General features: G+C 48.8%; 4 protein-coding genes and 1 long non-coding RNA gene across 22 annotated transcripts; 4 read left to right on the forward strand and 1 right to left on the reverse strand.

Annotated features, from left to right (window-relative positions):
• Positions 1–1,445: 1,445 nt before the first annotated feature.
• LOC122392884 (DNA replication complex GINS protein PSF1-like) lies at positions 1,446–71,884 on the reverse strand. Of its 6 annotated transcripts, none has more exons than XM_043388221.1 (7): positions 71,785–71,884; positions 68,152–68,229; positions 67,681–67,745; positions 59,595–59,696; positions 38,690–38,780; positions 12,639–12,752; positions 1,446–2,275 (listed from the first exon to the last, which is right to left on the reverse strand). In XM_043388221.1, exons 2-7 carry the CDS (start codon positions 68,221–68,223, stop codon positions 2,132–2,134), a joined length of 588 nt encoding a protein of 195 aa, XP_043244156.1. In that variant the 5' UTR covers positions 68,224–68,229; positions 71,785–71,884; the 3' UTR covers positions 1,446–2,131. The 6 variants fall into 6 exon arrangements, with proteins under 6 accessions (XP_043244156.1, XP_043244158.1, XP_043244157.1 ...); XM_043388223.1 differs by lacking the exon at positions 71,785–71,884 and adding an exon at positions 70,615–70,659; XM_043388222.1 differs by lacking the exon at positions 71,785–71,884 and adding an exon at positions 70,488–70,657.
• LOC122392883 (organic cation transporter protein-like) lies at positions 71,136–80,730 on the forward strand. Of its 5 annotated transcripts, none has more exons than XM_043388220.1 (10): positions 71,136–71,175; positions 72,234–72,419; positions 72,644–72,777; positions 75,133–75,338; positions 76,322–76,543; positions 76,842–77,072; positions 77,452–77,586; positions 77,952–78,073; positions 78,396–78,541; positions 78,726–80,730. In XM_043388220.1, the coding sequence occupies exons 2-10, from the start codon at positions 72,296–72,298 to the stop codon at positions 78,966–78,968; spliced, it is 1,563 nt and encodes a 520-aa protein (XP_043244155.1). In that variant the 5' UTR covers positions 71,136–71,175; positions 72,234–72,295; the 3' UTR covers positions 78,969–80,730. The 5 variants fall into 5 exon arrangements, with proteins under 5 accessions (XP_043244155.1, XP_043244152.1, XP_043244151.1 ...); XM_043388217.1 differs by having other exon boundaries at positions 71,137–71,175; positions 72,250–72,419; XM_043388216.1 differs by lacking the exon at positions 71,136–71,175 and adding an exon at positions 71,178–71,237 and having other exon boundaries at positions 72,250–72,419.
• Positions 80,731–81,309: 579 nt separating this feature from the next.
• On the forward strand, positions 81,310–84,313 carry LOC122392885. Its single transcript, XM_043388227.1, has 3 exons — positions 81,310–81,730; positions 82,804–82,988; positions 83,274–84,313. The coding sequence occupies exons 1-3, from the start codon at positions 81,698–81,700 to the stop codon at positions 83,812–83,814; spliced, it is 759 nt and encodes a 252-aa protein (XP_043244162.1). The 5' UTR covers positions 81,310–81,697; the 3' UTR covers positions 83,815–84,313.
• A 1,339-nt stretch (positions 84,314–85,652) lies between these two features.
• On the forward strand, positions 85,653–113,244 carry LOC122392887 (Golgi resident protein GCP60-like). Of its 9 annotated transcripts, none has more exons than XR_006258598.1 (13): positions 85,684–85,706; positions 91,021–91,206; positions 92,125–92,266; positions 93,715–93,855; positions 94,302–94,421; positions 106,339–106,426; positions 107,381–107,621; positions 108,047–108,199; positions 108,867–108,991; positions 110,628–110,793; positions 111,113–111,240; positions 111,577–111,715; positions 111,767–113,244. XR_006258598.1 is itself a non-coding variant. In XM_043388235.1 (13 exons), the coding sequence occupies exons 2-13, from the start codon at positions 91,068–91,070 to the stop codon at positions 111,658–111,660; spliced, it is 1,527 nt and encodes a 508-aa protein (XP_043244170.1). In that variant the 5' UTR covers positions 85,684–85,706; positions 91,021–91,067; the 3' UTR covers positions 111,661–113,244. The 9 variants fall into 9 exon arrangements, 7 of the variants coding, with proteins under 7 accessions (XP_043244165.1, XP_043244170.1, XP_043244169.1 ...); XM_043388235.1 differs by adding an exon at positions 108,365–108,417 and having other exon boundaries at positions 108,047–108,146; positions 111,577–113,244; XR_006258599.1 differs by lacking the exon at positions 85,684–85,706 and adding an exon at positions 89,872–89,899.
• A 22,965-nt stretch (positions 113,245–136,209) lies between these two features.
• LOC122392898 lies at positions 136,210–138,617 on the forward strand. The gene is made up of 3 exons (XR_006258600.1): positions 136,210–136,279; positions 137,857–137,973; positions 138,297–138,617. It is a non-coding gene; the product is annotated as an uncharacterized LOC122392898 (long non-coding RNA).
• The last annotated feature ends 2,208 nt before the right edge of the window (positions 138,618–140,825 follow it).

Genomic DNA, 140,825 nt, shown 5'->3' on the forward strand with positions numbered 1-140,825 from the left:
CCATGTTATTGCAGTAACGGAGACTTGTGAGTCAGAGTGAGATGTTACGGCCGATAGATCAACCGCTGCGATCCTAACCGCAGATGGAAACCGATCTCCTAAACATTAACGTCTCCGTGCGTGTTTGTTATATAAGCTTGTTCAATGTTGCATAAGCGTTCCCGAATTTTCTGCTACGCAGTACGCACCAAAATTCCGTGCCGAAAAGTCCCAAAGATGAGCTCGTTTTTAAAAAGTGCGCAGTTTCCCAGAAATGGAAGCGTTCTGGAAACGGAAAATCACGGTCAGCATCCGCATAGGATAGCCTATCTTAGAAGTCGCTGACCGTCTATAAATAGCACGCGATCACAGCTGATGAGAGTAAGCTCAACAGCAATGCAAACAATGCCGAATGACCCAATCCGCATGCTGCCTGCCGATCCATGCAAAAGCAATGCGCATTGTCAAAGCAAAGCATTAATTGTGCATTCGTATTCAAAGAAGTATGGGGCAATGAAAGCCATTTTACGGCAATTAGACAATGATGGTGCACTCATGAAGATCATTGCCCAATGTCCATGAAACGCTGACGTCGCTGACAGCGTCAAGGTGAAGACTTTTGAACATGTCGAAGCCATTGGAAACTACATTCGATTAGCCGATTCAACCTATCCTTATTCATACGCTACTAAGTTGAAGAGTTGATGAACACGTGCAATATATTACAATCACATTAACTCCACACAAATCATCACCATGCTGGGTCCATTCATGCACAGCGTAAAATGTGTGATCTACCCGTTCAAACCCCAGCAAATCCAGAGGCAGGCTTGTCCCGTACCATTCACAGCCGGCATAAACTGGTCCGGAGTCACATCAGTCTTGAGCGGACAGGAAGCCGCCAGATAAGCAGTGAGTCGCCGGCACGACTAGCAGCCGAGACGATGTGCCGCTGCTACAAGACCTTGAATAGTGATCTCGCTGGAGGACGCTGGGGTCCTCCCAACTTGGGGATTATTGGTACGATTGGTACCGTAGGTAGCTGAAGCTCAAGGCCGCCAAGACTCCGCAGTTCCATAGCTGCGTAAAGAACGATCTTACGTTACCGAAAAAGCGGAGTGGTGGAGACTGAATAGGCCGAATGATAAAGGATAGCGACTGTCAGGTCTTCAATCTCGGGTGTGTCTTAGCGATATGTTGCCGGCCGTCGAGTCCACCCGCCCATATTTCCAAGCACCGGGCCAGCGCCCCGCCGCGCCGGCCGCCCTTCCGAGAGGGCATCGACCGCGCGATGGTCAGCCCGCCTCAAGGTCGACCGGTGGTACCCCTACCTACACTGGGGCCACCGTCACTTCCTCAGTGGATCCAGCGGTGAAGCTACGTGAGGTCTTTCGCGGCACCTTTGTACTTGGAGACTTTAGTTAAGTAGGAGAGCTTTTAGAAGATGAATCATATCAAAGAACGAAAATCTGATGACCTTTTATTGAGACGGTGAGGTGACGATGATACAATGACACATGAGCTTAGCGAAAGCACGGGAAAGATCCACCATCCGGTATGTCGCATGGAACGCTCCCTCTTCATGAACAATGTCTTATCCTCCCACGCAGTACACAAGCAATATGCCCCGCATTTGCGTGAAATCATCCCTCTCCACTCCCATTTCGCTAAACCATCGATGGCAGGCCCACAACATGATGACATCACTACATCCGGCACACACGTCTGACATCACAGGGTGACGTCAACCACTCTGTCAGCCAATCGGCGACCTCAGATCCGGGCTGCGACGTCACTGGATGAGGTCACGCACAGGTCTCTGCACGAGAAGGGCGCGAGCTTAGTGTGAAGGGCCCACTATCAGTCACGCCACCCACCGCTTAGTGTGCACAGTATAACCTTTCCTGTGGCGAGATTGTGAGGTTCGCCCACATGACGGAAGCCCTCACAGTCTGTGAAGCTCTAATCACCTCTGAGCCATTCAATAGCCCTTTGCGTTGTTAGCCATCCTCATGTAGCAGACACTAGCCCCATCAAGCAGAGACGAGCAGAGAATACGCGGGCCTATCAGTGAACCAGATGTTCAAGTACCCATCAGACAGGCCATGTCAGTGAGCCAGGCGCTTCACTAGTTATCCCTGGCGCAGGCCGGTCAGTGGACCAGGTGCTGGAGAACGCCCTGCCGCACCAGGTGCTGGCACTGGGAGCGAGGCAGAAAGTGTATCGAGTTCTTCTTCAGCAGCATGACGTCGCCATCCTCGGTCTCAAACTCTCCGTAATCCTCCATACAGCGCACCTGGCGACAACAATTCGGTTATGGGGTCAGGTCACGAGTCGTAGGGGCATGCGGGTCAGATGTGAGGTCACGTCGGGCCAAGTCATGAGTTCGAGCCAGATAACGCAAAAATTACTGTCAGATGACGGTTCAATGGGTGAGGCCGAGTCAGCCCATGAGGCAAGTCACAGCAATGTAGGCCAGGTCAGGACATGGGTTCAGTTCATTGCGATTGCCGTGTTGGTCAACACGAAAGCATATCGTGAGCCTAGTGCTCACGGCGATAGCCATCGTATTTCCATATGCTTACCATACCAGAACAGACATAGAAAAAAAATCAGCGCTAAGGCGTTACAGCACACTCGTGTCTTGTCTGGCTGAATATGGTCGATAGTGACAGTAAAATTTAGCTGTGTGGTTCCCCTCCCTAAAGAAAAACGATCATTGCTAGGGCAAGGCGATTTTCTGATATTTATTTGCATCGTATCTCAAGCATATCTATTCAAACGTGACCACTGACCAGCGCTCCACCAGGGCACAGGCACGACCCCAGTGTCCAGTTTTGACGGACCAAATGACCCGGGCTTCCCACCTTGGCGCCCGGGCTCCGGACGAATTAGAACACACTAGAACAGTACAATACCTCCGTTACATAATCACGACATGTTGCCTTGGGAAGCACCGAATGACGCATAATCTGGACCTACAGAGAAATACCATGTTCGTTCACAACATCCGCTTCTTACGGCGCGTCTCCGGACGGGGGGATCCGGGATCAGGGCACTGGCCGCGGGTCTGTCCAGCGTCCCCGCCCACGCTCCCCTCCCGGAGAGGCTCCGTGATCCCGGCAGCAGCTCGATAGGACCGAGGGGACCCCCAGGCAGAGGCGGGGTGACTAGACATCCGGCATCTTCACGGAGCTGGCCGGACGCTCACGCTCTGAACTACATCAGCGATACCCGACTCATGATAATGAATCAACTCGACGCCGATACGCAGATGCGATGTATTCAGGTGGGTCACCAACTGACACACAAGTGTGGCCTGACTTGACATGTTTATCGTTTATGCAATAGTCTATGGGCACTGCGCAGTCCATGCAATATTTGCGTCACTGGCGTACCAAGGCGTTGCTCATCGACGACTCATGCCACCGTTCCCTAGCCTGGTGACTCCCGACACAGCTCCACGCTTGCAGGGACTCCGGGATTTGTAAGAGTCGTTAACCCACGTCCCACTTTGGTCCCATTGGCCCAACACGCAGTCGAACAATCCCCGGCTGCGTCGTTACCACTGGAAAACGGGGAATGAGCCAGGAGGGAGAGGTGCGCATTGCGGTGAGCCCCGGGCCGTCGGGGCTTTGTCTGAAGATCTCAGGCACAGAGGCGTAGCGCGTCAGGGTAGTCCCACCGCGCTGTAGGGGCAGCGGAGGAGTAAATGACGACGGGCTATACCTTCGCTAGGTGCGCGTGCTACGCTAAGACTGAGCCCTAATCGCGCCCCACGACGTTAGGGTGGGGGACGATCACATCAAAGGACACAGCTCAGCACCCAGGTCACCGAAATCGGCTGACATTGAACGTGCATCAGCTAACGCCTAACATCGAACGCGACCATCGCGCACCGATACCGGCAACATGCCATGCCCACCGAAACTTTCAGACGCGAACAGGGAGAGTCGTGGCCCTAGCCCGTCTCTCACCAGTGCAGTGTATGTGTGTGTGTGTGTTGGGGTTTAGGGGCACCTCTCGAACCGCTGTCTGATTCGTTGCTCCGAATAGTAAACGAATGCCTCAGACATTCACCGGTATGGGCCACTGAATCTTCATCATATCCCGTGCACTGCCATTGGGCACTGGAAAACCGACAAAACTGATGGTCGCTTGTTAATTTCTGTCAACGCACTGACAAAGGAAAACATTATCAATGATGGAAGTTGGTTGGTGCTAAAAATTAGCAACTCATACACCACCTTACTGAATTCAAACATCTTTATCAGTGAAGATGTAACTTTTCTCTCCACCTGCTACTACACATTGCACAGTAGTGGGTAAACATCACGAAATCCACCAGCAAACTTTCGTGCCACGCGACTTGTGAAAACGACACCAAACGAAACTCACTAACGACTCGCGGTAAAGTGCAGCAGGCACGGCAGAAAAAAGGCCGTCGACGATTCTCCTGATAGCTGCCACCGTCCCTGGCATGTGATACATTTTTCTCTTGTTACGAAAATGAAAAGTTGCTCCCGTTCAATGTTTCCCTGTCCCGAGTTGGAGCAACGATAAATTAGAAGCGACGTGCAGCTGTTCAATTCGCTGCTGTTGACTCTGCAATAATGCAGCGCAACGTGAACGCGGTCAGACGAAATAAATACGTAAGCTGCAAGCGCCCACACCTTGGCGACGTTTATTTACATTCTCACTGCAAGCAACGATGAGAGAACACACTGTTATGTTCCCGAACCAGTGTCCAGATAACTGATATTGCGAATTACACCCGGAACTGAAGGAGATGCTAGCGCAACACAGGCAATCGCGTGTCGTTCAGCGTCCTCAACAAGGGAGTTTCCAGACGTCGTTTAAAATTCAGGATTAGAGCGCCATCTCGCCGGTCCTTGGCCGAGGTCCCGTACCTTTCCACTTCAGGCCGGTTCATATGGAAACATGCCGACAGCCTTGACCAGCGTTATTTCCAGGTCGGACTACTCAGCTATGCGGAATTTACCTCTCGCGGGTGGCCTGCTCTCGGCATAGCCCAAACTGAGAGGAGAGATCCTTCCGCCAGACAAGTCATGGAGATGATCTGGAAAACTGGACCAGGGCCGACGAGCCGCGGGCTGGCCCGGCGCCGCGGCTTACAGACGGTAATCCCAGTCGCACCCCCCCCCCGCCGTTAATGTACACACGTCACGTGCTGCGGCCGTCTGCAGCGACCCCCCCCCCCCTCACTCACTGAGAGGACTAACAGTGTTGCGCAGTGTTCTAAAATTGGATATTGGTTGGGTGTACCGATGAAGAAGAAAAAAAATCCTAGGATGAGAAAAAGGAAGTAAATAACTGAAGTATTTTTGCAAAATGGTGTAAATGCCATTTTATGCCAACTGATAAACCAGGATTACATGTCACGATCTTGACAGGCCACAGGGTGTGAAACAAAAGGATGTGGGTGCATCAACTGTCAAGTGACATGTAAACTGGCTGTTGGGAATACATGAAACTTTTTTCAGAGATGAAGTGAAGTCGGTCATTCATATTTTAGGGATGAAAATATTTTCCCCGTTAGGTGTGATTTGCCACCAAAAAGTCTGAAAAATGGAACACTGGTGTTGCGCGCATGGCCTGGCCCGGACTGGTAAGTCGCGCCACCCCCATCAATCGGTCAGTTGAGCGGGCCGCCAGGCCACCCACTCTATAACTCGGCAAGTGGAACAGGACGGCAGATCGGGGTCACCCCTTCCCATATAGGTCAGTGGAGCCACGCGAACGACAATCATGTAAAATTCCCCTTTGCAAGGCAGCAAAGTTGGTGGAGGCTGCAAATAGCTGTGGTACACCCGTGACCATCCTATTTTTGGAGGTGAGCAAACTCGTCCCCGGGCTCTATTCGTTCCACACATTCCCGACCACCGTATTATTTGTGGCCGGCAGTCGTCCCGGGTGCATCCCCAGTGGCGGCGGAAGGTAATTTTGGATGGGGGTGCAAAGTTTTCTCAAGGGGCCCCTCTGGAAGTTTTGGGCCCCCCTTCAGTTTTTTTGAGTGATTTTTATTGATTTATGAAAAACGAAGATTTTGGAAAACTATCCCCATACACACAAGTTCTGTAAAAGATTTGAAATTGCAGTGTAGGTACCTACCTGTCTCAAATAATGAAAGCATAAGGAAGCAAATGCAGCTAGTTTTTTTATAGGCTAATCTTTTAGTATAGCCACCACCCGCAGCGTCTCAAACAACTTTTCTGGATCCGCAATGGACGATTGAGGGCCCCACGAGACCGTTCCAAGAAGATGTTTTAGAAGCCCCTTGGAAACCGACCACATAGTGACTCCTCCAGAGACCTACATGGAATGAGCCCTCCGATCAGGGTCGGTCCCTTGAAAGTTGCTGACAGGTTTCAGAAGGCAGTATAGGCTCGAAAGTCTTTTGAGGGCTCTCAGAAACCGGCATCGGACCCCAAAAAAGCCTGTATGGAGGCCCTCAAAAGCCGGGATGGCATTGGAGGCCACAGGAACCGATGTTTAGCCTAAAGAGCCGGTATGGAGGACTGAAAAGAGGAAAGGGGTCTCAGTGGGGCCTTCAGGGGCAAGCGTTTGAGCCCCAAAAGTATGTGTGGGGTCTTAGAGGCAGGTAGACCCCTGGGGTATTCACGGGGTCCCAGGAGCTCGCGTGTGAGCTCTAATATTCGGCTGGCGGCTACTAAGTACTAGAACCAGCATGGGGATTCTTAGAAGCCGCTTTAGACCCACATTTCATAGGTCATGAGTCCCAAGAGTCGATGTAGGGGCCATAAAAGCCGGTGTAGGGCCCATGGCCCCATAAGATCCGACATTGAGACTCTCAGAGGCCGGCGACGGGGCACCAAGAGCAGATAAAGTGCCTCAACAAGCCGACATGGGGCCTGAGAATCAGTGTGGAATTCCAGGAGCCTGCGTGAGCTCTCGGAGACCTTCGTATTTCGTAAGGTCCACAAAGGTCGTTGGATCCTCTGAATCTGAACTCTGCGAGGCCCTCAGAGGCCAGCATGTCTCCTGGCACCTGCCTGCGTTGAGTTGAGACCCTCCGAGGCCGTCGTAGGGTTCTTCAGAGGCCAGCGTTGGCCCTTGAAGCCTTCGTTAGGCCCTAGAAGCCGTCAAGAGGGCCCTCAGAGGTAAGCATGGCCCCTGGAGCCTGCCTGCGTCGAGGCCCTCAGAGGCCGTCGTGGGGCCCTCAGACGCCAGTGTGGGCCTTTAGAGCTTGCGTTGGGTCTTAGAGACCATCGTGAGGGCCCAGAGAGGTCGTCGTCAGGGCCCTTAGCCCCTCAGGGACCGTCCTGGAGTCCTCAGAAGTTGTTGTGAGGGTCCTTAGAAGCCTTCGAGAGGATCATCAGAGGTCGTCATGAGGGTCCTTGGCCAAAATGAGGGTCTTCATGGGCCCTCAGATATCTTTGCAGGGCTCTCAGAGGCCTTGGTAAGACCGCTAGAGGCCATCATTGTTAGGGTCCTCAATAGACCGTTGCAGAGCCCTCAGATGCCAGCATAGCCCCTGCAGCCTGGTTGTGTTGGGGCCCTCAGAGGCCGTCGCTGGGCCGTCTGAAGCCAAATGGGCCCTCAGACTTGAATTGGGTCTAGGGCCGTCACGAGGGCCCTCAGAGACCGTCGTAGAGGCCCTCAGAGGCCAGTGGGGCCCCTGGAGTCCTGTGGGACCCTCAGCGGTCGTCATGAGGGCCCTTAGTGGTCGATATAGGGCCCCAGGGGACAGAGTTCTTCGTGAGAGCCCTCAGAGATCATCGTAAGGGCCCTCAGAGGCCGTCATAGGGGCCCTCAGAGGCCAGCGTGGCCCCTGGAGTCTCCTTGGGGCCCTGGAGTCTCTGTGAGACCCTCAGCGGTCGTCATGAGGGCCCTTAGTGGCCGTTGTAGGGCCCCAGGGGTCAAAGCCCTCAGGTGGGAGCCCTCAGAGATCGTCATAAAAGGGCCCTCTGAGGCCGTCGTGGGGGCCCTCAGATGCCGCGTGAAGTACCAAACGCGGCTCGGGACACTTCTAGCCGGTGTGGGGGCCCCAAAGACGTGCATGAGGACCATAATTAATTAAGCCTGACCATAATTAATTGGACATCCCGGATGATTCCACATCAATGTTCGTTTCCCGATCACTGGTTTTCAGGAGAAAATGTATTGGATGGTGCGACGGGCCCCTTGTACGGATTTTGGGGGTGCAAAAAGATATGTTTGCACCCCCATGTTTTTCGATGGGGGTGCAGCTGCACCCCCTGCACCCCCTATTCCGCCGCCACTGTGCATCCCCCGCTCCCGGCGGAAGCACCATCACCGGCACCATAATGAACATGCTGGCTGGTGTGAATGGCACAAGCCGAGCATAATATAATTATGCCAATGGTAATTACCCCATGGAAACTGCATTGATCAGAATGGGTTTGAAATAATCATCATTTGTATGCGCTTATCGCACGTGACTGTATAAATATATCTAAATGTAATGAATAAATGAAGTATTTACCATACAAATCTACTGCCTATGCCAACAGCTAATTATGCGAAGGTAACATCGCGGCATGACCGTCTCAGAGACGAAAGGGCTAGAACAAGACAACCGAAAGTGTATCATAGGTTCCACGGCCACCGCCGTTTGCTACATACCATTGCATTGCGACTGTCTCTGTTCTATACTATGGCGACTGTCGCTGAAGAGCGTCTCCACATTTATAACGATTGTCTCTAAGCTGTGCAATAAGCCTCACGGCTGTATCTGTGCGCCACCAGAGCGTCGCCATTGTCACCGAGCGCCGCCAGCGCCGAACCGGCCGCCCTCCACCAGGAAAATGTGTCTATTTTGTAGCGTGCGCGGCTGCGACCGGCGACCACAGGGACTTCCCTGCCGCGGGCCGACGACCGCCCAACAAGGACCGGCCGACGCGGACTAGACAACACTGCAGACAGAAATGGAGGGAGGGCCGCCCAGCACGGCGGGACGGGGGAAGGGTAGCCCAGGAGCGGCGGGACGGGCGGGAGGGGGGGGGGGGAGGGGGACCGCAGCACCGCAGCATGGCTGGTGCGGGGGTCGTTGGCGGCGCTGTAATCACAGACCCAACAGGATCTCACACGGATTCCCTCACGGGATGTTTAAGGGATTTCACTAAATACTAAGAACGACGAGCACCGCGACGGAAGAGATACACGCACCAAAAGATCATCAGTAGAACGCGCTGCACCTTTGTATTGCATGAAGTTTAAGTATCTCGCATTTGGCCATCTATCATCTATGGGGTCACTCCTGACTGTCCCTGTGCAGTACCAGAGCTGCCGACCCGTTCTAGTTGCAGCGACGGTCGCCTTGTGCGCGCCAAATAATGTTTTCCATTACAGCTTTGCCCTTATATCAACAGCGCTGCATCACTTACGACATTTGTTTGTTTATTGCGGTTACAGACGCACTGACTGCATGTCATTTAAACGTTCACACCGTCTGTGAGCCAACAGGGCAGGCGTGGCAATGGGCCGCCCCGGTAGACGATTTATCATACACTCGATGGAACCTCGGCGAGACGGCGACCCCGAATCACCGGGCGCGGAGTTCACGAGAGACACTCGGCCGCACCGTTGGTTGTGAGCAATGCGGAACGACACTAGCACGGCTCGGCTAGGTGACAAGGAGCAGGCTCGGCTTGGTAAGGGTTGAGGAAGGGGGGATGGGGGTGACATGGGGACTGGGGAGGGACGGCCCCGCTGCGCGACAAGAGGCGTGGGAAGGCAGGACGCCACGGCGGCACAGGGGGTCTTAGGACTGTTGGCAGACACATTAAGCCACGAGGACGGCACATGGAGCAATGGCACGACACATGGAGCAATGTGATGACACTTAGATCCGTGGAACGACAAAGCGACACTCGAAGACATGGAAATATCCCGGCGATCACAGAGAGAGACCCCGGTACTTCCTCCGCGGCATGGGAGCGATATTACGACGCTCAGCGCCGTAGCGGTAGCCGGCCGCTGCGCCTCGGCCGGCGCGCGGCGGTGTTTGACCAGCCAGGTGGAGGGTGATTGGCGGCGTCAAGCGTTGGCCCGGGGAGTTACCAACTCTCCGCAGGGAGTTACCAACTCTCTGCAGGGAGTTACCAAAGTTCTGCGACATGGTAACAAGCTGTCGACCGACGCAATATCCGAGCTCAGAGCGTCAGCAGCGCAGGAGGAAAAAGCTAAAGACGCAGTTTCATCTGTCAGAAATGATGTGGTACTTCGTACAACGCAGAGGGGATATCACCACTTCCTTCTACGAAATTGGCTTGGTATTAGACCACTGGTTTATTTCTACTGGTTGCCATCGTTTAGAAAACACGTCCTTATGCCTCAAAAGATGCGAGGTTTTGAGAGTGCGTGTTTCCTCGCAGCTTGATCTGCTAGATCTTTTATCTACTAAACATAGGCTACCTTTCCATGGCACAAGCTAAGCCGATTTTGAAAAATGGATTTGCTCCATCATAGCATTTAGGCATAATTTAAAAATGTAAATATAGGATTAGGTGCTAGCTAAAACCATATATACGCTCATTTTTTGCATAAGGTAAATAGTTTCCGAGAAAAACGCACGTGGAATTTCGCTAAATCGATTTAGACGTGTCATGGAAACGTAGTGATAGGCGGCGGAACGGGGAGGGCATCGGGTCACCGTACCCCCCTTTGATTTTGGCATTTTAACATCAGCCCTATGGGAGTTGCATGGAAAGAATGGGACCAAAAGTCGGCAGTGCCCCCCCCCCCCTTAATTGGAGGTGTTCCGCCGCTACTGCTACTAGATGAACTTTTTCGCTAGTTCCTCTCAAAATGAAGGCTCAAAAGCGATTTAAAACCTTCCTAGAGTGCGCAAAAATTTCAAAACATCTGTAATTTACGAGTGATGAAAGAATCAACACCCGTTATTCGTCAAATTAGTGGTCACTCCGTAACATTAGAGAGAAAATATATGAAAAATTGACCTCTCCTCGACATTTAAAATTATTTGAATAGCCAAATATTACTGTATTGATATTTCGACCAACAGGTCTTCTTCAGAATAAGACAGTGTACACAAGTGTACGAGAATACAATGTATTCTCGTACACTTGTGTACACTGTCTTATGTATTCATTGATATTCATTGTATTCTCGTACACTTGTGTACACTGTCTTAATCTGAAGAAGACCTGTTGGTCGAAATATCAATACAGTAATATTTGGCTATTCAAATAATTTTAAATGTCGAGGAGAGGTCAATATTTCATATATTTTCTCTCTCTAATATTCATAATGTTCCTCGCAAGAGCGCTCCAAAGAATAAGTCACTCCGTAACCGTAAAATGAAAAAGCAACACTAGCCTAATACAGCATGCCTGTGATTATGCGACAGACAAAAAGCTTAAAAAACGAAATGGGACGGACGCTAAAACAGATCGGTGTTCTTAAATACTTGAATACTTAAATACTTACAATTGAAACACACAGATATGGCAAAGCCATTTTCCATCCTCAAGAGATCAATTCGGCCGTAAACAATAATCAAATACGCAGTGCCGAGCCAATACCAGTAGAATCCAGAGAAGCTGGGGGCATGCTGCAAGTTGCTGCGAAAACTATCGAGGGACTTTCCCGGCGATATTCATGGCTCGGCCGCCGCCCCGACCCGGAGAGGCAGCTCAATAACTGAGCCGGGGTCTCATCTGCGCTAATGGTAGAGCGATGGAGGCAGTGCGCCCCCCGCGAGTCCCGCCTTCACAGTCGGAAAGACTGACAGAATGGGAGCAGCGCGTGGTTTATGGATCGTACCCGCACAAACGGCTGTGGTATCGGATCAGGCAATCACTGCAGGCTATCGCAGGGTGTTCACGCATAGGGAATGACGGTTAAGTAAGAAGCACAGCTCTCCTCTCGGGGGGCAGTCGGGTCAAATCATTCCTGGGTCTAGTTAGTCTAACCTTAGAGTGGAGTGAATGATATTGAGAAACATTTGGTTAAGTTAGCTGTCACTGTCAGTTAATAAAAAACATATTTTGCTCGGATCATATCTTGACGTAGTTAGGTCAGGTTGATCGAGCAATTATACAATATACATTTACTAACACCACAATCATTATTTTTCAAATGGCTTGAACAGCAAAGAATGCTTCTTTGTATAAAACTATGCCCGGATGCGGCCGAGCCCCCTGGGCAGGTCGGGTGACTCCCCAACTATCACGGGGAACTCCGCGGACGATATTCTGGGCCGGTGAGTTGATGAGTTGACGACCGATATAGCACCCGACCACCGGAGCACGCTCGCCGGCGGTGGTACACCGAAATACAATCCCGCCACCAGGGTCTATCTTGGTCGCCGACCGGTGTTCGGTGTTATGGCCGGCTCAAATGTTACCTATTTTTGACCCATGAAAGTTCCAGATTCATCATCCAGGAACTTTTTTCCTCGTGATATTCATTTCAAACAGCAAAACTGATGGCGAATCGTGATCCACTCTAAATCAGTCTTCTAAACGGCCGCCCCAGCCTCTATTTGAACCTGCTAGACTCTACTTCGTCTCCATTCTATTTGTCAACAGCCCTGACTGATCCAGAGTCGCCTACCCGTTTGGTTGACCCCAACGGTCCAGACATTAATACCACCCTCTCAGCCCCTCACCACCTCCGAAAACGGAACCAACCTCGATGTAAAGCTGTTTGGGCGGCTTCAGGTCATCGGTCAGATTGAGGCCGGTCTCGCCGATGGAACGCATGTAGCCGGCCAGAGAGCGGCTGTACTCGGCGAACCAGCTCACCTGCCGGAGGTCAGAGGTCACGCGGGTCAGTCGCAGCCGAGGTCAGGTCGCATGGGTTTTATGTATGCTGGAGGTCGAGGGTCACGGTGGTTAGCTACAGGTGAGGTTAGATCACACGCATTGGCTTCAGCCGAGGCATGCCGAGGTCAGCTCACACGTACAGGTCACATGTAGATCCGAGGTCAAGTGGGTCAAGTCTAGCCGAGATCAGGTCGCACACATCGGTTTTAGCTTAGGTCAGAGGTCACAGGTAAAAGGTCAGAGGTGAAGAAAGCCACACCTTCAGTCATGTGGAATACCTAACACGATCCAGCACAAAAAGTCCCATAATCGGGAATGACAGCTCAAGTCGTTTAGGGTTTGAACATGGCTTCACAATCGGGAAAACCTGAAGCTTCGGTTCCTTCACTGCGCGTCGTCGTCTTCGTCTTATACCATCATTGTTTTTCCCGATGCATCCCAAAACAGCAGAATGCGCCTTCCGCCTCTACTCGCCAACCGTGTGTTTTGAATGAAGGCCACGTGCTATTGTTGTGACAGTCCGAAGGTGTGAGACGAGCAAACGTCAACAAATACAAAAATGACTCAGCCGCCCCGACACGTGTCTGGACTGGATTCGCGATGCATGAGCTGTTCGTCATGAGTCAGAGACGTCAGAACAGGTTAGGGGCCAATTCACACCTAAACATTGCCGTAAACGGTCTGCGGTCACTCCCCTTCATCTGACCAGGATTTATGGTAACAGAATCAGTGGCCCCAGTACTGACCGACCGGAGGGGTTCAGTGCTCGCGAAAAGACGTAGGGTCACCTCTGAGGGGCCAATGACGACAAACAATAATAAAAGCATTAACATTGAGACGTATCAGTGTCCCCAAAACAGCATACCAACGAGGTGGTAAACCCAGCTGGAATACCTGACGTTTCCCTCGCAAAGTACCACAGCGTGCGGATTACGATTAACTCCCGACATGGAGCGTGTTCTATAGCCGCTCCAGCAAGCAGAACATGGATGCACGATCAGTGTTTTTCAGTGGTAAGGTGATCACATCAGCTATATCATAAATGGACTCGTATCGCGTGACAAAATAGCCACATTTATTCACTTGGGACTATGCCTAGAAGTCCCTATGTAAACAATACCGTACGTTTATAATGGCGAATGGTCCCGTAATCATTTACGTGCAATGGGGAGCCCCCTCAGTGATTAAAGGGACCCTCCCACCTTCAAAAAATTTTATGAATTGGCATGAAAGTGATGTCGCTCGGTTCAGAAAGAGCGAAAACGAATATCTACCAAATTTCACCGAAAAATATTCACCGGTTTTCAAGATATTAGACTTTTACTTTTGTTTACTTTTTTTGGGATCTCCGCTGTTTCTAGCGACTTTATTTTAGAAGTGCGGCGTTTGCGGCAGATGTTGCGCGCAAATAGCATATACCACCGCGTGCTACAAAACGTTTTAGTCAAACATTTAAAAATCGTTAGATATCTGCGCTGACGTCACACATTCAGAGGGGTATTCCTAAGCATTACCCCCTCTGAATGAAAATGCTGCAATTTTGAAATTCAATATTTCCGATTTAAGGCATTTCTCGATGTTGTGAGTGCCGAAACCGGTAATTGTGAGCCAGGGACCCCATTTTGGCTATCTCAACTCAAATCTAATGTTAAGGTGGGAGGGTCCCTTTAATGGATATTCGCAGTTGATGAACAATGAACATGTCATGAATCATCAATAAAACGAAAACCATTGCCACCAGCCCACCAACGGGACGAACAAGGCTTGAGCTTCGAGTGTCTTCCTTACCGGCACTGCGGTTTGCTGTAAATCATTCGAACATTTTTTAGGTGATTTCGGGATCCTCGAATCATTCAATTAGTACCTACATTATGGTGCCTTTGCATCTGAGCTGTTGCTATAAATAGGACGAGTTTTTAATTTCGGCTAAATCATAATCCTCGATTAAGACGTTCTCCAGTTCCGCTCCGTAGTGCCTTGGAGAGACTTATCAGTGTAAGTCAGCGAGCGTCAAAATGCATGGTATCCATATACTTTGCCTGGTGAAATATTCCCAGATTGCATGAATTGAGTGCTGTCTGACTGTCCATCCACTGAACATGGTTGGGTATTTCAATAACGTGGAAATCCAAACGTCCCACGGGTCAACGGACCAGTCAGTTTCCATTGCAGCTGCTCACCCTGTCGGCGGAAGGTCTGATTGGGTTTAACTATTAGAGGTTTGTGTTTAATTTGCTGTTTTCCGTGATGCTTCTGATAGACGCAATGACTCTAACCCACGACCAAAGGTTGATGACACACCACTAAAACAAAACGGCCTACATACGAGGATATACCGTATTGAGGGTACCATAAAAACTGCAAGGAACCCTGTGCGGAGCGAGTGTCTGAGCTGCGTTCCGCCAAGGAGATGGTTGAGACTAGATAGCGCGCCGCGCGTTAGGTAGTCAGCTGGTTGGCGGCGGACCCGGTGAGAAAGACTGGCAAGCAGTGCTTCTATCGCGTTTTCTTAACCCGCGCCCTGCTGGGGGGGGGGGGTGTTTGAACACCCCCCCTTGTGGTTTTTCGCAAATATCTCAAAAACGGCGGCGCGGAGCGCCGCCGTTTTTGGTACACCTTATCATACATCAATTCTACACATGTTGTGAAAATTTCAGACCAAGGTCATTCAAGGTCAGGTCACCAGGTCACTTGAAGTGACCTCACCTCATAAAAAGTTTCAATGTCTGTCATAGCTACACCGAGTGACCGATCGCTTTGAAACTTTCAGCGATTGCTAAGAGCAATAGCATGTACAAAATGTATATCTCAGAATTTTGATATCGATGACCTAAGGTCAGGTCAATTTTGCGACCTCCCCATTATAAGTCAATGGGAGAAAACTGAAATGCGCCTCTTTTGGACGGAATACATTATAAACACTCCCAAACACTGAATTACAAGTGGTTTAGACACACTGAACATGAAAATGGTGTCCGTGACCCCTGTTTATGCCCTGAGGTCATCTTAGGTCACGAATGGTATCTAACAGTTTTTCGCAAATAACTTTTGATAGAGGCATGCTAGAGCGATGAAAACGCCTTAGATGTGTTCAGCTCGACGATACGGATCGACTGATATGCAACATGACCCTTTCCGGTCAGGTCATGACCTTGACCTGAGGTCAAATTTTCAAGTTGACCTTTCAAGGTCAAGTTATAGTTCATTCGATGCGTCTTGACAAGAGGAACACGATGCCGGTAAAAGTAAGCTCGTGCAATGCTTGGGTCAAAAGTTATTGCAGAAAAACTGTTTCCGAAAAAATCGGCTATTTTTGCAGTTTTTGCCCCCTGCAGGCAAAACCGTTGACGTTAGGTCAAATCTGAGAGAATTACTCAGAAAGGGAGTTAATAGGGCTATCGAATGCGCTTTTCCGCGGCGCTGTAGCTCTATTGGTTCCCGAGTTATGCGTTGGCTTCTTGGAAATTTTCGACATTCGACCTGGAAATCGGCGAAATTTTGCCTTCAATGACCTCTGGTGACCTGACCTTTGACCTGACCAAAAAATTGACAGAAGTGATTTCCTCATTATTTTTGACGCTCTTTCGAACGCCGCCTTCCGCGTATCGCTACGTGGCCCAGGAGCCGAGTTAGAAGGGGGGGTGTTCAAACACCCCCCCCCCCCAGCAGGGCGTGGAAATCCAGGACCCCCAGCCGGGCGCGGGTTAATAAGTTGAGGCAAACAGTCTCAAGGTAGTTCTTAGTTTTCTAACAATGCGATATAAGACTATAGGTATGTAAACAACAAGAGTCCTAAGCCAATGCAAAGTGCAGTGGCCACGCACAGCACTGCAGCTAGAACCGGGTATAAGTGGCACTCATTGTGCGATAGGTTAGGACGTCACACACCGACAGCCGATAACCTTTTATGGCTCGGAACGTTTGATTTCGGGGCTCGACAGCACAAGGTTACGGTAATTCCGACGATTACACCCTCGATCAGAATTTCCCGTCACCGCCAGGGGGTCGCCAGAGTCCTCAGAGCCACAAAGGTTGACTCTAGCGGGGCGCCCGAGTCGCCGGCATCCGTCTAATAAACGTTCACCTGCTGACAGATAAGATCGAGCGATGACTCTCGCTGACGTCACCCCGACTCGCTGACGTCAAAGCTCTCACTGACGTTGGCACCAGACCGTGACTCTAACTCGATGACTCATCGGGAAAACCGACGGGAGAGTCGGAGTCATGAGCCCTCTCGCGGCGCACGGGAGGCTCCCGTTGCAGCGCCTCAGCCGCCTGGGGTCGACGGGGGTTGACTCGTTGCAACCCGAGTCGACTTACCAAACCATGAGATGGATGAGTCAAGGACTCACATCAGCATGACATCAGCAATGATAGATTCTATCACCGATGACGTCAACGGGTTATAATCTCATGGCGATTCCGAGTCATCTGAGTAGTCCCAGTCGCCGAAGGAACGACTCAGCGCACCAAAGCGAGTCCGTCAGTCAAATGACTCACCCCGCGAGTCGGTCTGTCAGCTGCGACGGCCGTAGCTGTCATGTGACAGCCGTGCTAGGTGTGACAGCCTTGATGTCTGTCAAGTGTGACAAGCGGTTGGGGCGGGTTCGACGAGCCTCGAGTAAAGCTCGGTAGGTGCGTCTGCATATTGCATATCCGGGTAGGTACGTCGTCTGCATATTCGGGTACGGTGTCTGTGGGGTACGTTCTTTATCACAAGGACTGGCACAGTGACGCGGAAGTAACAGACTTCGACTAGCATCTGACGAGTACCTACTAACAACGAATTTGCCGCCAGTATTCTGTATGATCCAACCTGTCGTCTTTTTTTAGATCGTCTCGAACTAAGACGACTAATGCTCCTTTTACAAAAAAGGTGCACGGATACATTAAGCATGCATTTAACGGTGAATCTAAGCAAATACAAATTCTTGCATCATATATTTATATGAATTCCTTGAATGGCCAAGGTAGTTTCCGGTCCCAAAACTAATGTTTCGAAGTTGGTTGACAGTTGGAAGTCGGCAGCTCCAAAGGAAATCTACAAGCCAGCTTTCTGAGAAGACGAACAACCAAACAAACTTCACGGGGATATTTGCCAACGGCGCAACTCGGACAAAAATGACCGCTCTACACTTCCCGCGCATAGCTTGAAAGGATTTCCTGGCACTGATATGAAACTTTGAACATTGTCTTACTTAGAACAAAAGGCGACGACCGGGCGTCATAGAATCTGCGCACTTTCTCCTCTAGCCAGCTGCACATAAGATACTCAGTTTTAGCTGGCCAGAATAAAACACGACGATTGTTTATCCGGTTATTTAACCCTCACCCGTATTGGCGTTTTGCCGCCCGTGAACGTATAAGGGGTCCAACGTCCGTTGGACCCCCTTGCCGTTTCGCCCCTGATCGAGCTAAAGCTTCACGGAAAAAAACGAGCGTGCTGCCCGTGAGAGGAAGCCGACGATATCCAAGTTTAGGGTTCTAGGTCATTGGTTGACCTTCCAGTCAGGTCAATGACCCAAAAGTCGGGAAAATCGGGACCGGTTAGAAAATCGTAAAGTGTAGCTGCTAGGATGGGATTTTTCGGGGTGCTGATCACGAAAAGCATGTTAGTTTTGATCACAGATGAAGTCTTCATGCATTTGGGCCAGGTCGGGTCAGGTCAGGTCAGGTCAGGTCAGGTCAACTAGTAGGGGTCCTGCCGGGTATTCGTAGTAGGTATTCGCCTCTGACAGCTTCGTACCATGTTACGAAGGCACTAAAACTACTCCGTAAATGTTCAAATTGTTGCTATATTCGAATTCAGCTCCAAAACCTAGCCAAGAAACATGTAGAACTCGAAAAATGAACCGAGGTCATCAGAGATCAATGACCTGACCTTCAGGTGACCTTGACACCCACCCTAATGCATGGGACCAATATCATATCACATGTTTGAACGCTTAAAATCACGAAAATACTGCAAACGCGCAGCTAATGCGAGCCGATATTCGCCGAATCGCCACAAGTCTGTTGTCATCTCACATTTGCTAAGGTTTTAATTATATCAACTGTAGCCATGCAGCCTGAACCCTGTAGCTGTAATGGAAAAGTAATCAATTACATACTTGAAAGAGATGGGAGGCGGAAAACTCTGGTTAGCTCCGCACGTTTACCGTTGACATAGAAGCAACTATATATCATTTCCTTGCACAAAAACCCATTAAATGGTCCAAAAACCGATAACCATCCCGTGCCGTACCTGTTTCTGACAAAGCAGGCAAACAGAAAATTTGCCACCACGTCTACACCTTTTTACGCCCAATTTGGGCGGCAGTGCGCCTGTACACATTTCAGTAAAAGTGCAGGCGATTTTGACAGTACGGCATAGTCTGTTGATGCCGAACTGTCGAAATCGGTTGCACTATTACTGAACTGTGTGCACTACATAGTACATACATATGTCTATATTTGGCCATAAAAAGGTGTACACATAGACCACTATATATTGTGGTCTATGGTGTATGCTTGTACACTTAAAGCCACAGCTTTGGGGTCATGCGGTACGATACGACCCACCCCTACCTCATCGGCGATTTCGCAATAAGACGCAGTGGTCACACTCTCTGCGTGAGCAGATCTCAGCTAAGGTACGGCGCAGGGAGCGCCTGACCATCTAAAGCCGGTTTAGAACCGCTTCAACAAAGATCGGCACATGGGCCTCCAGCATCGGCTTATGATGAGGTCATCATTCATCACCGCATACCCCGAAATCCACACCATAACCGCAAACTCTCTAAAATAGAGATGCCTTGCACGAAGGCCCGTAAAGCGGAAACACTTGGTGCAGTGTTCGACCCCCGGGTTGACTCTGAGTTCGACCCTCAGTCTGGCAGAACCAGCTTAGACATGGGGAGCAGGTGTGCCTCTCAAACATTCCAGCCACGTTATCTTGATTCAGGAATGAAATGCATGATCGGCTATAACAACTATCTGAGTTTATTGGCTGATACAGCAGCTTGCAGTCGGATTTAAGGAGGTTTATCATACAGGAACCGTTAGGAATAGCTGCCAGCTTGCTAATCTTAAACCAGGATGAAGAGACCGATACCTGATATCAGGCGCAGTTTGGAAAACAGCTGTTCGCTGGGAGCTATGGATGAGTTAGGAGTGAACTGCATAGACACAACCGATCAGCAGGTATTCTACCGCTGGTCAAATCACGGTCGTGCTCGTGTTTGCCGTATTTCGTTTTATCCAAAGCTGTAGGTAATTTCGTCCAAGGAAAAATTTAAAAAAATAAACTGTAACATAAACATAAATCCACATAAATGTTATATGTTTATCATATGTGATTACAAGCGGATACTTCAATGACCGTTGAGTACGCATTGACATCACCCCAGTACCGTTCAATTCTCAAGAAGGAGACTTATGCCTGGAGTCCTGGACCCAAGTGGCCGGCTGACTGACATCATTCCCCACATTACTGGGAGTCCCACCTCCTGTCCTCGTTAAGTCGGGACAATTTGCTGGTGAAACTAGTTTCAGGATTAGCGCAATCATGTGTCGAAGAGCGTTATATTACCTTGGTTACTGAGCAAATATATCTTAATTAATCAATTGATGGTATTCCCTAGATTACGGGAAATCCATAAACCAAGAGGGCACACGAAGAGAAACTGCACAGCTGTTGTAGACCGTTACACGAGCCCCGTCCAGCAGCCCTCTGGATTGTCCAATATGATGGTTTGGTGTGCTCCCATGAAGGAAAAGACGATGGAATAGCGTCCCTTCGCAGCTTTTCCAAAACGGCCCCACCAGCAATGTAAAGGCGGATTTGTTTTCAAAGAGATTGACGGGCGTAGAGTTAAACCCAAAATCACACACACAAAAAACGAGAATACGGAAAAATACGGGTGGCATTTGGTTTCAATAGTCTTAAAATGGCGCGATACAGTAACCGATGGAAAACGGTTAGACAAGTGGTTATCCAATACTGTCCATGTAGGCAACGGAATCTATATGTAGACCCCTGACTCCCTATGAGCTAGAACCCAAGCACCTACCCCTTCCATTTCAGGATCAGCATTCTAGTGCAGTGTTCAAACGGCATCTGCCACAGAAATCCCACCGGAAACCCACTTATGTCGGTTCATTTTTACCGTTGCCGGGCAGCCGCACCTCAAAAAGATTCCGGCAAACATTGAGAAATCCCGCACAAATGAAACGGATGGCTGGTCGTATGCGGACGGTCTGAACATGCAAAGCCGCAACGAGGACCGCGAATGCTCGGATGACGTCCGTCCACGCCTATGACATATGAGCGATTAGTGTTTCTCGGAATAGCAAACGTAAGCGCACAGATCGGAGAGGTGTGTGGCTACGTATAATCCTACAGCTTTGGAGTCAAACGAGCTGTAAAATAGTTATCAGTGCAAATAATGTTGTCAAAGGCAAATTTAATAATGAATCATAGAAGGGTGAACATGGATAAGTGAAACACATTTCACATATCGAAAGGAAATAGAGCCCCGTCAGGCGGTCAAACTTATCGTCATTGAAGGCGTCGACAACCAATGACGTTCAGAGAATACCACAAAAGTCAAGCGTAGATCATCGTCCCATGTTTTGTATTAGGATTTTCCCTGGGAGAACCAGATCCACAACCAATGGTCCACCAGCAGGGAATTTCCATGCGATGTGCACATGCCGGAACCCGGCCAAAACATGCATCGAACAGCACAACGTGACATCCCGAACACCTCACCAAAAATGTTAATCCGATATTTCTGGAACAGTTGCATTAACGGCGATAGACATGGAACACCACAGCTTACAAAAAGAAAAACTGCAAATACATCAACGGACATGGACAGTTCGTTTCGAATATGCAAAAGAGCCACAGACCATAGAGCCATCGATGCAAGCACGGGAAATGGGAATTCAACAAAAGGATGGGACGATGTAGGTATTCTTAAGCATTATTCACCTACAAAGAACGAATGAACATAATTAGCTTTTGCCACTAATGCACCTTCAGATACCATCAGGTTTTACAGCATGAATCAGTACCTGGAAAGCATCTAAGCAGCGTCTCTCCCGGGCGCGAGCGCCAGTGGCTGAGACCAGCGCTAAACCGACCGCAACTGGAACTAATGCAGCCACAGCGGGCCCAAAGACGCAACACACCGTGCACACAGCCGCCCAGCAACAGGGCGGCAATGACAATGACGTGTTATCGATGACGTGCATAATGACGTCACTGTGACACCATCCCGTGATCCCGAGTAAGACCGCTACAATGCCCATGAATCCCAACAGTGGACCTTGCCCTCGGCTCGTGCAGAGAGCATGTGGGTGGTGTGGCCAGCGCACACGCTGGGGTCAAAGTGCGACCGGCAGTGATCGAGCCACGGCCGGTGGGCAGTCCCAGCGGCTATCGGAACCGCCAGCTGGACCAGCCGCACGACGGCCGCGGTCGGACAAGTGCCGGGCCTCCCGAAATTCACGTGCCTCATTGAACCGTCCGGGTCAAATGTATCATCGCATCTCAAAGTCCAAAATATGAATAAGTTTCTGCGGTCCAACTTCGCAACACGTTTTTCTTTTCTCCGCAGTATATCCTGGTGCTGTTAGATCTTTCCCGCAGACCGGCCGTCACCTCGCATCCGGCCGAGGAACGGGGGACCCCGGCCGGCCTCCTCGCAGCTCCGATTTCCAATCAGAGCGCGCGCTGCGCCGACGCGACGGTGGCCGCTCAATGAAGCCAACTCCCCCCCCCTCCCCCCAGCCGTGGGGCTGTATGTACAGTCTGTCTTAAAAGTACCGCGCAAAGTGACGGTGGATCCATCAAGCCTGACCGATGAAGGACTGCCAAATTTGAGTCACCGAAGCAATGGACATCCTCGTCCATTCCCCAGCTCCATTGGTTCGGTGACTTTCAAATTATAGCAGGCCCTTCCTCGGTCAGGCTTGATGGATCCACCGTCACTTTGCGCGGTACTTTTAAGACAGACTGTACGCCGCCAGTGTTGGGCTCACCTTACCTGCAGCTACTCTTGGTCAATAGCATTTCAGAAAATAATATACGCTACCCTAATCAAATCTTGTAGAAGTTGCTGAAATGAAAAAAAAACAGAGGAAAAACAGCTATAATTGCTAACAAAAAGTAACAAGAAACTTGGTCATTACGAAACGCGTTGTTTATCTTCGTGTCGAATACTTTGACTGGGGGAAGGGGGAGGGGTCTGAGGCAGAACTACTCGTACATGCCTGCCAAAGGTTGCTGCGCAGGCTAAGACCGCTTACACTAACTGAGGAATTTCAGGCACACAGCAGAACTGTGACTGTGATTCGAGTGTCCAGTCTGTCTTAAAAGTACCGCGCAAAGTGACGGTGGATCCATCAAGCCTGACCGAGAAAGGGCCTGCTTTAATTTTAAAGTCACCGACCAATTGACCTAGGGAATGGACGAGGATGTTATTTGCTTCGGTGACCCAAATTCAGCAGGCCCTTCCTCAATCAGGCTCGATGGATCCACCGTCACTTTGCGCGGTACTTTTAAGACAGACTGTCCAAATGTCGAAATGGCCGAAAAGAGGCACACCCTGCCTTATATGACGAAAAGACTACCTCATCGCAAGCCACGCTGGTTTACAGAAAGACGAAAGTAGCGAACACCAAAGCGAATCGAACTGTGCTGAGACCAGCTCGCGTCGGCAACTCAACATCAGACGATCTTCTGATGTATTTGTGGCCCGGGAACAATGACACACAAACGGGCATTGCATCAGAAAATCGGTGTAGATATGACGACAGCAAAGCTAAATTTAACGCACACCAGCACAGAGTGAAAATTAATCGGCTTGTTCTCATATGTCAAAAGCCGGAATCATTTATATTTTTGTTAATGCCATCTCATCGAAATCATAGCGATGAACACAACATAAGGCCAATCTCTTTAAAATACTTGCCTCTAAAATCTGCGGGCGCAACCACGAGAAATAATCAACCATTCTCTGTTTGGCAATATTAACTTTCCCATGTTTTTACTGGTAGCTTAGCGGCCTGCTATATTTAGCAGAACGGCCGAAGTTCGGCCGCAATAACAAGTCATTCTGGGAATCATGTGAACCCCTGAACCAATTAGAAGTTCAGTACAACTTGGCAAAGACGCCAGCCAGGTAGCACCGACCAAGTCGGCCACCGCTCGTTTCAGCGCCGGACCAATACGGAGCACTCGAGTGAACTTCAAGCAACGGGATTCGCGATAGAATCAATGCAAGAATGTGATGCAGAGAGAAGTACGACTTTCGCGTTTCAGTGTGGGAGAGGTGAGAAGCGATGGTACTGCGGGGCGAACGAGATGGGTCATGGGAGGAGATAGCGAGGGCGCGGCGTGAGACGAAAGCAGACATGAGAGGGCCACATCTGGTCGCCTCTAGCGAACCACACCCTGTCATCGGGAGGTGAGGCAGAGCTGGCTCTCCTGCAGAGGGAGAGGGATTGATAACACAGGTCACTGGGTCGTGTCAATTATCGGTCTGGCAGCAGCACTTATTTTTCGCATAGGCTCTTTTCATCGTTAAATGTTCTATGAAAACGACAATGGTCTTTGAACTCTAGTTACTGTGATATGATATCATGCTATATTAATCCAAAGTCCGGATACCTATCTATTTTACCTTATTTGGAGATACCTAGCTCAGAAATCGCCCGAGAAATATGAACTACGCTTCGTCATCAAACGTAACATAAGATGAGAGCCTACGCAGTCTACATCTCCGGCACAATGGACGCAAAGTTTGGTGTGGAGAAGCTTATTGTGTCTCGACGTTAAATTCCCATCACATGCATAAATACGTTTGCTGAAGTGCGTGGGATCGTCGCAGCGCCACATCATCTGCCGTGCAAAGCGCTATCGTCATCTGCGTATGTGAAACCAACCAGCTGGTATATATCCGACTGTAGTGTGACTGTCGAGTGGCATCATTTGGAATATCTGACTCTTGAATGGAGTGTTGACTGTAGAGAGGAACAGTTTGGTATATCCGACTCTGCGGTGTAGAGTAACACCCACTTGGTATATCCGACTCTCATACCAAGTGCAGAGAGCCACCTTGATGGTACATACCTCCACTCCACGTGGACGCGTGGGAGGCCCAGCTGTTCTCGCCGGAAGACGATAAGCTCCGTACTCTCCCAGTTTCCCACTCATTGAGCGGAATCATGCCAATGTTCCGGGCGGAACGGTGCTGGACTGAGTCACAGAGCGCCTTGAATCACACTTCCCCTGAATGTCGAACTACTCATGCGTCGCGGCGGGCGGGAATGATGCTAACTGCACGCGCAAACAGAGTGATGTGTACTCGCTCAAGAGGAGAGGAGATTCAAAAGACTTAGATTGGGATTCTGCGCTAGTCCTCTGTAAGACCTTACGCGAAGTTTGGCAGCCGAGTCTAATCAACACGGATTAGCGAGCTCCTTCAGGGAGAGGAGAGGAACTGAGCGGCTCGAGTGGACATTTCCAACTGATGGTCTGTTTTGGGAACCAGGGAACATTGCTTATAAATGCCTCCTTTGGCAACCGTGTGGTCGTCATAGTACTGATATCAGGCAGCTTTTGCCAAATTGTCAGGGAACTCAGATTTGTTTTTAGATAGAAAAACACAATTCTAACGAACAGTGTTTTAACTATTGACAACAATCGAAGTTCGTGGGTTCAATCGAGACAGCGCTGGGAGGAGCGTCCTTGCCGGCGCTCTCACGGCGCTGCGGTGGCCCGGTGGAGGTCGTCCCGCCCGACACGGCCCTGGGACCCGGCCACACGGCGTCGGCGACCTTCCCGGGCGGGGCGGGGCCGCATCGGGGCTGCTGGGAGTACCCAACGCCCACCCCCGGCCGTCTCCGGTCCCGCCTGCCGCTGCAGGGAACCCGTCTCTGCACACCGCCAGACACGAACAAGAGCGAACTGGCCATATAGGGAGACGGGCACCCGTTCCAGCCGCGGCGCCGACTGTCATAGCAAAGACCGACCGGAAAATCCACGGCGGCCCACAGCATACACACGTCTGTTGGACGTCAGTATCACGTCAGACGTCCACGTCAGAGCGACGTCAACCCAACGTCAGGAGCTTGAACGCCCGCATAGATAATTCATCGTCGAAACCACCCGACTCTAAAACAGCCCCATATAGCGTCGTTAGCACGGAATATCCGCGGGCCCCGCATTCGTTCCAACAGGGATCTCGGAACGAACACAGCTCATTCTGCCTCAGTCAGAACTACGCATCATGGATCACGCTATGGCGACACCCGGCTAATTGCTATTCGCTCGGCGAACTCCCGTACCACACCACACCAGTGGAATCAATCATCATACGCACAACTTTAGTCACGTCGCAGAAGCAAAAGTACCTGAAACCAGTCACACCGCAGGGATAACGATCACAACAGTATCAGCTGACGCAACCGCGGCAATCTCGGCGCGGTCGGAGGCGGTCGACGAGCAGAATCCGGCGCGGGGAAGCCCCGCACTGCGTCGGTATCGACGCGCCTCGTCGGAGCGTCGGCCGTGACGTCAAAGAGCGGCCGCGCGCGGTGAACCGGCGCTCCCGACAGCGGCGCCAGTGGGAGGTGCACCGATCGAAGGACGTTACCTAGGTAACGCTGGCGACTGTTTGTTGCTCTGGATGCATGTTTGCGGAACGTGTGATAGAAGAGTTTTTGCAGCATTAATGTACCATTGCACAAAAGAAATAACATGTTTGATGGTGGTTTGATGGAAATAATTGATTGATAGGTGTGCATGCGTACTTGTATGTGCACAGCACAATCTAGCCATTGGGTGCTCACGAATAGGCAAGTCGGTAGTCCTTACTGTTACAAAACAGGTAGGGATAGGTACAGGTGGCATGCGAGTTGCGAACACGGCCTATACACTACAGTCATACATTACCCCTGTCAACACTCCTCCCCCCCCCCCCCAGTGCGCAATGAATCGTTTCCATGCCGCCTTTTATATGCGGCATGTATCGCAATCAAATACAACACAGTGCATGATCAGCCATAGGTGGCGGAACGGGGAGGGCACCAGGGCACCGTGCCCCCCTTTGATTTTGGCATTTTAACATTAGCCCTATGTGCGTTGCATGGAAAGAACGGGACTAAAAGTCGGCAGTGCCCCCCCCCCCTTAATTGAAGGTGTTCCGCCGCTACTGTGATCAGCTAACAATTCACATTCAACCTTGCAAAATTGACTGCAGGCAACAGGTCAGAGAGTTAGTTCTCAGGTGGATAACTGAGCATCCATGACCACGAAAACCGGTTCGAGATCACCATTCGCCACGTTGATGGCTCCGTTTCAATCTCGGCATGGAACTTGCAGGAGAGTGTCTTGAATCGGTAAGCTTGATTTATTTGACGGGAGTTGAATGGAGTGAAAGTAACCAGTTCCTAGTTTCATAGGGTAAGAGGATAATGCTTCTGATCACACACAACGGGCTTTTCGTAAATCTACGACAGTTTGCGTGAGGTTTACGTGCGACGTCGATTTATGTAGTAAATAGCAAGTAGTCTACAAATATATTAAAGGGACTGTCCCACCTTAACATTAGAATTGAGTTGAGATAGCCATCTTGATGGGCGTTCTTTGAAAATCAGAGCCGTGAAAACCGTTTCTCCAGCAATTACTTCATCGCAAAGAAATTTGTGTTTGATTTTGACATCTGTGCAAATAAGTGCCACAATGTATTGGTATTGGCACTTAAAGGGACCCTCCCACCTTAACATTAGTTTTGAGTTGAGATAGCCAAGTTTGCGGCCAGGCTCAGAAACCACCGTTTATCCTGGTCGCAACCCCCGCAGCTTTATGGTGTTAAAGAAATTTCTTCTCTTTACTTGCAGGGTGGGACCAGCGTGGTCCCTATCTCTTAACCATTACGGGAATCTGATGACGTCATCAGGCTTTCGAACGTCCGTTAAACGTTTGACTAAAACGTTTTGTAGCACGCGGTGGTATATGCTGCTTTGCGCGCAACAAATGCCGCACTTTCAAATAAAGTCGCTAGGAACAGCGGAGATCCCAAAAAGGAAACAAAAGTAAAAGTCGAATATCTTGAAAACCGGTGAATATTTTTCGATGAAATTTGGTAGATATTCGTTTTTGCTCTTTCTGAACCGAGCGACATCACTTTCATGCCAATTCATTAACTTTTTTGAAGGTGGGAGGGTCCCTTTAAAACCTGTGACGTTTCCGCCTTTTCCGAAGTTTCTGTATCTGTCGACTTGTTTTTATCGAAACCTTGAAAAATAACAACGCCTTACGCCTCTTTGAACAGCGCCCATTCGTTCCGGTGCCACGAGGTGGAGAGATAAATTGATATGCCAAACTAATTCTAATAGTCTTCTAATTCTTGTAGTATTTTTATTTTTGTATTTAAATAGTTAAGAGGCCGTCCTAAATGTGACTGAAGAATGCAAGAGCCATGAACTTATCAATGGCAGGTGTCAAGTTCAAGTGTGCAACTCTCTAAAATTAATCATAGTATCAAAATGATGATTTGCTCACTGCTGTTTCAACTCCATAATCAAGACATGCTCTGAGAAGTCCACAATCTATTGATGTTGACAACTAAGGAAGAGACAATGAATGTTCACCTTTTTATTTCTGAGCATCCAAGACGACTAACCTTGAGCCGTTAAACATTGATAATACCCTGTATGCTGAAGTGTGGGTGGCCTGAGGTCGACCATGCCTAGTAAAGAATTGTTGTTTGTGTAAACACCATGCAGAGGTGTTTTGAAATAAATTTTAGTGATGTAATGTATCATTCTTTGAACTGAGTTGCTGATGGCGGATGAAAGCGGAAGTGCTGCATGTTGAATAAGAAATGCTCTGTTGTGCTTTTAAGCTTATGTTAGATTTTATAGATGGCTTAGTTTTCCTGCAGATTTCATCTTAAAGCTGTCAATAGTGTTTTACCTTTGTTTCCTGGGAGCAGATCCAGCTACTAACATGAGCATGGGACTGGGCCTTTGTACCACAGTCGCTGCGCTGCTTGTCAAAACCTAGGTAATGTGCCTTGTTAGGCCATGCTGTGCATTTTTTAAACCTTTAAGAGTACTTTGTGATCATTGACACACATATTGCACCTGACAAACAACAGCAAAATCACACCCCATCCTTACCTCTGTGCAGTGTCACCCAACAGACAACAGGGCTTCAAAACAGGCAGGTTCCGCATTCAAGTCGCTTCTTGCAACTAATTGACTAATGTTAGGACAATAGACGTGCTGTACAGGGAAGGCGTGTTCTGTGTAGCTCTTGAAAAATGAAGTCATGCCTAAAATTCAGTTAAGAATATTACAATTACAAATAACTTGGATAAAAGTTGCAAAACATGAACTCTGACTGGTCAGCTGAAATGTCTTGAGCCAGTGAACCACGCCTGGGCTGGAGGTGGTCAGTTCCCTGACTTGCGCGACCTCGGGCAGGAGCTGTGGTACTTGTACATGGACAAATTGAATAGATGCTAGCCTAGATCATGTCGTGGCTGCAGTCCAAGACATGTTCACTAGTTGCTGTTGCTGCCGCCGCCTGCTGCTGCCCTGCGTACCGGCTGGCAGCTCACTGCTGGACTGTTTGCGCGCCAGGCATCCTACTGGACGAGTGGGGTGGGTCGCAGATCTTTGAGAGTGAAACGTTTGGTCTATGTAAATGTAGCTGAAACTCTTACAAATAATCTAATAAAAAGGCAAAATTTCAGAGGACTATTGGTGTCTCAGTGGTGACGATCAGAACTTGATCAGAACTGTTATTATGCTGAATGCTGAAACTGAGAATAGGGCTGAGCTGGTGGGCTAGAATTTAATATGCAGGCTTACGAGGACCCCAGTTAATCCACAAATTTGTCAGACTTGCCTGTAGGCAAATTTATGCAGATGAAATGTTTCTGGCAGATAGCCCTGAGGCAAAATGCTATTCAATTCAAGCTTGTTCCGCAGCTCGTTGCGTTCCACATGAGCCACTAAATCAGAGTCACACAACTCTGCCAAATGTGCTGAAAGGCCACGATTTTTCCAATAGGTAGGTATATTTATTATTTTTCACAGACACAACAAAAATACAAATGCAGTTCACTACAATTCATTCTGCTTCAATTACAATTGCTGGAATGTGTTTTGCAGACTTATTAGGTATATTGAATCTTGAACAGACTATATTATATTACTTTGCTCATGGGCCCAGGCCAGTTCCTACTGCAGAGTATGGCTCGCAGGTCGCCAAGGAGCACTGGCCCAACTCCCAAGCTCAAAATTGACACAAACCCTTCAAACAGAGCCCGAAAATTCACACCAAAGGGGGCTGAGGCCTGAGAGAACACAAAAAATGCACCAAACCCCAAAATGGCCAGTCAAAATCTGCACTGACCTCAAATCCCCACAATGCTACACATCTGCACCACAGCAAGCCAAATTCGCACCCCGCTACACTACATCCGCACCACACTAGACCAAATCCGCACCGCACCACACTTAAATCCGCACCAGACGAAGGAGTCCGCACTGACAAAATCCAGACAAAATTGCCCCACTTTGCAGTCTGACTCATGGCTATATCCATTGTGATTCTTAGGTCTCATTATTGAAGTTGAGCTCACTTCCATCATCCATGTGCCCAAGACAATGTGGGCAGCATCAATAATCAAACATCAATATCTTGCTTTTGCTTATTAGGGAGCATTCTATAACTTTTTAAAAATGATAAATAAGGCCTTGTTGATATTCTTTGCAGTTTGCGACCTTCTTCTGGACAAAGCTCAAGCTTCAATTTTCCAATTTTCATTTCAATCCTTTCCATGAACATTGAACATGTTTACCAATTTCCTGAGTTCATGCGCAATGTTTGTACTATTCGCGGCAGAAGCGTAACAAAACTTTGTGCCACCGATTTGGCAGCTAGGAAAAAAACTTTGCCCGATAAAAAAACAATCATATGACGTAATCGATCCAAAAGCTTTAAATTGGAATTTTTAAACAATTAGCCAACTATGGGCCGAATGTTTGCCAATTTCGTGTAAAGGGGCCCATAATCTATGTCTTGCAACACAAGAACAGTATATCAAAGCAATTTTTTGAAGGTGGGACAGTCCCTTTAAAGAAGTAAGTACATATAAGTAAGCGGACCGGTTTCGTCTATAGGACTTCGTCAGCGCTTTTTCAAAAAATGTATAACCTTTTCGTGGTCAGTCAAAAAAGCGCTGAAGAGGTCGTTCATAGACGAAACCGGCCCGTTTGATTTTATGTAATTGCTTCTTTAATATATTTGTAGACTACTTGCTCTTTGCTACATATTTATCCAATAGGTATATCTAAATACGTCGATTTATGCTCTTCGTAAATCCCGCGCATTGATGAAATGGGTTGAAAAGACTGCCACCCGCTAAATCATAAAATTTAAGGAGTGAAAACGAATTGGCATACGAGTATAAACACAAACAAAATGAAGCCTTTGAACACGGGCGGTCGAGGCGAGGCGAAACCTGTAGATCGAGATTCGAGGCGGATATCCCCGTCGGTGGGTGGCATCGGTCCACCCGAACACCCGTATCATCGGCTTCCGGGTGTTTTAGTTATGGGTGTTATAGCTGCGGATATCCGTGGGCTGAAAAACGAAATCACGAGGAATGACGAGTCATTTGGAAATTGGAAATGACGAGTCATTTGGAATCCAGCAGAAGATTTCAACTAATGAATATGCTAGCTGCGAGACGTTGGCAGATCGGTGAAAGGGAGGTAGATTGATAGGCAGATGTCAAAGGCGGGTGGGTTAACAGGAGGAAGGCGGTTAGGGGCGGTCCGAGAAAGATTGCCCAACGCGTCGTTAGAGGAGAAATAAGCCACAGCTAGGTCCGCAAGATTCGATTTCAAAGTTCGCTCAGCACTCACAGTGAACGGCAGCTGCTGGAGCCAGACGCAGTAATATATCGATAATAATTCTCCGAAGACGGGAAAGTTCAATTAGTCGTTATTGCGGCTTTAGCTATCAAGCTCCAGATCATCATAAGTAATGCCTAAATTGTCCAGGCCTGCTGAATCCTAAACTAGCATATTGCGATGACCTTTGGGACACCAGTAATGACGCTGAAACACCCAGAGGTACCCAGGGAGCCAGGGAGGCAGGCCTTCGCCAACAACTGGTGTTAATATAACATGTAAAGCCTGTAAACTTTTCAACGAGCTGAAGGTGTGGTAGCTCCCCAAGTGCCGGCAACATCTCGGGGGGGGGGGAGGGGGCCAGTGGCTCTTGGACATCAGAAGCTCTGACCTCGTCATGAAAAAAATGGTATACCTAAAATGGGAGTGGTTGTAGAAGCATGGACTGCGGTCCCTCAGAGGTCGTCCCTAGGGCAGCTGGGCACTGCGCAGCGACTCTCGCCGCCAGTCGACGGGTCGGAGGGTCGGAGGGTCGTCGTTGTCGGCGCGGCCGCGTCGGCGGCGTCGGGACTCCCCGAGATAGTATTGACGTCCGCGGCGGACCCGGGGACATCCCCGGGTCGCCGCTAGCACCGCTCCCTCCGGCAGCCCCACAGCCCGGACGCCCACTGGCCCGCTTCAATCGTAATGGCGACACGTGTTGTGGGCCCCTGGGTGGTCCATATGATCCAATAAACCTGCCACCTGTGACGTAGGTTTCGCCTGTTGGCAGGGCACACATTCAGTGGAGGTGGTCCTACGGTATCAGGAGGGCTAAGTAGAGCACACATATAGGCAGTACCTCGAGTTAAAACGAGAAAACTGATAAAAATCGCCTTCTTGATCGTGTCGACTTATAACGGTTCAAGAAACAGCTTATGCTAAAAAATCTACAAACTTGATTGTTTAAATGTTTACGTAGACCATGCTATTTGCATGTATCTAACATAACATACGAGGTCTCCAATCTGGCAGAAACATTTTCTTATAACATATTTTTGCGACTTCTAAGGTCCTCATCGAGCTAGGTTCTGCAAGCAAAGCCTTCAGTCGCTCGATGTCCATGAGGCAATACTGGCTGATTCCGGCGCCTTCTAGCAGCAATAGAGGATGGTGCCGTCAGGGCGCAAGGTCTGAGAATACCGTGCCATTCGCGAGTACAGCCGACGCCGGGATCCCTGGACTCTCACAGAAGGACGACCTCCTGCAATCAAAGCTATACAGGCAGCCGGACGCAGGATAGCAGAGGCCGTTCCAGCGATATGTGATCTGAGGCTTTCCGACCGCGCACACGATTGGTCTTCGCCGACGGGAGATCCCCGCTCCAATCTCGCGGAAAGTGCGGGACCTTTCCCGTCTCTTCTCAGATGAAGGATCGGCGAGCCGGAGGTAAGTTCGCGATCGCCCAGGGTGAACGACTCACAAAGCGCCCCTCGGTGAGCGACTGACAGAAAATCGTCAGAGACCGGGCCAAACCAGCCCCCATAAACGACGGGGTTCTCCCGCCCGCCATTCCTAATGTAATGGACATTGGACAGTGCCCGAGTGCATACATGGAAAGCTCTTCATTCTTCCCAGTCATGATTACCATTCTTTCTTTCTGAAAATCTTGCACGCATCTTTGATCAACGGATGGTCGGAGGTCTTACACCGCTGAAGATACTGGCGGAAAATAAAAAGAAATATATTCACAGAAGCGCCTTGAAGTCTAACTTTGGACGATCATACGCGAACATTATAGGGACATATTACGGATGTTCTGCATGGCGCTTTACTGTTCCCAATGGCATTATTTAGTCCGAAAGGTGGCACATTCCGTTCAACGCCGTAACAACATATCTTATCATTAACACTTAAACAGCCAGTTGAGGCATTTGCGTTCTGAAGAGTATTAACTTATTACCAGAAAGTGGGGAAGCTCTGCCTAACGGAGTTCATGATGATTTTTTTTCCAAGAAAGATTTTCAGTATGGACAAACTTTTTTTCGAAGAAGACTGTCAGTATTGACGATTTCCACAACCTATGATCGAGCTTTGTTGGACATGAAAATTATCCTACAGGCGTTGCAAACAAAACACCCAATTGTTTTAATCATATGACCAACAACACTAAGGTCACAGATAAGATAGCTCATTAGCATTGTTCATTGACATTGCCTACTGAACACCAGGACAAAGCCGTTTTACTCAGAACCAGTAGCAGCCATGTCATGTCACACAAGCAAAAACGTAACAGGCAGATCACGCGTAGAACGAGTCAGCGGAAACGACAACGCACTGACGATGATACCTGACTACTGCCTCCTTAAGGGCGACCACTTTCCAAAAGTTTGCCCCGGTCCTTTTTCTAGGTCACGCTGCTGAATCCCGCAAATTTGGTGTGGGGGTTAAAAACCAAATATGTAGGAGAGCACTAAAGGGATTAACTTTGGGCGTCTTTTCCTCGTTGTTTTCAGCGTAGCGACGGTACATTTTACGTGACGGAGACCATTGTTTTATGGACGCATGACAAAACGCTGGGATTTTCGCATGGCTTGAATAAAACTTAGCTGATCAGTAGCTGCAGGTAAACAGCGAAAATCTTGTGCCAAATTTCCAGCGACGAGTTCTCAAAATTTATCACAGTTCCTAGAAACACTTCATAATGAAAGCGTGCCAATGGCGCCACGGAGACGGAAATCCCAAGGTAAAATCGTATGGGCAGAAGCGCGAATTATGCAAGCTCTTTAGCTTGAGACTGAGCAAATTATTCTAGCGACTCCTAATCACACGAAACTTTAAAAGACAAGCAATGTTGAAAAAAAATGAACAATAATTCACCGCTCGCCTCTCTCCGCTCCCAAACAGTCGGTCACCCCCCATGTTGTGACCCGTTTATCGCGCAACTGCACCACGAGCTGGCCGGCTGTGACGCCTACACCACCGGCCGACCTATTGGTAAAGGTCAGCACCGACGCCCCTGGTGGCCTCCGGGCCGGCGCGCGGGCGCCGCAGAGTCAACTGACACCTCGGACAGCGCCGAGTAACGAGGTGCTACACCGGCAACGGGATCGACACCCGAGAAGGGGAACCAACACCGGTGTAGATCGGACACCTGAGTAGGGAACCAACACCGCCGCAGTGGATGTTGCGGAATGGAACGCTGCGCAGCTTCATATCAGAGATGGGGGGGGGGGGATGCTGAGGAAGAGTTTGCTTCGAATGGGACCCGTCAGAAATATTTAACCCGCGCGGGGCTGGGGGGGGGGGGTAAATTTTACCCCCCCCCTCGCGAATTTTTGCAATATCTCAAAAACGGTGGCGCGCAGCGCAGTCAAACTTTCAGTACCTTTTCGTACATCAATTTGACACGTTCCCTGAAAATTTGAGCGAAATCCGTCGGAATTTTTTTTTGAGAAATTGACGTTTTAGTGACGTCATGTTCGCCATTTTCGCCTCAAAAACGGCAAAATTTCAAACGCCGCTAACATCTTCATTTTTAAAGGAATCAAGACGTAACAAAAAAGGTTATACGTAATATTACTTTGTCTATCAAATGGCTATCTCGGTTTTTGAAAATTTTGGATTTTGGCCCAAACAATTATAAAATCCAAAATTTTGAGTGTATCGAAAAAACCGGAATATATGTCAGAGAAGTGGTCTATGTGCACCTACATACTAATTTTTAGAAGAATCGGTTTATAAATGTGGGAATTATTCAAAATTTTATGACGTCACGACACACAATAATTTTGAAAAATGATTTTTTTGGAAGTTCTAGACCTCGCACGGTAACAAAAATAGCACCATTCGATTCGCCGTGAAAAACTGCATCAGATAGACACCTTTTTAGGCATTCACAACCAACTTCAAAATTTGACCTCACTTGACCTGACCTTGACCTGACCTCGACCTGAAATTCATCCAGAGGTGGTCCATATCACTTATTGAGTGTGCCTATTGAATTCTATGAGTAAAATGACCCATAAAAAATGTGTCGCACATGCCCTTTTCTATATTTTGTTTTTGGTGACCTGACCTGACCTGACCTTGACCTTGACCTCTGAATGATATTATATGCAACGAATATTGTCTCGGTAGCCTAAGAACACGTTTTGGGCAATCAGTCTCAGTTCATGACTCCATTCTTCGGCAACTACGGTGCAAGGCCGATACTGTAGAAACTTGCAATTTGTACCCTTGACCTGACCTTGACCTTGACCTCAAACTTTAAATTAAGTACATGTTTTTAGTTGTTCGTGATGAGATCTTTCGATTGGCGTTTGAATTTTCCAAATCGGACCATTAGTTCGGGAGATAACAGGGGGGGGGGGTAAAATTTACCCCCCCCCCCAGCCCCGCGCGTTCGGCTGGAGACCCCAGCCCCGCGCGGGTTAATAGCTGCCTCTTTGGGTGGCATGACGCGGACTATGGCGAAAAGAATTTCTAATATTCTGGATCGGGTGTTACTCATTTATCAATGAATCATCATTCCAACATTCGTTACTGTTGTCAGAACGCTGCGTCAAAACACCTCCCTCCTATTAAAATTTGGCGATCTTGCCCATCCGACCCCACCTCTCCAGAAGATAGTAAAAACTATCGATCCATATCATTTATCTCGGTAAGAAAATAATACTGACAAGTGACAAGCCACAACACAGTAATGTGTACTATTACCAAGTAATTGCAAAACATTATAAGTAGGGGAGAGTGGGGCAAAGCGGCCACCCTAACGTTTCTAACGATGCCGACGCTTGATTTTTAAACTTGGAAAGATTCTTTCTATACCAATGTGATCCCTATTAAATTGTCTTTTATTCCAACTGCTTTTCATTTCCAAAGGCGTTCACAATGGGAGATATTGACAAAACTTTAAACCTATAGCATATTGGCCACTTTGCCCCATCCCTGAGGCAAAGCGGCCACTGGCGACTTCTCAAGTCCCGATATGAGAAACAGAATAGTTGCCTCATGCACGACTAGGGTATTTGATGGTGACAAGGTTTAAGGGAAGATGGATGTTTACTTTGTTATCTTCCCACCTATTGCTAAACAAAGAAAGAATTTTCTTGGAAAAAACATTTAATTGCATAATTTGGTGACTCATGTAACCGAAAAGTGGCCAAGATGAATGCATGACGACACATTTGAATATAAATAATGTTTTTATCCAGATGGAAACAACTTATGGCCAATTGGGGTCTGGCCACTTTGCCCCGGCCGCTTTGCCCCGCGCATACCGTCCGAGACAAAAATATTCCAGCTCAGCTATTAGTGGGGTAAAAAGCATTAAAATTGGTAGAAGGCATGTACGATAACCACGCAATGCATGGACAAAAACGCTTATAAAAATTCCAAACGGTTATGGAATAAAATAACATTTAAAAATTGTAAACATAATTGGTAACCTGGCAAGAAATGCTTTTCCGTGTTTCACAGAACAATGGCGATGGGCCTGAAACCCCGGTCTGGCTCATTCGAACGACCGCAAAGAGAAGTATAATTGGAAATCATAAATTGGAACTGACGCTAGCTGTGGAGGGCTAAAACGATGGATGGCCGCTTTGCCCCGGGTGGCCGCTTTGCCCCACTCTCCCCTAAGAAAAACTCTGTTAGCCAACAACGACGCAGGTATTTTCTTCAGCCACTCAGCTGCTACGACAATGCACCAGTGCGGGCCATCACGGGGCCGCAATGCAATGATGGTACATTTGCAATGCCGGCTTTCCAGTCTCTCCCCTGCTGACATTACGTCGCAGCTGTCTCGCCAGGGGACCTTGTTTGGGTTTGCGTCAAAGGCTCCGACGCGACAGTTCCACTTTCGTCAGACATGCTTTCTGATCGACGCTAAGATACGGCACATCATGACGATGACGTCACATTTTCGTCACAAAGCAACGTCACGCGAAAGGAACATCGCGGTGCGCAGCCCTGACGATCATCCTTTTGTGACTGTAAATAAGAATGTCTAGCGTCAATAAATGTGTGTCTCCGTTTAATGCAGTTGATGTATGTTGTAGTTCTTGCTGATAAACCGGTACTGCGTATTAGAGGTGGCAAAAGATGAAAATTTTGGGAACCAGACTCGAACCAGACCCGGCTGGACATTTCTGGAACCAGTCGGACCCGGTCTTAGTTGGAACCGGAACCAGTTGGACCCGCTCACCAAAAGTCAATTAATACAAACTACCTACTTGAAGGAATCATTAGTTGATCATGTAAAACAGACTATTTCCCACTGGGAATAGGTACTCATGAGCTACTGTGTGCAAAGAAACATTCACTTCATATTTTGCAATAATGTGTAGTGTGCAAGATGTATAGTTTATGGTGGGACCCGGTTGGACCCGTCAGAAAAATATCCAGGAACCGGTCTGGACCCATATGGGTCCAGACTGGTTCTTTGGACCGGGTCCTCGGGTCCTCATTTTGCCACCTCTACTGCGTATGTAGTTACCGCTGAGTCCTGCACCATACTTATTTATAAATGTGAACATAACGTGAACGGCTGAGTAGGTGGTTGAATGACTTCAATTGTGGCGCGTGAGTAGGGCTCCTTTCGACAGCGTCGCTATAGAACTGCGCGGCGAGCTCTACGTTTGTCCGACGACAAGAGACGAAGAGCGGCCTTCCCCGCTCGACCAGCGATACCGGGAGCGACGACACAGCGGGAAAAACGACAGCCGCAACAAGCAGGAAGACATGCCGATTCCGGCCCCTGTCCCGCCACTCCACCGGACAATGGGGAGGCAGAAAGATAGCATTCATGCCTTGTGCACAGCATGTCTGCTTACCATGGGGCTTCCTAAGAGCAAAGTGCAGCGCTCGACAATGTAACTCGTTCGCTATCGGCAGCATCCGCCGGTTATGAGAGAGTGACATAAAACCAGCATGCAACAGCTAGCCCTGGATGGTGCACCAGCCGCCAGTTCTGTAGCCCTGTTTCATCGCTGCACCAGCTGCGGGGCACTCACCTCTGCCTCGGAGAGGTTCTGCTTCACATCGGGAGGCAGCACACTGCCGAAGCTCCAGCGCAGGGAGGCTATAGCGCGGAGCCGGTGGTACCTGCAACGAGAAGCACAGGGATCAGCGATAATAGGGATACAAGTTCACGTTGCTTTTGCCAAGATGCTAACGTTGAATGCAACAAGAAATAACGAATTTCTTGGCTATCCTTCGCAGGCTGCTCAAAAGCAGCAACAAACTTCTGTGTATGGCCATTTCTTTTCTGCTCCTAACTGCCTGCTCATGGCTCAGTGGGAAGATCTAACCCAGTATCATGGACAAACTAAGCCTTTTTCTTGCGGTATGTGTTTTATCGGCCACATTCAGGTTCGAAAAGCTACCATAACGAAGGAGGACGGGGTGAAGCATGCCCGACAGACGCGTGCGTGATGAACTGGGCTCCCAATCGGTCGAGTGTCGAGCACATGGGCTTTCCAGCGCAGCGCTCACGAAAATCTGCGCTCACCAGGTTGGCCAGAACATTTTCCGCGGAGTTTCCATTGTAAGTTGGCGGAAGAAGGCCACGCAAAGCGCCCATTTGGCGGCGCTTTTCCTTGTCACTGCTGAAGAACAAACAATCGAATGACATGGACGTGTCGGGCACTATATTAAGAATGCTGACGGCGTCAACAGGGGAAGATTTGTGGGGATATCAAGCGGAAGTCTTATCAGGACGGCGGTCACTCGTCAGAACAATAACACAACTGAAAATTGCTTAGACTTCACTTGTTTATGGAAGCTTTGGGAAGCGTCGACTACTGAGGTCATTTTGCTGGTTAGGCTATGGTTTATCTCTGAAGTACAGGAACGCATCCATGTGAAGACTTTTGAAAAGCGCAGAGCGTGCACGCTCGATTATCTAAAATGAACAATGAACGTGATCGTGAGTTTTTTTTTTGTGGCTGAGGTGGCTGAGCCCATCCGTTTGTACGGAGTGTCTGATGACTGACAGGCTGCCCTGACAGCCAAACGGTGTCTCCACTCACCAGAGTGGTTATACCGCTTCGGATTAGCCATCTACCGGTGTCTGCGATGGAGTGAACGTCAGCCCGGGCAGGGTGATGCCTACAAAGCTGCGGATGGGTTCAGCTGAGCCTGAGGATAGAGAAGAGGGACAGGGCACAAGTGAACTGGCAATAAGTGATGGTGGAAGGGTGAGCAACGGCCAATAGTGTACAACTTAGCGGTATCCGTGAAAGGTGAATGAATGCATGTATAGAACTGTATGAACCGGCTAACGGATATCGTATTTTAGCCAAAAGCCATATATAACTGACGTACACGTAGCGTAGCATACGACGACGACACGAAATGCACATGCCAATCCGACCTGCATACATTGTTTTGGACAACAAAGTAGCCATTTTAAACACAGTGCTAACACCTGAAGGCAAATCCAAAGCAGTTCTTCCCTTATACAAACTATGCTTATAAAGCGGGACTTGTTTTTTACGACTTTTCCTTTTCAATCCATTCCATTTTCAGGTGGTTCGTGCTTGGAAAGCAGCTTTGTTTTTATCTAATTAAGCCCAGGATCATGTAATTTCGTGAATGGACAAACATCTTAAGGAACTGATAACCATGAGTAGAGCACAACATAAAAATGAAGCCCGGTAACAGGCTTTAAATAAATCACATCTGATATGTAGTGAATACAAAACAACGCCAGCTGCGCGAACACCCACGCAAACAATGGAAAAGGGGCGGCGACTCAAACGAAACAACACAACAATGCACAATTCATCGGCACGGCAAAGCACAAGGCAAGATCGGCCTGAAGGACGCCACACGACCGTTCGTTCGGGCCACGGACCAATTTGTCCTGTCACGTCTCGTAGCCGCTTTTCCGCGTTGTGAAACCCCGCCGTGCCTTATGACTAACAGCCGACAGCTATTTTGACGACAGACCAGTGAGACATCGGGGAAGGGGGAGGGGTTGGGTCATACCATGTAAGACCGTCTATGAGAACGGCCGTTGTCTTATCCTAAAGTGGCGGGTTGTTCCATCCTCCTACGTCCAAGACAGTGTGTGCGCGTATAAACCGGGGAAACGGAAAATTATAAATGGAGCATAAAAGATAGCATTTTATCACCGCTTGGTACGCATTCCATTTTCGACAACGCTGAAAATAGCTAAAAGGCTTTGGTAACCGTGATAACAAAATTAAAGCAGACACGTGCAGCACTCAACACCTTAGTTTGAGCCAATCATTGATTTAACTCTCCTCCAAGTGTGTCAACAATATGTTAAAGTTTGTATCTTGTCTCAATTCGAACTTAAATCACTGTTGAATCTAGCGTGCATTGCATGACTGATACGACAGAAAAGAAAACACCAGAAGGCGCAGCAGGATTCACTGACGTAAGCTGAACGTGCTCGTGCGCTGCCGATGCATCGAGGTCCGCCAAAGTGGCATTGATGCCACTGACCGCGGCCATTCCGGAATAACTGAACAGCACTATCTTGACGATTTACACCGCACATCGCCGACAGGGTCTTACCCAGCGCAATTTTACATGTCATAGCCTCCACGATAACCTTCAAAAGCGCGAATCGATCCCGCAAGTTTCCACGAAACATTTTGTCCCCTTTCAGAACGGCTCGACGGGCGTTCTGCCGGACCTGGAGCCACACACCCTGACCAGGAAAACATTCCTATCTGCACGAACGTCTTTCCGACAGCCGGCTGCCAGGAAAAGTACCTAATCAGACAGACTCGGGTAAGAACCTCTTCCACTCAACAACAAAAAACAGTGGAGCTTGTGCCCATCCACACGCAATGCAGCTCTGAGCAGGGGACACTGCACGGCCAACTAAAAAAGTCAGGCAGACTTTCATAAAAAAGAAAAATGCAATACAAGCTCGGCGACATTCGTAGCTCGGCAGCGCCGGGTGACCTCAGCCGTTCGTCAGACGGGGTCACAGGCCGCTCGAGCGGGGATCCCCCTGCTATGCACTGGTCGGCCCTCGGTGAGCCTCTGTGACCTCGGCAACCTCGGCGAGGGACGGTACAGGTAGCCTGGCACAGAGTGTCACGGATCCAAACAGGTGAACGATGAGCCACGACCTTTGCTGGAATGGTGGCGTGGGCAGGAGGCTGTCAATCGGGAGCCATTGGCCGCGACAGCCGGATCGGACGTGCATGAACTGGTTTTTCATTGATCAGATGTGCGCAATTGTGAGACTAACTACATATGTAGAATAGTGCGGCTGAAAAAAGAGCAGATGATTCTCGAACACGGGACATGCGCAATGTGCAATTTGCCAAATATCTGAGTGCAAAATTCCGACCGACCAAAAGGAATTTGCAAAAAGACTTATAAGTATCCTTCTGTTTAGGATCGCCACTTGCAAAAATAAATGCAAGTTAACTTAAGGATTGATTTACTCGTTGGGAAATGCTAACATGCATCTTTGCCAATGCAACACATGTCTTTGTAATATAAAGTCAGTCATCTGACGATTTTTTTTTTGTTCAATTTGCCCGTGAATGACAAATTCACAGATTTCTGGAAAGTAACAGACAATTTTGAAGGTGATCTCTAAATAAATTTGAGTATATAAGCTGATATCGAATACTGGTTGATGTTAGTTACCACACTAACTCAAGACACTGAGGACAACAATAAGTCTACTTGATCTACGCCTCCAGGCTAGTGCGTCAAAGGGGACAGGTCTTGGCAACAGAAGCAAGCGCAATACCGCGTATCGGTGATTGCCCATCAGAGATTTGCCTCGGGCAGCGAGGGCAAATCCCGGCTACTGCGTCACTATCAAAAGAAGAGATTTTCTGCCACTAATGGAACATAACAAGGATTAAATGTAAAATAAACCGTCATGAAAAAGACGCAGGAGCATAAAACCCTCGATATTATATACAATTTCCTTCTAAAAGGTTCTATACCTATCGAGATGGCGGCCCGTGGGGTTCCGATGGGAGACCCGTTCCCCTCGCACAGACTCGCGCTGCGCTCGCTGGTGAGTGCGGCCATTCAGCCACCTTCATTACACGATTCTGGGAAGAGCGCGACACGCGTAGAGCGGAGCTCGCCGAGACCGGATTCGGAGACCGTCCGCTCTCCGATGTCGAGCTTCGGCAAAAAGCCGGTGCTGAAATAGCCGCTGACAGGATCCGGCTCGGCCGAGCGTGCGCCTCGAGCTCAGCTCACCCGCGGGAGGGACGCGAAAATCGCCCAGAGCTGTGTGGAGGGCAGACAGCGCAGGTCGGCTGTCCATCGCAGGCTCTAGGTACCAATTTTTCCGTTATATACACAGACACGTCATTGACTCATTACCCAAACTCACACCTGTTCTATGCACATACTGTCTCGTTACGCCACTCATCATGACATCCCTGTGTTTCCTCTAACTACTTAATGTATACTTGCGAATGATATCCGTCCGTTGCTCCTTGTTTTGATATATTTTTCGTTCAACATGTGTCATGTCCAAATAAACAAACGCACATAATGCTTCGCTCTTGCACCCTTTTGCTTTGATCATGCCATTTCATTCGCGACCTTACATCGATTACTTCCATACCACCTACGTTTTCGCCATCATTTAAGGTTGCAAAGCGTACACAGCGTGCAAAACTTTTTTCAGAGCATTTGGTGGAAAGCCGCCGGCCGTATGCCCTATACAGAATCATGGCTCGCTGCTGATGACACCACGGACCTATCAAATATAATGGGTACCAAAGGTCACACGAAGTAATGCTGCACTGCTCGTTCAGGAGGTTCACTCTTGCACCACCAGGGCTGCGGAGTCGATGGATTTTCGGCGACTCCGACTCCGACTCCGACTCCGGCTTTCAAAAACCAGCTCCGACTCCGACTCCGACTCCGGGCAGAATTGTCGACTCCGACCGACTCCAACTCCCGACTCCGACTCCGCAGACCTAGCAGGGCTGCGGAGTCGACAGATTTTCGGTGACTCCGACTCCGACTCCGGCTCGGGTTTCTAAAATCGACTCCGACTCCGACTCCGACTCCGGTCACAACTGTCGACTCCGACCGACTCCGACTCCGACTCCGACTCCGACTCCGCAGCCCTGCTCATCACTGCTGTTCTTCTGTCACTGGAGCATTTCGCACGGCCGAGAATCCTGCGGTATGCAACCCTTCAATTACGTGCACCTCTCTCACGGCCATAATCACAGCCACCAATAAAAAATAAATTAGGCACATGTAGAAGGCGAGGGCGACAGCAGACCAGCCGTAAATTTTTACTCGGCGTCGGTTTTATGCTCTCCGGATTAGGTCAAGCACTAATAACAAGACTGGCTGTGTCGGGCTGTCCCATCCATCTTCAGGAGGTGGTTCCCCGTAGGCTGCACGAGGCTGCACTTATGTCTGGTATGCAGCAGTGGGCGGGGTTTGATATGGAGTATATCATTGAGGCAATGGGCTGAGGGAGTTCTTCTTGTCAGGTAGTTACAACGGGCGCTTCAAACCACTTCAGAGAGACTATGATAACTCACGCTTGGTACATTCCCCGTTTCCCATCCATTAGCTTTCAGACCACTTAAACTTGATCAAACATCAGCCGAACAGTACACATGATGACAGTGATTTTGACAGTGGCCCAAAGCTGTCCATTTTGGACACTACCTTGGACAGCGGACACTTATCAGTTATCTATCCTGACCCACAAACGAAGGCCCTCCTGCACCATTGTAGGTATCAAATCCCGTAAGATGCCATGAAATCAGTCGCACGATCACGCAGATTTTTTAACGCCCATCAATCACAAACTACCAGTTACGGAGTACCACCCCGCATTAGCTTGCAGCACTATAATATGTAGAGAGGCCTTTTGTGGGCGCAGCATGGCTGCTATCAGAGTCGTTTAGTCCTCGTTCACACCATGTCGAGGGAGTAGACGACTCGGTGTGCGAGTGAAAAGGGTTCAGTATGCGGGAATTAGCTGCAGAAGGAAGCGTTGCATTTTGCGCTGGTCTTGCTGAGTGGCGCCCAGTGCTGGGAGCTTTTTTAATTCACTTAACGATTACCTTGCATTCAATGAGAGGCAGCAATCAGCTATAAGGGATGCTATAACTCATTTATTTTGCTATAGGTGATGATGACAGTAAAGATGACGGTAAAAATAAAAATTGTGCTTGTGGTCCACCACGAACAATATTACGTTCACCATGGAAGGTAAAGTATCGACTAACCCCCACAAAAGAAGCTTCTTTTTACTATCTCAGCAGCTTACGCGGCAACTACAATAAGATTTTACATACCACTAGAGACTTTCTGTAACCGTTGAAGAACCGTCGCCTGGCGGAAGGCCGGTCTAAGCTACCACAGATCCAGTGCCAGCCCGGCTTCCTCGACCCCGCCCCCCCCCTTCATTTTTCAGTTACATCTCCCAGTCTGCAACAGGCATCTGAAGCCACGCGGCGGGACAATGCTTCCCGCTGTCGAGTTGTGGTCGCTGCACGCGCCTTTTTGCGGGTACAGTCCACAGCAGAAGTAATGTGTGGTTTCAGTCATGGGCAAATACACCTTTTTACGGCCAAATACATATAGAAATAGTGCACACAGTTTAGAAAAAGTGCAACCATTTCGACAGTTCGGCATGTGCACCGCTTCTTAGGCCGAGTGCATGAAATTCAGTAATAGTGCACACGGCTCCGAAACAGTGCAAGCAATTTAAAAGAGAATGCATTCATTTTCAGTAGTTGCGATTTCAGTTTCGCCAGAGTGCATTGCTTCGTCATATGCATTGGTATTCGGCGTACCGCAAAGCAATTTAGTTAACCTTCAAGCGAATTCGTGGCCCAATCAGAAAATATTTTTGACAACGCTCTTGCTGTTCATCAAGTGTAGCGTGGTGCCGTTCAAACAAGCTGCTAATGAAATTTTACTAAATTAGTTATTGAAATTTTACTGCTAATAAAAATTAACGAGATTTTAATGAATGTAATGAAAAGGCCCAATTTAGGCGGCAGTGCACACATTTCAAAAATAGTGCAGGCGATTTCGACAGCACGGCATAGTGCATTGATATATTGAATCGCGGCACGATATTCGCCATATTGCAGCCATTTCGTCATAGTGCAGGTTTAAAGTGACCCAGGTTCAGGCATATTAGACATATCGCACATTATTCGTCAGATCGTTTCAATTTCGGGGTCCCGCATGTAATTTAGGCACTGTTCAGTAACACGGCATTGCATAAATAAGTAATAACAATTTTTATTTGACATTTCACGCTACCTGAGCCTCCAATGACACTCGTAGTCAGTCAGCAACGCAAAAAAGTCAAGTGGCCAGCTGCACTGCTCTGGATGCAAAAGGTAGAGGGTATTTAATGTTTCATCTGGGTGCCTTAGCTTCAATCATATAAGACATAGTGCACATAATTCGTCGGGTGCTTATATATTCAGCATGAGCAATATTTTTTCGGCTTTGTTCAATCAAATTCGCCATGATGCTGAAAGGCGATAACAAGAATCCATAGCTTTTCTGATCTTTTTGAACCAGCAACGAAGTTATGCACCCGATTCAGAAGCCCTGAATGCCACGTGACCGCCACTCGACCGTGTCACCGAGTTCTTAGAGCGAGACTAATGATAAGTTAATTCCTGAGAGCTGAAACTGCATTTGAGCAGGTTTTTGACCAAGATTCACGCTACTCTTGACAGGCAGATAGGGGCTTTCAAAAATATTTTCCCAATCCAGCAGCGAATTCACTTGAACATCGCCTAAATCGCTTTGCTGGACGCCGACTATCAGGCCACATGACGAAACCGTGCACTATGACGAAATTGAACCTACGGCTCATTGAATTTGAACGCACCATCTTCTAAATTGATTGCTCTTCATTTGAAACGTGTGCACTATTACCGAATATCATGCACTTGGCCGAACTAGAGGTGCACTATGCCGAACTGTCGAAATCGGTTGTACTATTTTACTGAACTGTGTGCACTATTTCTATATTTGGCCGTAAAAAGGTGTAGCGCATTTCACGTTCACGTGACATCCCACATTCTTCATTAGCTCCAGAGGTATGCTGAGGGCTTAAGTTGCGTAGGAAGGTGAGATTTATTTACATAATCGCTCATTTATACCGTGCTGGATTTATTTGAACGTTGCCGTAAGCACATGCCGTATGTCGAAATTGATTTAACCTGACGAATTATTATTTGCACTAAGTCCAATATGTCTGAACCTGGGCCACTTTTAACTGCACTATGACGGAGTGGGGTGCACAATGACGAATATCGTGCCGCAATTCAATATGTGAAGGCACTATGCCGAACCATCGAAATCACCTGCACTATTAATGAAACGTGTGCACTTCCGCCTAAATTGGGCGTAAAAAGGTGTATGTTCTGCTTCTGAAGCCTAGGAACGATTAGCCAAACTGCAACGAGACTTTAAATGTAGCTTACATGTATCTTCACCCTTGCAGCTACAACTTTATCTATTGACGTCTACTTTTCAATCAGTCCGCATTTAAAAATCGTCGGTCAAAGCCATCCGTTGAGATTGGTAAAACCACACATTACTTTAGCGGTGGGCTGTACCTTCGGAGCCGAGCCGGCACTCAGACGGATTTGGAACACCGAAATTTCACTGGGTTGGTCTTTGGCAGGGACTGGGACAGGTCGGCGCATTTGACTGGAAAAAAAAGTAAGACGGCTGACTCACAGCATATCCAGACACACACCAAAAAATAGGGTCAAGTTACAGAACTATGAAAAACTAAAGCACACCGATGAATACGCGCATATTATTGATGAATGCGCGCATTATTTTTTTTTCACTTTTAATGCGATCAACAAAAATATTCGAGAAATAATTCAAAATAGTTTATTACCCCTTCCATGTTAAGTATCCTTCAAAGCTTGACCTAACCCGTCAATCACAGTGGTTATGATTAGGCGAACTTTACGAAATGACAGACTTCCACCGAAGGGCAGCCACAAAACTGCATATACCAGCTTCCATTTCATTAATGATGTCCCGTTTTTGTACCGCCAGCATAGACTTCCAAGCTTCCAGAAGCCCATGGAGAATCATCTCCACCAGCAGATGAAGAGGGCTACTTCGATCCCGAGCGATATTGATACGCCAGGGATGGCGAGCGCGGAGTTTCCCCGGCTTCGTGCGCAGCGCTGCTAGCTCAGGCTTCTGCTCATTCCCATTTGCATTGACGCACGAAGCCCTGTCGGAATCTCCGCGTCGCGTCGGCCCGTGTGTGGCGCAGGATGGCACCCGGCGGTGATTCGACTGATTGTTCGACGAAGTGTGACGTCTTTGTGACCTGGTACTGACAGAGTTCAATCGCTAAAAGGCGCAGATGGCAGATGTCATCTCTACGGCAGCAAGAAGAGCATCGAGAAAGGTCAGGGGATATCGGGAAATGAACAATTCAGTTATTCATGCTATATGTAAATTGACATTCAGTTGATGACGATTTTCCAGTTTGTTCGGCCACTACGGTAAAGACAAAAAAGTCGCATCACACGAAGAATTAGGCTAAGCAAATTTAGAATGACCTTGAATGATGCAAGAAGATATCCTGAGCTGATGCGACAAACGATCGCACGGCCATTACCTTTCTCCTCTACCCATACTCTACCCAAGAAATCGATGTGGCTTCCATTCTGCGTACGCTGCATTCCGTTATATTCATTCTAAATACAACCTTGACGATCTGCACGCGAGAAGTGCAGATCGTCAAGGATCATGATGATCAATCCCGCCCGTGCAGTGCGTGGGCGATCACAGGAAAACTGGCTGTCCCCTCCGGCTCACCCTACCAAGCACCCAGACCAGACGGCATTGATCATCAGCGCCCAGTGCGACATTCCTGAACCCCGGTAGAGAGTCCAGAGAACACTAGTAAACATTTCGCCGCATGCCCCACTTAGGTATACATGGGGGTGTTTACCGCGCTAGCATCAACAGTGAGCAGCGGCGCCGAACGCATGCATAATTCCGATACGCATTGCACAAGCGCGTGCAGTGAAACCAGAACATCCTCTACAATCACCATCTACAGACACGTCACCAGCGGCGGCCACCGAACATCGCGCACTATCCCGCTAGTTCCGAGAGGCGTCCGGAGGCCTCGGAGTGTCCCAACCACACCAGTCGCCGAAAACCACACTCAGACGGGCATCCCGGAGGGAGTATATACCAAGGGCGCGGGTCCTTAGCGATAAACACTAGCGTTACACACCGCATCCGTATGGCGCCGGCTGTTTAGTTTTCTGCGGGATTTTCCCAAGTGGCGACGGTCCAGCAAAAAAAGAACGGCGAGTGCAGCTACGCAGGACAGCTATGTAGACAAGGCATTGTTTACACGATAAAATTTGACCGTTTTCAGAATGATGCAAAGCACCTTTCGCAGGAATCGCAGCCAAAATCGCCGCTGGTTACCAGTTACCTAATGTATGAATTTGGCTATTAAAATAGTTTGTGACTGGAAAGAGCAAGACATCTGGCTGTTTCCAAAAATAAAGTCAAAAATAATATCCGTTTCCTGAGCATTTGCATTGTGAGTCAGTCCATGAATATAGTAGTTAAGTCCCATAACTCAACAAGTACCTAAATGTGCCTTTCTGTTGACGGCTATATAAGACCAAAACATTAGTAATGACCAATTGATCTGCGCTAGGAAATCGCATTGTGCCACGTAAGACTACAAACGCATTTACAATTGTTCCTGAACGCAGCGTAGTCGCACCTATATTTCTAAAAAAAAAAAAAAAAAAAAACAGAACAAACGCTGCACCACGTCTCTATTTATACATACTTTCCAAGTCGGGAACACCGGCGCACGTGTGAGACACCTTGAACGAAGTTCGTCCGAACGGGGCAGGCCACTGGGCCAGGCCAATGATCGAAACTTCGCCGCACACCTGTGGCGACACGAGTGGTCATTATTCCGGCATTATTCTACTGGGGCCACTGCGCCACCGCGAGATCTGGTGGCGCGACTGCGCGGCGCGCGCTGCCGTCAGTCGTGGCGCGTGCCACACAAACGGGGACGTCCACTGATGAAACTCCCTGGAGGCCAGCGTAATTCGCAAAGTAGGAGTGTGGTACTACGAACAGCGAAGTTTGGCTGATTCACCCTGTCTGCTCTTGAACCACACTCGGCAATGCACACTGCCTCGTCATATCCGCATTCTTATTTGAAGAGCAGGCGCGAGTGACGACTGAGACCACACCCCGCTGCTTGGAATGGTAGCATCAATCACCAGTAAGAAATGAAAAGCCAATAGCCATCATCACATAAAAAGGTAGACGTCGGTCTGGAAATGAGGCCCCGTTACATCGCTGACTAACCCCTGCACCTAACCGCAGTCGGCGAAAGCCGCAACCCTCAGAAGCCCCGGGGACACTCCTGCGCTGCGCCACAGCCGCAAAGCGTGTCACTCATACTCATTAGGATGCCATCTCAGGTGAGGGTAACCTTGACCGCTCTGACCCGCGTCAGCCAGGCGGCGTATGTGAGGGGTTCTCTTGCAGGAGCTGGCGGAAGTGGGAGTGTGTGCACTGCGCACCTGCCACTGGCGAGGAGCGGTTGCGCAGCACGCGGGATGCCCAGCCCAGCACCCCTCGCGCAGATAGCACGTGTATCGGGGCCCCACGCGCCTCGAGAGGCCGGAGGAGGGGAGGGGAGGGGTGAAAACCACTCACGCCAAGTCTGGGGGTCTCCCCGGTAAACCACCGCACGTGCGGCTCATTCAGAGTTTGACGCGTGGTATGAGACGTGTTCCACAGCCCGATAGGCGGTTACAATGCGTTCAGGGAACACACCCGATGGCGCGGGCGTGGTGCAACGTTTGGTATGTTGCTCAGTAAGTCCCTGTCTGATAGGCGCAGAAGATACCGGAGATCACGTCACCCCCGCCTTTCCTCGCCAGACGTCGGCCCGATGTCTGCTTTGTGACTGCGTCTATGTTTCAGTTCACACGCAATGTATAAATAAAGCTGCAATGACGGCTTCGAAACACCTTAGGTCAGCCCTTTCCGACGGTTGAACAAAGGTGCTCACATGCAACCGGTACTCCATTTTGTGTCTGTAAAATCACAAAGCCTGAAGCATCCTGGGCCTCAAAGCACAAACCGCGCCTTCGCTTATCATCACCAGCCACGGCCCACCACCCATGATCAAAGGCTTGACAAACGCATATTAAGTCGGCGATTGACAGAAGACTCAAGCATCCGACCATCAGGTGCAGTGGGACAGCGGGAGATAACTACCAAACCAGACACACCCGACAGCAACGAAGTGAGAGCACCCCTGGCCCACCGTGGTGCCAGTGGGCTGGAAATTCCTCCCGGGCCTGCAGGCAAGTCGTCACCTCATCGCTCCGTGATGTCGTGTCACATTGGGTTGATGAGCAGGGCTTCCCAAACAGCACACATCACCAAACAGCACCACAGGCACGCCAGTGAGCGCCGGGACGTTCGGGATGGATACCGACCTCCGTTGACCTGCATCAAAGACAACAACATACAAGCATGTGGTATGGATGGGTCTACGCCTGCATGTTACTGCAACACAATTAGCATCGAACAACGACGACCAGCTGGCCAAGTTTTGGTATGGTAACGAACGCGAGTCTGGAAGAGACCAGTCACGACAGGTAGCTGAAACGGGTTCCACCATGTTCCAGGTGAAGTTACAATGTGTTCAAAGACTATAGTTTGCTTTTATCACCTGTCGCAGTTACCGACGCAGAAGTTTAGCGATAAATGCGAAATATCCCTCTCTAGCTGTGACAAATCCATACCTAACTCCCGGTTCCGCGCGAAAAAGAGACGGTAGCAGAAACTTCCAGAGGCTCTCTCTGACCAAAATGGAACCCGTGTCACATCAAGCAATCACGACAGTAGCTGATAAGTCACCGGTCGGAGGATTGAAGTCGCAAGTCGACAGCTAGATTATGCAATAACTATGCATGCTGCAACACTGCAAGGGAAAAGGGGAAATAAATACAAGTCTGGTAGAGCTAGAAGTGCGAAGAAGAGTGACGCTGTTATTGTTGCACTTTCCTTCATTTTAGAACCAAGGTAAGAAGCATCGGCCGATTCCCTGCTTCGCCTTGATACATTTATTTGGTTCCGACCACACGTGGTTTTGCGGTGCCACTCAAATTCAAAATTCAACTATCACAAGCCAGTAGTTCAAGACGCCACCTCCTACATCAATTACAGCACGTGCCGCAGCTACCTTCCTCCTTTGGACCTTAACACGTCAGTCCGCCGTCAAAAGTGTCGGTCTGACTGACGGGTTTGACGGCTGACACGCGGCCGGCCGGCCAGGTAAAGTCCCGCCGGCCGCCGCGCGCGGAGGGACGTCTCGCAGGCACGAGGTGGGCTTCACCTGTTCAGGCAACAACTGTCATCGAAAGAGACGAGACAGGCGCGTAGGGTCGTCAATCACTGCAATGGTGACTGCCCACGAGGCCCAGGGGTAACCCCAGTCCCCACTTCACTCGGACGTAATAGAAAAACACAATTTTAACGAAGAGTGTTTGTCTATTTCAAACAACCTGCGGTTTTTAATGAGGATGTGATCCATATCCGACAGAACACGTACCCGTGTACCTAATTGTATACAGTGGTTCCAGGGCCCACTACATTGTTAAGTAATTCGTGTATGACTTGAATCCAGTGACCAGTAGATAACTAATAGGTGATAACTGAAATGAGATTGTCCGACGCTTGAAGTAGGCAAAGTGCCGACGGAGAAGCCTCGGTAAATAAGATGTCAAATGAGGAGCATTTGGAGTCAAAGATGTCCCACGGTAGAAAACGCACCATCGCTGATCGCAGCATAGTGCAGTTGTCGCACTTGTATAAACTCGAGCTGCGAGCATGATCGGCGTCAGCCCAATGAATAAATTACAATACAATGACAGGAGTTATCCAAAACAAACGCACAAAACACATTTGTAATGCAGCTGAACTCACTGCGCGGATGACACGATCAACAAATCTCGAAGTTGTTCTATGGGTGGTGTTTGATCCAACTGTATAAGAACAAACAATTTCGTCCAATCTAAAACGTAATATCATGGTGCATGCCATTCATGGGCGTCGTGACTTAAAAAGGTATCCTCTTCCTGGCTTGGATTACTGTTTGTTTGCCAGGAAATCGGTAGATACCTACCGGTGCAGTAACCGCACAAGTACCTACCCTGCTGATACGTGGATCAGAGCCAGATTACTGACCACACGACGGTGTGTTATCAGCACTCTCGCCATCCTCTCACGGCGGGTCAACGCCAGGTAAAACCCTAGTAAGAGCTCCGCGTCGAGCACTTGGTACGCGAGCCCAGATTGACAGGGGCTTACTCGTATCAAGCTCAGGCTTACTCTCTCAAAGGCCAGCCGGATAGCCGCTCGGCAGGTAAAATTCCCTCTCCTAAATCTCGGACAGCGTCCAGAGAGCGGGTTTCCCACAGCGCGGCGCGGTGCAGAGGTCGACACGCGGCGGCCCGAGCTCCCGGGCCAGAAATAGCCGCAGGCTGCAGTGGGCGGCCACACGCGCGGCCGATGGGCCTCAGTGGGCGGCTCCGTGCACCCTCTATGACAGAGTGATACACGGCTCGTCCGGAGGGCTGGGCGGGCTGACCTCGACATAGCGTGCCGCAGTGCGGAGTACGGTACACATGCACCGAGTGTGTGTCAATAGCACAGATAGTGCCCGATGCACAGTGATGTTTTTCGAGTGCGCCGCGAGTGTGTGGGATGGTGAGCGTTAGTGAGCGAGAACAAAGGGAGGGACACTCATTCGCAGACACGGGGTATTTCTTTCTTTGTCCCATGCGTCTACTCACCATTCCACGCACAAAACGCTCGGAAAACGACGGTGAGAATCGAACCTATAGCTGCACGGGGACACTTTGCCTAGCTACAGAAGGGTATTTAATTACCTCGTCTTCTGTGAACGAGCTGAATGCAGTCTGATCCATTGACGCAATGCAATCTGGATCAACAGACTGCGCCCCTGGTAATTCACAGAACGCTGCTTGCGTACACAATCATAGGCGCAGAGATGGACTGAGCAAAACTGTGCACAAAGTGGTTTCTACAAGACTGTGAAAACCCTTTTCATGAAGCCAAACAAAATCCGCTGAAAAGCACCGCCAGGAGTTCAAAGCCGCAACTATTCCTATTTCCGACTCATGATATACTTTTACACAATCAAACAACCAGCTTGGCTTAGACTCGGCTTTTACTTGACATGCCAGAGACAATGTTTAGTGTGTACCAGAACAGACTGACAATTAACAATGTTACCGTTACAGCAAAGTACCGTGCTTAGCTTATGCAGCATGACTTTCCTTTTTTCACCTACCACTTTTGGACTATCTCACAATTAAGAAACCACCACTATTTGGCCGATATTCTCACACGAAGATACCGCTGGGTCCGGATCGTTTGGGACGAGTGATGGGGACGCCTGTCTATGGGAGGGACGCCGGATCAGCCGGGGAACTCCTCGTTACATCTCCACTAGATGCTTGTCGCCGACAAGGTCTGGTGTGACAGAGTCAGGACGGAGCACGATAGGGGTACAAGAAACCCCACTTCCGTTCATGTTTTGGTCGTAGAAGTAAAATAAACTTCACCAAAAAACAGCTCAAGGCAGTTATCTCACAAACAGCTCAAGCAGTTATTTTACTTCTACGACCAAAACATGAACGGAGGTATGAAGCACCTGAGTTTTTGAAACCCCACTTGTACGGGGAATCCTCATAAGAACCCGAAACATTACTAGATTGGCGGCAAGCAGTAACAAATACCTAATAATGTTTCAACATTTTTTCTCTTCTGAAAACGTTATCAAGAATGTCCACAAGCAGAATAGAGCCCAGAAGTAGAGCTGTTGATAGCTGTCAATGGCCAAACGGCAGCACAATACAGGGGAAAAAAACAATTAAGGTGATTCATCATGGCATATCAAATAAGCGAAAAAGGGGGAAGTTAGTTCTAGGAAATAACCTTATTGATAACGGTACTTGACGGTATCAAGGGCCAGTGTATACAGGTGTCTAGTAGGTAGGCATTACAGCAATCGGTCGACATATCCCCAGAAGCTCCAAGAATACATTCCCGCCCTTCACTTCCGGACGGGGAAACACTTTTGGGAAACTATAGTCTATAACAGTCAATTCAAAGGATATGGGGATGCCCCATGTGCGCCCTTTGATGACAAAGGGCAAGCGCCGGGAAAGCTTTTGAATACCCACGATATGGCGGACTATTTCGGTAAATGAGAGTGGGGAATCACAGGCCGGTAGGGCGCGAAGGTTTATTGGCAGGGTTCGAGGAGAATGGGAGAAGGTGGGCGGCGAAAGGACCGGGTAGGTCGAAGTGTCCCCGTGCAGATATAGGCTCGATTCTCACCGTCGTTTTCCGAGCGTTTTGTGCGTGGAATGGTGAGTTGGGGCATGGGACAAAGAAAGCAATACCCCGTGTCTGCGAATGAGTGTCCCTCCCTTTGTTCTCGCTCACTAACGCTCACCATCCCACATGCGCGCACTCGAAATTAAAGCTGAGCGGCGCTGTGGCCGGGCGAAGGTATGAGGGGAGCACTGGGCAGGCGACCGTTCCCAACGCGACGGGCTCCATTCAGTGAACCAGCCCGCCGCCGGGCAAATGTGTATTCACCGCCGCTCCCCATAGTTCCGTCGCTCCGGCAACCGCCCGCATCTCGAGCCGCACGTCCTTACCGACCAGCCGGATTCCCCGACCAGAAACCCGACCATTCGGCGGCGACAGACGCAGAGAAATGTCAGGGAAATGTCGGGAAATCAGTCGCAGAGAGATGTCGGGGCAATGTCGGGAAATCAGTCGCGGAGCACCAGCCCGCTATTTCGTTAGTTATTTGAGAGGTACGGCGAATATAGAGCACTGCGACTGCCGACTTAAAAAGTTATTTATTTGCTCATACGTCAAGCAGAATCAGCGGGTCTCGAGAGCACGCTGAAAGAACATAAAGCTACTCCACCGTGCCTGATAAAGAGCTTTCCCAATGTGAGCAGTATCTCTGTTAAAAAAAAAAACAATACACTATACAGTTGATAAGTCCTTTGTTCCTCCTCCCTCCCTCCCTCCCTCTCTCTCTCTCTCTCTCTCTCTCTCTCTCTCTCGACCTCCCTGTCCTCTCATACCCCTTTCTCTCCCCCGCTCGCCGCAGCCAGGTCGGTCACGGTCGCCCAGTCTGCCACCCTTGATCTCAATGCACCGCGCCCCCGGCTGACCAAACGCCGGCCCGCCACACCCATACCACGTCCCACACGCCCTCTCCCCGTCCATCCCAGGGACTTCCCAGCAGCGGCGCACCAGCCTCAGACGCCCTGGGGCGGTCAGCCCGGCCGGGGTCAGAGTGGTCAGAGGGAGGGCCTAGAGAGAGCGGACTGAGAGGCACATTGCGCACTGCGCAGATCGACGGATGCATGTCGGGGCTCTTCGACAGCCGAGTTGTTATGCAGGTCACCGGTTAATCCCAGTTTCCGTGCCGGCCTCTCGCCGGCCACAGGTGATGTAAGTTGAAAGGAAACCGGTCAGCCCGGCTGTGACACGGAAGGGGTGTCCACGGCGGCGCAACGTGGACAAACACCTGTCAACCCTCCGGGAAAGAAACCGTTGTGTGGGATCGGACTGACGCCGGGTGAGGGGAAACGGACGACACGTGGTGCACTGACGCAACCCCTCCGTGACCGTCACATGTCACACGGCTGTGACGGTCCGTGCGGGACGGGGCTGTCCCGGTGCTGACTGGCAGAAAACCGCCGGCAGCGTGAAGGCAGGTCTCCTTCCCCCCCCCCTCCCCACCGCCCGGGAGAGTCAGTCAGCATGGACAGACCGTGACTGGGCACGGGCGGGGCCCAGCAGCTCCGCTACACCCACGCACCGTCATTTACGGGCCGGCCACGCCTGCCGGAACGGCCGTCAATGGCGGTCAGTACTGGACCGCCCTCGGTGCGGGACTTCCCAGCGCGGCGGGATGAATGGGTAGGGAAGGGGAACGAGGTGAGCCAGAGGTGGTCAGGGGCGGAGAGAGGGAGAGAGAGAGAGAGAGAGAAGAGAGAGAGAGAGAGAGAGAGAGGAAGAGAGAGAGAGAGGGGGGGGAGGGGGAGGAGGGAGAGGGGAGGGAGAGGGAGAGGGATAGAGATAGAGAGATAGAGAGAGAGAAGAGAGAGAGAGGAAGAGAGAGAAGAGAGAGAGAGAGAGAGAGAGGAAAGAGAGAGAGGAGAGAGGAGAAGATAGAGAAGAGAGAGAGAAGAGAGAGAGAGAGAGATAGAGAGAGAGAGAGAGAGAGAGAGAGAGAGAGGAGAGACGAGAGAGAGGGAGAGAGATAGAGAGAGAGAGAGGAGAGAGGGAGAGAGAGAAGAGAGAGAGAGGGAGAGAGAGAGGAGAGAGAGAGAGAGAGAGACTGGTCCGGTCCAGAGACTGGACTGTAGTCCAGCCTATTTCAGGCACTATTTACATAGTCAGGTCATGTCGATCTTGCGCAGTCCAGTGACAGTCCAATCTGGTCCAATCCAGTCCAGTCCAGTTCTGGTCCAGCCCTGATCCGATCTAGTTCCGACTGTCAGCCGAGACAGTAAGACCGCATTTTATCATAATATCATCATATATCCCTTTCAGCATTGGCCATTATGGTCCATTTATCGTGGCTACCTACTTATTTCTGCCCCTTGGTTTTTATTTTCTAATTTCCTAAATAACATCCTCGTTTTACTTAAAAGCTGAAGCAGCTTATTGCTAGGTTTGCAGAGCGCGCGTCGGCGCACCAAACAAGTTTGATACGGTGATTTTACATGCATATAATGTGAGGTTCCCTATGCAGCGCATTCAATCACGGAGCGCCATGAAAGTAATACCACCGTGTGCAAAAAAATGATTACGAAGAGATGCTCTTCAGCAGGTTTACAGCGTCGTAAAACATAACTACAATAGCCATTAGCGACAAGTGAGGGATAGTAGAGGCAAATAAAGATCAAATGTGTCAACTGTACAACAGACCAAAGCGCAAACCTTCCGTGATGACTAATGGGCCCGCCCACCCAGTCATTACGCTAAGTAGTGAACCACAGTACAGCTGGTGAGTCTAAAATCGCCGCGATGGTCGAGGCCTACACACATCACCTCCGTTCATTCACCCTTTGCCCACCACACTGCTGAAGAGTAACCCCAGCCCAACCCCACCACACCGATTCAACACGCTATGCCCTCCAGCCTTCAATGACGAGCACATTTTCCTCGCATATTTCACAGCACAGCGACCGTGCCAGCGGCAACTCCGCGGTAGGCCCGCGCCCGAGCCCCGGGCCAGCGACAGGGCCGGGTGGAGATCCGAGCCCGGTCCAGCCAGTAGCGGGGCCGGGCGGCACAGCGGCCGGGGAACCCCTGCTCACCGCAGCCGGCAGGTAAACCGACGGCAGGAAGCCAGCCCAGTGAAGTCCCGCACTGTTTGCGCGACCTCGCAGAGGCCAGGCAAATGGGCACAGGCATGCACGGGGAAGGGCTGCATGCGGTCGCTTCCTTCCTCGGCTCGCTATCGATACGGGATGTGGTGAGGCGAGAGTGTCGCATAAAGCCGAAACCGGGGAGTCCAGCAGTTGTCACTCATCGTTCAGCAATGCGTGATAGCCAAGGAGAGAGCAGCGAGGGTGTTACTGTTGCTGTATCCTAATTAGCGGCGTTTACGCCCGATTTCGCAGTGTTCGGAAAATGTGTCACCTATGACGCAAATTTGCAAGTTTTCGGCATATATTACGTGCTCACTGTGGACCCAGTCGAGTTCAGATCCGCCAAATCACACATCCTTTTTCAACACGGTGAACAAACTTAACGTTGCCACTTAAAATCAATTAGCTCGTAGCCCAGAATAAAGGCAACGATCTCGGGACAGCACATTGCACGCCTTGTGTATACGATGTGGAAGGTTCACACTACTTATAAATGGTTAGACTTGTAGCTTAGAATACACGACACGATGGCGGCCGGGACCTTATGATCGCAGGGCGCTAACCGACGCATCATTATCAAAAAGAAAAAAAATATTTACGCCATTTTTGCAAGGAAAAAAGTTGCCACCAGAGAGGAGTAGTGGCGTTTTCATTACTGCGCTTACAACAGTGTATTATGAGCATTAAGTCAGCCATGATAGGGGGAAATTGTTCCAGAGACAGACACCAATATAACCCTTTCATAAACGTCCCAAGCCTTCAAGGAATCCCCACGCAGGAATGCTATAAAGCATTCACACAGGTTGTCATCTAGTTACTTCCAACAAACATTGGCGAAATGCACACACCTCCCTCTGATACTCAAACATTGGACTGCGCTAACATATGCGGCCGAGCCGTGGCCCCGGCCCGAGAGGCGCTTCTAGGGGCCAATTCTGCCGAGCGGTAAAGTCCCGCCGAATCTGTCCCAGTGCTGTGTTTTGCCAGTCGCGGCCCGCAGCATTAACAGGTTCAGTGGCCTTTGCGCCTGGCCTTCGGTGGTTCGACAGCCTCTGTGAGCCCTGTGGCCCCGGCGGTCCGGCAGACCTTGGGAGCCCAGAGGCCCCTTCAGGTCCACTGACCCCTTCTGGATTAGAAACCCCCCTCCAAGTTCAGTGACCCTCAGATATCGGTGGCCACAATAGCTGCCCAGACCCCGGTTGACTAGCAGTGTAAAGGCTGAAACAGACTCTTTCGCGTTCAGGAAATCGCATGCGAGAACCTATTCAAATACATTATAATTCTTCCCGCAACAATCGCATCCAGGAGGTGCATGCGATTGATCCGAGAGTGCTTCCATGTATTTGAATAGGCTCTCGCATGCGATTTCCTGACTGCGGAAAGAGTCTGTTTCAGGCATAACACTCACAGGTAGGCGAGCAGGCAGCGGCGGTTCCTCTCAATGCCGGCGTGTCGCACCCAGACTGCCGCTGACAGTGATCCGCCCACACCGCTGGCGTCCAGGTCGACGCTGGCGGCCGGGAAAGGTCAGGTCAGCTTAATGGGTTTAAACAGCACACCGTCTCCATCGCTGGTGTCCAGAAGACAGGTCAATATTAATGGGTGCCGGTCTAAAGTCAGAGCCATAGGAGAGTGTCGAAGCGATGAAACTGAGCTATTCGGGACGAAATCAATACGGGCTTCGGATAGCGTTGACCATTATGCGGAGGATTGAGGATGACTTTAGAGCCACCAACAGCTCGAAAACACGTTTTCCCAGCCAACTTTTTGTAAAAGAGATTGGTAAGGTCATGGTACAGGTCACAGGACCAGGATCAACCAAATAATAGTGCATGAGTATGCCTATTTAGGCAGTTACGGCGAACCCGTCTAGGGCCCGCAGCCCGGCGCCAAAAGGTGGCGCTGTAGAACATCCACCAGGTGGCAGGGCTGCACAGCATACAGCGGGGCGCAGTACCCTTCATCGAATGCGGCACCACTGGCGTGTGGTGAACGAAAGACAATCGGCGCTGGATAAGCTTAGGACATTCCTGAAATGAATTACAGCGATAGAATTAAAAAGAGCTACATGAAGCAGCTACAGAAGGAAAGCTAGAGACGCTACATGTAGAAGCAGCGAGAAGGAGCTACAAGAAGAATATGGGCTGGTATGAACAGGGTTGTATACCAATCAAGTCGATTGAATTGATTGATTTGTTTCAACGCGTATTTTGAGTTGATTGGATTGAGTCGATTGACTTTCGAGATGACTGGTTGACTGAGTCGTTTGACTTTAGCGACTGATTGACTGATTTGATTCCCGAAAATTAGAGTGACTCGTATGATTGAGTCGATTGAATGGAAAGTTCAAGTAAGTTTTAGTTGACGAAAAATAATGACACCAATTGATGACATCAAAGATCACAAAACTACACTGAAAACTGCTTGTCATCACAACTGCAATATTTAGTTTAGCTTATTTGTAAAATATGGGGTAGATGGCCAAATAAAGAACAGGGCCTAAACATGAACAGCCAACTTTGACTTTCAACTGCAATAACTGCTCCAGTCCTGGTGATAGAACCTGGCGATGCACCTACCTACCTTTCTGCACTCAGCAGGAAACGTTTTTTTTTTTAATCCAGATGATAAAGTGCAAGGCCCTATATATTAAAGGGACACTCCCACCTTAACATTAGTTTTGAGTTGAGATAGCCAAATTGGTGGCTATGGCCTGCAAATACCGGTTTGGGCACTCACAACATCGAAAAATGCTTTAATTCGAAGATATGGAATTTCAAACTTGCAGTTTTCGGATTCTAAGGGGCTAATGCATTGGAATGCCCCCTTAGAATTTGTGACGTCAGCGGAGATCTAACGATTTTTAAATCTTAGACTAAAACCATCGTTAACACGTGGTAGTATACTCTGCTTTGCGCGCAACGTCTGCGGCACTTTAAGGCTGCCAAATTATTGCTTCCAAATAAAGTCGCTAGTAACAGGGGAGATCCCAAAAAGTAAACAAAAGTAAAAGCCTAATATCTTGAAAACCAGTGAATATTTTTCGGTGAAATTTGGTAGATATTCGTTTTCGCTCTTTCTGAACCAAGGGACATCACTTTCATGCCAATTCATTAACTTTTTTGAAGGTGGGAGCCGGGAGGGTCCCTTTAATAAAGTGTGATTAATTAATAATTCACATCTCCACATGCGTATTTGGAATTTCCGACCTCGACGAGCGTCTGTGGTAGAAAACCACCACTTTGGTAGGGGAAACTACTGCTGTCTGCTACAATTTGCACTGCATGTCAAGCTATTGTAGCGACATCTATGCATATACATTTCCGACCTCGACGAAAATCTCGCGGCGCTTCGCGCCGACCCGCACCGCCCATTCATACTGGAGACATAGGTGGCGGAACGGGGAGGGCACCGGGGCACCGTGCCCCCTTTTTATTTTGGCATTTTAACATTAGCCCTATGGGTGTTGCATGGAAAGAATGGGACCCCAGTAAACATGCCGACGTCGGCCCGACGTCGGCCGACAGCGGGGTGACGTCGGCAACTCGGCATCGGCATGCCGACGTCGGCCCGACGTCGGTCCAACCTCGGCACGACGTCGGCTGGATGTCGGATATGCCCGCATGTTCCAACGTCCAGCCGAGGTCCAGCCGACGTCGGGCCGACGTCGGACCGAGATCAATTACTGAGGTCCAGCCGACGTCGGGCCGACGTCGGGGCGACGTCGGACCGACATCGGCCGCTGTTTTGACCGTTAAAATAATATAAAATACATGTTTCATGTTTCATAAAGAGCTTCTGTATTCAAAATATCCTCAGGAAACTCAAATCTTCCTCCACGCCGCAACCCCCTGATCCGGACTGGACGGGAAACTTTATCCCATTTGGGATTGCCCGTAAGCCGAGCTCGCCCGTAGCCGGGTGCGGTGAGTGCTTGGGGGCTGCTCGGCCTATCCTTTGGTCGGGCTCAGCCCCGGCAACTCACCAGGGCCGGGCCCAGTTCATATAGAAAGGCCAGTCGGCAAATGTCACTTTGCCAAAGTGCCACTTATCAAAGGGACACTTTGGGAAACGTTGGTGCAGGTGTGTAAGAGTGGCTATATGAATCCATTGTGGGGTCGCCCTTTCCAATAAGTGTCACGTAACAGCAATGGGACCAGGGACTCTATATGAACTGGACCCAGGGTGCTCGCCAAGAAGACCAATGTCTCCATCCTATGATCCTTCCGGCTCTGAAATGGTCTTGTCAGACCGAAAGGGCATAACACAACAAAACAAACCAAATTCGTTACTTGGCTGCGTGGTGTAGTGGTTAGCGCACTAACCTCGCATTTGAATGATACGGGGTTCGAATCCCATCGCCGGCTGATGCTTTTGGCGTGTTGTCCCAGTAAACATGCCGACGTCGGCGACTGGGGGGCTCGAATCCCGCCGCCGATTGATATTTTTGGCGCGTTGTCCCAATAAACATGCCGACGTCGGCCCCGTCGGTCCAACGACAAACGATCTCGTCAACCTCGGCAAACGATCTCGGCCCGACGTCGGCTCGACGTCGGCTGGACTTCGGCTGGACGTCGGAACATGCGGGCATATCCGACGTCCAGCCGATGTCGGGCCGAGGTTGAACCGACGTTGGGCCGACGTCGGGCCGAGCCTCGGCCCGACGTCGGGCCGACGTCGTCATGTTTACTGGGACCAAAAGTCGTCAGTGCACTCCCTTAATTGAAGGTGTTCCGCGGCTTCTGACTGTAGACCAAAAGAGATTGTGAGTTCAGAGTTGTGACAACTAAAGCAACCACCACGTATGATGTATACATTAACAGTTAACTATCAGATTTACGGCATGTGTCAACAATTATACCCTGATAGAAGACCGGAGGCTCTGGTTACCAGTGTAAAAATGAATACTTCAGACGCATACCGCGTAGGAATTCAGCCCAGTATCGTTGAACAGATAGTGCATCGGCCTGAAAAAGTACGGTAACGATGCCTAATTTTGGGTTTTTAGTCGGCCGATCCGTCCCCCCTGTCGAAAATCTGTGGCGACGTCCCTGGCACGTAGGACAAAAGTACGCATCGCAAATGTTCGTACAGTATATAAAGTACGCATGGACAAAACTACGTCAAGTACAAAAGTACGCATGGCAAAAGTACATACAGTATAAACTATAAAGCACGAATGGATAAAAGTACGTCAAGGACAAAACTACGTATCGAAGAAGTACGTATTGGTGCATTATTAAGTACGCATGGACAAAAGTACGTCAAGGACAAAAGCACATATCGTAAAAGTGCGTACAGCATAAAGTACGTATGGATAAGAGTACGTCAAGGGCAAAAGTAGGCGTATCGTAAAAGTACGTCGAGTATAAAGTACGTATGGCATAAGTACGTCAAGGATAGAACTGTAGGCGTATCGCAGAGGTAGGTACCTATATACGTACAGTACAAAGTACGTATACCTAGACAAAAGTACGTCAAAGAAGAAAATACGCATCGAAAAAGTACGTAAATTATAAAGTACGTATATCGCTAAGGTACGTACCCTTGCTGATTTGCATAGATGTCGCAATCGGTCGCAACTACAGCGAGACATGCAGTGCAAACGGTAGCAGACAGCAGTAGTTTCCCCTACCAAAGTGGTGGTTTTCTACCACAGACGCTCGTCGAGGTCGGAAATTCCAAATACGCTCTCCACATCTCCTCAGAAACAACCCACTGAACTCTATAAATATCTGAAACCCCTACAAAAATAACTGAAACAAAAGCGCCGTTTTCGTCTCGCTAATTACGTTTACGTACCTAATTAATAGCTAATTTGCTGCATTGTTTAATTTGCAGGCTGCAGCAGAACGTTTGTTTATCCTTTTCTCCTGAGAGCCTAAGCATAACATATTTAATATATTTCATTTTCCTTAAAATATTTTATCAAATATTATTGTGGTTTTATTTCAAATGAAATAATAAATAAAACAAAATTGGTGTTGTACAACCGATTTATTTTATGATGATCTACCATACTACATGATAACCAATGACGTCATGGGTTTACTGAAACGTTAGTACGAAGAAACTGGACGGGCAGGCGAGCCAGTAACTGGACGGGCAGGCGAGCCATCCGTCATCTTACCAAAAAATCAAAAGACGTAGAATAAGGATTTATAAAAGCTTAGCATACTTATTGGCAAAACGTTTTCTTTGTTTCGCAGTCGTCGCACCGTGCCGTTTTCGCGTTTTAATTTTCCTTGTTCCTACTTCCTTTGTCCTTAACTTATCCTGTGGTTCCAGAGTCCCTGTCCTCTCCATTTCCTTTTAAATATATTTTTAATTCTCATCCCTATTCCCCAGTCCTAACAGTTTCAAACTGTATTGCAATAAAATGTTTTGAATTCTTCACATATAACCTATCTACCTTCGTTGGTACTGTTGGTAGCCAGTGACACATCTAGGCAGGTAAGTAGGTACCTAACTGCTTTCCTGCTGTCTTCATAAAGCATACCTAATGAAGTTGTCAAATTTGTAGCACATTTTCAACACTTTCATATGGTGTCAGTGTGGCATGAAACCATGAAACCTAGAACCTAGGTTCATTATGTTCAGGGTTCATTTCAGAAGAGCTCCGCATAACTCACATAAGAGACAGACAGGGGCTTTACATGGGGTAGATGGCCTGATGACGTAGCTGGAATATGGCCAAAATTAAATTGACAACTTTTAGGTGAAAGGTGGTGATTTGGGTTAACCCTCGCCGGACCTATTGGTTTTCTACATACGCGCCGGCCGAGGGGGGGGGGGTACGACCCCCCCTCGCCGTTTCGCCCCTGGTGGAGCTAGCGCGTCGCGGAAAAAACGAGCGAGTGCGCCGTTACGAGACGCAGAGATTGGTACCCGATTTTAAGGTCCTAGGTCAACCGGTGACCTCTGAGGTCAGGTCAAGTGCCCCAAGGTACGGTTCAGTTTTTGGTGAATAACTTCGCAAAAAATGGCCGCAGAGCGCCGATTTTGGCAGCATCGTGTTCGCCTCGTCCAGGCACGTCGAATGATATACTTTTTGTCCGGGTCAGGTCAACTTGGGGTGTTGACCTCAGGTCAAGGTCAGGTCAGCACCCCAAGGTCACGAAGTTGGTCGAAAGAGGTCATGTCGCATATCATTCGATTCAGCAGGCCTTCCTGAGTCCATTGGTGGCTTTCTCGACTCGCTAGCTCAATTTGATCAAGAGTTATTGACGAAAAACTAAAATGACCTTGATGACGTCATAAATGACGTCACGCAAGGTCAACATTGCAAAAGTGACGCATCTAACCTTGCAAGGAGTGCATCAAATCACGATTCTGTGTGCTTGAGATAGTTGGAGATCGTTCCCGGCGCCAGAATAGCAGTTTGAATTTTTCCCCATTGACTTATAATGGTGAGGTCACGAAAATGACCTGACCTCATATGACCTTTAGGAAAAATCCGAGATATACAAGTTGTGGGACTCATAATGGATACTAGATCCTGCCAGTTTCATTTCCCTGTGACATCTCCTCTGGCAGTGAGGGCGTTGCGAAGTTGCGACATCTGGAGACCGTGCAGAGGTTCACTTATGACGTCATAGGTCAGTGACCTGACCTGACCTAAAAATGCGGTTGGAGTCAAAAGATTCGGCTTGGATCAAAGGTCAGGTATGCCAAGTTTCAGCTCTCTATCGCCAGCGTGTTCGGAGCTATCGCAAAAAAAAAAAACCCTATGGGGGGGCGGCACCCGCCCCCCACCCTCGGCCGGCGAGGGTTAACCCGCGCCCGGCTGGGGGTCCTGGATTTCCACGCCCTGCTGGGGGGGGGGGGTGTTTGAACACCCCCCCCCCCTTGTAACTCGGCTCCTGGGCCACGTAGCGATACGCGGAAGGCGGCGTTCGAAAGAGCGTCAAAAATAATGACGAAATCACTTCGGTCAATTTTTTGGTCAGGTCAAAGGTCAGGTCACCAGAGGTCATTGAAGGCAAAATTTCGCCGATTTCCAGGTCGAATATCGAAAATTTCCAAGAAGCCAACGCATAACTCGGGAACCAATAGAGCTACAGCGCCGCGGAAAAGCGCATTCGATAGCCCTATTAACGCCCTTTCTGAGTAATCCTCTCAGATTTGACCTAACGTCAACGGTTTTGCCTGCAGGGGGCAAAAACTGCAAAAATAGCCGATTTTTTCGGAAACAGTTTTTCGGCAATAACTTTTGACCCAAGCCTTGTACGAGCTTACTTTTACCGGCATCGTGTTCCTCTCGTCAAGACGCATCGAATGAACTATAACTTGACCTTGAAAGGTCAACTTGAAAATTTGACCTCAGGTCAAGGTCATGACCTGACCGGAAAGGGTCATGTTGCATATCAGTCGATCCGTATCGTCGAGCTGAACACATCTAAGGCGTTTTCATCGCTCTAGCATGCCTCTATCAAAAGTTATTTGCGAAAAACTGTTAGATACAATTCGTGACCTAAGATGACCTCAGGGCATAAACAAGGGTCACGGACACCATTTTCATGTTCAGTGTGTCTAAACCACTTGTAATTCAGTGTTTGGGAGTGTTTATAATGTCTTTCTTCCAAAAGAGGCGCATTTCAATTTTCTCCCATTGACTTATAATGGGGAGGTCGCAAAATTGACCTGACCTTAGGTCACCGATATCAAAATTCCGAGATATACATTTTATAGATACTGCTACTCTTATCAATCGCTGAAAGTTTCAAAGCGATCGGTCACTCGGTGTAGCTATGACAGACATTGAAACTTTTTATGAGGTGAGGTCACTTCAAGTGACCTGGTGACCTGACCTTGAATGACCTTGGTCTGAAATTTTCACAACATGTGTAGAATTGATGTATGATAAGGTATACCAAAAACGGCGGCGCTCCGCGCCGCCGTTTTTGAGATATTCGCGAAAAACCACAAGGGGGGGTGTTCAAACACCCCCCCCCCAGCAGGGCGCGGGTTAAGGGGCGAGTCAACTGCTGTTTTTTTTTTGCACCCATTAAATGAAACTTCTGCTCCAATTCTACCCATTGAACCTCAATATTGCATGATCCACCTGTCCATCACTAGGTATCCTTCCTTATTACATAGAAACTTTGAATGGCATGGCAATTTATAATTTTAAATGACAATATTTTTATGTTTCTTCTGTAGGTAGGTAGGTAGGTACACCAGACTGCTATGGACACTTTTCCAAGTTGGTGGGGCAAAAAACCTAATGTATGTCTTGGTTTGAGTCGTTTGATTGAGTTGATTGATTCCTTTCATTGTCGCGTTTGAGTCGATTGAATCAATTCCCGAAAACTGCTCTGACTTGATTGATTTGATTGGTTTCCCAAATTTGTTGTGACTGAATTGATTGCTATTGATTGAGTCGTATACAACCCTGGCCGTATGAATATCAATGATAATCCAGCAGGTGAAGACATGGCAAGCTTGAGGCTGCAGGTAGCTCAGCTATCCAGAGGAGCTGGTATATTACTCACACGTCGCGCCGGTTGGCCTCGAACAGTGTGCGAACCTCCTGCAGCACCTGGCGCACAGTGGCGTCCTGAGGGAAATGAAGGAGACGATTTACATCAGCAATGACATAGCACCACCACAAAGCATGACTTGTGGGATGGTGCAACTAGCCAGTGGCAATGTCTTAAAAGGACCTAAATTAGCAATGATAAAGTGCTCACAGAGTTTTTGTGACCCTATCATAAAACTTAACGCAGTATGAATGTTTACCTAAAATATACCACTACATGTAGGCATAGGTACTGGCGGCTGGTTAGAATATAGTTACCTACATTCCCACAAAATACCAATTCTGAGAACATCTCACTTTCTAGACACACAAAAATGTGACCAGGTGCAAAAAGTCAACACAGCACTAAGTACTGAATAGGTAGGTAGGTAGAAAGCAATTATTTGGCCACCAATATCATTGTGCAACACCATCCAACACTCACATTGTATGGTGGCAGGCTGTCAGGTGTCCTCTTCAATTCTCTTATGAGCTCCAAAGCTTTAGCTCCCAACATTGTTAACTGAAAACAGGGCATTCTTCAAAGCAAAAGCATTCATGTTGATGAATTTGAAACTCACCCAACCTTAAAGGTAGAGAGCTACTGAATGAATGGGATTACAAATAGTTCTATTTAGTTCACACACATGTCACATTCTTGTTCTTGTCATCAGACATAGAATGGGATGACATAATTTATTGTAATAATGCTGATGTTTAAGAGATTCAATGCATACGGGTTTCATTTTGAATTCTCACATTTTTTGCACAATGCTACACTGTCCCAGTGCAACATATGTTCAGTAAGGTTCTGGAGAAAGCTGCATCCCAGTATATTTTAGCTCATATTCGCCTGGTTTTATCCCAGAAACAGCATGGTTTCATGCCAAAACGGTCATCGTCATGTGACAGCAACTCGTCAAATTTGCAGCATGCAGGGTGGGAGGCCATAGAGAACAAAAATGCAACTCGATTGCATATCAATATATACCGACTACTCTGCGGCGTTTCAGAGCGTAGATCATGGACTTTGGTCATACACATCAGTAGGCGGAACTATGGTGAAGCGTACCCATTTTCGGGAACGCATTTTCGTTCCCATAATTGGGAACGATAAACCCAAATATGGGAACGCCATGTAGGCATTATTTAAAACAAGAAAAAGAACCGTTAAATGACGTCCAAAAAAATATAAAACGATCGTGAACCGCCTGATAGTTGTCTCAATATTGTTGGGAAAGAGTTTGATATTGTAAGGCCCATCGTAGTTTCAAATCGTTCCCCTATTTCTAAAGCAGTCCATCACCCGGGCCGCGAGCCCAAATTTGGGAACGCTCTCGTACACTGGCGCTGCAAGCGTTCCTTATTATGGGAACGGCGTACCCAAAATTGGGAACGATTTCACCGACGCCTTTCAGGGGCTCTTTTCATTAACAAGCATCACGTCCAACGCCGCAAATTATTGTTAACGCAACAATCATCAGATGACCTTTCCGGCAAGACCGTTGCATGTTTCGCCCGGTCTTCTGCGCTTTTATTCCCGTCGATCTCGCAGCGGGCACGCCCCCCTCTGCAGGATTACGTAATCCACAACGCTCAGCGATGTTCAGCAAGGTCTTCCATACCTATATCCACCGTCCGTGCCGAGGGTGGAGACATGTCAAGCACCTGTCTGCTAATCACCGAGAGTTGACGAGCACAAGAAGTATCCAAAAATGGGAACGCTGAATATGTTACACCCTCAAAACACCTAGTCCCAATGAAAATCTAGTTTTTTCCTTTCTTAATGAGTGTAAGTGGCAAAAGGCCTGGTAGGATGGGCACGAGGAATGATCGAAATCAGCATAAAAATTATAAATAAGCCACACAGAGCGACCTATATCAGAGAAATTCCCCCCAAACGATCATGCTTAGAAACGCCGAAGACAAAAACCACGCTCATGACGCTGCTTATAAAACAACGCTAAACAGCTAGCATCCAAATAAAATATGTCTTTCAGGGCTGATAAAATACAGCTGAATGATTTTAAACCACTGAAACTGAGTTTACAACAGTAGTTCGGTAAAATCACTGACGTTTCACGCGGTCGATCGCCCCGACACCAAAAGTCAACAATATTACCTCGGGACTGTCCGCGTGTTCGCTTGCATATGTCAGCATCTGGTGTCGCTAGAATGAAACTTCATAACCAGGCGAAAATTATTATACTTGACCTCAAAATGTAAAAAATGCTTCATTTTCCTTAAAATTGCATGTTAAATGTCGTATAACCCATATTTCCACCATTCTGTCATTTTTAAAAAATCATTAAAAATATCATTCCACGGTCAATTTCCTTGTTCCACGGTCAGATTAAAGATAACTTTATGGAGATTTAGTAGATACTTAAATCAGCGTGCACTTTTTTGAGACGTGATGCACTTTTGAGTTTTAGTGGGCGAACGGCCGAAAAATTGCCTTCCGTTCTCATAAATGGGAACGCCCGTTCCCATATTTGGGAACTCCGTTCCCAAAAATGGGAACGTTCCTATATTTGGGTACTCATGACCATAGTTCCGCCTACTGACATGGAGGTCCATGCTTCAAAATTAGTTAATCCCTATAATATAGACATCATTCTATACAGAAACTCATGTTAATTGGACATAGGTGATAGGTACCTACTGCCTAGAATAAAACTGAGACACGAATTTAAATTGAAATGCAAAGGGGTAATTCAAATTGACAAATTGTTACGTTTGCAAAAAGAAGCAGCAAACAAGAACAAGAAATGTAGGTACCTATTCAAAACATAGGCAGGTGTCCCGTGAAACACACTATCCCCCATTGACAGGTTACTATCAGAGGTCAATGCTATGCTATCCCTAACACTAGTATAAAAATAAATTAATATTAAAGAGCCCTAACCACACAGTCCACACAGTGCAAAGTGCGGGCCCGCCGAGCGAACGTAGAATTGAAACGGGATCGCCAGATATGTATGAAACAATGGAAATACACGGCTACTAATTCAAGTGTTATCCAACTTTTGGAAAGTAAACCAGATATTTCGTTTCAGAGATATCGTTTTTTGTGATCATTGCTTGCTTTATTTAGTCGTGTAGAATTTTTGACAAAGATAAAAATATTTTTTTTGATTGAAAAACTATACACTTAAACCGATTGACACTGAAATTAATTAAAAACCATAGATAAGACCTCGAACAGGTTAGATTTGTTAAGGGAACTCCAGAAGGACAGTGGCTTATGTCATTATGTGTTTTGGTTTCATTTCAGGCACAGGGTAACAAAAGTGATAATGCAGGGGTCGAAAAAGTAAGAATGCATGCGCACGAATGCAGCATCCAAGGCCGCATCTACTTTGCCACGATACCTCTGATATGGTAGTAATATGGAAGCGCCGAGTTGTTTGGGTTATGGCGCAACAGCTTCAAAATACAGCCAGCGCGGCTGGCGTATATTTTTGTTGTGCGTCCAATTGCGTCCATATCTCAATCTATGAATTTTTGGCATGTTTATAAAGATCGTAGGCAAGTTTATAAAGTTTATGAAGGCTATAAAATCAAGCTTGAGATGACATATACGAACTTCTTCTCATTAAAAAATTGAACGTGAACCTGATGGATAGAATTAGATATTATATCATTTTCACATATTTAGGCTATGGACAGACGACAGTTGATACCTATTTTCTAATGTCTGACATGCATGTACACAATCTGAAGTAAAGTCAAAGTTGAACTGCGGAACATAGGTTATAAACAATGACACCTGCTTTATGACGGTGGCTTGACCCGTTGACGGTGGCTGCATTCAAGGCACAGTGTGGCCTAAGGGCATGTATCTGGAGATTGCAACACAAGTTGTGGCACTTTTTGATAAGGTTATTTTGAATTCCTGTAGCATGTGAATTATGAGGCAGAGGCTCTGTAAGGAATTATTTTTTCAATTTATTATTTTTTAGAAATTCAGTGACGCGTGCTCTGTTACAAGCCCTGAGGGCACCCCTCTCCCAAACGACCACCCTTTAAGACTGCTGATAAAGCTGTCTCCAAATATCAGGCATCAACCACTTACCAGACTTCTGCAGTCAGCTCCATCAATTGGATTGAATGTAATGTCTTGTAATGTCTTGTTTTACTTCTTGCCATTCTCATTCTCCTGCCTCAAAACATGGATAAGCTGGACTCAGGGCTACTCACCTAGTTAACTGATCTGGTTGGGTTATCAGTGTCAAGAAAGGGAGTTGGAAGGAAAAAAGGAAATGCAGGGACCCCTGGATCATAGACATGCCAGCTGTCAGAGCGGACAGCTGGCACTCTGGCTCCTTACTCTAAGGACAGCTGGCTCCTTAGCTCTAAGGAAGATCTTCACTTGTGGTTGGCAGTGTAGAAAGATGGAATTTAGTGTCTTCCATTGAGTCTAACATTATGCACAAACACATTGTAGGTACCTAGTTTGGTATGCAGTTTGTATCTACATATCCATTTCATGTGAAATGTAATGAGACATTTTTGGCATTACAGATGTGACAATTTGCAGGTTTTGGGAGCAGTTTTGAGGGTGAAGAAAGCTTCAAAGTATTGACATGGATGTTGATGAGATCTACTCTCATATTGGGGAGTTTGGTCCCATGCAAAAGAAGTATGTCTTTGGGATTTGTTTATCAAGTTTGTACACTGCATTCATAAATTTAAATCTGGAATTTGCTGGTGAGTATGTAGATGATTTCTCATTGCTGTTGGAATTGCATCATCACTTAATTTTTGTTCTTAGCTTTCACCATTTCTGAGTGTATCTTTAACTTGACTGATGTTTTCTGCTTTTAATGTGGACTTGTTATTTAATATCTGAAATGTTATTTAGGAAGTGCCATTTGATAATATTTTATTGCATGGCCAATGATACAAGACTGATAATGGGTGTTCTTTTTCAGCATTTACACCAGAATTTTCATGCTATCCAAAAGATGGTGGCTCTACACCACTTCTCAACAGATGTCCAAACAATGAAATATCAAAGTGTGTTGACTTCAAGTATCACTCAAATTACACAACATTGGTTACAGAGGTGGGTGTTCATGCATATAATACTACCACAAGCAGCTAACTAAGTATATGTTGGGACTTAAGTTGGAAGTTGGCCGTTGGGACCATAGGTATGCACCTTGATAGGTATTGAATCCTCTTCATAATAGTAGTTTCATCGATTAATATGGAGAGGTCCTTGCACATCCCCTTGTTGATTTTTTTTCATTTTTTTATAAATTTAGTCCGAACCTTTTCATAGGAATGATTCACAAGGACAGAGCCACCGCTAAGCGAAGCTTGTTGCGGTGACCCCCCTGCCCTCTACCCTCCGATCGCGCAATTCCAGTTCTATGGCAGAATTTAGAGTCCAAAGCTTAACGTGCGCACAAAGCCGCGCACGGCCGGTCCCCTCACTGACTTCGCCTGGCTACGGCCTGCCACCAACCGCAACCATACCCGTCAGGAGGCCCATAAATGTCAAGCGCCCGTCGCGCTTCGAATCCGGACTGTTGTAACCGGGAACGCGTGCTCTCACCACGCGGAGTTCAACGCTCTACCAACTGAGCTACGGGACCGGCAATTTATCTGATTTATCTGATTTTTTTAATTCTCTTAGATTGGTTTGTGTCTCTTGAACCAGGGCTTCGTTCGAAACTTCGTTAACCAGGCTTCGCAGTAAGTAGTAACCAGGACTTCGTAAACCAGACTTCGCAATCGATGTCGAAGCCAGAGTCGTTCGGAGTGCGGGCAGTTCGGGCCGGAGTCCGGGGTCCAGACGGTTCAGGTCGGAATCCGGACAATTCAGGCCGGAGTTCCGGCCGGAGTCCGAACAGTTCAGGCCGGGATCCGGACAATTCGGGGCGGGCCGGAGTTGGAGTAATTGGTCACCGAATTCGTCTTGCCAGTGCATTCATCTTGCTAAGCCAGTTTTTAAGATGTTACGCTCGTTTAGTGTTTCTTGACATCTTTTCGCAACCAAAGCCATAGACATTCGTGTTTTGGACAAACGTTTTTAGCGTGACAGGCAGACGACAATGGCGCCACAAAAATTAGTAACTTGAGTCAAAGTTGAGGTTTTGTCAGTGCTTTGATGCCGGAGTCGGAGTCATATAAAAGCCGTCGACTCGACAGTCCCGTTCTATAAATGATGGAGCTACAACATCGTTGAGGGAGGCACTCAATGCTTGTTTAACCCTCGCCGGCACAAGGGGGGATTGATGCAACCCGCCCCCCCCCTAATGTTTTTCGCGAATAACCCGCGTAAAAAGCGGCCGATCGCGACGAAACTTTCAGTACCCTCGCATTAATCAATTTTACACCTACCCTGAAAATTTCATAACCCTGACCCCAATGACCTTTGACCTGTGACCTCTTTTCCGTGACCATGTTTGGCCGAAATCGCGATTCGGCGTATGTCGGCTCGCATTAGCCGCGCGTTTGCAAGCTTTTCGTGGTTTCAAACGTTCAAACATGTGATTCGATGTTGCTCCCATGCATAAGGGTGGGTGTCAAGGTCACCTGAAGGTCAGGTCAGGTCATTGACCTTTGGTGACCTCGGTTCACTTTTTCGAGTTTTACATGTTTCTAGGCTAGTTTTTGGAGCTGAATTCGAATTTAGCAGCCATTTGAACATTTACGAAGTAGTTTTGGTGCCTTCGTAACATGTTACGAAGCTGTCAGAGGCGGATGACAGGTACTACGAATACCCGTCACGACCCCTACCGGTTGACCTTACCTGACCTGAGCTGACCTGACCTGACCAGACCTGGTCTAAACGCTTAACGACATCATCTGTGATCAAAACTAACACGATATTCGTGATCAGCACCCCGGAAAACCCCTTATCAGCCACGCTTTACGACTTTCTAACAGGTCCCGATATTCCCGATTTTTGGGTCATTGACCTGACCTGGAAGGTCACCCGATGACCTAGGACCTTAAAATTGGGTATCATTGGCTTCCTCTCGTGACGGGCAACACGTTCGTTTTTTTCCGCGAAGCTCTAGCTCCATCAGGGGCCAAACGCGAGGGGGGGTCGTACCAACCCCCCCCCCCCCTTGTGCCGTCGAAGGACTCAAAATGGCCTGTGCCGGCGAGGGTTAAGGTCTTTTCTTTAGTATTTCGTCATGTGTGCAGATAATACATATGTCGTGAGATAAAGTACGGCATATTTTTTAGACAATCGCGAAAAAAACGTGTCGGACATTTTATGATTGTTGCAACCCTCCCCATGGGCATTTGTGGTCAAATATGCTGCTAAGCCGTCGCATTATTTACGCCGTGCCGTGATTCAGTAGTACCTGGTTTGTAACCCGTTTATATAAATATGTTTACTGGAGTGGGAGTTTGTGTCTTGGACCTGAAATATAACTATCTTTTATGTTTGTCTCCACAGTGGGACCTGGTGTGCGACCAGGCGTACCGGGCCAAGGCCAGCCAGTCGGTATACATGGCCGGCCTGATGCTGGCTGCTCCTCTGATGGGGCCGCTGGCGGACAGGATCGGCCGCCAGCGCACCATGTTCCTGTGCCTGCTGATGCTGATCGCCTGCCTGGGAGGCAGCATGGCGGCGCCCACCTACGATATATTCGTGCTGCTTCGGTGAGAGCGGGGTGCGGATGGAAAGAGGAGAAGAGTAGGATGGTAGGATTAGGGGGAGTGATAGGTGGTAGGATAGGTGGTCATATGGACTCGAGGAACTTTGTACGAGAAAATTTCATCATGTATAACATTGATGCAGCTTAATTGCAACTTGATAGTTGGGTCGAATCCAAAATAATCTATGGCGATATTCGTTTACCGATCTTTCTTACTGACAATACCGTCTCCGGCCGCCGGCACTGCCTGGATCACTTCTGCACAGCGCACCCAGCACAGTGAGAGACGCCTGTCCGTCCACCGCGCGTGCCGTGGCCAAATAGACACCCACCACCACCGCACTGCCCCCTTAGTTCGACATCGTGTGCTGCCTGCTCAACCACTGCACCACGTTCAGAGCCTGTTTGTTGTCCGTCTAATTGTACTCCCTATTTTATGTTTGTATCTTTAAATTTGACGAATGTTCTTTGTTTTGTTTTTTTCGTTTGTAGTTCAGTAGATCATAGACCTCTGCAAACGTCCAGAGGTCTATGATTAGATACTAGATATATATTTCTAAGTAATTTGCCTAAAGCATCCTTGAAAAGTAGACGTTTAGGTACATATTCCCAGCTTGAAGGGGTATGGATTTGCATTGCATTGTTTACTCCGTCTGTGCTTGCGTAGTTCCTCTGTAGTTGGAATTGCTTCATACTGTACCTGCTCAGTTCAGAAGGATTTTATGTTTGTTTGCGATTGCCATGGTTTGGGCATGGTTTAGGTAGTATTATTTACTTTTCTCTCTCACGTGTAGCGTAAGAACTGTTTGTTTTTTGATAACCGGCTACCCGGCAGCAACTGATCTGGATTTATGCGTGCCTACTGATGTCAGCTTGCAGTGGTGCCTCATATTCGCTGTACTCACCTCTCAGAGATGCCCTGAATCTTCTCCCTCCTCCCCACCACTGCCTAACCCCCCCCCCCCCCCCCCCGGATGCGTGCGTCAGATTCGTCTCGGGCTGCGTCATGATCGGCGTGATCCTTTCATCATTCGTGCTGGTTTCGGAGCTGGTGGGCGGTGCTCAGCGGGCGTTTGTCGGCAACCTCATCAGTGCCACGTTCGCGCTGGGCATACCGGCACTATCAATGTCTGCGGCGCTGGTACATAGCTGGCGTCACCTGTACCTGCTCATGATGGTGCTCGGATGCTGCTACTGCACCCTCTACTTGTGAGTATGGGGAAAAGGATTGGTTTCTAATGACGTGAATGTAGATCTGCTTTTTTGGTTATGGGAAAAGGTTCGGAAGAGAATGTATGTCGGAGCACCGAATGTTTAGAAGCATCTGAAGATTTTACTGCTGCGCTGAATATCGCTACGGTGTTTCAACACGCAATGTTTGAGTTTGTTGAGAGGTAAATATTGCAGAAAATACCTACCTCTGACACATATGATATAGCAAAATAAAAGTATCCTCACTCTCAGTCCCCACTCCCAGCATCCGACCCTTGTTTGCCTTTTCCCGCAGCTACATCCCGGAGAGCCCTCGCTGGCTCCTGCTGAAGGGCCGCCCGGAGGCAGCACTGCGTATCCTGCAGCGCACGGCCCGTGGTAACGGAGTCCCTCTCCCGGCCGGCACTACACTGCGAGCACCGGCCGGTCGGCCCGCCGCCGGAGCGGGCCCCCCGGCCGAGGGCGTCACATCGCTGTTCAAGTACCGCAAGGTGGCCGTCTGGACACTGATCATGATGTTTTCGTGGTGAGTGAGGGTTAGTGTAAGTCAGGAGGCGTGGGATGCGTACGACATCGAACCGCATGTTCTGATCGTGATTGGTGAAATACGCCTTTTGTGTTCGGTGACTGCGTTGTTTTGCACTATTATTTTAAAATGTTAAGATAAAAGTGAGGTATGCAGCCAGCTGTTTCCCTTCCGTTCTTATATGCAGTATTTGTCGATAGCAGCACGCATAATGTACATAGGTACGTCTACCAAATGGTTTTATATAATAACATGGTAGCTTCGCGCCCTTCCCTTTAACTGTTTCCTCCTCTTCGCGGTTTTCTTATCCAACGAACGTCATCCCCACGACCTTTCACTCACCTGAGAGCTCACCCCACCCTCATCCCTTGCATGCCAGGTTCGTCAACAACCTGTGCTACTACGGGCTGACGGCGGCGGCTGCCACCATGGGCAGCGATCGCTTCTCCTCGGTGGCCCTCAGCGGCCTTATCGAGCTGCCCGCCTATGTCATCGTCGCCCTCGTCCTCAACAGGTGGGTGACGAGAGTGCTGGTCGACCTATTCGGGCGGGGATGACGTTTTTGGGTTACGCGCTGCGGCCCCGCCATGTGGAGAGTACAGTGTGAATTATCGGTTCTCTGGTCTGCGAAGGTCTTGCCCAACGTTGCCGTCGTGGAGTCGTCAAATTAAGTATGATTGAATGCTCAATTACCTCCGGGTTTTGCAACTGGGATTATTAAATGTCTTGCCTTGATCTAGGAAGCGCTGATAGCCACAATGTGGATGTATTTCTAGCTCATTCTAACCGTGTGTTTACCCGAGTTTACTCCTCGACTGGGGATGCTCAAATGCGCCACCCACCACTCCCTAACAATCCCTCCGCCGTGCGTTCGCCCAGGTTCGGACGACGGATGCCGCTGTGCGCCTTCATGCTGCTGGGTGGCGTCTGCTGTCTGTCCATCGTCGGCCTGCCGCGGCGGGACGAAATGTCACACGTCAGGATGATGCTGGGGCTCATTGGTAAGTGTTGCCGCTGACATTGTGGGCGATGATGTAACTAGGATTACATAGTCTGTCACTCAGTCCGCCGTATTTTGTATGGCGTCAGTTCTATTGTGTTTTCGGAGACTAGAAATACCCTTTCTTTGACTATGACTCTGGAGGCAGCATAAAAATTAGAAGACTGAAGCAGTATCCCACTCATGCGCAGTTTCTCGAATGTGATTTTGTAAGTTTTATTTCATTTTTATTTCACCCAACCCCGGCCCTAATCTGCACTGCCCGGTTTTCGTAATATCGAGCGTATGTGTAAATTGTAAACCAGCCTCTCCCCTTCTCACAGGCAAGCTGTGTGTGTCGGCCAGTTTTTCGGTTATCTTCATCCACTCGGGGGAGATTTTCCCGACGTCGATCCGAAACACGGGCTACGGCTTGGTTAACGTGTTCGCTCGACTCGGCGGCATCTGCTACCCGTTCATGGCACTGCTGGTAAGTTGGTTCGTCGCTTCCCGGAGGGGTAAGTGGGTATCTGAGGAGTCGATGGGTGGTCCAAAGGGATGGGGCAGCCATCCTGGATAGTCGGTGGGGTTGAGGAATGAGTCTGGGACGACAGATTTATTAGACCCACATTTCCCGTCGCTCTGAAGGATCCCCCCCCCCCCTCCCCCTCCAGAACGACATATACCCGGACCTGCATTTCGTCGTGTTTGGCGGTCTGGCGGCCGGCTCGGGTCTACTCAACCTCAGTCTACCGGAGACGCTGGGCCGACCTCTACCAGAAACGGTAGAGGAACTGGCGGGGACAGACCGCTCCACCGAGATGTATTCTCCACTGCGACACGTAGAAGATGATGAAGGGGGCAGTGATAGCGAGCTACCGTCGACCGGACGAAAACGGTCTGTCAAGGCTGTGTGATGGCTATGGCAGGGAGAAGAGAAGGTGAAGGACAGGAAAGGGTTTTGGTTTGTTTGGTTAGGAATGGAGAAACGGGTGCAAAATGTTTGCCGTCCGTATGAAGTGTTCTCCGTTGGAGGGCGTATTGTTGTGAGGTGTGATCAGAGTTATTGTTAGTGAGTTATCGTGAAGCTGTGCAGTTTGTGATGTCTCGATAAGTAGGAATAGAAAGGAAAACATACTTTTTGCCAAATTCAAATCAGTTGATATCGAAAGGATTCGTAAAATCAACCCTATTATAAACAAATGCAAGGCTTGAAATTCCAATTGCCAAAACTATCGAAATCAGTTTTGTATCAGGTAACCAAAAATTCGATAACCCATAAGTAGAGTTATTAAGTGGTTGAAATTGTGTTGCTGAAATTTGTATATTGAGAAGAACGTATCACCGCTGAGTCAGGATTAGACCGCTATTTTCTCGCTATTTTCCATACATTTTACAACGGTTTTGTGCTAGAGCCTCTTAGAGGTCAAAGTTCGGTGGGACTAAGAGCTGGCCGGAGGTTTGTGAGCAGTTCTCGGTAGAATATGACCGTCCAACCCACACGGGCCTCAACTGCCTCAATGCCAGGCCCGGCCCCCGCGTGCGGCGCACCGGGCAAAACTGATACCACTTATTAGTCATTCCAGACTGGTAGTTGTGTTACATTTTAGCCGTTCTCTGGGTGTAGTGATTTTATGCAGTGGAATCTGCTGCATGGTCGATAGGAGGTACTTACGATACGAGCTGTGTATAATCTTCCAGCCTGAGTACTGGACTGACAGACCTGGAAAAATATTTTATGGTCCGAAATAGATAGAATATATCAGTCTATTTGAGTAGCACTCTATTTGAGTAGTAGGGAGAGATGGGTAGGATTTCTCATGCTCTCTTTGAATGGATAGAAGCTTTTATGGTTTCTTGGGTACCTAAGGAGGACATGAATCGAATATTCCAAACGAGTAGAGTTTGTCGTGCACGTTGTTCTTTGTTTATATTTATTTGAAAGTGAAGCATGTCCACGGTTTATTTTTAAATATTATGTTTTCATCTATTGTTCTCCCCTTGATGTGATGTAGATTTATGTCACTACATATCTAGCATAAATAGCTATTTTTTTCTGAAAACTTTATCAGCATGTTTTGTTTATTTACCTTGACCCTATAGATAAATCTTAGTGAATTTATTTGCACATTGCTCTTATCTTCATGTGCTCGAAATTATCGCACTGTGCTGCATTTTGTAACACGTATTTTAATTCCATAGCATCCTGATTGATGTCTAATGCTGACGCTGTCTTTGGTGAGGTGTATGGTGCGTCATCCTAGCGACTGAACGGTGTCTACCGCATATCCGCTGCAAATGTTACGTGGGTTTTGTCCTGCTAGGTTAAAAGGGACGAAGGGCTGTGTGCGACTTGGTGTCAGTGGTCTTCCATGTAGACTGCGGCAGGATGCTTCATTTCGGAGTAATCGATCTATCCCATGGCTTCCGTTGAATGGCGAACAGAGTTTAAACGTGCGGTCGACCCCTGAGCGCTGCTCACGTCTAGTGTGGTAGGTATATTTGCTATTGCAAGCATATCCGAGGCTAAAACGGCGGTCCGAATGGGTCATCTGAACGGTCGTCGGTTGTTACCGTCCGTTGCCGTCCGCCACTCCCGTCGAACAGGGCCTCATTGAAGAGCTGTTGGTGTATGGTGCATGGACTCGTTCGGTGAGAAATACAACGAATTTTTATATATATTGATTGTCTGAAAGAATAATCCGCTGGGTGACCTTGGTTGGGGTTGATGTGGTGACCAGTGGTTTTAGTGTCAGTGACACCACTGGGGTGGTTTGTATAAACAATTTTGTACAGTTCTGGGCGGGGTTAGCAATGCATGTATGGTTTGATTTTCCAGTGAAGTGTTTTATCACCTATTGGCGTACCGTTTCGCGAAATGGGAATCTTTTATTACATTCGCTGTTTATGGGTCACCTCGTCAAAATCTGCTCACTGTATCGTCATCGATGCGTCACACTGACTTTCTCTCGTCCTTTTTAGTTGAGTAACAAATGTCAAGCGCACAGGCTGAGCAAACCACGTGTGATAAAGGAAGAAGCGCTCCGGTATGCCGGATGACCGGTGCAGTGGGCAGTGACCTCCAGCGTCTTGTTCCTGCTGCGTGTACTCGGTCCCACCGTGCCGACTCTACGGAATGAGACATCTTCCGGACAGGTTACCCCCCCCCCCCTCCCCCACTGCGCGCCGCACGACATCCAGTCAGGTCAGAGGTGGGGGGGGGGGGGGGTCGGAGAGCCGGCCGGACCGGACTGGATCAGAGGCGGTGCGGTCACAGAGGCAGCCTGTCACACAGTTAGTTGTCTCGGTGACGGTAGTGGGCGCAGATACGGTTCGGCCTGGGCGCTTACTGAACGCAGAGAGATACTGCTGGCCCGAAGACGGTTCGCCGGCAGTTCCTGACTCAGTGGTGATTGGGACAGACATCATTAGTGTGTCGGCCAGGGACTAGTGTTTGGTTCTGACGCGTTGGAGTTCTGAGTTTCCAGTGGTTCCCGTAGTGCTGCTGATCTGAGCAACTGCGGTGACGGGCCGCGCGGAACACCAGAAGTGGCTGAGCGGTACCGTTGGTGCTCTGCGGGAATCAGGACTGGTACATTCACCAGCCAAGTGGTGCCACTGGTGCCGTCCGAGGGTGGTGCCCGACATGCGGTGGACGGTGGTGCTAGTCGTCGCTCTGGTGAGTACGTTTCAAAACGTTAGCTGCGAAAGTCTTGAATATATTTTAACATTTGATTTAATTAATATTTGAATGTAAAGCTGAATGAATTTCAACTAGTCATTCAAATAGTCACTAGTCAATTGCGGCAATAAGTGTTTGTATCGCTATTCGCTAATCGCTGTGGTAAGTTAGGCCGTTGTGCGTGATGATGTAATATTTTACGCAATTTCATCCGTTCAAAATGCAAAGCCAATCACAAATCGGCTGCATACGGTTACTTTGAGTGGTCACTTTTAATGCGTTTAAAAGGTGTAATTGAAGACGTTTGATCGCTTAGAAAAATTTCAGAATTTAGAGCACCCAACTATACAGTTTGGTTAATGGTTATGGCTTCTAACGGCACTGATTAGGTGCTTAGAATGCACCGGCATTGCACCGGACAGCCCACCAAGCAACAAATGATTGTCTTTGATTGGAAATAAACGTTCAGCCGTCGAGAGCTCGTAACTGATATCATCCCGTATTACTAACTAGTTTCAGTTTGTACCTCTCTCCCTAGCTAAGTAGGCCGGTTTGAAACTAGTATACACCTCTCTTCATTCCGGTCACTGGCGTCAAATATAGTAAGGAAGCGAAGCGCGATAATACGTCCACCGGAGAAACCAGTTGACGGAAGGGGCGGTCGCCGTTCCCAATCCCTGTTGGCGCGTCACAGCGACACCGAAACCAGTCCGAAAGCCCGACTTATCTGTCACATCCTGTCTGCTCACCGATCTTCTCAGTTCTTACCTTGCGGCTTGCGGTGTGGTCATTGCGAACGGGCTAAGTCTGGATTCCTTGAGCGCGGTGAACCAGGATGGATCTGACCTAATTCTCGGATGACCTCTGCTCACACACTCGAGTGTCCTGCAGTCCCCTTGGTTAGGCTCCAGTAATCTTGCCCTCGGCAGTCCCCTACGCATTACATACGGTTACCCTTATTATGTGATCTATACGTGATAGCGTGAATTGGACGGACTAGAAACAAATAAATGTTGAATTTCCGCAGGTTATCACGTGTCTGATGCTATGTGATTTCTTTCATATTCCAGGCGACAGGCGCCGGCGGGCAGTCACTGGCAGACCGATTCCTGTCGTTCTTCTATCGGCAAACGTGCGATGACCTGCGTCACTCCCTGTTTGAGGTGGACACTCTGAGTGACTGCTCCGAGACTCTCGGGTGTCCGCTCAACCAGCACTGCGAACCGTTCACCTGTCAGGGACTGTTCGTGCATCGGTACGTGGGGAGGGGAAAGGAGGTAGCTGGTTACTGGCTCTACCGCCTGCTTATAACACGGGTAAAGTTTAACGTGCCGATATTCTGGTTACCAGGCACCTGCCATGTGTAGCGTATATCCCACCGGAGTGTCATCAATTTGTCTGTCAAATCAACGCCAAACGTCTTTCAATCCGTTTAATCCATAAATTTCGCCGTTCATTTAGTGGCTTCTCTGAAGCGTCGAGGCTGCCGATGCTTTACGTCGATGCTGCCCCTCTGACTCATGTTTCCGACCTACGCCAGGTGCGTGTCCAACTTCCGTATCGGTGCCTCGTGCCAGCGCGGCGAGCAGTGCAACACGGGCTTCTGTCACCCGACCACCAGCACGTGCCAACCGAGCGAGGGTGCCTGTCCGGAGCAGATGCTGAACGCGGGCGGCATCTGCCTGGGACTACCCGCGTTCCGCGCTGCCTCGTGGACAGACGCGCGCGCCGCGTGTCCGGCGCTGTTCGGAGTAGGCGCCGCGCTGGTCTCCCCAATCAACCGTGTCGAGCAGCAGAACCTACAAACGTTCCTGGTGCTGCGTCGAGCTGCCGAAGAGCAGCCCTACATCGGCATATCCGACCTACAGCGCGAGGGAGAATTCCTCTTCGACGCCGGCGGCGCCCCGGTGGAGACTTTCAGCGCCTTCCTGGCGGAGGACCTGGCGCTGAACAGTCGCCGGCTCAGCTGCGCCACACACCGGCCCGTGAGGCTCGGGGTCGACCAGAACGGCTGGCAACTCAGTGAGTGTGACGGCAGCAGGAGGTTCGTCTGCCAGGCGGAACCAAGAGTCGGACAGTGAGAGCTGCGTGACGCCGCACTGGCTTAAATGACTCCTGGCCGTGTAATCCCCGATGGGAGAGAACAAAGAACGCCAGGGGTGAATGCGCCTGCACTAGCCTGTCTCGCAGCTAACGGTGTAGACGTAAACACGATGATAGAGCACTGACATCGGCTTGTGGTGACTTGAAAGACGCATGGCTGTCCACGATGAAGTGGCGATAAATGAACAGCCACATCTGTGGTGGCCACCAGGCTCTACGAACGAGCGTGCTCGATACGATATCATATGTGCTTTAGTACGTGAGCCCTGCGTGAGACGGTAGAAGGCCAGCAACACGATCGAGAGTGGAAACATACATACACCAGCCTACGAGTGGAAAACGTTCACGACAACGAAGTGAGCTCAATGCGTTCCGTGGTCACAGGGCATCGTATAACAAGCAATGAGGACAGTGATGAATCATAACCACTAGGCCTAGATACGGTCAACCGGACAATGCACGAGACTCCCACGACTTCTAGTTAGCGTTCTTCGTAACGTGGTGAATTACGGTATATCGTCGGTTATCGATTCATGACAGGTGAAACGAGCAATGCCTGAGAAATCAAGCCTTTACGCGAGTTTTGTCTACCTTGACGCTCAACTCGTAATGCCCGTTTTGCATAATCTTAACCTGATGGTCTTGTGACGGCATCCGATAAGCGGTATCTCACGATTATGATTGACGTTTTTTGATTGAGTACCGAATCCTTACAAGTGCTCGTGGTCTTGCTCAGATCACAACATGTGCATTGGAGTATGACTTCAGTGTTAAGCTCAAAGTATTGAGACGTTACGCAGTGCATATGTGATATGATCTGAGACACCAAATAAGCCGAAAGCCGTACAGATGTCCCTGTGACTAAACTAACCGGACGGACGGTCTCCACCCGCCACCGAATACCGTTGCAGCGTTGGAATCAAAGCCGGGTCCCAAACAGCTACGACCATAACTCGACTACGCTGCCCCTGGGCTGGCTAAACGAAAACATCTGAGAAGTTGATGTTTAATCGGTTGATGAAGAGCCGCAGTTCGAGTTTGTTGTTTTATTGCTGATGTGTCATACCTATATGGATATTTGTGTATTTCAAAGACCTGGCGATGAACTGTTTGTCAAAAATAAACGTCCATCACTGTGACTTTTGTTCTGAGCGTTCTGAGTAGCATACCTGCTGAACCTACACGGCGCAGATGATGACGGTTCCGTCAGCTCAGTGAAAGCCGTCTGCGGACTCGACTCAGTGGATGGCTGCGGTTTGGATGCGAATGAGGACATCCGGTCTGGCGCAAGGCAATGCGCTGCTTCAAATCCGCCAGTTTCTCCTCACAGAGCCGAGATGAAAAATCTGTGAGTTATGATCTATTGTTCTCCAACAGGTCGATATTTTCATGGAAGGCTTTCAGAGTGATCCCAATGCCACGGCACTTTCTCTTGCACGGTGTAGCCGAAGGCACATCGCTGCGCCTATGCATTTCAGAATGGCCTTCGCCGTTAAATTTAATTGCGTTACAACAATGCATAAAATATTTATAAAACATTTTGCTCAGACGGGATAAGCAGCGAAATATCTTGGAATAAGCCGTCTGCCATTTAGGCTTGCATTACTATAAACTATTTGAGATCAAGGGCCAAGGTCATGCAAAGTGATGCATATAAAAGCTGATATATTATACCCACCCTGTGCGTTTCCTAATGCACTTTATCCACTAATCAAACCTTACGATTACATTACATTCGCGGATGTTACAAAATGCAAACAGCTTACTGATAATTTTATTGCAGTGTTTTAGGGCGTGTGATACGTGTTTATTGCTTATTGCTGTCCTTGGTTGTTGTTGCAAAGGGCCGGCGATTTACAATATTTTTGTGTTTTTTTTTGGTGACGGGTGGTGGATGGTGAACGATAAAAATATATTCAGAAATTGGAAGAGTTCTTCGACATATTTTTTTTTTTACTTCTGGTTAGTATTGGTTGAGGTTCATGCTTTGGTATTAGTATATATTAGGTCCGAGTGGACAATTGTGACGCTGTTGATACAAATATGTAACAGCAAAAAAAAAGGTTTTAGGGCTCTCTCTATCGCCTGGATAAAAATAGGCCCCGCCCATCCCAATCAGCTGCTGCATGACGAGTTGATGACGACAACCACTGCTTACCAGCAACCAATCTAGGGATAGCGTACGTGACAGTAATGGTGCAGCGGTTGCAAAATATTACATTGTTATTCAAACGGTTTTTTGCTTTTAGGGCCTTGTTTTTAACCCATCTGTGTTAGATTGTATTGAGATATGTGATAAGTTGAGGTGTTGATGAAGGCAGGTATTTTTTAAAATATTTTTTTTTTCTGACAATTTTTGCCCTTGTGGCTTGTTCTACTTAATAGCTGAACCCGGGACCACCTGAAGTCTAAACCTTATTTTATATAACATGTCAATGCTGAATGCTGATGCTGTGTGAAATGTGAAATTTAGACAATGGTAATAGGAATAATGAATAGCAATTTCACCAACAACTTGTTAATCTCCAGGAAGTGCAATTAAAATTAAAATCACTGTCTGCCACACTGCTCCGATCCTGGTCATGCAACCAACGTTCATGGGTGGTGTTTCGCGCTGCGTGTGTCAGAGCATTGGGTTTCCATGGCAGTGTCAACAAACTTCACTGTGACGCTAAGCTATGACAGCATCTCAGAACGCTAGCACGCTGCGGTACCAGCACCAGCAGCATGCTAGCAGTATTTGAACTCAAACCTCTGTTCTTGGTACGGTTTTTCAGAACCTCTCACTCTGTTCCAAACGTGATTCATCATAAACTAAGAGATCACATGCAACGTCATTTGAGTAATGCTATGGTATGCCGTAGCTACCAGTGCACACAGTGTCTGGATGGTGAAACAGGGCCATTATTAATCACATTTGCTTTGCTTTGTTTCAGCAGAAACCTGTCTGCACATGGGAGGAGCGCAACAAAAGCCCATCAAGTTCATGCATGGCAGTGGATCTCAACCGGAGAAAACCAGAAAGAACATGGATGCTTGTAGATTGCAGTTGTACACTGCTGTTGTCACCTGATGTGCGTGGCTGGCATTGCTCCTGGCAAGAACCACCTGCAAGTGATGAGATGGTGCCTCAGTCGTTGAGTGTGCTGCAGTGTGAGAGGCGCCCTGATCTCTACTTTGTGATGGGTTTCCATTGGAGGTTCAACTGAGAAGTGAGAACTGACTGTGACCATGCTCGAGCATGCCAGTGGAGCTTTACATGCTTAGGGCAGCTTTTGAACAGATGCTGACCATGGCATGTCCCATCCAGTTATCACGTGCACAGAATGGTGGGGGGATGCAACTCTGGGCTCTTGAGTCAGCCCTACTGCATTGGGGGTACAGATGGCCGCTTACGTTTGGTGTGTCCTGGGGGCTGTTCACGGGCCCTGTGTGCGGTCGAACCGCACACAGCCTCCAAGCTCCGCCCACTGCGTCCCTACGTCAGCCTTCCGTCACCGCACACAGCGATCGCTGTGGCCGGTCGGGACTGGCCACAGCGGACCGTCCACCGCACGCAGCCGTGACGTCAGCACCGCCTACCCATCCCCTACCCCCACGCCTGCTGGACGCACCGCACACACCGCACGCAGCAGTGTGCGGTGCCCGTGAACACCCCTCAGCACTGCATTATCAAGCCCAGTCTGCTGCCACAGGCAATGGGTCGGGCTGCACTATATTAAAGGCAGACTATCTTGCAAAGGAGGCTGGCATCCTCTCCCATAATGACACACCAATTGACAATCATCGCTGCGATGATCACGAGGGTGTCCGCTTATCTAACATGGTGAGGTGGAGACTGGAGAGCCAGCTCAAGCTGGCCTGAGGGATGGTTTTACTTCATCTGAGGTCCCCTTTCCCTGCCTGCCAGGTCCGGTCAAACGACCGCTTCACAGTGAACGACTTGCAGTGGATGCCGTCCCACAGCGCAACGAGCGCGCCGACCAGAGGCGGCGGCCAAGAGGCGGCCGGGCTCCCCCAGTCGACGGTCCCGGTGGACGTCGGCAACGCCCACCGCGCGACCATCAGATCGGCTCGCGACCGCGCCGTCGCCGACTGACCGCATGACTGGTATCTGTTCTTGATGTGGGACCGACTGCCACCGCCGGTCGCGGAAGGGCATCGCTCATCGGCCATCGACGTCCACCAGCTTCGCGTGGGTCACTGTTCGGGCTGCCACCAATACACCGAATCGGATGGAACCCTGTCGGTGAATGCCGGCGGTGCCCCGACATCGACTGCGCGGCGGCCAGTGCATCGCGTGCCGGGAGGAGGCTGGCACCCCCGATCGGTCATTGGTCACAAACCGTGTCCCAGCTCATGACTGCATCCAGCGCAGCTCTGTGAGATGTTCTGCTGCAGTCTGCCGCGTGTGTTGAAAGAAGAATGAACATGAGAAAACCTCAAAACTTTATGCCTATTAGTATTTGACCAGTATTGGAATAAGTTTGGATTTTGAGAATTTGTGTCCCTGTGCTTGTGCCTGTGTGGAAAGGCATGCTTTACGGTGTACCATCTCAATTTGTGCGGCTGCTGACAGGCCACCTGGGTGCCGTGCCAACTGCCAACGTATGTGCGAATCCGCGAATACGTTGTGTTTCGTCAGTCGGTATCGTTCTGAAAATATTGACTGCAATAGGCTATATAGCGTATGACGGTTCAGCCCAGCAGTAATAACTGACCATTGATTAGGCGAATTTTGTGTGGTGGTTCGCTAATACATAACCTAAAGAGTGTTTTGCCGGAATCGTTTAGTATCAGAACTGACCGGAATATAAGTAGAATGCAACGTTGTGAATCGTTAATTTGTTGAAACGATTGTTCTCTGAGACCACTGTGTAACTTTTGACCTGAGAATCACCAATTATAACGACAATGGTGGAAGCAGTAGGCACTGTAGAGTGTACTGTGTAGGCACTAGGCAGCACTATATAGTTGGCACACTTACGCAAGCACACGACTTACGCAGTGGACATCTGCATTATGCATGTTAGGTTTACTGGGAAGAGTGAGAAATTAGTCAGAATATAACTGACTAAGGAAAATAGGCGATATTTCCAATTGAGCTAGGGCGGAGAGGGGGAGGGGACGTATGGTCAGCTATGCCAATAATTCATTCTCGTTATGCAGCTGTGTAAAAGGGCGTCCGTTTTTTGGGTGAGACCTTCCCCATTGGCCATTTCCATGCTAAATCGTGGTGGAGAGTCTGGAGACCTCATCCTCGGTAGTCGGTACCCTGCGCGCTGCGCCACCTTGCGAAACATAAAGCAGCAGTCCTGACATCTACAGGCGTTACTTTTCATGAAAGCGCGGATGTGTTCGCGCTTATGTGAAGAAAATTCTTCCGAGTATGTTTGATAATGAGATTAATTGTTGTCATTTATTTATTAATTCATTGGCAAAAGTACCCTAATAAATCGGTAAAGTAGCTTAAACTGTAACGTATTTCCTTGGGGAAAAAATGACGAACTCATCCTAAGACATCCAGATTATTGGATGCGTTCGTCAGTTGAAAGTAGTTCAAGTTTTTGGAAAAATTTGCTTGTGGAAAATCATAATATTTCAAAGATATGCCTATTTTGGAATAATTTATGCATTTATCTGCATTGAAAAATGATTGTAAAGCAAAATTGCAAAAGATTATTGTCAATTTATTTTCTCAAATCACAATTTACGAACGCACAAAACTCCAGCTTTTAATTTAGTGCGTGTGCGAATTGCGGTCAAGAAAAAAGATTCAAACTGTCTATATTCCTCTTAAAACATTGAAGGATGAATGAGGAAAACGCTGTTTTGAACGATTGTATATTTATTTATTCTCAATTAAGCAAAAGTACAAAATTTTCAACTATTATTGCATTTGCTCTCACAAAACCCATCACTTTTAAGCATGACGTCATGTCACCCAAACTTACTAGCGCCATCTCTGGAGAGCATCTTTCGAAACCTCCAGACGATAGAGAGAGCCGGTTTTAGGTTAGGTAATAGGTTAGGTTAGGTTAGGTTGTAGGTTTTAGGTTTTAGGTTGGTAGGGTTGTAGGTTTTTGGTTTAAGGTTGTAGGTTGGTTGGGGTTGTAGGTACTAAATAGGTAAGGTCATGCTTTTACCAAACTGACCGATCAAGATCTCGGCAACGAACGTCGGACTTAACGCCCTGGAAAATGTGTAAAAAACAATTCAGTTTAGTCCAATTAGGCTAATACAGGCTTGCAGATTTATCAGATTTTAATAACAATTGCAAGCTCCATCCTCATTATTAGTTTGTGTAGGTATTTCTGCTGCTCAAACACATAATAGGGTGTAGGGTGGGCGCAAAATGACCACCGCAGTCGACGCGCCCGTAAACCCCAATGAACGAACATAGGGTGTAGGTAATTTGCCTCATGCTCATTCATTGGTTTTAATCTCTTTTTTTGTCATCCAGAGGGCTATTCACGGGCAATATACCCTGGTTCACGGGCACCGCACACTGCTGAGTGCACTGCTGAGTGCAGGGTGTGCAGTATGTGCAGCAGGCATGGGGTTAGTTAGGGGATGGATAGTTTGTATGATGCCACCCGGCTGAGTGCGGTGGACCGCACACAGCCAACACTGTCAACTGTGTCCCGTCCCGACTGGCCACAGCGGTTGCTGTGTGCACTGATGGAAGGCTGACGTAGGGACACAGTGGGTGGAGCTTGGAGCCTGTGTACGGTCCTACTGCACACAGGGTCCATGATCAACCCTCAGTGTGAAAATGTTGTTTGTAGTGGGAATGAAGGCTGCATTTGATAACTCCCGGATTGGGATGACAAAGATTTTACAGCTTCAGGGCCAATGCAGTTTGATGTTGGCTCTGCCTGTGACTATCAAATGACATTGGCCTGGATGACTTAGAATTATTGTTGTCTGGGAGACATCAAATGTATCCAATTCAAATTGCATTAGTGTCTGCAAACATTAAAATGAAAGGAACTAAAAGTTTGCCTTAAATCTTTTTTCCAGTAATATGGGATGACCGTCACCGAAAAAAAAATGTGTTATCACTCCAAGGTTCAAAGCTGTGTACCTACCTAACTTTTTTTAGTTAAGTGAGCTATTTGTGTTTGTCATTCTGTTGTTCTGTTCTTTTCCTATTATTTTCATGTAGCATTCTTTCTCTGCAGCCTGGTTGAGACTGTTGGTCTTCTAGCCACCCATCAGTCCAGCCGCAATGGCCACAGATGATGTCAAGGAAGCCACTGAGGGTGTTGGAGCACTTAGTGTCACTGAGAAGGCCAGCAATGGAGTCTCAGAAAAGTGGGGACTTGAGCTGCAGCATCTCTACCACTTGGCTGTCAAGTTTTACAAAGGTGAGATGACTTGCTGGAAGTGAATACTTTTGTGACATGACATGTAACCTTGTTTTGATGGAGACAATGCTGCCCCACTTCTTTCTATAATATGGCATGATAAGAAAATACTAGTGTGACAAATACTACATCCACGGTCCACACCTACCATACCAGTATAACGCCTTTTGGGGCGACTAACGGAGCGAGCGAGAGGGTGGGCCTTGCACGTGCGAAATTGCGAGGGGGTACCTCCAACTAACTTGTGCACTGCACCCTACTCTACTAACCGGTCCCTAGCGATGTGCCAAATTTGAGCACAATCGGCCCAGCCGTTCTCGAGATCTGGAAGCGGCACCCTGCACGTGCGCACGCGCAAGATGGGTCCCGACTGACTTTTGCACGGCACCCTACTAACCGGTCCCTAACCGCGTACAAAATTTGAGCGCCATCGGTCCAGCCGTTCTCGAGATCTGGAAACGTCCCCTGCACGTGCGCACGTGCAGCAGCACCCCAACTCTGGCACATGGATATGCAGTGCCTAGTGGGTGCCTACCTACATGCCAACTTTCAGCGCAATCGGCCCAGTAGTTACCGAGATATTGCAACAATTACAAAACTGACACCTCTTCGTTTTGCACGTGGCACGTGCATAAGGGGTCACCCACATGCATCGGGAAATGGGAATAGTCCAATACTTGGTAGAAGGAATGAAGCTACCCTACAAAAATTACCGCATATAAATCGGTCAAGTGGTTGCTGAGATATAAGCCTCGCAAAAGCGTCCGCACGGCCGGCCGGCCGCTCATACTCAGAAATTTCCGTTAATCTGAGGAAAGACTACGCTCGCTTCGCTCGCTCCGTAATGACTTGTACTTAAGACATTGTCTGGCTGCACCTACCTGTCAATTTACCTATGCTGCGTGCTCTATCTGGCAGACAACTCTGGCAAGGTGCTGCAGCCGAGTTACGAGCAGAAGCTGCAGCTGTCGGCTCTGCAGCAGCAGTCAGTCCACGGGCCGTGCCGACCGGACGCGCTGCCGCCGCTCGGAGTGCTGGACGTCATCGGACGCGACCGCAGGTCAGTACGAGCGCACGTCGTCTCAGCTGGCGGCACGCCCTGAGCAACCAGTTAAAGCTACCGTAAAGTGGGGCTATTTGAGACAGTGGGGCTATTTGAGACAGTGGGGCTATTTGAGACAGTATTTAAAATCGCTATAAAATGAAGTGCGTTTGATTTTTATGTGATATTTTTGCTCAGGAAGGTGTGGAATCGAGCAGTAAATCGCCTGAGCAAAAATTAAGCATAAATTTCAAGCGGTTTTTATTTTATAACAATTTTAAATACTGTCTCAAATAGCCCCACTGTCTCAAATAGCCCCACCTTACGGTACCCTACGTTCCATCACGACGACGCCAACGGAGGACTTATGGGCGCCGACGCAGACACTGTCGAAGACACCATAGTCTAATTCTGCTCCGTTGCCACCGTCGAGTTGAGGAAGCGAGTGACGGCAGCTGCTCACACAGTTAGCTTCATCGATGCACATTTAGTGATGACTTGATGACTCAACAACCAACATGCATTACCCATGTGTTTATCGATGCATTGCCCGTAACATTGTGCTTCCATTGTCTGCTATCGTGAGCTGGGCAAAAACTTTTGCATTATGCACTCATTCTGCGCTAGCGTGCGTTTAACGCATATAATTATAAACCATGCTATTTGGAACACTTGGTGGTTTGCTTGTCATAATATCTTCAATGTCCTTTCCCGCATACAGTCATAAACCGCCGGCAAGACATATTATAAGCAGAAGCGGTGGCTAGCATTGGTAACAATGCCATCGATACAGTCGGCTATCAAGTCAGATGAGGACAGGTGCTTGACCACAGCGTATTTCTCACGGGGCTTTTACGTAACGCTGAAGCTCCGAGGCAGGGGTCTCACCAACAAATAAACACGACGCCCTCATACGCGACCTCGGTGAACTCTGCTCGGAAGCTAAATTTCACCGATCCTCCACCAGATGGCAGGATCTGAAACCGACGGCGCTTACCTGGCACGTCTCAAACGTCATCAATCAGTATCAACATGGTCATCATCTGACACTCTATGAGTAGCACGGCGTGAATGAACATCAACGCCCTTGCTCACTCTAGCCCTTTACTCTGCTTAGCTAGGCTGACGGGCGGCTACCTACTTATTTTTCCGTTTGGACAGACGTTAGGTGGACGTGTTTTGCCTTTGCTGACATATTTCTCCGCTTAGAGACACAATTGATGGGTGTGTGCTGCCCCGACTGACATATTTCTCCGTTTAGAGACACACTTGATGGATGTGTGCTGCCTCTGCCGACGCATTTCTCCGTTTAGACACGCACTTGGTGGATATGTGCTGCCCTGACTGATATATTTCTCCGTTTAGAGACACACTTGATGGAATATGCTGCCCCTGCCGACATGTTTCTCCGTTTAGACACGCACTTAGTGGATGTGGCCCCCGCTGACATATTTCTCCTTTCACAGACAGGCGTGGCAGGCGCTCGGTGAACTGAGCCGACCCGAGGCCATGACTCGCTACATTGAGCTGCTAGACTCTGTGTGTGCTACGTTCCGGCCGTACGCGGAGGCACACAAGTGTGACCTGGAGGCCAAACAGCGGAAACTGTGAGTGATAGTGGGAGGTGTTGGTGGGAGGGTGGGCTACTGTGCTGGCGGGGATTGAGCGAGCGAGCAGTGCGCGAATGTAGTTTCCCATAAGGGTGCAAGATTTCCAAACTGTCAACTGAGTTAGTCCAGTAGTCAGGTGGTTGTTTTCTTGCCATTTAGCTCTGCCAGCTCGTGTAGCATCTGGTTTGTCAATTGTCTGTGTGACAGGTAACTGAATCGACTGTGTCTTATTTCTGGTTATCTTTGTGTGCTGGCCAGCTGTTGGCAGACACCGCCTTTTTTGCTTCATCCTGCCGACCTTGTTGGCATGAGTGTCGCGATACATTTGATGTGGTTTTGCTCCGATTTGTGTTGTAACGTCTGCAGCTGGGACATATGCAATACCCTGTAACCTGTGATATGCCCCCGTATGTGACCTCGGCTTTAATCCTTCCCCGGTACAGAGAAGAGGCGCAGAACTCTGCCCGCCAGGAGCTGCAGGAGCAGGAGGAGGGTCGCCAGCGGCTGGAGCAGATGGCCATTCAGCAGGAGCAGGAGGAGGCTAGGAGACAGGAGGAGACCAAGTAAGGAGCCGGCGACAGAATGAGGCAGAGGGAATTTATGGTTGGAGGTGGAATGAAATGATACCTCAAGACCGGCACGCTCACTGGGCACATCAATTCTGTCAGTAACAACGATTATGTGGATAGTCAAGCATATGATTTCATATTTTCTACCATGCACCCAGAGTTTACCGATCGGATCTTAGAGGTCAGAATTTGCGCAACAAGCTTTGTGTTGCGGAGGCTCTGACAGGGGAAATTCGCCATGAAAACACTGAACATTTCATATGAACTTTGACGTAAATGAGACGCAATGGAACTTTCGTAAGTTTTATTTTAAAGAATCCTTGAAGCTCAAATCCACTCTTGCGTTTCATCCTCGCAGATTTGGTTAGCTTTGGCCTACGAACTCGGCTTGTTGAAAACTCACCATGCTATTCAGCTGAAGTTAAATGAGCTGAAAGTTTTGCCACATCGTATCATTATTTCCCAGGTACATCTCCGAGGTGACTGCGGGAAAAGTTCGCGGGTGGTTTAATGAAGCTGTGAAATGTACTACTTTGTGCTTTACAGTTCGCGATTTTCTGTTTTCTTTTTTCTGTTTTCTGACTGTTTCCTGTTAGGCTGTTTTCGGCGACGCGTAATGCTGTGGCGTCGTGCTCACAAACATTGCCACCCGAGACATTAATTCTGATCGGGAGGTTAGATTGTAATTGGAGAGCTGATGGAAATAGGACCACACCTAGCAGGGCCTCCTCTAAGGATTTTTCACTGGGTGGGCAGAATTTTCGCTACTCCCCTGCCCAAGGGCGAATCCAGCCACTATTTTGAGGTTCAACCAATTTCAAAACCTGTTACGGTGAGGCGAAATAAGCAGTGCCGTTATTGGAAATAAGATGATAGTTTGCAAAGTTAACTTTTGTCGTATGTTTTATGGTTAGCGATGCTCGAGCGATTCGTTCCAGAGTTACATGTACAGCCCTCCGCAAACTGCGTGGTAGGTAGGTATTCTTATTCGGTATTCTTGCTATTTTGACAATGTACCAGTTTTTGTGACCTTGTGACCTGGCCTCGGGTCACTAGAACCTAAAACTCCAAGGCCAAGTGACAAACAGATGCTCCAAGTTGTGTCTTAACCCTCGCATGTGTGCGGCGTTTGCCAGCTTCTAATGTGTAGGGGGGGGGGGGGAGGTTGGACTCCCCCCCTTGCCGTTTGGCCCCTGATCAAGCTAGAGCTTCGCGGAAAAAACGAGCGTGTTGCCCGTGACGAGAGGAAGCCGATGATACCCAATTTTAAGGTCCTAGATCATTGGTTGACCTTCCAGGTCAGGTCAATGACCCAAAGTCGGGAAAATCGGGACCTATTAGAAAGTCGTAAAGTGTGGCTGCTAAGGGGTTTTTCGGGGTGCTGATCACGAATATCGTGTTAGTTTTGATCACAGATGATGTCTTTAAGCATTTAGACCAGGTCGGGTCAGGTCAGGTCAGGTCAACCAGTAGGGGTTGTGACTTGTGACGGGTGTTCGTAGTACCTGTCAACCGCCTCTGACAGCTTCGTAACATGTTACGAAGGCACCAAAACTACTTCGTAAATGTTCAAATGGTTGCTAAATTCGAATTCAGCTCCAAAAACTAGCCTAGAAACATATAAAACTCGAAAAAGTGAACCGAGGTCACCCGAGGTCACCAAAGGTCAATGACCTGACCTGACCTTCAGGTGACCTTGACACCCACCCTAATGCATGGGAGCAACATCAAATCATATGTTTGAACGTTTGAAACCACGAAAAGCTTGCAAACGCGCGGCTAATGCGAGCCGACATACGCGGAATCGCGATTCCGGCCAAACATGGTCTCGGAAAAGAGGTCACAGGTCAAAGGTCATTTGGGTCAGGGTCATGAAATTTTCAGGGTAGGTGTAAAATTGATCAATGCGAGGGTACTGAAAGTTTCATCGCGATCGGCCGCTTTTTACGCGAGTTATTCGCGAAAAACCATGGGGGGGTCCATCCGACCCCCCCTACACATGCGAGGGTTACATTTGGTAGCGCTACGTGCTATAGAACTCACGCTATCAACGAAAAACTCTGGCATTCGGTTGCCGCTAAACTACATAGTCCAATTTTCCCCTGACCTTGTACGGGGTTTGTGACCTGGTGACCTGACCTGAAAAGACTAGAGACCTGAAATTTTCAGGACAAGTGCCAAAAGGTTGCCCCAGAGGGTATGCTAAATTTGAGCGCCGACGTTTTTACGTTATTTGTGAAAAACCTTAGGGGGGTGCATCAACCCCCCTCACCGGGCGAGGGCTAACTAACATAATACATTGTAGTAAAGGCTACCCGAACCGGTAATGATTCTTGCTTATTTGTTTAGCTCAGCCGTATTTAGAGATTTAGCTGGCTTTGTCCATGAATACCAATATCGGCAGGGGCGTAGCCAAGGGGGAGGGGCCACGGGGGCAATGACCCCCTCCCTTGAGCGCAAAACGCGCCATGGGGGAGCCCCTCAGGCCCCGGGATATTTTTTTTTTCAAACACTGGATAAAACGTCTTTTACTCGGAAGAAAATTGATATCGAAGTTTCATTTCTGTGGCCCTCTGATGACGCAATGGGCCCCTGCACTCATCCGATGACCCCCGGTTTCCTGGGGCCCCTGGTCGCCTAGAGGGCCCCGGTCGCTTGGGGGCTAGTCGCCTGGGGGCCTGGTCGCCTGGCCCCTGCCCCCTGGTCGCCTGGAAGAACGCTTGTCACCTGCAGTGGCATAGCCAAGGAGGGGGCCAAAGGGACCATGCCCCCCCCCCTGGAAGCCAGGGGTCCTTATTCTATAGGGGCCCTGGCTGACACAGTGGGCCCTTGGCGACGCAAAGGCCCCTGCGGCAGATCCTTTGACACAGCTGAGTAGTTATACTTTGGCCAAGAGAGCCCCAATTTTAGAGCCTTGGGGCCCTATTGAAACCAGGGGGCCAGTTGGATGGGATGGGTCCAACTTGGGTCCAACGGTGTGTAAACAGAATCAATGCGTTCCGACTGTTGGTCTGACCCTATATCGGTTTGAGGGAGCTCGGATCGGATCCACTGTCGATCTGAGGGGCCCCTATCGGTTTGAGGAAGCCCTCAACTGCCCTGAACGGGTCCTTAGTTTGTCTGAGAGAGCCCTCCGTCGGCATCACTGGGCCTCAGCAAGTGCAAGGAGGGCTTTTGTCGGTCTTAGTGGCCCTTAGGCGGCTTATATGACCCTCAGACGGCTTACGAGGCTCTCATGCGCTGTAGGGGCTTGTGACGGTCTGAAGAACCCTCATCCGACCTACGGGCCCTCAGACCGCCCTCAAAACCGACTGGCGACTCTATGAAGTTATTTGTGGGCCTATCTAACAGGGCCCATGGACTGCTTACCCCCTCAGTTCTAATATTTTTTGTTAATAAATATTTTTCTATTTATTTGGGCCCCCTCCAAAAAAATATTGGATCCAACCAGATGGCTTTTTGGATTTTGAGGGGGTTATTTTGGGCCCCTGTGCGTTTGGCCCCCTCCTTGAGGAAATTCTGACTACGCCCCTGAATATCGGGCAACCAGAAAACTTTTTTTTGACCTTCAAACAGCCTCCAGTTTGCTTAAGACCAGAAAGGTAGTACCGGACGTCCGGCCGGACCAGAATTTTTGCATTTGCTTCTGGGTGGGCAAATCGACGCCACTGGGTGGGCAATTGTGGTGACTGGGTGGGCATTTGCCCACCCAGTGGGTATGTTAGAGGAGGCCCTGACACCTAGTTATACCAATTGTCACCTGCCACGCAGTGAGACGCGTGGCAGCCATTAGTGGCTAATTGGCTTTAGATGGCTCGCTAGTTGGCTGACAGATCTGCTGTCAGACCGCAGCTGCTACTTATACCGCACCCCGCCCCGCCCCTCCCTCCTGCGTTGTGCTCCATCATGAGGCCCGCTCGCGCTAGTCCTCCGCTCATTCCGCCCCGTCGCGTCGCCGCCGTCGTTCGTCGTTCGTCGGTGGCGGCGGCCGCTGTGACCTTGAGCAGCGATCGCTGATTGGTGGCCGCCAGTTGAGCGGTGACTGCCATTGGTCAGCGCCCCTGGTGCTCTGTACGGTGGTGGCAGTTCCTCGTGGCTGTGTGTGGTTGAGGTGCCGGCGGCGGTGGGCGGCCGCCGGGAGAAGTGACGTGGTCACTGGTCAGGGTCTATCAGGAAACAGGTTAGTCATGTGATTTCTTCCGCCTTTGTACGTGTTGGGTCCAAACAGTATCCCTAACGTTTGTGGTAATGTAGAGGTAGGTCGTGGGTTGCATTGTTTTTAAAACGGCTCGGCTGGCCAGTGGCTGATTGCTACATTATGTTTGAATAGTAATTTGAAGCTGAGACGAGTACCGTGTTATTCGGTATTGCGTTTGAATAGTTATTATGGCTTTCAGTTAGCTTCAGGCTAGGTGTGCGTGGTCTTTTTTTTATATGTCTCTTGATATGACTGATCTGAAGGCATTAGTATCTCACGCACACATATCTAATAACGAACAAAACCTGGACTCTGCATACAAAATTGGCAGCGCCAGTTGTGAGTACCTACGTCATAAGTCGTGCTGAAACTCCAATCGCCTGAAAACTGCGAGTGTGCGGGCGAGCCCGCGCACTAATTAGGTCTCCTATAGCAGTGCTTGATGAATTCACGCTCACGCTGGAACGCAGCTTTAGCGTCAGAACTGGACGAGCTTACTGGATTACGAGTTGACTTTGTCGGCTGAGCCCAGTGGTCTCAACCCTCGCCCCTGCCCGTTTATTAATTAGATAGGTAGATTGATTGTATGATGCGCTTTTGTTACGCGATAATTGCTGTTGCAAGTATTTTAGTATAATTGTGGCGCTGCTAACCGAATGTCTGTGTATTCTTCCAGGCCTATTGAAGACGTTTGGCCTTTGCTAGGTGCCTCAAAATTATGTGACGTTTTGGCGCGATCATAATCAGCAGCTCTGGGTGTTACCGGCTCAGCTGATATGCACGGTGCTTGATTTCATCCTCTCGGCACTATCCGCTTTATCTGAAGTATTGTCCTAGCCAAGTCCTAGCTTTCATGCATGTTCGATTCTTCTTCTGTTCGGTTTATTTATAAAGCTAATTCGAGTTATTGAATATTGCTAAGGACTCTGACGTGTTCTTAACAATGGGCGTGTAGCTGCAGAAAAACCTCGCAGTCACCGACTCACGTCCAGCTCACGACCTAAACACAAAGTGGACCGACCCTACGACAGTTGGTTCCTCTCAATCGGTGGCGTCTTTTCGGCGGGTGCTATCTGCTTGCATGTAACAACGCTGGCCACGTTTGCCAATAGCGTGCTGAATGATGGACGACCCAGTTACTCTGCTAGCAAGCCTGGGATGGCCGGCTGTATCAATGGATTGTGTTTACTGAACTCCAACAACTGGTCCAAGAGTAACTCCAATTAAAGACGATATCAAACATCAAAGTAATGCCTGGAGCATTATGGGGATTGCGCTTGTGGAGCTTCAGTTGAGCTGTCCCCGGCCTTTGAAGAAGTTCACTGTTTGCAACCAGGGCATTCACTTCAATTAGGTATAGGTCTCCTTTGAAGTATTCATTCTAAAGCCTTTCTAACATCGGCACCGCCGTTCCAGCACAGTATCCGCGGCGTCCCATATCCCATAGCGACGCCCTGCATCAATATACAGCGCCGCTATCAGTCCTGGACAATTGGGGACGCGTTGGCCGCGCGTGCCGCCTGGCTCGCTCAACTGGCCGCCGCCCGGCTGGTCCGTATCGGTTGCCGGTAATCGGCATTGTTTGCGCCTGATAGACGGGCTCCGGTTCCCAGTGGTGGCTCTCTGTGACGACCGCTAACGAACACTGCTGCCTTCATGGCGAGCTGCGATGTGGAGGTGTGATTTTTTATGGGTTTGCTGCTTTGTGATGAGGTGCGAAAGGAGTCAACATATTCGGAAGTCCTTAATCAGGATGGCTTACTGTTATCTATGTTTTCGTTATGAGCATGAGTAGATGCCTTTAGCTTCCCAGCGTCGATAGAGGGTGAGTCATGGACTGCTGTGTCATATGTAGATACCAAAGCATACATTTTTATCCTGCACATTAGAGCATGATTGTGAGGGAACTTTCCTATTTCGGTTCAGCGTGGATCAAGTTGCACACGCTCGTCGATACATACAAATCGATTCAGCTCTCCCATTTCATCTTCGCTTGTTGCTAAGTGACCGCAGCCGCCTTTCTGCATCGGTATAACCACAAAGTTGCCGGGGAGACGTGCGCCTTGGCTGGATGAATCCTCGAGAATCCCACTGAGCCCGGCTGACGTAGTTTCAGTTAATGTTGACCGAAATAACTTCTCCAACAAATCCACGAGTCTGGACTCCGACGTCAGCAACGTTTGTCGAACGCCAGACTCACAAGTCAAAGCCTTCGGTCACTTACAACTATAGCAATCCGTGTCGTCTGTTTCTGAAGGTACCATGAGCTAGAGAGCTGAGTTGTGGATAGCGACATGTCTGGACGGTCGCCGTCGACTGCCAAGTGCCACCCGACTCATCCGATGTCCGATTTATGGTTCACACTCAGAGTGGATCATTTGACGACGCGCTACAAAAGACCAGGATGCGGGCTCGGGCAAACGGACACGGTTATTTACTGTCTGTTGGGTTATTTTGTTATTGGTGGGTCATGTAGCTTTGCGAGAGAGATTAAACTTGATTTAGGTGGATTGTGGAGCGATGTAACATTTATGTGAATAGGTTTTGACTTTTGATTGACTTTTGATGCATTTATCATTCCTTCACTACGAAATGCGAATCTGAAGTGAATTAATCTTTCGGCTTGACTTATGGTGTTATTAACTCTTCATATGTGGTGTTACAACAATGAGTTTTCCCCTTGATCCTTGGAAGGTAACTTCAGTGCCTTCGTACCTATCTGCGCTTACGCTTTCCATTGTCCGTTTTATTTTCGCAACTCATTGCTGTCTGCCTTCATCCGCCAGCAAAGCAGACAGCTTGGACGTCCGTCCGTCCGTCCGTCCGTCCGTCCGTCCGTCCGTCCGTCCGTCCACCCGTCCATCCATCCGTCCGTCCGTCCGTCCGTCCATCCGTTCGTCTGTCCATCCGCCCGTCCATCCCGCCGCCCGTCCGCCTGTCCGTCGGCCGGCGGCTCGGTCGGTGTGCTCCTGTCCATTGATCCCCGATCGACTGGTCGCTGTGTTCATAGAGAAAGGATCGACTGGGGGCTGTGCTCATAGAGAAATGAGCGGATCGGTACTGTGCTCATAGAGCAATGAGTGGATCGGTGCTGTGTTCATAGAGAAATGAGCGGATCGGTACTGTGCTCATAGAGAAATGAGGGGATCGGTACTGTGTTCATAGAGAAATGAGCGGATCGGTACTGTGTTCATAGAGAAATGAGCGGATCGGTGCTGTATTCATAGAGAAGTGAGCGGAAGCCGAGTCGGGGTCTGGGCACAGCGACAGGCGCCCGAGCCATGTCAGGTTGTCAGACGGTGAAGCGGTTATATCCTCCTAACACTGACATGGACACTGATGATGACACGCACACGAACTGCATGAACACTAGCGTTGACAAAGATACTGGCACCGATACCAATACCAACACCTATGTATACCACTGGCCAATAGTGTCACCTACATATATAAATACATTATGCATAGTTATCTCGATGGTTCGACACATACGCATTGATTTTATGAGACAAAGACCGACATCAACATCATCATTCTGGACGCCGCTCTATTGATCCCTGAGACCTGTGCAATGATTGTTGACGTGTGCTGTCGGGTCCCGTATCATTGGAATGCAATCATAGCGCCGCCTTGCCTGATTGGACGGGATGGCTGTCAAAACTTGTTGACTGCTTAGTGGAAGGTTCCGCGGAGATGAAACAGTTTGTTGCAGACACTTCTGATGTGATTTTGGCGCAGTGCAGGGGCCGGTGTTGAAACAACACATTGTTGAACCCGGTTCTTGTTCCCTTGTGTGTGGGCGTGCTTATGCGTCGTTAATGCTTGTAGAATAGGTAGTCATTTGCCTAATGGTCTCCGATTAAATCAGGACTGAAACTTCAATGGGGCAACGGCACCACATTTGGCCATTTGTGACCGTTCGCTGTGATAGAAGGTAATGTTGTCCCGTCTGCCGTTGTGCACGGCATGATAACGCTGTGGAGACGACAGATGCCAGGGCTCCCACCGCTAACCTGGCTCTGGGCAGGGTCGCTCTTAAAAGCAGCTATGTCTTCTTGAATGGTACCGATACATGCCACCGTGCTGTTCTCTCTCTTGCTTTTCAATTAGACAGTCTTATTTAACTTAATGACTAATTGAGCTGTAAATGAAGCGGCCCAATTCAGTTTCGGATGCTGGTCCGGTGACTGTTCTTATTTGAACCGGCGAAATACACTGTCATTCCTATCTCGCGGGAATCACACCTCGACCTCTCACGTTTTCCATCTCACACCTCTGTTTCATCTGCCGTGCTGAAATACCTTCGTGTCGTTGCTGGCCGTTCGCGCCTGCCTTCTCACAACTCCCGTGTAAGCTTACCGTGGGTCGTGAGCGTCTCAGCCATAATGGTTTCGGCTCCTTTACTGCTGACACTGCCGGCTTCGCTCAGTTTCCCAGCGACAAAGACGCGGCGCGACCCCGCTCGTTCCATTTTCACATTTTGTCGAAAGGGCACAGTCTCGCCACTGCTGCCGTTCCCTAAAGGTCACGGAGGTCGTGGGGTACTGCTCGCCTGAAATGCAAAATCATATATCTCGCTAATGAGCTGTTCACACTGGACAGGCTGGCACCAGAGTAATCTGCCGCCCGACAGGCCGCGGATTGAAATGGAGGCGTCGATGCTGGTTTATGTTTTTATGTCGGGCTTGGCTGCGATGACCAGCTGGTGTGAGTGATTTGAGGAGCTTATGGCTGTCGGTAAAACTCGGCATCGTTTGTCATTTTTCAGTCAACGAGCGTATTGTTTCGGATATTGGGATCCCGGGGGGCCTTGCAGAATCTCAACTCTCGAGCTTTATTGTTTGTGATGAGTTTGGCAAACGCAGGCCTAGAGCTGGTGTTTCCACCCAAATGACTTGATCGGCTGCGGTGCGCCTGGAGACCAATCCTATACATGTATCATTGAACATTCAAACCTAATATTCGCGAGCGGGCAAATATGATTTACCATGTGACGGTAATCCCTTTGAAATAACTATGTTAACTGGAAGTGCAGCGTCCGCGCCGTCACTGACTCCTTCTCCCTCCCTCATTATTGTCTTTCCGAGACCTTACCTATGTACAAACTAGGTATTGAGCGGCATGTGCATGACATGACCTAAGACCCTGTTCTTTGGGGTAGCGATCGACTCCGACCCGCCTCAGACCATGTCAGCGGAAGGAGCCGTGGGCTCAATTGATCTTCCACCGACACGGAATCGTTGATCTTGATCGTTATTAGAGACGGATGAGCGGTCGACCGGACCGGCATCAGGACGGGAAGACTCCCCTTGTTTTGATGGCATGGGGTCAAACAGGGGTCAAATAGTTTCAATAGCTCTCGATCTGTTGGGGCCCACGCCGAAGAACGAAAACCCCTCTGTTTCCACTGTGTTGCGTTGTTTGTGCTGACGACTGCATGGTTAGGCTTTCATTATGGGTGCTGGCTTTAGCACGGGAGAAACTGCACACAACTGCTGACGTCTACCATCTGTTGCTTTTGTTTACCTGAGAGCATAATTCGACAATTACTTGAAACGGCTATGGAATGAGAGTGTCAATGTTTATATCCGTCGGTATGTGTTTGTTTAGGTATCTGTGTGGGGAGAGGCAAACCCTGGTTTCCGTTAACCAACTAGCATCTCTATTGGTCAGGAATGGGGAAAGGACATCAGAAGGGGTTTAGGATGAACGGGACGTGATCAGAAGCGAAAGGAGCGTCAAGGTGGAACCTTCAGCCAAGGGGCGACTGCTGTGGCAGCCACGATTCAGTGGCGGGGTTTGGGGCCAGAAGACAGCGCTATATGGCTGTAGGTCCGTGCTTACATGCCGGGCCCAAACAAACTAGACTCGGGCACAAACAAACGGCGCTATACAAGCGAGCCATCGACGGCGAGGGCCTTCTGAAGGCGAGTGGGGATGGGACACCCTAACTGCTACCGGTGTAGATCAGGGTCTTTACTCGTTGTCACCAGCGTTCCTCATATAGCTTGACCCGATGACCTGTTAGAGAACCTCTGCCGGCTGTCATTGCTGTACGATGGCTTGAGAGCCCTGAGAACACATTCAGCCCTGAGATGACACCGAGAGCGGCTGTGGTGGCTGTGATAGCTTGGTCTGATTCAGAAAGTCGCATTGATGGAGGAACGGCGATTTCGTCCTGCCTCCGTCCATACCCTCCATATGGAACCGGTACAACCACTGTGTCCTGTGTCCTCTGTATCCATTGTGTTCATTGTGTCCATTATTGCTGTAACCGTTGTGTCCACTTTGTCCCGGTGTCCAGTGTCCCTATGTCCTCTGTGTCCGCTGCTCGCCTGGCTGCTATGGTCCTCCCCTCCCGTTCCATAATATCGATGAAGATGAGATGGGATCAGCCGCGGAATGGACGACGCTCTCGGGATTGCCTGTCGGTGATGGTATATTGTTGACCTTAGTTATTGCCGCAGCTTCTGGAATATCGCGTATGTGGAGGGCTTTGGGGAAAATTTCATTTACAGGCATAACCTGTCGTGGCTCTCGAACATATATTAGTTCCATGGAATGGAATTGAGTGGCTAGTTTATATATGTCGCCTCGTATATCATACGAATGGCCTGCAATGCTGAAACGAGATGTTGGATATGGTATCTCCACTTCATGACAACGTGGTATCTCCAAACTCGTCTCCTTATGAAACAGTGATTACTGATTACGCATCACATGCCCGAAGTGATGCCTCATATTCTTACAAAAACACCCTCCAAACCATTCGAATAATTACATGTGCCATCTTGTGTTTTCCCTCCGGTATATGCGGTGGTACCGCACAGCTCGGCGCGTGCGATAATTGACCGATACGGTCTGTCCGTGCCGTCCGATGCCCGATATGGCCGCGGGCTCCGACCTCCCGTTGATTCCCATCGGACATTGATGGGCTGCTCGCCGCCGGCGGGTATTGGTCTGACGGGCGATGGTTGGTGTCTGGCGCTGGGTGGCGTCGGAGGTCCGTTATGGTTTCGAATTTTCTGTGATGGTGTCTAAGGTCTGTGTATGTGAGGTCCGTGATGGTTTTTGAGGGTCGTGGTTTTATGTGCGGTTTTTGGTGGTGTGTGATGCTTGTGGTAATGTGTGAGGGTTGTGAAAGTTTCGGACTTTCTGTTATTGTTTCTAAGGTCTGAGATGTTTGAGGTCATCGATGACTCATATTGACTAAGGCCGTCATGCTTGTGGTGTCCGTGTTTGGTATCTGTTGTCGTTCCTTGGGCTGTGTGATGCCGCACACACAGTGTGTTGCCGGGCGACCCCAGTCCTGGCTCAGCTGGGCCGCGGTCGGCCTGCCATCAGCGCGGCGGCCGGTCGCGGCTGGGACAATAGCCGACTAAGCTGTTTCCATTACTGGACTCGGACGGCCGGGCAGCTCCGCCGGGGCTGGCGATCCCACAGACAGACGGACATTCGCGGCAAGGTCATGATCTCACTGACATTGACTGATCCCACGGACTGATATCTGGTCTCGCTGAATCTGACTGATCCGAGTGAAGGCGCAAACAGTCCCGGCACGGCAAAGTCTCCCTGGGACTGATTGGAAATGCAGACACACATATATCTTAGCAGACATTTCCGACACGACTGCGTCTCTCTGAATACATCAGTGCAGCGCCGGGTGTGCCATATCGCGCCCATGTATAACTGTGTGGCTTTCTTTGCCGACAGACGACACATCAAGGAGGCTCTGAACCAGCAGACGCGGGCCCAGTTTCGGGCCTACGCCGAACAGCAGTACCCGGGCAGCCCTGATCAGGTGAGACGGCTGCTGAAAAGAAACTTCGTCGCGAAAGTTGTCCTCTCGAAGAATGTAAACTATCCTTATATTGGCTGCATTCCTCTGTGTTTAACCAGCTCCGTACTCTTGGAATACGGCAGTGCATAGCTGCATTACTCTGTCCAACCAGTCGGGTCGCGCCCCACGAATACCCAGTCCGTGGCTGAGGGCAGGGTCGAGCAAGGAGCTAGTGGTGTGGATGAGTGTCAGGTGTAGTCTATTGACACGACAGTCGATGACGGATCGACACTGCCCTGTCCTGTCCTTCCTGTCCTATTCTGTCGTGTTAACCGTCCAGATGTCCAGCTGCCCTGCCCTACCCTGTCTTGTCCTGTTGCTGACCAACCCCCTCCGCGTACGTTCGCCACCGTCCTGTCCCTTTCTGCCCTGCGGCAGACCAACCTCCCTCCCTCCCGCATTCAGTTACCGCTGGTATACCTCGCTGCGGTATACCGCGTGGGCCGTGTGTTGTGGAGACGGTGCGCCGAACAGCCGGATCCTAGCTAGACTGAATACCCGACTGAATACCCGACTGAATACCCGTCTGGTCAGCGGTCAGCGGCTCAGCGGTCAGCCCTCGCTGACGGATGGCCCCCCGCCGCGCCGGCGGCTCTGGTTTATTAAGCGGACATGATGCCCAGTAATTGAACATCGGCGATCGGTCCGCTCCTCCAGTATCGACCTGTGTCAGGACCCAATCTTGTATGATAATGTGCGGCTTCTTCGGTAAAGGTTACCGCCGCGACTGGCCGGATGTGTTGTGACAGTGCAGCGCGCTGTTCGTTTGGGAGGGGGCGGGGGTTCACACTGTCAGATCAGAAGGGGGGGCACCTGACACCCTTCCCCTCAGCGGCTGCGAGAGAACCTGTTTAGTGTTTGCGCGTCATGTCTGTAGCCGGTTTTTCAACTGACTGCATTTGTGTTTGTCGGCAGCAAGCGGTGCTGATCGAGCAGCTTCAGGAGCAGCACTATCAGCAGTACATGCAACAGCTGTACCAGCAGCAGCTCCAGCAACAGCAGCAGCAGCAGCGGCCGGCACCGGTAGAGACCAGTGGAGGTGGGGCGGCCGAACCCCAGCCGGCTGGAGCGTCCGACCACGCCGCAGAGCCCGCCGCGCCCGCTGTGCCCGCCGCGCCGGCCAGTTCACAGGGCGACGCTGCCGGGACGGGGACAGGTATGAGCCCCGAGAGAGGGAGGGAGAGGGAGAGGGAGAGCGATAGGCTATCCGTAGCTCATCTCCACATAGTGGGTCAGGCGGTGCGCATTGTGGTCTGATGAGTGATCGGTAGAGTCTAAGGGACGAGTTCTGCAGTTGCTAAATCCGGCTGGTCACTCTCACTCGCATTCCGACTGAGAGTGATGTACCCTATTATTGGTTGGAAGTGCCGCTTGCAGGGGAATTTGTTTGCAGTGCGGCTACAGAACTACAGATGGCCTCCCGCCGTAACCCGTACCCCTGACCTTGCTCTTACCTCTATCCCGCCGTAGCCGTGTTCTGACCACAATCACTTCTGTGACTCGTGCCCTAACCTCTCCTGTCATATCCCGTATCATGACCTCTTTCCCTAAGTTGACCGTGCCCCGCCCTCTCCCCACCAGGAGCCGCAGTGCCACCGCCAGTGAGTGCCGCCATGGCCGCCGTCCAGACCCCAGAGACGGAGGCTCTGCTGGAGTCGGGAGCCGACAGGTCACTCCGGGAGACGGACGGACTGTTGGCAGAGTCGGCGGGCGAGGAGTCCGACTCCGGAGACGGTGAGCCATGGAGTCATGAGGGACGGATTGCTGGCCGAGTCGGCGGGCGAGGAGTCCGACTCCGGAGACGGTGAGTCATGGAGTCATGAGGGACGGATGGACTGCTAGCAGAGTCGGCCGGCAAGGAGTCCGACTCTGGAGACGGTGAGTCATGGAGTCATGAGGGACGGACGGACTGCTAGCAGAGTCGGCCGGCGAGGAGTCCGACTCCGGAGACGGTGAGTCATGGAGTCATGAGGGACGGATAGCTGGTCGAGTCGGCCGGCGAGGAGTCCGACTCCGGAGACGGTGAGTCATGAAGGAGTCTAGAGATCGTGACTGTGAGTGACGGGGAAGTCACGAAGGAGTTTGGAGCTGAAAGTGTCTGACGGAATTTTCGGAATACTGAGTGGCAGGGGAGTTGCGATAGTCAGTCAGTAATTGTCTGGTCAATGGAAAGTCGGCAGTCTGTTTACGGGGACGGTGATCCACGAAACAGATGAGGTGCACTACAGTGAGCCGTTCGCCAGACTCCGAATTCGTGAGTCGGACTCTTTTGACGGTGTTTTGGCGACTCCGAGCGAGGGAACTTAAAGGTATCACTTCCATTCTTTTTCATAGGTATTGCTATAAACCAACGCCTCTCCAGTTTCCATTGACCACTAACTGTTCCGTTCTATTCCTGCAGAGCATGTGCCCGACGTCGGCTCTGCCAGTATGTGGACGCGCAAGGACCTTGCCGAGTTCAAACAGGCCATCAAGGCCGAGGGAGGTGACGCAGTACTCAAGGTCGGCCACGGAGAGACGGTCACGGTACGTGAGGGGACGGATGGGACTCGGTGGGACAGTGATGGGACCGATGGGACGGTGGTGGGGTTTGGGTGGGACGGGATGGGCCTCGGTGGGACTCTGTGGGATGGGCGGGGCTGACTTGGTTTTGTTAAATGCCCTGTGATACGTATGGAGAAATGACACGCTGGCAAATGCAGGATATGACATCCCTTCGTCGTATTTCGGCGTTTTTTACTGCCTCTGCGCCAGACTGGCAGCCCGACGCCGAAGGGCTCTAACGGGACCTTGTTAAGAACGAATCGCGTAATTACTGCCTTAATCGGAACCCATTAGCGTGTTTAATTAAGTTTATGACGAGAGAGTTTATTGCGTATCCAGGTGCTTAGCTGCCTACAAACTTGCGATACCTACTCGTTTTTTCGCTGTATGAACCCTTTAGTATGTCAACTCTAGCTGAAGTTTTTATGTTTTTCCGCTACCTTTACGACTAGTCTGACTCAAAATTGTAAATAAATCAAAGTAATAAATAAATAAAGTAAAACGTCACATACTGAATTCACTGACTGATTGCCAAAGAGAGGAAGGCTTGCTTATGTTCTTTGAAAGTAGATCACAAATGTCAGTTGCCCGTTCGTTGAATTTGTATTACTCGACTTTGATTAGACTCATACAGACACCTTATTTCCGACACACCACATCCTGGCTGTGTTCTGAGCACTTCAGGCGCCGACATGGTCCATCCCTCCCCTCATACGCTCATCTGGCTTAGTCCCTCTACACGCCTGCTACCGCTGTTAGGTCGGTAGTCGAACGCAGCGCACCGCTCGTTCCAACCGGGCGCGCTCCGGGCATACTTGAGTCTCGCACCACGTCCCCGGAGCCCGGAGCGGCGGCGGTTCGCAGCGGGAGCGTTCAATAGTGGGATGTTCCGGGGCTGGTATGGTGGGCTGTTCTGGGATCGTGCTCGTTGAGGTGACGAGGGGGTGGTTAAGGCGCCGCATCAGCCAAGTGGAGGTGACTGGAACCGCCTTAGATAACGTCTGTGCAATGAAGGAAGGTGACACATTAGATTGGGTATGGAGGTGGTATGGGTCCAAATTGTTGACTGGCCGCGATACTGGCTGCTTCAGGACACCTTTAGCGCCCGCTGTCACCGGCCATTAGGGTAGTGCGGAAACAACAGCAACCAAAGGCGGCGTGAAATGCAACACTAAATGCGCCGTCGATTTGATAGTAGTTGTGAGTGTGCTTTGCTTTTAAAATGATTCATTTCTTATTAGTTTGTGAGTTTAGAATGTTTCCAGCGTTCAGCTACCAACCTTATGCTTTTGAGATTTATAAATTGCGCAACAACGGACCAACCTGAATAGAAGCGCTATTGTTGAGAACCTTATGCAATGCTCAGCACGCACATTAGCTCCCTTGTGTTTCCCTAACTTTGTCAGTATTTCGCCGAAGAATGCATCAACAAACAGCAACTTTGTCCCGACCTCGCTTGTTCTCCCGCTACCAGCTTTGTAATTACAACTACCCACTGTTTGCCAACCTCTCGTTCTCGTTATTACAACAACCGACTGTTTACAAACCCCACGGTCTCTCCTGCTCTCCGCCTCTGTCCCAACTAAGGAATTAACCCTCCCTTTACCGTTTGGCGCAGATCCGTGTACCTACCCACGAGGACGGCACGTGCCTGTTTTGGGAGTTCGCCACGGACAGTTACGACATCGGCTTCGGCGTGTTCTTCGAGTGGGGTCCCTCAGAGGACAGCGAGGTGACCATCCACATCAGCGAGAGCGAGGATGAGGACGAGGACCCCGAGAATGGTGAGGACTGGAGAGGATCGGCTGAGGACCGACGGGTCAGGACTAGGGACGGCCAGTTGAGGACAAGTGGAGACTAGAGAGGACCGGGATTGGGGAATGACGGGATGGAGACTGGGATAGAGGGAGGGGGTGGGAATGGTGTAAGAATGGAGGGCTGTAGAGAAGGCCGAATCGTGATTGCTGCTGTTTTTAAGGACCGATATGAGCACTGATAATGGAAATGTTAAGATGATTTTCTGATCTCGTGTGTCCGTTCTGACTCCATGTGCTGCTTTTGACCCCGTGTGCCCCCTCTGACCCGTCTGACCCGCCTCCACAGCCGACGATCCGGAGCGGGGCGCTCACGCGGCCGCCGAGGACCGTCCGCTAACCACCTGTGTGATTCCCGTGTACCGGCGGGACTGCCATCAGGAGGTGTACGCCGGATCGCATGTCTATCCTGGACAGGTAGAGACACCGGGTAGTGGGGAGAATGGCACAGATGGGGCTGCGTTCGGTGGTCGAGGGACAGCGCTGGTCTGTCGAGCTCCTAGAATTTGTCGGGCTCACATGAATAATAAGAAATGAAATGTTTTTGAAGGATATTTGGTATTGTTTACTCGTATAATTTTGTCATGTATCATTGTGACTTGTGAGCCTTCTTCTACTAAGTTCGACCAATTATATGACTATCCAATACGTCGCTTGGAGACTAAATGGCCTCCCAGCCTATTTCTTCCGTTTCTGTGTACTGTGTGGCTATGCCGGGCGCTATCCGACGCTGTTGCTCCCACCTGTCTCCAGGGCGTGTACCAGCTCAAATTCGACAACTCCTACAGTCTATGGCGCTCCAAGACGCTCTACTATCGAGTCTACTACACGCGGTGAAAGGCCCACGAGCGCTCACCCGGCTGTGTAGCGCCGCGGCGCCGGTCAGTGTGGGGTCTGAGACCAGACCATGGACCAGTCGCGGCAGATTAGACCATGGTCTGTGGTCTGGATGATCCAGCCCGGAGTGGTGGTGGGTGATCCACCGAGTTACCAGCGCTCTGAGGCAGCGGACCGCTGAGGCTACTGCTGTAAGGGCTGGCAGGTGGATATTGATGGAGTGATGGGAACAAGAGGCTAGGTTCTGTCAGAGCTGAGGTAGATTCTATGCTGTAGTGGTTTCAGCCTTGTCAGCGAGGCTGAGAGACGTGTGTGGGCACTGGATTTTGGGTAGTGGACTGGTGACGGCAGATGAATGGCTGCCTGTGGATGACTGGGAGTGAAGTGGATATTCCACACCGTTTTGTGGTACTCAGAGGTGGACGTCACTGTGCAATGTAATTATATGGGCAAGCAATGTTACGTTACACGGAATCCTGTATACTCACTAGTCACTGGACCCATGGGGCGGTGGACTGTTGGATCGTGTAGTATTACCACCAACTGTCCCAGTGCGCTCTGCTGCGACCTTCTTTCCGTGGCCCTCTCAGCTCCGCCAACGTACGGCCATCCTAGTACCGTGTCCAGGCCCGTGCAGCTCTGCCCGTAGTCCTCTAGTACCGCTTTCCACCTCCCATCTGTACTCTCTGGCGCTCGCAGCCCCGCCGGCCGTCCCAGTACCGCCATCTGCCCCTTTTAGCTCTCTGCAGTGACGACTAGCCAACCTGATCGGCCGGTAGTGAGCCTTTCAGAACTATCACGGATATCTCCCAGCTGACTACTCCGGCAGGGGAAGTCATCATCGGACAACTGCACGGCGCCTCACAGACTGACTGCTCCACCTGATCGGACTAGAAAGAACGGAGATTGCGCCGCCCCTGTCGCCCGCCGCTGGTGGGCGTTCAACGGAAATGTGCAGTAGATACTGTGTGCGGCACATACTGTATGGAGTCGTTTGGGAGACTCTTCATTGAGCGGAGATACGACTCAATCTGTCCGACCCATGGTTGGATCAGATCCCTGTGTGTCCCCTGCCCCGGGCATTTCATGTGTTGTTCTGTTGTTTTGTAGATGTTTATGTTGCGACGCTGTCTGAGTCGCGATTCCTGTAATGAATGGTGTGACTGTTTGGTGTTTGGGTGTCCCCCGATGTGTGGGGCAGGGCTAGTGTGAAACATGCTACAGCCACGCCGGGTTTGGCTAGGGAGAGGTCTTACTGTATCTGATGATTGTGAGCAAGGCGTGGTAATTTTAAGAAACGATCTACCGCCGCCAGCGCCACCACTCGTGTACTTGTGTTTCTCGGACTGTTCGTCGGAGGGCAGCACTGGTCGGTTGTGTAGCGTTATTGGACGGGCCGTGATGTCGCTTCTCTGGGCGTTCGTTGTCGCAATGGCTGTCCCGTGGACTGCCGTTTGCGTCGCAGCACCGTAGAGTGCTCAGAGGCTCTGGGCATTTGAGTCGTATGGATGAACGGGCTTTAAAGTGTATAACCAATTACATGTGTGAGTGTGTCCGTGGAATACAGCTATGTTGTATCTTACAGATGTGATGTTTTCTGTTCTGAATCTTTATCAATATCATTTATTGATATTTTTTGTGTTCTCTTTCGGAGGGAATACGGAGGTGCTGACTTTTGGTCCCTTGCGTCATGAGTAGGTTCAAGGCATCGACACCAATAACGAATCTTCAAAAGCTTCTCTGGAGGCTTCCACTTACCATGCAACGATGAATAAGGTAGCCTGAAAGTCGATGTGCGGGAACGCTTACATTGGCCTACAGTTGAGGCTAGAATTTTGATGGGCTAAAGCAAGGTAAAGGGCCTGAGACACTTATTTTTGTCGTGCCATACATATACACTATACAGTGAACTGTGCCATTTGAACGTTCGATGTTCCCGTTACCGACAATATGTTGGAGGCGCGGCAATGCTGCAGCAGACGGTTCCTATAATCGGGGCCGCAATTTATATATTGTTCCGCTCGCCCCCGCTCCTAATAGACGGTGCTACGGCCTGAAGGTATGCTGTGCTGCAGAACTTCCTCTCTCGTCGACAGATGGCAGTATTAACAAACGCCTGAATGCATGCTGCGCCGCAGAGCTTCCGTTTTTATCGCTAGATGGCGTTAGTAGTAACGTCTGAGTATATGCTGTGCCGCAAACCTTCTAACCATGCCGCTAGGCGCTAGATGGCAGCAGTAAGCAATGCCTGAATGTATGCTGTGCCGCAAAGCTTCTAATTGCGTCGCTAGATGGCAGCAGTAATTAGCGCCTGAATGTATGCTGTGCCGCAAAGCTTCTAATCGCGTCGCTAGATGGCAGCAGTAATCAGCGCCTGAATGCATGCTGTGCCGCAAAGCTTCTAATCGCATGGGTGAAACTTTGACATCACCATTGGGGTCCCAAACGTCCAAGGGGGCCTCCATTTAGTGGGGGCCTCCAAGCAATTAGGGGCCTCCAATTGCGGAAGCGGTAATTTACGAGCCACGCCAGGGCCTCCTCTAAGAAATTTTCATTGGGGGACCAGAGGCTCAGAAGCCAAACATGGGGTACCCCCAAATCCAGTTTTCTCATCGGATTTAGGCCACTTATTTTTCGTCACAGCTCTGATGCCATGATTTTTTTTTTAATATCGATAAAGAAATGGTAGGTCACCTGACCCTACTGGTGGATCCAGGCCAGCAGGGTGACATTGTATGTAAATATCCCCCGCGGCATCCGAAATCGACGAAAATTTCTGGCTTTTTCACTTTTGACAATAAAACACAATGCCTTTATAATAGAAAAAAAAAAATTAACGGCACAGCATTGCGCAAGGAATCTAGCCGTAAGCCGACCCCAGAAAGTGTGAGGGTTAACCTTCGCCGGCACCTGGGGGGAGGGTCGCCACCCCCAAGTTAGTTTTTCTGCTCTACACTTAACATTTTTAAAGCTAGAAACCTGATTTTCTTTGTATAGCTGCTTTTCTATCTTTTCTCAGCGTCCATTGAAAATTTCAAGCTTCTGCGGCATTTGGGTTTGGAGATATGACCTTGTTCTTCAGGTCATGTCATGTCCTAAATGACGAATACCCAATATCTTGCGATGGCTATGGGCCTTGTGAGCTTTTGACACGCTGATTTCGGCTTTTTTTGCCAGTCTTACCTCCCACCTATCATTGAACATGTTGTTCTGCGATGTACAGATGTCAGAGTCAGGGTCAAGGTCAACCTAGGTCATCTAAAATTATTGCGCTTTAGGCAAGCTGAATTTACTTTTCGTGAAGTTTCTTTGACTGTATGTTTAGTAAAAGCTTCTCACTTCATGATCAAGTGTAATAGGGACACACAAACCGATCTGTGCACACATCAGTACATACACAGACATACACAGACATACAAACACATATCATTGACCTTGACCTAACTTGACGTGAAATGACCACAGCCAGCAAATTAGTCGGATAGTGTGACAAAGAGCTGTTCTAGCTCGCTTGGCACTAATACGGCAGCGTCATCGGTATATGATGGGTTGGCCCGCTGCTTGTGTAGGTATCTTATTCGATATCACCACAATTTTTTCTTACAAGATTTTAAGCCTTGCGGTCAAGAGCAACAGATTCTTTGGGAAGTGACGAATCCAATGATACCAATTTTACCTCATCAGGTCAGTCATTGACCTTCCAGGTCAGGTCAAACTAAAGAATGTTGCTGTTTGGGGTCACCGTTGCCCGTTGGAATATCACGTGCGCTGCTCATCATGTACCGATGACGCTGCCGTATTGTGGTGCCAAGCCAGCTAGAACCTCTTTGTCACACTATCCGACTAGGTTTTTGCTGGCTGTGGTCATTTCAGGTCAAGTTAGCTCAAGGTCAATGACATGTGTTTGTATGTCTGTGTGTGTCTGTGTGTACGAGTATACTGATGTGTGCACCGACTGTGAATGTGTCCATATTACATGAGATCATGAACTGAGAAGCTTTTGCCAAAAATACAGTCAAAGAAACTTCACGAAAGTAAATTCAGCTTGCCTAAAACGCAATATTTTTAGACGACCTAGGTTGACCTTGACCCTGACCCTGGCATCTCTACATCATTGAACAACATGTTCCATGATAGGTGGGAGGTAAGACTGACAAAAAAGGCCGAAATCAAGGTGTCAAAAGCTCACAAGACCCAACGCCAACGCAAGATATTGGGTATTTGTCATTTGGGTTATGACATTACCTGAAGAATAAGGTCATATCTCCGAAACCAAAAACCACAGAAACTTGAAATTTTCAGTGGACGCTAAAAAAGGATAGAGCAGCAGCTATACGAAATATCCGACTTCTAGCAATCAAAATGTTTAGTGCAGAGCAGAAAAAACTACCTAGGTCGGGGTGGGGGGTGTGGCAACCACTGCCCCCCCCCCCATGTGCGGACGAGGATTACCTAAGTAATTTGAATATCAGGAAAACAATTTATTAAATCAGGTATTCCAACAGAGTCCCGCTTTTTTATAGGTGACCTCCGATTTGTGTTGCATCTAAGTTACCCAGGGGGCCTCTTATTTGTAATTGTAGGTACAGTACAGAGAGCCTCCTACTTCGACTACTTGCACAGAGAGCCTCCTAGCGTACAGGGTGTCCCATAAGTTCGTTCTCACCTTATATTTGCATGTAAAACAGAGTACATTGCTTTTTGATATGTTTATAACCCCTCAATGTGCTCCCCATTTCATAGGCAAACACATGAATACATGCTGCGACATGCCAACCGGCATGTTTGGCAGCATAGCAGGCTTGAAGTTAGCCCAGACTGACTTGGCATGCGCCGTGAGCTCCTCAATGCTGGAACACCGCTTCGCTTCGACGAGCCTCGATTTCAATATTCTCAACACATTTTTATGAAATTTGGATCCGATGAGTTGGCTGGGATGTGATCTTACCACACACGCCTATCACAGTCTCCTGGCACTGCTTCTAAGCTTTGCTTGACCTGTGCACTGATGCACTGTCTTGCTTGAAGATGGGCCTACGACCTCCCGGATGCCATTTTCTCCAAAAAAAAGTGTGGTCATACTTGCGGTTCGAGCTAAGCTAGAAAGCTGAAACTCCTACTAGATCTTCTTGGAGAAGTATTCTGCGTCCCAAGACTGTTTCTGGAGTATCAATCGCAACGTGATCAGTGTCTGGACGCATATTACCCCACATTACCGTGACCCTGGCCTTTTGCATAGGAATAAAGCGGGATGACATAAAAGCCTTTTCCGTCGCCCATATGGGACCGTTTTGGGGTTTGGACCGGTGTTTTATCTCGAGCACGGACTAGGTAGTCCAGATGACCACATTGATGTCATCGGCCCTCCAGTTTTTTAGCCTCAGGCATAACGAAACACATGTTTGGCCATTTTAAGACGTTTTTGACTGTTTTGAGTCCTCCGGTAAGGAGAGTAAAAGTCACCTTGAGTTAGGTACCCCGAAATGATACTCTTAGACAGCTGGTAATGCATCCTGAAAAGCCTGTTTACCAACTTTCTAACGTTAAGACCCTTTTGACGGCCATTTTGGCGCCACACAGTTTTGGCTACATGGCTCACTCGTGAAAGCTGACAAAAAAGAGCATAAACTTGCAGCGATTGACTTCCGACAAATCATCGGCGTCACTTGTTGACTGTGCGTCCAGTTAGCGACAGACATTGGCTACATACTGGATGGCCTCAATCACCCTCAACCGTCGTGAATGGCCCAGTGCGGACTAAATACCGAGACGTTCCCGTATCGGAGACCTCTATGTTGCGGCGTAAGCCGTCTCCACAGGAAGTGAACTCTCTGGCAAAAAATATTTTGTCTAGACAAATTAGTTACCGTGGAGCACATTCACAGTTGCCATGGCAACCCCAAAAGCTCAGTTACAAAATAAATTAAGCGTGGCTTTAAATAAGAGAGCCTCTAAAAGAAAAATTTAGGTGAGAAGGAACTTATGGGACACCCTGTACATACGGCTAAGCTTCTACAGGTCGAGCGCCGGTCTCTTGTACGTACAGAGAGCCTCCTACTGTTACAGAGGGTCTCCTGTTTGTCTAGGGGGCCTCCTATTGGTTAACGGCGCCTCCTATTTGTCCAAGCGGCCTCCTATTCGTCTATGGGACCTCCTATTTGTCCAGGAGGCCTCCTGTTTCTCCAGAAGGTCCCCTATTTATCCAGGGGGCTTCTATTTTCCAGGGGGCCTCCTCTTTATCTAGGGGGCCTCCTACGTGTTCAGGGGCCTCCTATTTGTCCAGGGGCCTCCTATTTATCCAGGGGTCTTTTATTCGACTAGGAGTCTCATATTTGTGCAGGGGCCTCCTATTTGTCCAAGGGTCTCCTACTTGTCCCGGGGCCTCCTTTTTTTGAAGGGACTCCTTTTTGTTAAGGGAGCCTTCTATTTGTCCAGGGGGCCTCCTATTCGTACAGAGAGCCTCTAGCTCCTACTTGTCCATGGAGCCTCCTATTTGTTCAAGAGGTCCCCTATTTGTCCAGGGGGCCTCCTATTTGTCCAAGGGACCTGTTATTTTTCTAGGGGGCCTCTTTGCCCAAGAGGCCTCCTATTTGTCCAGCGTGCCTCCTACATGTTCAGGGGGCCTCCTATTTGTCCAAGCGGCCTCCTATTTGTCCAAGGGGCCTCCTATTGGTTAAAGTAGCCTCTTATTTTCCAAGCGGCCTCCTATTTATCCAGAGGGCTCCTATTTTTAGGGGGCTTCCACTTTATCCAGGGGGCCTCCTTGTTCAGGGGGCCTCTTAATTGTCCAGGGGCCTCCTTTTGTGAAAGGGGCCTCCTATTTGTCCAGGGGGCCTCCTTTTGTGAAAGGGGCCTCCTTTTTGTCTAGGTCTAGGACCTTCTATTTGTCCAGGGGGCCTCCTATTTTTGCAGGGGCCTCCTATTTGTACAGAGGGCCTCCTACTTGTCCATGGGGCCTCCTATTTGTCCAGGGGCCTCCTTTTGTGAAAGGGGCCTCCTGTTTGTCTAGGTCTAGGACCTCCTATTTGTCCAGGGGGCCTCCTATTTTTGCAGGGGGGCCTCCTATTTGTACAGAGGGCCTCCTACTTGTCCATGGGGCTTACTATTTGTCTAGGGGCCTCTTATTTGTCTAGGGCCTCCTATTTGTCCAGGAGGCCTCCTACTTGTCCAGAGAGCCTCCTATTTCTCCAGGGGACTGCCTGTTTTCCGGGGGCCTCCTACTTGTTCAGGGGGCCTCCTACTTGTTCAGGGGGCCTCCTACTTGTTCAGGGGGCCTCCTACTTGTTCAGGGGGCCTCCTATTTGTCCAACAGGGCCTCCGATTTGTCCAAGGGGCCTCCTATTTAAATAGAGAACCTTTTATATGAATATCGGACCTCCGTTTGCAAAGAAGCTGATGCGTCTCGGGGGCCTCCACTATTGGGGTCCCAAAATGACAATTGGGGTCCCAAATGTTCGCATTGGGGTCCCACATGGGACCTCGAAAGTATACAAAGTTACACCCATGTCTAATCGCGTCGCTAGATGGCAGCAGTAATTAGCGCCTGAATGTATGCTGCACCGCAGAGCTCTTGTCTCTTGATGGCAATAGATTTGTTAGTAGAAACTAACGCCTGAAGGTTGGTTGTGCTGCATAACATAGGTAGATACCGCTATGAATTGATTACCTCTCCGTTCCGTCGTGTCCATTCTCAGGATACTGAAATCCTCCTCCACGCCGTAACCCCCAGCCCCTGCCCCACTCCGTGCTGGCCTCTCAGTGGCCAGGCACCTTTATCTCATGCGGGCTGCTCCCTTGGAGCGGCACCGCTGCTCCCGAGGGAGCGCACCCCGTAGCCGGGTGCAGTGAGTGCCTTGGGGGCGGGCTGGTCGGCTTGTCCATTCGGACGGGCTCAGCCCTGACGACTCTCTAGGGTGTCTGCCCAGACCAATGTCTCCCCCTAATTCCTGTCATTCTTCCGGCTCTGAAATAGTCTTGTCAGACCGAAAGGGCCTAACCCAACAAAACAAAAATTGATTACCTCTATTGAAAATGCCCATGTCATTAGCTGCTGCGCCTAGGCATTGGCATAAGTGACATACATTGCCTACTTATAAATGACTATACGATGCCCATTTTCATAAGTTGCCGTAACTAGGAATTAGCAGATAGTGGTTAACCGATAAATGCTTTTAGGCTTTTCAGTCCCTCATAGTTACTCGAATGTTTATGTTCCCAGGCATTGTTCCCTTAGCTCGGATACGCATTTGCCAACGCCGGGATAAATCACCAAACCTGTTATCACTTACCGAATACGAACACCGTAAATAGGAAAGTCGGACCCTGCATGATGAGTACATTGACAGCATGACAGTATTCAGCTGTCAGGCTTTCCTTTTTATGCGGTACTGTGTTTTTTTTCTTTTTTTTTCATGTATATTTTACATTATATAGGCACGCTCACAATCAGACTTCACAAAACTGCACCGCAGGCAACGGCATCTATCACAAAGAACGGCACGCGCAAGTTGCCCAGATTTGCCATTTGTGAAGCGCACAGGAAGTGCTTCCGTCTGAGGCGAGGATTCTGTAGTGTACACAGTACACACACACGCGTACGTACACACGCATAGGCGATTATTGCCTCAGGGCGGCCAAGTAAATGGGAAAGAAAAACAAAGGATGAAAAAAGACAAAAGAAAGGACAAAAACGCGCATAAAAATCATACAGTACCCACATGAGCACAACCTAAACAGCGGCGGCGGCACGAAAAAACGGGTCGCGATGGCGGCAGACACCGACACGGTCACCATCGCGGCACAGAGCACAGCCACAGGCGCAGCGGCGGCACAGGCCCGACGGCCCGACAGCGGCGGCCAGGACGGGACGGAGGGTACGGGAGCGGCAGCGGGCCCCATCCGGCGGCGGCGGCAGCATCGACGGCGGCGGCAGCACGTCAGCATGCGGTACTGTGTTCGATTTTCGTCTTTTCATAGATAAGGCATCTATGAATTTGGGGGTAGGTGAAGTTAGGTCAGGTCAGGTCAACCAACAGGCCAGCCATCCATTTACGCTCAATCTGGCGTAATTGACTCATAGTCGCAAGTGATACCATTACTTTTTATGAAATGAGGCAATCATCGTGTTTTTTTCATGCCAAAAGTCGTTTTGCAAAAAAAAAAAACTGACTGGGTACAGGCCCCTCCCCCGCCCCGGCGCAGGCTAAATTCTTGTTGAAAATGCATGAACCAGTTCCTTTGCTATAGCGGACGCTCTGCATAACAGATCGACGAAGCACGATCCTCTCTGGTCATGTAATTATCTTGAAATGAGGTTAAATTGAAATTGAAAAAAAATAAAATCTTGAAATGAAGTTTTGCAAAAAAAAACTGACTGGGTACAGGCCCCTCCCCCGCCCCGGCGCAGGCTAAATTCTTGTTGAAAATGCATGAACCAGTTCCTTTGCTATAGCGGACGCTCTGCATAACAGATCGACGAAGCACGATCCTCTCTGGTCATGTAATTATCTTGAAATGAGGTTAAATTTTTGGGTTTAACTAAAAAAAATCTCAAACGATAGATCATTTTGGCCGTCTTTGCTCTCTCAAGGTCAAATCATCAACCATCCTATACAGAACCAACGATCCATTGACGGTTTGGGTCGAGTCTTGTCCTCGGTGGCGGTCGGATATCATCCGGCCCTCGGAACCGCCTCGGGCCGGTCTGCGTCGGTGGTGAACGGTGGCGCCACCCGAGGCGACCAGCCGCTCCCCCTGGCGGATGGAGGTCAGTCAGCGCAGAGCGACCTCCGGAGAAGCCAGCAGCCACCCACCAGCTCCAGAAAACATGGGCAAGGGCAAGCCAGGTGAGTAGGTATACAGCCGGTTATTGGCACAGCCCTGCTCTCTTCCTTCCAGTTTTGTGCCGATCAGTGCTTAGGCAGTGGCCAGTCGCTTACTCTCGAATTTAATCTTATACGGCATCTCTTTTGCATCACCGTCACCGTAGGTTACGCTTTGATTTCCCGTTAGTTTGTTCACTGGAATGTGAAAACTGAGATGTTGCTACCACCCCTTCAAAATTGCAAGGGCGTTAGACCTTCTGGGTAGTACTGTTGAAGGCTGAAGCGATTTCATACTAATTGGCTACTAATTTACTACCTAATAATAATTTACTTATTTATTTATTTATTTATTTATTTATTTAATAATTTACTAATTATACTAATTTCATACGATTTCATAATATTTAATTGGCGGGTTTATGGCTTTCATAATTCGTTTTTTTAACCATGCAGAGAATCACCACACATTATCATCAGCATACTTAACTTCGTTTATTCCGATAGCCGAACGATAAGGATCTGTGGTTCAATTTAGATAGTCAAATATGTGATGGATGCGAGTAACAGTTTGTAATGAAATATCTCGCTCTGTGGATAACAAAATATCTTGCATTATATCGTGCATACTGGTGTCTGCTTTTTTTTTTTTTAATATTTTTGGTGCCCGACCTGGGCTTTTTGTCGTTAGTAGCACACATTCATACTGGGTTAGTACACTATATACACGGCAGTGGTACGAATCGTTTTCGGCACCCGCTACGCGGGACAGCCTTGACCGCACGCTTCCTGTCACGTGCCCCAGGTGGCACCGCACTGGTGCGCACGCTGGGGCTATCCCGATTTCTCGGGCCCGGCAGGTCAGAGGGCTGCTCCGGGACATGAGGCGAGGCCGTACCCTCGGGACATGTCACCGGACCGAAGGATCTGTTTAAAGGCGGATCAGGCCCGTGTACCTGCGGCCGGGGGCGCTGGCTGGCACAGCGGTAATCCCCACGACCGAGCGAACACTCCCCAGTTACTGCCATCTCCTGGGTAGGAGCCGGCCGAGGAAAACGCTGCTAGAGGTCAGCTTTGATCCAAGGGCCTCCCACACCAAACGTGAACGCATTTGCCAACTGCGCCACAAGGGTGGTATATACTGGTGTCTGCTTCAGTTAACCCTATTAGTGGCAGGCTCCTGGCTACCCCATATTAGTGGCAGGGGGGGCTGTTTACGACCCCCCCTTGATATCTCGAGATCTAACCGGCCGATTTTCAAAATTCAAACGGCATTCGATTTGGCTCAACGAGATCTACATTTCTAAAAAAAGTAAAATTAAAAAATGTCAATAGGGGGGTAGAGGGGGGTAAAAACGGGCAAATTGCAGATACATTTTAGACTGTTTATCACGGCCAGGTTTCTGAACCAATCTTAACGCAACTTTTGCCGATCGATAGAGAATGAACCAGGAATTCACATGGATCCTAAAAATATGCATTTTCAAAAATCATAGGCGGATACAGATCATTGAGATTGGGGGTACACAAAAAGTATAGTAAATAAGGTTTTTGTTGGTACTGTTTCTAAAAAGGGTGGCAATGGTCTTGTTATGTTACAATTTTCTTATGAGAGAACGACTAAAATTGTATTGGTCATGCATAGGCGGTGTCAGGGCACCTATGTTGGGAGGCAGGGTTGGCAGGGGGTGGCAAAAACTGGTTTTTGCCAGTGGTTTTAACCGGTTTAAACCGGCTGGCAGAAACCCCGGTGGCAAAAACTGGCACAAACTGGATAAAACTCAGGTGGGCCAAACCACAACTTTTCTAGTTAGGAATGGATCTGAAATGTACAAATGCATTTCTTGATGTTATAGAGATGCACCAAACATTCTGAAGTTTGCCTCATTACTTATCCCTGCTTAATATGTCTATGCATGTCAGTAGGCATCCACCACAGAATGTATTTCCATGTAGGGGAGTGGGGCAAGGCTGCCACGGTAGGGTGCAGTGCGCATATCAGTGGCAGATACCCCTTCGCACTTCTGATTGTGCAGGACTCACTCTTGCACTGGCTCATTTGTCACCCCCAAAAGGCGCCTTATGGAAAGCCCATGAAAATGTTTTTGAGTTATAGAACACTTCAACGGTCAATGTCACTTCTGGTTGAAAGCATAAAGCTTTCACCGAATTCTCCTAAAAATGTTTCATCTTTAAATCCATGTCTAGGCATATCATTGTGCTGGTTTTTAGTTTTTGCCAGTTTTTGCCACTTTTTGCCGGTTAAAACCGGTTTAAACCGGCAAATGGCATAAACTAGTTTTTGCCGGCAAAAATGCCAACCCTGTTGGGAGGTAAAAAATAACCCCCCTTTTTGGACGCCTGGATCCGCCTATTATAGCAAAAACGTGTCAGAAGAGGATGCACAATAACTTTGTATATGTTATCACATGATACCTTTCATTCACTGTTTGTAAAACTGGTGCAGCATCGTGATCTTCGCCCAAATGACTCGCTTCACGAATAGGACCCCCAATTCCCAGTGCTCTGGAGCCGTCCCTGGTAAAGGTATGAACTTGAAATTTTCAGGGAATGTGCCCAATTTAGTTTTAGGAAAAGTCAGAAAATTTCAGCATCGTAGCTTCAGCGGTTTCGGAGATATTCCCGAAAAACCTGAGGGGTGGATAAAAACAACCCCCCCCCTGCCACTAATAGGGTTAAACTGTGGTATGTAGCACATCGATGAGCACAGACGAGCCAATGCCCGACTGTATGGATAAAGAAACAATGCAAACGTTCCTTCTTGAATGAACTTCCGGTTATGACCGATTGGCTATATGCTATTTTTGCACGGTATATGCCATTTTACGCCAACGAAAAAAAAAATGTTTGACCGAAGGAGAACTAAGATTTGAGCATGGGCACAATAGCTCTGTAGGGTCTCAAACCGTGCATGACCTACTGAGATTTCGTCAGCTGAGTCTGCCTGACCCCGCCAGGTCAGCCGGTGTGAACTGGTTCCATCCGGACTGTCCCGGGGGGCTGACCGGGTCGATAGGCTGGCACCGCGCCCGCCCCGCCCGCCCCCAGGGCAGGGGGGGAGGGGGAGACGTGACCGGAGGATGGCAGCCTGTTGCCTCCGGCCGCCAGCCGTGACCTGAGGCTCTACTGCCTTTCAAAAGCCGAGCATGGTTCTTGTGCTTGAGCTTGGTATCTTGGTATTGAGCTGACACGATTACAACATTGGACACTTGGTGCTGATTGTTAACTTTTTGCAGAGAAGAGTGGCGCCGCCCCTGCCGCTGATGCCGGCGCTAAGGGAGACAAGAAGGCCCCCGCCAAGGGAGCCAAGGAGGCCGCAGGAGCGAAAGAAGCCAAAGGCGGAAAGAAAGGCAAGTGCACGTGTTCAAAGGGAATGTCTTATTTAAGAGCCGACTCTAATGCAATTCCTGTATGCCTAGGTGCTATATCGCTACAGTTTTCATATTACTTAGCAAGTATTTTTTTCTTTAACCGATCATTTGCAGCGAAGAATAATCCGACAGGCCTTGCCCTACCAGTAATCACTGACATCATTGAGCGTATCGTCTCTGTACTAACGTCATGCTCATGTCCCGTTTTCAGGAGGCAAGAAGTGACCCCGGGGGGCAACTTCACACTACTTATCATCGCTTCATCAGCCAGCTGACTAGGCAGCGCTGGGCTCGAGGGGCTGTCTAGCAGGAGACGCTGCTGTCCTGAAGAGGCTGGCACCGAAAATGCTGAGGACGGCGGTGCAGGACAGCTCATGGATTCCCCGCGACGGCAGCTTCTGGAGATGTGCTGACTGCTGGAGTCCTGGGCCGACCATATACCAATGACCAGACCAGGCAGGAATCTCTGGCATATACACCTGTGGGACTGAGGATTGTACTGTTGTGAAATTTCCTGAACTTGGAGAAGTGTACGGAGCAGTATTTATTTGCCCGCGCATGTATTGTTTGAATAACTAGTCTAAATATAACTGGGACCGGATTAGCGTCAAGAGATAAACGTGTTTGAAGAACTGTCGCATGTGTTGCGTTACTGCCATCTAGATTTTTTTCTTGTGCTGTTTGCAGGAAAACTGTTATCGAAAATAAAATGATAACATCTTACTATCTGTATTTATATGGTATGTAGGTACGACTGGGCTCCTGGCTCAACCTTATAGAATCCAACAGCGAATCATCCGGAGTAATGTATGGAGTGTTTAACACGACGCGATGACTTTATTGCTCTCTATCCCTCTTTCCTCCACAACTGCCGGTGCGATTCCCAAATTTCAAGCATTAATAAGTTTAAAAACGTAGTTATAGCTTACTGTACATTATTTGTTTAGATTATACATTTTTTTTTGTTGTTAAAATATGAAAATACGCATGTTTAACCGAAGCTTTGCGTTTTTTGTTTTTAAACAGAAAGTCATTCGACAACCCTGAGTTGTTGAACATTTTAGCAAAAAGCCTGAGAATATAGGCTGATATTTCTGTTTTCTTTCTAGTATGATCTGTTAAAAAGCTGCAAATTCTGTTCATGGAAGCGATTCCGTAGCAATAGTTTCCGTTTTTTTTTACATAGAACATTTTATGGTCTCCAGAGCTTGTCGTGTGGAATAAATAAAATTTTAGCAAAGATCAACCAAACAAGATTAACCCTCGCCGGCACAGCCCATTTTGAGTCCTTCGACGGCACAAGGAGGGAGGGGGGTTGGTTGGTACGACCCCCCCTCGCGTGTGGCCCCTGATGGAGCTAGAGCTTCACGGAAAAAAACGAGCGTGTTGCCCGTCACGAGAGGAAGCCAATGATACCCAATTTTAAGGTCCTAGGTCATCGGTTGACCCAGGGGTGTAATTTTCCTAGAATGATTGTGGGTGCCCAGCTGTAGGGGCGCCAGGCCGCTTCAGGGACATAGGGGCGCCAGAAGTCTACGGGGGCACCGTGAGACCATGACAAGGGCACCATTCTCCCAGAAGGGCGCCAGGTGATTAAAAATGCTATATGATCCAGGGGCGCAGAGAGGTCAGAAGGGCGCCGCACAGTCAGTAATGCTAAGTTGGTGGGGACGTAGGGGCGCCAAACGGTTTATACGAGGGCGCCGTGAGACCATGAAAAGGGGCGCCATTCGCCCAGAAGGGAGCCGAGTGATTGAAAACGCTATGTGGTCCAGGGGCGCTGAGAGGCCAGAAGGGCGCCTAACAGTCGAGGGATGAACGGTGGACAGAGACTTAAGGGCGCGAGACGTTCAGGAGGGTGCCGTTAGACCATGAGAAGGGCGCAGTGCTGTCAAAAGGGCTCCACTCTCCCAAAAGGGCGCCGAGTGATTTACGGTTATATTATCCAGGAACGCGAGACGGTCAGGGACTTAGGACAACGCTCGAGCATGCGAAGGGCGACGTGCTCTCGGAAGGGCACTTGTAAAAGAAGACTTGTGGGTGCATTTTCATCATTGTGGGGACATATTTCAGGTTTGTGGGTGCATCTGCCCCCACAAAGAGATATAGAATTACACCCCTGGGTTGACATTCCAGGTCAGGTCAATGACCCAAAAATCGGGAATATCGGGACCTGTTAGAAAGTCGTAAAGTGTGGTTGCTAAGGGGTTTTCCGGGGTGCTGATCACGAATATCGTGTTAGTTTTGATCACAGATGATGTCGTTAAGCGTTTAGACCAGGTCGGGTCACGTCAGGTCAGGTCAACCGGTAGGGGCGGTGACGGGTATTCGTAGTGCCTGTCATCCGCCTCTGACAGCTTCGTTACATGTTACGAAGGCACCAAAACTACTTCGTAAATGTTCAAATGGTTGCTAAATTCGAAATCAGCTCCAAAAACTAGCCTAGAAACATGTAAAACTCGAAAAAGTGAACCGAGGTCACCAAAGGTCAATGACCTGACCTGACCTTCATGTGACCTTGACACCCACCCTAATGCATGGGAGCAACATCAAATCGCATGTTTGAACGTTTGAAACCACGAAAAGCTTGCAAACGCGCGGCTAATGCGAGCCGACCTACGCCGAATCGCGATTCCGGCCAAACATGGTCTCGGAAAAGAGGTCACAGGTAAAAGGTCATTTGGGTCAGGGTCATGAAATTTTCAGGGTAGGTGTAAAATTGATAAATGCGAGGGAACTTAAAGTTTCGTCGCGATCGGCCGCTTTTTACGCGAGTTATTCGCAAAAAACCTTAGGGGGGTTGCATCACCCCTCCCCCTGTGCCGGCGAGGGTTAAAGTAGCATGAAACTTAGCGTTCGCACATCCAAAGATGTGTCGCAATCACGTCTGAGAGTTTGGAGGCTTCATTTCAATCAGTTATGTGGTCTTGACCGCACTTCGGCGCGCGTTTATTCGAGTCCGAACTGCGTATATACATAGTGTCACCTTAACGATGGTATAAGTATTTTGTCAACAGATGCTGATTCCTCAACGTTATAAACTAGGGGTAACACTAACAAAGCTACCGCAGCGGGGAACAAAGGTGCTCTGAAAGCTCAGACATTACCATTGGTGTGGGGTTACACTGCTTGCAGTATTGCAAGATAACAGCCTATATACGCGACTAGATTTAGTCGAGCTCACATGTTCTCTCAGCATATGTCAGTTTTCAACACTTCACCTTGCATCATTTCCGAATCACGCATTTCAGCTTTCTAGCCACTTTTGGATAGAATAACTAGAAACTCATGGAGATTCTTTTCACACCAATCGCACTCAAGTCTTCGATCCATTATTCGCGATGTTTTTGCTCTTCGAGCAAGTTTGGGAGTTGGGACTTGAATCAATGTGTCATTCCAATTTCAAGCTGCTCGCTGGCTTTGGAAGTGCGAGCTGAGACGCATATTCCAGACATGGAAATGGCTTCGCTCCATGCGCCGCATAGATGAAGTACGATCACGTTGATCACGGGTTTCAGCCGAGGCTACTTCTTGCCACCTGAAAAAGAAACAGAATATACAGACGTGAATTTCAAGTTTGCTTGTTTGCATGTTTGTTCCTTATTTCTGAATCCCTGTTTGAGTAAGCTATAGGTAAAGGCCACCAGCTAAACCTACAAAGTACAATGATTGTTTTGAAAGCTGAGAATGGCGATCCGCGATGGCTCTTCGACCCAGACCTTTATTCCATCGGATGGCTCGGAATCTGCTACAATAATTAACCCGCGCACCGACGGGGGGGGGGGCGGATATCCGCCCCCCCCCCTGAGGTTTTTCGCGGATAGCGGGAAAACCGCGGCGCGAAATTTGGTACGACTATTCTCTCATCAATTTTACACATGGTGTGTAAGTTTGAACCGCCTAACTTTTAAGGTCAGGTCACCAGGTCACTTTGAATGACCAAACCTCAAGTAACTTTTTTGCAACTTTGTCACCGTGCCAGAGCTGCAGTAGATGTCGGAGGCCTTTGAAAGTCGCGGGATGTTATAAGGTCATTAGTAGCTACAATTTGTTTATCTCGAAATTTTGATATCGGTGACCTAAGGTCAGGTCAATTTCGCGACCTCCCCATTATAAGTCAATGGGGGGAAAATCAACTCCCTGTTTTTACCACTAAAACGGGTCGGAATGGCCCCATATACCATACATGACTTCATATACGATCAACCTTCACTACCTTGAGGTCTGTTTTGCTGTTGGGCAGCTGTAAGGTCATGTGACGTCATCAAAGGTCACCAGCGTTTTTTTGCCAATAACTCCGTACAGGAACAAGATACAGCCGCGCGGATGGTCTCATTGTGTTCAGCTCGTCAAGACGCATCGAATGATATACATGATGACCTCGAGGTCACGTGACCTGAGGTCAACCTTTGACCTTGACCTTTCGAGGTCAACATATATATCATTCGATGCGGATTGACGAGAGGATCACGATGATGCCCTTAGTTTGTTCCTATCTTGACTAATTCAAAAGTTATTCGAGAAAAACTCTCTCCATATCTGGCGCCGCCATTTTGACTTTTTCGACCCCTGTGACGTCATCTTTGACCTGACCTGAAAATGACCTTTGTAAAAATTGTAGACCTTGTCCGTGCGTATCCGATGCCGTTTACCGCTTGTCGCTATCTTGCTTCGTTCTCGAGATCTCAGGGGGCGGTCATCCGCCCCCCCCCCTTCGGTGCGAAGTTGGCGCAGACCCCCGTCGGTGCGCGGGTTAAGTACTAAGTAGTATAAGGATATTTAATATACTTAATTATTGATTAATGTATAATAAAATTATGATAAGGAAATTTGCTAATAAATTTGCCGATATTTAGTGAATGACCACATGTGATATGTGAATAACTTTTTACCACTTTAAAAACCTAGAAATTGAAATGACTTTCTGAGACTGTTCATTTTCGTAATAATTAACAACTTATTTAGTAGGTCTACTCGCCTTTCTTTCCGCCCTTGTTGTCTTTCGCTCCACCGGCATCCTTTCCGCCCTTGCCTTGGGCCTTCTTGTCTCCTTTGCCGGCATCGGCGGCAGGGGCGGCTCCACCCTTCTCTGAGAAGTGAGACAGTTGTGTGTCAGACGAACAGGCGTGTCATGCGCATCACGTGTGTCAGGCGTGTTTCAGGTAGGTCATAGGTTGTGTCAAAAGTAAGGAGGCAGGCCAGGCTAGCGATGGCAGTTGCAGAGGAAGGTCAAAATGTCACAGACACTTCCGTGGACTGAATGTTGTTAGGCTTCAGTTGTGTCTGACTGGTAGGTATCATCGATCGTATTCTGAAGTGCCACCGGCGAAAGCAAAACCAAAGCTGGGGATGACAAGGCTATAGGGAGGACAGGTCACAGTCTGGGACGACAAAACTGGGAAGGATAGAAGTTGGGAGGACCTAGTGGCATAAGGTGTCTTGGGAAGGACATAGTGAAAAACTTTGATGAGCAGAACATTACTTGTTTAGGATCAGTTTAAAACGCATGCCGGATTTTGATCGTATGAATAAACTGGAGCTGTCAACGAGGCATGATATCGATGATTGCCAAATGACCTTCCGTTAGTTGCCCGCAAAGTATCATCACCGCCTTCCTTTATGACAACACAGTCCGCTGGCGGATCGGTCACCGCTGGGCAGGCTGCCCGGGAATGTCGGCGCGTCGGCCAACTTCGCACCGAGCCCCCAGCTCAGAGGAAACAACAGCGTCCCGAACAGCCGCTATAGACAACATCGAGCGCACAGCACATGCCACCTTTCACAGTCCTTGTCATCTAAGCGGACGCAGCCGCTGGGGTACTCACTAGGTCCTCCTTTTCCCATGGTTTGTGCTGATTTCACGTGCGGTTGCTCGGGAGCTCCTCCTGAGCTGACTGCTGGGTCCGCCGCCAGGGGACGATGCCAGCGAGAGCGTAGATGGCGCTACACTCACCTTGGCCGGCTACCAGTCGGCGAAGGACGATTCAGCTTGCCTGTCAGCCAGCGAGCGACAGTGCAGAAATAGCCATCGTCGGCCGGATATTTGGCTACGGAATCTGGCAGGGTAGTCCGCTATAGTAATTTGGTTACCAATGTTTTCAAACATTGCATATCTCAATTCAGATACCTACAAACACTAGTGGAAGAGTTATCTGTTATCTTTAAGTGTTATCTTTGACGACATGAGGTGCAGTTCATGCTCTAGAAAGTCTAACTGAATCTCATTTCCTGATCACCGTTCCGTGCTTCTATCCTCAGGATACTGAAATCCTTCTTCTCCACGCCGCAACCCCCTCCGGGCTGGACAGGCAACTTTATCTCATGCGGGCTGCTCCCTTGGAGCGGGACCGCTGCTCCCGAGGGAGCGCACCCCGTAGCCGGGTGCAGTGAGTGCCTTGGGGCTGGGTGGCCTGTCCTCTGGACGGGCTCAGCCCCGGCGACTCACTAGGGTGCCTGCCCAGACCAATGTCTCCCCCTATATCCTATCATCCTCCCGGCTCTGAAATGGTCTCATTGGACCGAAAGGGCCTAACCCAACAAAACAAACATTGCCTGATTGTCGAAAAGTACTTTTGGAAACCTCACAGAAGACGAAAAATACAACTACTTACTACTTTTTAGAAGTTTTGACGGTTCTACTTTACCCTGCCGGCTGTGCACATACTCGTATGTATAACGTACGGTGACGATCAATTCAGTGACAGAAGTTGGACCGTCTTCACAATACCCACAGATAAAGAGGAAATAAGGTATTCACGGTGGTTGTAACTGATATAAATGGGAAAGGCAATGGGAGCGTGTTGTTTTTATATTAAAATTGGTTACACATGTGTGTAACCAATTTTAATATAAAAACAACACGTTCCCATTGCCTTTCTCATTTATATCAATACGTCTATGTAATAATAATAGTGGTTGTAACTATTGAACCAATTTATAAAGACTTAGGCCTTTACAGTGTACTAGATGCAATCTTGTGTTGCTAATCGAGCTTCGCAGTCTGCATACAGCCAACAGGCTGTTTGTAATGACGCAAACATTCCTCTTTGGCTTTCCAATTAAAGGGACCCTCCCACCTTCAAAAAAGTTAATGAATTGGCATAAAAGTGATGTCCCTTGGTTCAGAAAGATCAAAAATGAGTATCTACCAAATTTCACCGAAAAATATTCACTGGTTTTCAAGATATTAGGTTTTTACTTTTGTTTACTTTTTGGGATCTTCCCTGTTCCTAGCGACTTTATTTGGAAGCAATAATTTGGCAGCCTTGAAGTGCGGCAGACGTTGCGCGCAAATCAGTGTATACCACCACGTGTTAAAGGGACTATCCCACCTTCTAAAATGTTGTTAAAACCAGTTAAATTGTGCCCGACTTTATAGATTGGATGACCAGGAACACGGTTCTGGCATTTATTTTTCATTAAAAACATCTTAGGCTTCCCATATTCCAAACACAAACTTTCAAATATGTGACGTCACAGCCCAAAATTACCTCCTTGCCCAGGCCACATTACTGTCATAAAGCTGATTCTTTTTACTCTGTAGGCACCACAACAAAGTTCAGACCAAGTTTTAACCCGCGCCGGGCCGGTGCTCTGAGATTCCGCGCCGGGCCGCGGGGGGTGTCTGAACACCCCCCCCCCCTTCTAACTCAGCTCCTGGGCCACGTAGCGACACGCGGTAAGCGGCAATCGAAAGAACTTCAAAAATAAGGACGAAAACACTTCGGTCATTTTTTGGGGTCAGGTCAAAGGTCAGGTCACCAGAGGTCACCAAAGGTAAAATGTTGACTATTTCAACATTTTGGAAACTGCCAACGGCTATCTCGGGAACCGATAGAGCTACAGCGCCGCAAAAAAGCGCATTCGATAGCCCTTTTACAGACCTTTCTGAGTATTGTTCTCAGATTTGACCTCAGGTTAACGGTTTAGCCTCCAGAGGGCAAAAACTCCAAAAATAGCCGTTTTTACGAAAATTGGTTTTTCGGCGATACCTTTTGACTCAAAAGAGCTATGACATTACTTTTGCCAGCATCGTGTTTCTCTCGTCGAGACGCGTCGAATGAACTATAAGCTGACCTTGAAAGGTCAACTTGAAATTTGAACTCAGGTCAAGGTCATGACCTGACCGGAAAAGGTCATGTTGCATATCAGTCGATCCGCAACGTCGAGCCGAACACATCTAAGGCGTTTTCAGTGCTCTAGCACGCCTCTATCAGAAGTTATCATCGAAAAACTGTTAGATTCTGTTCGTGACCTGAAATGACCTCGGGGACATAACGAGGGGTCACAGTTGCCATTTTCTGGTTCAGTGTGTCTATTTTACCTACATCTCGATGTTTGAGCGTGTCTAGAATAGCGTTCGTGCAAAACAGACGCTTTTCAATTTTCTCCCATTGACTTATAATGGAGAGGCCGCAAAATTGACCTGACCTTAGGTCACCGATATCAAAATTCCGAGATATACATTTTATAGATAGTGTTGCTCTAATCAACCGCTGAAAGTTTCAAGGCAATCGTTCAGTCGGTGTAGCTATGACGAGCATTCTTATTTTTTCTGAGGTGAGGTCACTTGGCGTGACCTGGTGACCTGACCTAAGGTGACCTGGGTCTGAAATTTTCACAACATGTGCGGAAAAGATGCAGGAACAGGTGTGCCAAAAACGGCGGCGCTCCGCGCCGCCGTTTTTGATATATCTGCGAAAAACCGCAAGGGGGGGTGTTCAAACACCCCCCCCCCCCGGCCCGGCGCGGGTTAAGCGATTTTTCAACGAACAAACCCATTTAAATCAGAATGACTAAACGAGGTGACGTCACACTAACGGTCGCTCCATGTTGAAGATAGGGCCTTGTACAAGGCCCATTTTCAAATGAAGGGAACGAATTTCTTCAACACCAAGAGGCCGCGGGGGTTGCAACCTAGATTGATAGTGGTTTCTGAACCTCGCCGCAAACTTGGCTATCTCAACTCAAACCCCATGTTAAAGGTGGGATAGTCCCTTTAACGATGATTTCAGTCTAAGATTTAAAAATCGTTAGATCACCGCTGACGTCACAAATTCTAAGGGGGCATCCCAATGCATTAGCCCCTTAGAATCCAAAAACTGCAAGTTTGAAATTCCATATCTCCGAATTAAAGCATTTTTCGATGTTGTGAGTGTCCAAACCGGTATTTGCAGGCCATGGCCACCAATTTGGCTGTCTCAACTCAAAACTAATGTTAACCCGCGCCCCACTGGGGGGGGGGGGGCTATTTATAGCCCCCCTCCCGTTTTTCTGCAATAACTTCCAAACCGCTTGACGTATCAACGCCAAACTTTCAGCACCTTCGGCTGCATCAATTTGACACCTTGTGTCAAAATTTGAACTTCGTACCTACCATAGGTCGGCCGGAAATGACGTCAGAGTGACGTTATGTTCGGCCGATTTCGACGCAAAACATTGAACTACGGCATTCGCTCCCAAGAGCTCAGTTTTTAAGCCAGATCCAATTTCTTTGCATGAGCGGACTCAGAATAGACTGCGCTATCAAACTGCTATCTCGGATTTTTAAAATTTTGAAAATTTCGAAAATTTTATATAATAAAATTCAAAATTTATATTTTTACATTTTTTTTCAAAAACTTTTTGACTTTTCGAAAAAACCGGAATATATGTGATAGAACGCATTATTATGACTAGGTGTAGCAAGTTTTAGCTAAATATCTTCAAAAATGGCCAAGTTATACGCGTTATTGCAAAAAATTAACAATTATTAATTTTTCAAATCAATTTTTCAGCACAAATTTGACATCGTACGCCAATATAAATAGCACCATCGTGTTCCTGAGCTCAAACTGCATCCAATAGACACCTTTTTTGTTGAAAAATTATAACTTCAAAATTTGACCTTTTTTGACCTGAAAGTGACCTGACCTGAGCTAAATTTGACTCAAAATGACCTCGAATGACACAGACGACATCAAATTCGAAATGTTTGGCCTAAATGGACCATAAAACATGTGTCACGTGACCGACGGATGATATAATATTTTCGTGACCTGTGATGACCTGACATTGACCTGAAAATCAAAGTACACGTTTGGTACCCCCAGAGTATCTAGAGCATCCGTTCACGAGTGTGTGAACCAAAAATGAGCCTGATCTGACTTGTAAGACGGCGGCCAGAGCCCAAAACGTGAAGAAGCCAAAATGCTAATGATTTTTACGTTGACCTGACCTGTGACGTCATCGGTGACCTCGAGGTCAATGAAATTAGGTTTCGTTCGACAGTTTTTCCGGGGCTATCAGACGCCGTTTGAATTTTGACGATCGGCCCAGTAGTTTCGGAGTTAGGAGGGGGGGGGCTATGAATAGCCCCCCCAGTAGGGCGTGTTATACGCAGACCCCAGTGGGGCGCGGGTTAAGGTGGAAGGGTCCCTTTAACCATTTCGTTGACTCAGATGTGCACTTGTCAATATACCATATCATCATGCATGCTGCGCCAAATACCGGTAATATGAAAGTACGACATGATAAGATGGTTGATCTTACATTATCATTATGCTGGAGCCTATAGGATAACGGCCCCTGGGGGTGACACTAGTGGCCCCTGGGGGCGACACTAGTGGCCCCTGACGGTAACACTAGCGGCCCCTGGTGGTGACACTAGCGGCCCCTGACGGTAACACTAGCGGCCCCTGACGGTAACACTAGTGACCCCTGGTGGTGACACTAGCGGCCCCTGGCGGTAACACTAGCGGCCCCTGGTGGTGACACTAGCGGCCCCTGGTGGGGACACTAGCGGCCCCTGTATTGTGTATAATATGAAGATTGAGGGAGGTACCCTCGACGAATCCGTCATCTATCACTGCTATATGCAAATTCAATCACCATTCGAAGTCATCTGCAAACATCATCGCCACCATACTTCTTAGCATCCTCGTGCGGCATTGTCCTGCCGATATGTTTCGTGTATTTCTGCAAACATTTCTACGCCTCCCGGCAGGCCATACATAACGTGAGTCATTCTCCGAAAACGGGTTACATGAATGCCTGTATCAGGCTATGAGGCGCGGCACTCCGAGCTCCGGAGGCTGGTGCTGTCTCAGCCCCCCCCCCTGAGCTCGGACCCCCTCGGTCGATCTGAATCGATAGTCAAACTGCGCTGTAGCCGGCTCTGGTTATTTCTGGTTTGCAGCTAACGGTAGCGGCGGCGGCGACGCCACAGCTCAGTTCACGGGACGGCCACCAGTCGGCGCTACCGTCGTGACGGGTCGAATCGAACCATGGGCTGGATACTAGCGCCATCTGAGCTCTGACGACCTCTCCTGGGCTCCTGTCCTGGCGGCGGGCTCGTCATTTACCATTGGGAGACTGTGGCCGCTAGTTGTGGTTTCTCAGTGACCAATATGAAGAAGGGAGGACCCAGTGAGTACTGCAGGCCATCAAGTCGCCCCTCTCAGACCTTTCGCTGGCTGCGTGCGCTCCGTGCATGCTTGCTTTCCGGCGAACTTGCAGCATCGGCTGCATGCATTCTCTGGTCCCATCGGGAAGGGGAGAGGCGCACCCATCTCTCGGTCGCCATGATTCTGTTAGGCTGAACGAAAAGCAACATCACTTATTCTTATGTCCTCCGTGCCGTCGTTTCCATCCTCAAGACAGTCAAATCCCTCTCTCCCACGCCTCAAACCCCTGTTCCGGGCTGGACGGGCAGCCTTATCCCATGCGGGAAGCTCACATAGTAGCACGCCCGTAGCCGGGCGCAGTGAGTGTTACGGGGCTGGGTGGCCTGTCCACTGGATAAAGGCTCAGCCCCGGCGAAGCACCAGGGTGCCTGTCCAGACCAATGTCTCCCCCTTATTCCTATCATCCTTCCGGCTCTGATATTGATATGGTCTCGTCAGACCGAAAGGGCCTAACTATGAAAAAACGTATCTTAAATCCAACTGTTCTATCCTTAGGTCGCGAAAATTCGTATCCTCCACGGCTCAGGCTTCCTGTCACGGGCTGGGCAGCCCACATCATTACATAGCTCCTTCGGGACAGTCTCTCGTGCGGTGGGGTGGCAGTTGGTGTGGGCGTGGCTCATCCCGTGTGGATGTGGCTCGTCTCCTAGCCGCCCAGACCCACATCCCCTCGCCTTACTAATTCCAAACATTCTGCGGCTCTGATATGGTTTATTGTTTATATCATTTCGTTTCAAACCTTCATGAAAAAGACCGTAACGTCATAAGCGAAAATACCGAAAGTAACGAAAACTGTTCAGAACAAAGCAATCTGTGAGATTCCATAAAGGCGCAATCCTTTTTTTTGTGAATCATTAGGGCATACCCAAAGACCTGGTGGGATTTGGGAATATATAATCATAAAAAATGTAAGAAATATAGAATCACACAATATGTCCTCCCTGTAAAAATAAAACGACAGATCTTGGGCGGATAAGATTACTATTTATTATCGTTTTTATCGCCTAGTAAGAAAACCGCTCTAAACGGGAGTAAAGTTACTCGTTGTTAGCTGTAAGTCCCTCCCGACCGCCTGCATTGCCGGCATCGCCCGACCCTCCCGACCTATGCGCCATCTTGGTCTACTGAAGTGCTGGTTTGAGCCGTCCAGCAACAGGCAGCCCCCCGTCCCAGCAACAAGCATGCACTGACTCCAGATATTGATTCAGCAGGAGTCACTTCGGTGATTACAGTCTCCTGTTAAAAATTGAATGACCTGTCAATCTATAGCTATGTCGGCCAAGAACATACGAGTCTTTGCTACGTTTATCCACAATATTTATCGTTGTAAAGTGTTTTTCTTCGGTGCAAGCTGATCGCCTGTTAGCCGTTTGCCCATGCGATAATTCTGCTTATAGCACTGTGGCCTTCAGATCTGTCGATCAGTCATCTCGTCATCCTTCGATAAGTCGTCGCGTCATCCTTCAGATCTGTCGATCAGTCATGAGTCATCTCGTCACCGTTAGTCATCCACATTTACTTTTGCCCCTTCCTTCACAGAGAAGGAGGGCGGAGACACCGAGCCAGCCGGCTCCCCGTCCAAGGAGGACAAGAAGCCTGCCAAGGAGGCCGCCCCCAAGAAGGAGGCCGCCACGAAAGAAAAGGGCGGCAAAAGAGGTGCGTTAGATGCTCTCATACAATTTATGATGGTTCTGACATATGATTTAAATCAATATGATATAACTTCATGGGATTTAAATCAATATGATACCACTTCATGGGATTTCGATCGTCAAACGGCATCTGCTGCAACACCTCTAACAAACATGTGATACAATGCTTCGTTACTTGTTAGAGCTGGCTCAAATGTGTGTAAGTTGAAAAAGTCAATTTATATAAAAATAGCTCTCTAGCGAAACATTCAATTTTTTTAGACATAAATGGAATTATAGGCCACTCATGGATTGAAGATGCCAATTGTCATGCTTTATTTTTTTCAGGTGGCAAGAAGTGACCTTTGACAAAGTTTGTCAACAAGAGCTTGCTTCATGTCAAATTCCACTCTTCAAGGCACCTCAAGGCACCTTCAAGGCACCTGTTAAGATGGAGAATAACGCTTTCACCATTCCATGTCAACAAAGGCTGAAGAACAGGCGGAACTGCTTTGCTGGGCACGCCAAGGAGAGGGCATTGTGAGCGTAATACGGATTGCCCGGGCTCTGAAGGACCAACAGGCCGTTTGGACCGTTGGTTTAAAGTCTGTCCGCGGAAGTGTTCCAACATGATGTATGTACTCACCGAGTATACCGTGATACGAATAAATTATTTGTTTCCAACCGTGAAGTGTTTATGCAGAGACGACTTAAAACGTTGCATGACTCTTAGATTGCAATTGGTTGAAACTCGAGCGTTACGTAATGATGCAAAAACTTTATCAACATGACTGAACTATTTACCATCAATTCAGTGCTTTTGATTTAAACGCTCCCATTTTATACCTAAACAATTATACTGAGTATACTGAACATGAACATATTTTCCGTACTCACATTGGCTATTTCCTTGATATAGTTGAGAACCAGCTTCAGCGAGCTCGATATTGCAATCTTCAGCTCGGCCTAAGGCCACAGCGGTAGCACATATTTATCAGACATCAGGTCACAGACCTGACAGGCTTCTCCCCGCCACAGAAGGGGTTGATACGACCGAGCAATGGTTTTTAATCTCTCAGTGCCTAATCCAAAGTCAGTCCCTTCTCATTTTGATCCTACACCAAAAAAATGTTGAAGACCCATCTTGATGTAAATTTGTTAAATCTATATAGTGGTACAGTGCGTTGAAAATGATAAAATGTTAAAGTGCGTATAGTATGCGTGGTATAGTGCGTTAAAAAGGATAAAATATGAAAATAAAAAATGTCACCGAGGATCCTGCAATAAGCATTATACCCCCGCTGGAACTAGTAGCTGTTTTGTCATCATTGAAAGCACATAAAATAATACTAGTATAAAGAGACATGCCTGTAGCAGCTAAAGCTTGTATGTTGGTTCCCGTTTAGCAGCCTTTTAAGCCTTTGATGAAATGTGAAAGAAAACGAGCGATCTCTACCCGTCCGACGACACCCTTTGTCGGGTTTATTTGGTTCCTGGGGTATGGATAAAATGAAGCACACCCAAAAAGCCATAAGGGCATATTTGACTGAAGCTTTAGGCTAGTTTTTAATCATTGCAGCGCCCCGAATAAAGCCCACCACTGCACTCAGCACTGCAAGCAAATATAACGCGCCCAAGCACGGTCAAGTCGGCGATAAAAGGTCATCTCTTTTCCTTTACGACAGGCTCATTCAATGCATGTGCAGTAATTACAATGCTCAATGCACAATGCACATTACCCATTCCATGTCTACAATGCAGGTGCCTGCATAAATCAAGTTCAATGTTGGGAATGTCTTTTTGTTTTCCTCATCCTGTCCCGATGAGGCCTGTCTGTGGTACTCTGCTTGAATGTAGTGCTAGAGAGCGTAATATTAGTGAAAGAGTACCTACCTCAAACCTCGCATCATCAAGCTTACATTCCATCCACTAGATGGCACTGGCGACTAGCGCCTGAAGTTCCGCTGTGCCGCATTGCTCAAAGTCCAGTCACCAGATGGCAGTAGTGGAAAGCGCCTGCTGGTATGCTGTGCCGCCGGCCCCGGTCCCGAAAGGCCAAATTCTCGTTACGTGCTGCTATGCGAAACAAACTGGCGATGCCACCGAACCGCGATTATTATTGCATACCAGCGTCTGTACGGCATGCAAGATGATGGTTTTCATTAATTCAAAGTGTTGGCGTCTGCAGCGCTTGCATTGTTACCTGTGTTGTAAAATGTACAGCCGACAGTGTCGTTATTCAATGCTTTTTTTTAGTCAACATGCTTTAAAGTCATGTGCAATCCTGTTTAATAACTTATATATAAGTCTGTCTCACTTAAAAACTGCATACCTACTACGTAGCCGGCAATTAGCGGCCCAGCATCAGCCTTCGAAATAAAATAGTCACCTTACAGCACCATTAATGAATGCCTGATTTATGGAAAGGCCGAGTTTACTGTATGCCTGGCCTATTCAAATACATTAGCCTGAGGGGTGTGGTAATAACTGGTGTAAGCAAATTGACCACGGTCAAAAATGCATTACCAGAATGCACTAAAGCCAACATTTTGGGATGGTCTCGTTCCTAAGTCGGCTAAGAGCTTCGGTCCAGAAAATAAATTTATGGTTGGCATACAGTAAAATACATACCAAACTCGGCCGGTGATAAATTTTCAAGACCTCAGTCCTTACTGATTTTTGAACTCGGCCTTCGGCCTCGTTCAAAAATCCAGTAAGGACCTCGGTCTTGAAAATTTATTTACACCGGCCTCGTTCAGTATTATATAATACCATGGCATGCTAATTGTGAAGAGGCATGTTTTTCCGATCTACAATTACTCAGGCTTCAAGGGTTTTAGGACTCAGTAGTTTCTTTTGCCCACGCATTTAATTACC

Source organism: Amphibalanus amphitrite, unplaced genomic scaffold (genome assembly GCF_019059575.1).
Source record: "Amphibalanus amphitrite isolate SeventyFive unplaced genomic scaffold, NRLGWU_Aamphi_draft 000505F_arrow, whole genome shotgun sequence".
Lineage (NCBI taxonomy): Eukaryota > Metazoa > Arthropoda > Thecostraca > Balanomorpha > Balanidae > Amphibalanus > Amphibalanus amphitrite.

What these genes read in the sequence shown, in the direction of transcription:
- LOC122392884 (XM_043388225.1), bottom strand. Translation starts at nt 68,244, where the DNA reads ATGCCCTGTTTTCAGTTAACAATGTTGGGAGCTAAAGCTTTGGAGCTC. An exon ending in CGCTGCCTGCTCGCCTACCT is followed by an intron (nt 38,781 to 59,594) that starts GTGAGTGTTATG and finishes TTCTCGTTGCAG; the next exon opens with GTACCACCGGCTCCGCGCTA. An exon ending in CCAAACAGCTTTACATCGAG is followed by an intron (nt 2,276 to 12,638) that starts GTTGGTTCCGTT and finishes TGTTGTCGCCAG; the next exon opens with GTGCGCTGTATGGAGGATTA.
- LOC122392883 (XM_043388220.1), top strand. Translation starts at nt 72,296, where the DNA reads ATGGATGTTGATGAGATCTACTCTCATATTGGGGAGTTTGGTCCCATG. An exon ending in TGCTACTGCACCCTCTACTT is followed by an intron (nt 76,544 to 76,841) that starts GTGAGTATGGGG and finishes CTTTTCCCGCAG; the next exon opens with CTACATCCCGGAGAGCCCTC. An exon ending in GATGATGCTGGGGCTCATTG is followed by an intron (nt 78,074 to 78,395) that starts GTAAGTGTTGCC and finishes CCCTTCTCACAG; the next exon opens with GCAAGCTGTGTGTGTCGGCC.
- LOC122392885 (XM_043388227.1), top strand. Translation starts at nt 81,698, where the DNA reads ATGCGGTGGACGGTGGTGCTAGTCGTCGCTCTG. An exon ending in TGGTGCTAGTCGTCGCTCTG is followed by an intron (nt 81,731 to 82,803) that starts GTGAGTACGTTT and finishes TTCATATTCCAG; the next exon opens with GCGACAGGCGCCGGCGGGCA. An exon ending in CAGGGACTGTTCGTGCATCG is followed by an intron (nt 82,989 to 83,273) that starts GTACGTGGGGAG and finishes GACCTACGCCAG; the next exon opens with GTGCGTGTCCAACTTCCGTA.
- LOC122392887 (XM_043388230.1), top strand. Translation starts at nt 91,068, where the DNA reads ATGGCCACAGATGATGTCAAGGAAGCCACTGAGGGTGTTGGAGCACTT. An exon ending in CGCTGCCGGGACGGGGACAG is followed by an intron (nt 107,622 to 108,046) that starts GTATGAGCCCCG and finishes TCTCCCCACCAG; the next exon opens with GAGCCGCAGTGCCACCGCCA. An exon ending in CGCATGTCTATCCTGGACAG is followed by an intron (nt 111,241 to 111,576) that starts GTAGAGACACCG and finishes ACCTGTCTCCAG; the next exon opens with GGCGTGTACCAGCTCAAATT.